A 122,489-nucleotide genomic window follows, 5' to 3' on the forward strand; every position below is an offset into this window, starting at 1 on the left:
GGAGGACACAGGCGGAAAGCTAATGTATCGCGTTGTTAGACTTTCCATGGGCTTTGATATGTTGCTCGTGTCTGTTCTGGATCTCTATGTGATAAAGGGGGCCGCTGACCCACATTACAAAAAGCATATTTCCTCACCTACCTCTAGTGGTATTTAGCCAGTTGGTTTGGGGGTTTCTCACTCATGTTTTAAGATATCCATCTCGACTTGTGCTGAATACAAATAGAGATCTTCTGCTCTCTCCTTATTCCTTCATGAATCACAGATTGCCCTGTATACAGTACTTCAGCTTAGATCTGAGGAACATTTCAACTTGGATTTAATGTGCTTATGATCTGTCCGATGATCCGACAACATGACGTGATTACCCGTGACACATTAATGCACATGCAAAGATGCACTATGACTTTTCGCTTTGAGCAATGCCAGGCTTAATTCCCCCCTCCAAATAAAAAAAAGAAGCTGAAAATCGTTCATAACAAACACTCGACATCCAGATATTTAGCCGAACGAATGCTCAACAGGTTTTGAACCCAAGTTAAATGCTGCAAATCTAAGTTCTTTCGACTTTGTGAAAAATTAATTTGCCGTTATTTCCAGCGCAGTGACATGAGGTGAACCGTAGCAGCGAGCTGTAAACAAACACCCGGGAGAAAGGTTTGTCGAGTACCACACCGAGATCCAGAAGCCGAAGCGAGCCCTACTGAGGAAACAAGGCAGTAGCTGTTGCAGCGTGTGAATTACACCGGCAGCACATGAATATTTAAAGTGTGATCAGGAGAGACCTCCATTATGTCAGCTACCGAGCTGTAATGTCACGGCAGATTATGAGAGCGACGGTTCATGTGTTGAGCTGTTGAGCTGGCAAAATCAATCGCCTTGTGCTTGCGAACGCAAACAGGAAGCTGTCAATTCATACTCAACTACATGCCTGCTCATGTACAGCTCTGTCTCCACACACACACACACAAACACGCTCGTACACAGAGAAGAGAAGAAGAAAAAACAATCAGATGAAGGGGCTTGAAAAACATATTGGGAAAATCATTCGTGAAAACCTCAGAGGTGATTTCTTGTTTTCTCTTTTCACCAAAGATCCAATCATAACACCATTCTCATCCGCAGTGGAGCCCCTCGTGGCAGCAAAGGGTGCAGTGCAGTCAGAAGCCGTGCCACTTCCTTTACATCACCGCTGATCTCAGGGGCACTGCCGCAAATGAGAATTTAAACTTGATGAATTATGGCGTCAGTCCACACCGTGTGCTCCTCTGCGCCTAAATCAATTTAAGTAACTTCACACACACACACACACACAGTGAGAATGGACTTTTTTGTTAAATGACTTCATGCGAAAAAATTATAGCCATAAATTTGAAGCCAACATCAGCTGTTATGAAGATTTATTGGCATACTTAATGATAATATACCGCCGCGCCTCGCCATATCAAATGCAGAGGCCACCGTCAGTCAGCCAATGAGACTTTGGGGTGTATTGTTGTTATTTCCTCGGCCCAGTGTGAAATTAGTTTGACAGCAAAATCAACAGCTTCCGTGAACATTTCCAGGTGTCAGCATTAAGGTGGATACGTCCTTGGGGAACCATAGTTGTTAAAAAATGATTTCCACCGCTGACATAATCCGTTTGTCCGTTTCAGAGCAGTGAAACATGACAATTCTCACTGAGAATCTTTCAGACAACACAATTTGGAAATATGCAAAACTTGCTATTTAATAGAATTTCCCTAGTAGTTCATTCAAAACTATTGCTACATTATATTATGTTAAGTCAACAGCTCATTTTCATAATCACACAGTCAGCTGTGTTCAGTTATTATCTCAGTCAGGAATAGTATCCGCACGCCAACAAGCATTCACACAAGGGCAGGAACCCATCTGGAGTCCAGCAGCTCGAGGCAGTGTCTTTTGTTTTCTTTGGCATACATGGGGAGCAGGTTGGCTTGAGAAGGAAGGTTCAACTGAGAGCCAATTTCAAATCTGAATTAAAACTCTGCCTTTATTTCCTTTGTTGCATCTGCGCCAACTTACAACTATAGGGCCGGGCGACATGGAGATGACCAAACACCTTGATATCGCTATTGGGACAGTATTGTAGTGTTAACTATTGGTGCTTTTAAAAAAAGCAGTATTATAAGTAAGGTCTCCAAATAATACAACAGCTAGAACAGTCTGGTAAGTTCAGAACATTAACTCTCTTTACTGTAATGCAGCCTTTAAAACCAGGAAAAGACAACACTTGTGCCATATAACCATAATTCAATATCCAATATCTAAGACGATATTCAGCCTTATCGATGTATTGCCGAGCCTTATTACTGCACTGTATTATGCACTGTAATTGTATTTTTGGTGCGTTCCATTTGTATTTTATTTAATGTATTTTATTTCATCTCATTTTTAAAATCTCATCTTAATTGGGTTTTCTTCGTCTTTTAGTGCGTATTGTTTTTGAAATGTCATTTAAATGCTTTTATTTGCTCGTGTAAAGCACTTTCATCATAATGAAAGCTAACCAAACTTTGTCACACAGTATTAAAGTGAGTGAGTAACAGCGTTTATGGTTGTTATACTTCCATTGCAATAGTTTGGTAACATAAAGGTCGAGTTGGCATGAAAAGGTTTAGAGTTTTTGTCAATGTTGGACTCAAAAGGTGAGGCTATGGCTATTTCGTGGACGCAATATGTACCTGTACTAGTGCAGACCTACTACATGTCTAGAAACATCCTCACGTCGGAACACATGGGACCAATGTCTCTTTCACAAAAATGGATTTGCGAGCGCCGCTTGCACGAATATGTCGACATCTTTCACAAATGATTGTCGCTCCCAAATTGCAGGAACATTTGCAAGCCCTGCAGGGCTCTTGCACACTCATGCATAAGCAAGAGGAAATTATCTCGTGTTTCAAATCATAGCTCGTTAGTGTCGCAAATCTGGTGAAATGGGCCCTTGATTCTCAGGTTGCAGGTGCGATTGAAAATCTCCTGTTGTCGGGAAACATTAGTGACAAAATGCAAAAAAATGTATTTTCTTATGAATATGTGCATTAGACATTCTTTGGTTTTTACGTTGGGGAAAAAAAAAGTATGCTTCTGCACGGAGGATGATATTATGAGCTTTGCATACAGTAAGAAAGATTTTGAAATGTACAGAAGCAGAATGAGTCTGACCCTCTGGCGGTGAGGTCATTTCTAATTGTTCAGCTTGAGATAGAGATTGAGAGATCGAGCCGGTCGTCCACTAATTGGAAGATCGGCCGTTCAATCCGCGGCTCCTCCAGTCCGCACGTCAAACTGTCTTTGGACAAGATACTGAAGCCCAAATTGCTCTCGAAGGCTGTTCCAGAGTGTGGGTGAATGAGCATTTCATTTAGGTTAGGTTCCGATGGGCAGGTGGCCCCTTGCATTGCAGCCTCAGCTATTCATTTATGACTGTGTGTGTGTGTGTGTGTGTGTGAGAATGTTGACATGTAGCCGAGCACCTTTGAGCGGTCAGAAGACTAGAAAAGCACGATGTAAAAGCAAGTCCATTTACCAAATGAGCCTACCTCCAGAGGGTCGGACTCATTCTTCACTCTGTAGCCAACAGCCTCATGCATTTTTAAATCCTTCTTACTAAACGCATTGCCAATTTATCACATTATTATCCACCATGCTTAATTACTGCAGAATGTCACCATGTCAGAACCAAAGCTGCTTCACTACGTTCCTGGTCATGGAGGGAAAAAAAACCCACTGCTCCTTGTTTTTCAAAAAATGTTCTGTTCTGGTTTTAAAACAGAAAAAGTAAATAATAAGAAAAGCGGTGCAAATTGCCCTGCTTTTTTAAACTTTGTTTTGATTTGTACAGTTTTAAAGAGCACATATTCTGCAGCCTCACTCACACTTGTGGAGTACATCAAAATCTCCAGATGTTTATTTTTATGCTTATGATATAAATGTCATCACCGTGGAAACTCAAGGTTTTAGGTTAAAAAACTAATTAGATTAACAAATGTTTGTTTCACAATGAGAGAACGTGGGTTAGAAGCCTAGAACATGTAGCTATAAGCCAAGATGTTAATATATTTATATATCTATATAAATATACAGGAAAAACTAGAAACAAAGCGAAGAAGCAGGGAGAACGTTTTCCTCCTGTTTCATTCACAGCGTGACGGCCAGCGGACCACGAGCGTGTTTTGGGTGTTTGCTCCAGAGCGTGGGTCAATAAGGATTGTCCCACACAAATGAAATGTCTTTCATTCCTTGCGTTGCCACTTCAGTGCCCTGAGTTTAGCACACCGGAGTGATGATGTCTGTCAGTGCTGCCTCTCATACAGATGATGGAGTTTAAATTGTAACGTATGTGCAGCAGATGGTGATGCGACTTTGAATCACATTTATCTCCCAATCTATATTTACTGAACAGCAGCGGAGGGAGAGAGAGAGAGAGAGAGAGAGAGAGAGAGAGAGAGAGAGAGAGAGAGAGAGAGAGAGAGAGAGGTGGTAAATCCCTCCGCCTCCAACGATGAATGTTCTCCAATGACCGTTTTCGTCTAGGATACAAAGACGGGTATTACTGCAAATCTTGGGGCTAAACCGGCATATATGTTGTTATTTTCCAGTTGTTTACTTGTGTAGCCCTTGGAAGTGGAAACTTTTCAGATTTTCAAGCGGCTTTGTATCATTGCAATGCCGGCGGGTGAGCGAGGAGCTCCGGGCGCTGGTGAAACGGTGGGAAGCCAAACATTATTTATTTGCACATACCACCCACATTACAAACAATACAAAGCCGGTTAAAACAATCTGCAAAGTTCTCCTTTAATCACAGGACTCCCATACACAAAAAAAAATTAAAAACAATAAATTAAAACGACACCCTCAAACTTCAGGAGTTGAAATCAGCAAAAACAAAGTGAAAACAATTAGCAGGCTACTCCATGGTGGGCTTTAATATCAGCACTTAAGCAGCACGCTCCTCTTATTGCTTACAAGGCGATGCTGTTGAGATTCGGTCTACAGGGCGCTCCAAGTGGGCTCTTGTTGTTAAAAGAACTCCAGATTTTTCATCCTGGCACACGCAGCAGTCAAACTGAGCCACAAGCAACAGCAAGGAAGCCTAATTGAACTCTCTGTGATTCCCTCTCAAGGGCTATTCTCAGTGCTCATTATCTTACCCTTGTCCCCGTAAAGATCAGATGACTTCGCTACGACTTTGAACCTCCCTCTCCAAACGGGTCACTCGAGCTCCCTTTGTCCTTTCATCTCTCCCTTTGGCTTTTATAAATAAGCCGGTCTGCGTTTCTCTCTGGAGGCGCAGTTGCATCACCTCAGACAGCTGCCAGCAGTGGCTCTCCTTAGAACAAAGTGGATCCAGGCAACTCGGCTCTAATCACTTTTGTCGTGCCGTGTGTGCTGACTATGCCCACAGACAGAATATACAGGTATATATATATATCTATATAGATATATAGATATATATAAAATGGGAAAGAATTTCAGGGACACTATTATTTTTCTCGTCTCTACACTTGTCATTTTGACTGACTTTGCTCAACATCCTGTCACCGAAAAAGCTTTTGTGTGCCTCCACTCCTGTCCATCCCACGCCGACGGAGGCAAAGGAAGCCGAGTCTAAAAGTTAAAGCCACAGAAATGCATTGTCTCGGCACAAACACACCCCCGATAGCCGTGATCACACAATCATTGCACTGTTGGAATCAACATTTCCTGCGCTCTCATCCTTGCTCACACACACGTCTGTTTGCTTGACATCAGCAAGGGGATCTCAGCGGTGGAGGCTGCCTTGCAGATGGCTTTTTTTCTAGTGTGGCAAGTGCACAGAGTCTGAGCTATTGAGCTAAATATCACATTTATAACTACATGCATTTCCTGGTATATGTAGCCTCTAAAGTGGTGCACACAGCAAAAACAAGTGCTCAAAACGGTTCGAAATAAGAGCTCTTCATCAGGGCTCTGGGTGGTTCCATATCCAGATGGCATTTGAACTGACATGCTGTGCTTACAAAGCAGAAAGGAAGAAAAAAAAAGTGGCATTTAAAGAGAGGAAAAGGGCAATAACTACCTCTGTGACTCCGCATCTAGCTCCCGGTGTCTCGTCCCGGACGATCATCTCCAAAAACGTTTCCCTGACAAGCGACATCTTGTAGTCTTCAACCAAACGCATCAAAAGCAGAACTTAGGGAGAACGTCAAGGTGGGTGTTTGTGCGTGTGAAGCATGCGACACCATTCACGCCCCGACTCCTGCTAACAGTCAGTACTGGTTTCCTTTAACCGTAGAGGCAATCTTTCCTGTTTATAGGGTGTATACGAAGCGACTGCTAGCTGCGGATTAGCTTAGCTTAGCACAAAGATAGGAAACGGCTAGCCTGGCTCTGTCCAAAGGCACCAAATAGCATCTTTAAAACTCACTAAACTTTCAGAACAAAAGCAAATACGCGTATTTCCCACAATGTGGGAACAATTTAACCAAAAGGAGTCATTTCTGCAGGCTTTTGTTTCACACATGAAAATGAATCCGAGACATCCAAGACAGAACACCAAGTACAAGTTTTACAACTACGATAGAATAGTGTATGCTTTTCTGTCATCTGTTACTTTCTTCCCAATTCCATGCAAAAACATTGAAAACCAGTCATGGGTGTGTGAAAAACCCTCGACCACTGTTACTGTGGTGGTTTGCTCTATAAAAACATTTCCCATCAGACTAACCTTGAAAGAATTTAGCTGCTTCATGTGGACCGAATGCAAACACTGTGTATGAATCATTTTTGTCATGTTTTAATGGAAGGCAGAAGCAAACTTGCCCCTGCTAAGTGTGTAGTGTGTTTAGCCGGGTAGACTCACAATGTCCATGCGACCTTGATCACAAATGAGGCCAAACGCCGCCCGAGTTTATTTTCTCACTTGTTTCTCATTTGTCGAAAGCGTAGCCTCCTTTTAACTCTGTGACTGCGGCTGCCCTGCAGTCGCTTCTTCAGCCGCACAGTGAAAGGCTTCACATCTTCTGCTGTACCACCCCCTCAGTAAAGACATCAGTACAAACCACCACCGGTCCCTGGGCTTTGAAGTTTGTTTCAAAAGGTACATCAAAAGGCTGCTGGAGTACGGATACGTGGATGACACACCTCATTTAGTCATGTAGCATTTCTGAAATTTGGCCCATCAATTTAATTGCTGCGATGGATTTATAGAAATGTAAAGATCAATGTACTATTAACATCATCTGTGCCTGTACACTGTTTAAAACCTGTACACTGAATAGATGTCAAATAGATGTCAGAAAGCTAATTTGACAGTCTGAGAGCGTACTACTACATTTAACGCTCTCATTTTCATTAAATACTCCCACTCATGATACGCAACGCCTCGCGCCATCTGCAGCAACCTGTCACTCACCTGTCAGCTATATCAACACTTACCTCTCTCACACACACACACACACACACACACACACACAAAAGGTAATTAACTCCTCAGCTTCAGAATCCACTGACAAGACAATTAGTTTAAACATACATGAGCACGCACTCCAAAGCAGATCATGTTCTTAGATAAGCAAATATTTAATAGGCCGCGGGGAAGTCGGACGCTGCGTTTGTTTTCTGGGAAGGAAAAGATTTCACCGGTGTTAACACACAAGTACACATGGCTGCGTTCAAGGCACCCGTGTTCATAAACGCCAGCCGGCAATATACAACTACATGAAGACGTCTGAATAGGAGACCAATAACGACGTCATCGGCTTTCCGTGTTCCATATGGATGATCGCAGAACGTTCATTCTGTGATTCGCTTTGTTGTGCCATGTTGGCAAAGACGTTAACGGAAACCCTGTGGCACGTATGCGGTTAGAAAGTGCAATGGCCGACTTCATCATTAACCCAGACAGGTCTCAGTTACAGATTTTAGGGTTTATAGCGCTGGCTGACGCTTTGCTGCGGTCCAGCTTATGATACAGCGCCATGACATCGGCGTGAGGCCGCTGCAGAAATACACCAAGTGCAACGCCTGTTAGAAAATAGTGTTTTTCACGAGGATACCCGTCAGAGTTTGTGCTGGAAAATCCCTGCTTTAATATCGATAGTGTTAATTAACATCCAACTCGTAATCCATTCATATACACTTGATCTCATCTGATACGGCTGTGGGGTCAAACACAAAAGGCTGGGATTCACTGGATTTGAGGACTTGACCACGTAGCACATACAGTTATCCCTCAGATACTACAAGTTAATACTTGCGTGGCAAAGATAAGATTATATCAGAAGTTACGTTTATCCGAGAAATGAAATTGTTTTTCTCTATTCAGTCCGATCTGTGACATTGTTCAAGGGATGAAAAATAGTTACAATCATCAAGTGGCAGATGTGAACACCGTGACTGAACCTTTGAAATGGGATACAGATTGAAAGGGACCTTATGGTTCTTTTTCATGTTAATGCCTGGTTCTTCAAACCCATTAGATACTAAGATCGTCCTCTACTAGCTGGCAGCTAGCAAGCACAGTGATTCACTTTCTTTTGTTAAATGACTCGGTGTGGTTCCCAAAACCTCTATGTCGACTTGTGAAATGAACTGAATAAAACAAAAGAAAATACATGTCCCTGCACTGTACTTTGATCCGATTTAAATAAAGGCCACCCTCAACAAAAACGGCCTGTAATCATTTTGTCTTTGAATCTTAACTGGGAATACCCACGGGACTCTGGTGGAGGTCTGACAGAGCTGCAGCCAAAAGTCATTTTCTTGTTCTCTGTAAGCCATTGAGCCCCCCCCCCCCCCCCCCCCCCCCGAACATAGCAATGAGAATCAAGGGAACTAAATGCTCGATTTAATCATTTAACACAGAAAGACTTTGAGTCAAAGTGGTATTTCAAAGTACCCTAAGAGTTTATCAGCAGTTTTTTAAAAGAAATGGCTGCCACCAGCTTTTGAAACGCTTAATCTGCCTTCTTCATAAACACTTTTACTAATGAAAATTTAAAAAAAATAAATAAATAAAAATGGGCACAGTCGTTCATCAACACTTCCCTCTCAGAGAAAACACCATGGCAGCCTGCCCATGCCTCTGCTGAATCAGTATATCGATACAACCGGAGTGGAAGTGCATTCGGGGGACTGGGGGGGGGGGGGCAGCAGTAAGAAACATCACGCCCTCCTCTCTCCAGAGGCCAACGCAAGCCCTGCTATTCTCCCGCCTCTCACCTTGACATTTCCAGCTAATAACACAGGCCGAGGGGCTGTGGATTTCTCATGGCTTTGTACGTGTGCGTGCCATTTCTGTGATTGAACTAATAACTCAATCTTGGATGTAATTGTGCAGGTCGGCTCATGATTGCTGCCCAATAACTCTCAGCAGAATGACTTTGTGTCTCCAGTGTCTTCCGCAAAGATTTTTTTTTTCTTGGGATAGTCTGCTGGATGTTTACATTCAGTAATTCCGATTCTGTATACGTGTGGTTTTAATTGCCCGCGATGGAGTACGCCACTCCTAATTACATTTCGATGTGCGAAACGACGCGTGCGCGTACTTCAACGTTGCTGTGCGTAAGTCATCGATAGAAGCCTCCCTGTTTATAGATCACTCTAAAGACAGAATTGAGTTTCGGCTGACGGAAACCGCTGCGTCTTCACATTAAAACAGTTTAACTGGTGGTTGTTATTGAGATGCATCCACAGGAAACACTGTATTTGTTACACGTTACTCCCTGCTATTGATCATTAAAATATGATATTTTTATTTTCGGCACTTTTGGAAAGCAGATCCATTTGCAATTATTGCGAGGAAGGAGTCGTAGTGATAGATGAAGAGCTGCAGTTGACAGACACCTTCAAAACATCATCAGTGTAAACAACTCATTTCACTATGCCATGCTGTTTTGTTGATAAAACCGTAAATGATGTTTGACATTTTGTCTCATACTTATTTGCTTTTCCTGCCAAGATTTATATCAGAACATCAATTCCCCTCGAACATCTCTACAGTAAATGTGTAGCTACAGCTAGCAGCGCGTTAGCTTAGCTTAGCTGGCTCTGTCCCAAGGTAAAAATATCCACCTAGTGGCACCTCTAAAAGGTACTCCGACACACAAAACGAGTTCATTAGTGAGTTTAAGTAGATGCTGGTTAGCAAATTATGTAATCTTATGACAGAGCCAGACTAGTTGTTTCACTCTTTTTTCGGTCTTAATGCTAAGCTATGCTAAGCTAACTGTAACTGTAAAAAAATATCCAACCTAAAAACCCAGCTCAGTGTTGCCAACTCTTTTCCAATGAAAGTAGCTAGCAGCACTAGCTGCAAAAGTTGCTAAAACTAGTGAGAAAGTCGCAAAGTCGGCAACACTGACAGCCAGTCCCTTCAGGCCTCCCTACAAAGCCACTCCCCCATAATTATCATTATGAACATATGCAACGAACATGGCATTTGTTAGTACTCAATTTCAACAAGTGGACATTACCAACCTTAGCTTCACGGTCTACTTTTCTAATAGAAATGAAGTGTCAACTTTGACGAGCATTAAGTGCTTTTTTATGTCCTCTATACATTTGTACTGTAAAACTCAGCAGCTATTTCAGGGAGTGCGGGGAAGTGTTTTCTCATTTGCACTCTCTCCTGGGGTGATTCTCCACGGAGCGCATGCCGCCTGTAAATGTGTCATCTGAACAGCAGGAGATAACTGCTGTGCTTTCTTGGTTTTCAAGCCTCTGAAGCTTACCTTTGATTTTCCTCTGCTCTCAGCTTTGCATTGATACCATCTGGCAGCAATAGAGAGCCAGTGAGCTGGGGGAGAGAGGAGGGGCGGAGAATCATTGAGTACCTCCGCTGTCTGATTAATCATGTTAATCAGCGATGAGGGGATAGAAGTCCATTAACCTGTTCGGAAACAGCCACATTTCCGGGGGGGGGGGGGGGCGCAGACCAAGCAGAGCACAAGCCACAGATGGGGGGGGGCCTAAAGAAATGGAGGCAAAGTCAGGAGCGGAACATCTGTGCTGATGATGGGATGAGGAGAGCAGAGAAAAAATGGATTCCTCTCTCCTCCTTTGCAGCACACACTCGGCCCTCCCACCATCCCAAGACTGTTAAGGAAGCTGCCTCTGAGGGGTCATCGTTGTCTACAAAACAGGGAAACGAGTATAATTCCATGCTTGGCTGACATGTGGACTAACATCACCGAAATAGCAGCCGAGGTGGCCGGTGTTTCTATTTAAATCAATAATGAGCTGTGAGATTACAGAGGCAGCACACAATTGTGTTTCTAGTATTTCTCTTGTCAGACGCTTGATTTCTCTGCTATAGCCTGAGGCATCGAGCACAATAGCACCAATATTTCCATTATACAGACATTGTAATTACTTCCAGTATGTATCTGCAAATGAAAATATTGAATTTTGTCCTTTCCTGCATTTGTTTCTTTGTTGGGTCGTTTTTTCTTGTTGTTGTTGTTGTCGTCTTTATATTACATCCCTCAGGGGTTGCAATTGAGGTTAAGATAAGTTTGACTATAAGGCCGCGTAATTAACAATAATGTAAGAAAGTGTTTTAAAAAAACAAAAAGTTGTGTGCCTCACTGTGTGGGAGTGACTGGGATCATTCTCTTATCATCAGGCTTGACATAAACATCGCATTTCTAACTTTGTAAAACAAAATATAACTTGTGAATACATTTACTGAATTGTTATTTATGAATAAAATGATAAGGCGTACACCAGCAATTTGGTAAAAGATACAAATTCATGTGAAAACCTTTTCAAAAGGCAGAAACAAATTGGCCAAACTTACACAGGAATTAAAATTCCGGTACATAAAAATAGGATTGAATGGATTGTCCCAATTGTCACTGTTTTCCGATAAAGCTGTTTGAGTCAATATCTTCCCCGATGTCTGATATCGGTGATTCCCAATAAAAATGGTTTTCTTTTTGTGAAAACTTAGTGTGAAGGGAAATGTCACGGCTATCAAACTGCTGTTGTTATTGATTATCTGGAATACATAAAAATACTTTATGTGACCATTACTATTCATCAAAGCTACATGGAAGCAGCACTGCTGAGTTTACAGTGTAGAGGGGAGTTTGCCTTCAGACTGATATGGATCTCTTTCATGGGGGATATCTGCTGGAGATTCAATAATAAAATACTGGCAGAAGGTAGCTAATCCAACTTTAAAACAGATCTCTCTTGAGTCACTAAATGTGGATTTAACCACAAAAAATAGATAGTCTCTTAAAGCAAAAACCCAGCTTCAAACACAAAGCCAGTGGTACCCTTGAAATATTAGAGCTCCATTTTTGTGAACAATTTGTCTCACAGCCAGAAACCCACCGTGTCTTAAAGCCTTAAAGCAATAAAACTCATCCAGTGGAAATAACCTGGGGATTTCCTCCAGTTCTTTTAGTTGGTATCAAGGTTCATCTAGCCACTCTGCCCTTAGCTCTGTTGTTTTCACCTTTGGGAGAAGTGATTTTTTTTTTGTGTTCATAGATCCAAATTGGGGAGAGGAAGGTTACATACTGTAAATGCACCAGCCTCCTCCTGACCAATAGTCTGTGGGGACACAAACTCTAATATTGAAGGCCTCTCCCTCTGTCTGGCTCTTTGCTCCGATAGTGTCCGTGTGTGGGTGCAGCAACATGCACAGGCTGAAAACCTCCACAGATGACGGATCTCTCAGGAGGGATGAGCAATTTTGAAAATAAACCACAACAGCTCAGTTACTGAGCGTGGAACGGCCTTTGCCCCACTGTAGTTACAGTCGCCTCGTTTGCATTTATGAATAAGTTTGGTTCCTTTCCCTGATTTGGATGTTTTAACTGTGTATACAGACTAAAGGCAAAGGGATGTGAACACATACAAAATCCACACCTGACACTTCAATGCGACCTACCTGATCAGATAGTGATATAGAAGATATATTTGGAGGTCAAAGAAGTGGCTGTGAAACAGTTGATAAACACATTATATTTCCAATAAATTGAAATAAATGAAACAAAAGTCTCGTTATTAAAGAATAGCTTCTACCAAAGCACCGCAGAATTCTGTGATAAACACATTTCTGTATACTCTTTTTCAGAATAAAAGTCCCCCCTTATGTTGTTTAAAACCTCTTATTTTGAAAAAGCAACAACAGGAATTGTTTTTTTATCAGCAGTAACTTAACACAACTCAGACAGTGGGTCTCAGCTGGGCTCCAAAACAAAAATGTACCCCATGCTCAGTCTGAATACACTAGAAAACCAAAGAGATGTCTATAATTGTTTAAAAAAAAAAAAAAAACTGCCAAAGAAATTCTTAGTCAACTAACAATCGTACAACTTCCTCGACTAAACTTAGTTTCTCCAAAAAGAATCACACAAAAGCACCACTCCATATCTTGTGTTTACCAGATAAGTATTCATAAGTTTCTTGGAAACAAGTCATGCAGCATGAAAAAAGCATAAAAAACAACTAATCGACGAAAGACATCTGAATCGACTAAGGCCAAAACCACCAATTAGTCGAATGTAGACTAAGAGGGGGGGCAGCCCTAGATGCGTCTAGCACCATTTGTGTTCATTTTGCCAAGTCAGCTTCAATGGAAACAGCTGTCACATGTGAAGATATCTGAGTCATACTGTCAGAGAACCATAGAAAGAACATGTGAAATGTAAGTAGCCTGTATGCCGAGGTATTTTGTATCTGTATCAAGTTGTCTAGGTTATTTTTAGGTTACAGACTAAATATATGCAAACTCATTTAGGGAATGTATAATTTTACCAAACTATATCATCTGGGGTTACAGACACAGTTAGGGTTAATGGCCGAGTTATTGTTTATTCATCCCTGTGGGGAAAATTTGTCCTCATTGCATTTCACCCGTCCTTACTATTTAGGAGCAATGTGCAGCCACAGTGCAGCACCAAGGGAGCAACTCTGCCTCTGAGGAAAGTGTTGTGGTCAAGGGCAACTTAGGTAGTATTTGTAATACCTTAAGTGGTATGCAGGTCTTTTGAAACAGAAAACAGAGGCATGCAAAAAGTACAGGGCTACGATTTGAAAGCGGGGTCTTTTAGATCTCATTTAGATATACATTTTCCATTTTCTTCAGTTCACTCAAGTACAGCGGCACCTTATTTAATTGAATGCCCAGATATGAGTGGGCCTGAGTTTGTATTTGTCTTGAGTTTGCTGTGGTTGGTATTTGTATCTAGCCATTTGGTTTTGCATTCAGAGTTTTCCCATAGCTGTGCAAGTGAGACGCTATCAACTCTGTAAGCAAACTTTCCACTTCTGTTGTTTTGATCAGAAACAAAACATCTCACAACACAAACAAGTCTTTATATTGTTGCAGATGAATAGAGGCTTTCCAGTGACTCATTTGTACATACTGCTATGAATAGAACACCCTGCCTGTGAACCTACCGCAGCACTGATCTGTGTACTCGATGTAACAAAAAGCCTTACAGTGCAAAAATACATATTAATTAGAGGGCTCCTGGTCAATGCTGCCATGTAGACTAATCACTTTGACCAGCAAAAGCTATTTAGAAATGCCAAGGCTCTATTAAACAGAGGTCTTATCTTTCCTCTGCAGATCTGAGGAGACCCAGATTACTGGATCGGCTCTGTCCAAACAGTGACCTCCCTTGAGGCTGTGCAGGATACTTTGATCTGAAATGAAACTTCAATTTTAGGCAACATTTATCCCACTTTTCTAGGACTTTCAATGGATTGAAGATATTTAAATACATTTTAAAATGAAAAAGAAAATCTAAAGCCACATTTTGAACAGTTCATATCATGTTGTCCCTTGTATTAACTCCTTAATCATGGTCCACAAAGCACAAAGCAAACATAACATACCACACAGAGGGAGCACTTAAAGGCAGCCCAACAGCACTAGCATAACAAAAACCTGTCACTAACCCAACACGGTCAATATATCACTCAATGCTCTGGTTCAACCCCGATATGATGCAGGCCAGGGATTCTGGGCTTGGACGAAAAAGGGGGCTGGACACTGGATCCGTTATTTATCACCATAACCGTAAAACATGGAGGCAGGCCAGGGAGAAAAGGGAGGAGGGAGGGTGGGAGCAGTCATGTTAGGAAGAAGCCCATATCTCCATTGGAGTGATTGATGGGGATGAGGAATTGGTCCTGTCATGGTGCAATTACACCAGTCGGACAGGATGTGTTTGAAGGACATAGCAGGAGCGTGCAGACTGGGAGGATGAAGTGATTCATGCTGAAGGAAAGAACAGCAAAACAAATGATGTTCCGGTCTTGACCTTGTTACGGTGACACGATATCATCTCTCTTGTTAATTTTAAATGATTCCCTGCCCGGGAGCTTTTTTCTTTTCTTTTCTTTTGTTTTTAATACTGCAGTTTTGTTCATTAAATCTCTTCAAAATGGTCATGACCTCATGTCTCACCGCTGGAAGGTTAAAGTCTTATCAGCTTAGCCCTTTTTGCTCCTATTTGCTTCTCCTTGACAAGTCATCAGCTGGTGTGTCTGTAGCTCTAATTTACAGGAGGGGCAGATTAAATATCTATTTTCAAGCTTTGGTTGAATGTATGAGGATGATTGTGCATGCATGCTAACACACGTGCATTGATTTCAATATTCTCAGCAATCAATAATTGGTGGCAGTGACTAGGGATGTTCCCAACGACTAATTTCCACAATGTTTTAGCAGAAGTTTAAACCGAGACTAGTCGACTTAAGAACAGAAAACATTGAGCACAATTAAATTACATTTTTATATATATGGTTAACGATTGTCCGAATACATTTTGCATATATAAGAGCCATTTGAAATAGTTAATCACATTTTTCAATAACCAACGCTTATCTTAAATGCCGCTGAAATCAATTCCTCATTGTCCCCTCGGGTGGGAATCAGCCTCAGCCCCACAGTGCACCTTTAATATCACCAACATGTCACTTTACGTCATAAAAACGTTGTGCTAATGGCTCCATGCTAACATGCTCCCAATGACAATGTTAACATGCTGATATTTAGAAAGTATGTTTACCAGGTTAACCATCTTAGTTTAGCGCGTTTGCATGCCAACATGGAAACAAGGAAACTTAACATAAAGCACGAAGGACAAAATCCAACAAAAGGAAAATGGCTTCAACCACATCTGTCCTCAATCGCCTCTTGTCTTGGAAAGCTTTTAATCCGAGGCGATGCTAATGTTTATGCTAGTTTGAGCTCAGAGATGGAGAACAGCCATGAAATCTAATGTAAAAGCTTTCAAAATGTGATTAGGTCGTGTCGAGTCAGACTTTTTTTAAATGAGTTGGCAACAAAAAAAAAAAGAGTTGCATTAAATATAATCTCATACTTTCATTACTTAGCCAGAAGTTTCTAACTTTCCTAAAACTGCATTGTCTCACTGTTGATCTCATCAGCAGTGGCCAAAAGGTACAGCTGACCCTGCTGACGGGAAGAGCCCACTCAGCAGTTCTGTATGGATAACAGAGTTGCGAGTGACCTCGAGAGTGATTTGGGGAATTGGTGGTGGATTTATAATATCCTGTCTAGCCTTCAAATCCGCTCAATAACCGCCGTTTCTTTCTCGCCTTTTCTTTGCTGCCCTCATTTTCTCTTCTCTTCCATGTGACACACATCTATCAATTCCCTCTCCTCCAGCATTTCTTCTTCTCTGCGGGAATTATTCGTCTACATAAACAGCTCTGGTGCGACTCAGTTGGACTCAATCTAGTCACACTCATCTATGTCAACGGAAACATGTCAAATGGTAAATAAATGAATATTGATCTTAATAAAGATTCACACCCCTGCTTCAATTAGCTTTGAAAGCGTTGTGATTTTTCACAGCATATTAACATCTGTCACTGGTGTCACATCAGTGACATTGTAGAGGATTATCTAAATTGGCCGACGGGGAGGCATTAATTTGATCAAGCACTGAGTTTATGATATGAGAGATCTATTGCCTTCTTTAGAGACAACATCATCAACATCATCAGACACAAAGAGATGTTATGTGCTGCCTGATGGGCAAAGCTGTAATCAAATTTTGAAAATCTGGATAAGAGATGCTTATGCCTTATCTTGAGTGGCACAACCTTCAGTGACCTCGTGTCTGGAAAAGGTCTTTAAATGTGCATTAGCCAGAATATTAAGCCGGATAATGATCTTTCAGATAGCAGCAGGGACCACAATCTTAAGCACAAATGTAACACTGAAATCAACCGCTGGATAAAAGGTGGAGCTGGGCCTGGATAAAGGTGGAGGTCTAAACAGACATGAGTACAGCTTCCTGCTGTCACAGTGTTTTAAATACATTGATAAGGCAGGGTATGCTAAATGCAGCCTCTGCTCCAAGGAGATAAAGTACAGCAACAAGGGCTCACGTGTCCTCTCATCACACGTAGACACTGTTCACTGTGATGACCACAGCCAGAGTACGTCCAGTCCCAACAGTCCCACGTGCAGTTAAACCACAGCTGTTATTTTACTCTTGATAAGCTACTTTAGCCAGAGTAGATTATCATTTTCATTTAAATAATTGAACTGGATTGAATGCATATTAATTGCAAATAGAAGATAGTCTACAATCCTAACAGCTGTACAGTAACAGTAGAAGTTAATATTAAGCCATACAGTAATGAAAACTAATCACTTTATTGGTACAGGCGATGGTTCTCGCTATCTTTGTTTTTATATGACTAAAAATGTTAAAGATTAATAATAATAGAGCTGAAATACTGATTAATAACTGAATAATAAATTAGATTTTTGCTTAAAGTAAATGTCTTATCACTTCATTTTCTTCTCAGAGTTCACCAGAATGCTACATTTTAAAGCTCATATTTAAAATAAAATGCTCCTGGTATGTGTAAGCATATGGCTCACACATATCTGCACTCGTGTTGTTTTGTTTTGCACAGGTTGCATGTTATTGTTGTTTTGAAAAGATATGCAGAGTAAAACTCTTTATTGCCAAATATTAGAACTTGTTTTGTTTAGTTTTTCACAGGTTGCACTTTATTGTTATTATCTTGAAAAGATATTCAATGCAAAACAGGTTAATTGCAGCCACAGTAAGTTATTTTATGCCAAATATTAGTTATTTTGCACAGATAGAACTTTATTTGCATTGTTCTAACAAAGGGATTGCAAAACGTATTTGTTTTTGTCTGATGGAGCAATCTGGTTTACTTGAAAGTGATTGCAATGTTCTTTATTCTATTATTTGAAAAAGCACAGATGGAGGAGTCACAAAATGTTGTTATTTCAATAATAGTTCAACATGTACCATTTTGTTACAATTGTGTTGGGGCATGAACATTTTTCTTGCTCCAAAGTGGGGCGTGACAGAAAAAGTTTGAGAACCACTGGGCTACATAGTGTGACAGGCCTACAGGCAATACTGGTGAAAAGCAATTCATTGCTGGTTTGTGTCTTTTCATATGATTTGTTGAGAAAAAACAACACCATATATAAACACAGTAATGTACACTATCAGTGTTATTATTCGAAAAACCCAATGGAACCATGGCATTCTAGAGCTCATACGTTCCATGGAAGCTGTGATGTCACAGAGCACATAGAACAACACATTTCTGTTAGGAGAGCTATTATTTGTGGCATAATTTTTTTTCAATGAAGTACTAGGGGATGAGCGCTTCCAAGGCATTCTAGAAATGTGGATGAACCGTCATAACCAACGTGCAATTTACGGTGAAATTTGTGAATTTTGGAAATTATTTCATCTATCTTTTTAACTGGAAGAATTTCAGACTCCACCTTTAAGGAAGTGTTATGTAAATACACTTAATCAGAGCGTTATGTGCTAATTAGCGGAGTTGTGAGTTACAGGTTATGAAGGTTTAAAACTCCAAGCGGGGCGTTCTAGCACTCGCCTGAACAAAGAAATGGGAAAACGGTAACTCTGAAGGACACGCTTGGGCAACTACACACTGATATCAAATCTTGGAGTAAACTGCCAGCTGAGAACAGTACCTACCACAGCTTGAGATAGCAAAACGTAGACTACACACTTTGGAGCCTGTTAGGCTTTCACAACATACACACACACTGAAGACGCATCGAAGGAGGCTCCCGGACGAGAGCCAGTGTGAGCGGATAAGCTCAGTGCTCCAACCAGGCCGTCGCTCTGCTAAAATCGATCCCGCCTGCACCTTGACTTTGACCAATAGGCTCCTCTAAGGAGAACCTACAAAACTTACCGCGCTGCCGTGTCCAAGCGCCTTTTCACGTTGCTCTCAATCGGAGAGGAACTGTTAGGACCGTGCACGTTTAACTGCTCGGCTAATATCTCTGTGATAAATAAAACTATTGCTTGAATCTAAGTAAACGCCTCGAACTCAATTCGTTAACTTGTCTACACGACAGAAGACTGATTTCTTAGTTTAATGCAATAAATTGTAAATTGATAATGATAATGATAAAATGTTTCTTTACCTTGCCCTTACCTTTAATATGCCGGGGATCAACCTCGTGTTGGACTCTTCGCCGTGTTGCAACAAGTATTAGGAGAGGAGGCCTTCGCTGAGATTCTAGATATGTTCTTGAACAAGAATTTGTAAATGACGGTGACATTGATGAAGACTCAAACGACGATGAAAACGAGGACAACAATGAAGACCAGGAAGATGACAACCAAGGAACCAAAGAGGACAACCACGGAAACAATGAAGACCAGGAGGATGACAACCAAGAAGAGGACAACCATGACCTCGATGAAGACCTAAGTACTTGGTTTATCAATTTAAAGACCTCTCTGTCATGTACAATCTTTCCAAAAAGCTGTTTATAGATAGCTGTCTGTGATTCTAATCAAAAAACGCTTTTTGTTAAATTAAGTGATTATCTCCTCATGCTCTGCTAGCTGTCTGTTCCGTTTGCACTGAAAATATTGTTCATTAACAGCCCTGGCTCTTTAAAAAGGAAACTAAGAAAATGAATCAGACTAAGCGACTAGTGCTGTACCACATATATATTTATTTATTTTTTACATTCAAAGCTTCTATTGAGGTTTTCCAATAAAGCTTTGAATGCCTGTTAATACAGGTGAGCCTCCCTTGGTGTGTGGCAAGCAGGAGAACAAACCGACCACATTGAAAATGTTGTTTTTGAAAGGCAAATGCCCACAAATATTGATTAAAGTAGAGCATTTTATAAGTATCAACAGGATGTACTAGCAGAAGTCTTTAGAAATAGTGTTTAGCCTGCAGCTTGCCTCAGAGAGAGGAACAAGTATAGGTTTAGTGTTAGTTTTGTTTGTGTGTGGGATAGGGTTATGGGATGGTACACCTCTAGATTTTTGCAGCTTGAATCTGCTTTTGCTCTGGTTAGAGGTCACCCATGGAGCTGTGCACTGTGTTGCAACGATTTTTTATTTCAAAATATTCCTCTACTTTTGTTTTTTGATTTAACATGGAAAAAAGAACTAATGTGAGTAAGGCTGATGTGCGTTTCATTAGCTGGAATGTAAAAGGCCTAAATGGGCCTGTAAAAAGAGCTAGAATATTCAATCATCTGAAATACTTAAAATGTGAAATTGTATTTCTTCAAGAAACTCATTTATTGTTAAAAGATCAAGTCGGACTTAAAAAAGCTTGGGTGGGGCATATGATTCACTCAAATTTTAATTTAAAACCATGTGGGACAGCTATACTGATACAGAAAATAATTCAGTTCAGTTAAGTGGTTCTTAACCCCAGGTTAAGAACCACTGCTCTAGAGAGCATTCTGAAGGAGTGCACCTACCTACTCCAACACGATGCTCCAAGAAACATCCTAAAACATGTAGTCTGCCAGATCAGCAAGGTAAGGTAAATTGCAGGAGATCGACGCAGAGCCTGGCTCCCCTCTACAGGACCACATCAACACTATCATTAGCTGTTTTCCTGAAGTGATAGTCAGGTGTGTTTGTCTCGCCAATACAAACTGTGGCAAACCAGGGGGAAAAGCTGAGCAGACACAGCCCAGGGGGCGGATCCCCAATCAGCAAGGTGAGTGTATATCTACAACTAATATCACAACATGAATCAGCAATCTGCATTTTGAAAATGTAAAAAAAGAAAATGTTTTAAAATTGTCTTATATTTATTGATTTATGAGTGTCAAATGTTCTATCTATCTAGAGCTAGCAGCTCTAAGTAAGGCGGAAGGGGGGGGGGGGGGGGGGGGGTACCAAGTTTATTGCCTTTGTTTACATGTATTACAATATCAGAACCAGATCACAGAATGCATTTATTTATTTGTCTTCTACAGTGACGAAGAATATGAGCCTCCTCTTCCAAGTGTCCCAGGTCCTTCAACACGTCGAAAGGCAGTTCCTAAGCCAAGCCCAGCAGCACCTCACCCGACTACTCAGCGAAAGAGAAGGCGCTCCTCTCTGGGAACTTCTGCTCCAGCTACCAAGCGTGGGAAGAGTCGGTTGGCGTCTCCAGAGAGTGAGGAGGACGACAGAGAGGATGAGTGTATCAAACCTGACTCTCTCAAGTTCACACCGGCCAGGACCCCAGGCCCCACATTCGACACCACCATACCATGGTCTCCCATCAGCCTCTTCCAGCTTTTTTTTTCTGCAACTGTTGTCCGAAAAATCATCGACAGCACAAATGCCAACGCTGCAAAACGAAAGCTAGCTGGGATGAAATTCACCTGGGAAGTGCTAACGATGAAGGACTTCTTCATATTCCTCTCCATCATCCTCTTCACTGGCCTTGTGTCGGTCCACAACAGGTCAGACTACTGCTTTGATTCCATCGTGTGGTCACTTCACCTCAGCGACCCAGAAGAGGACGAGGAGAACAACAAAAAAAGGAACACTGCTGAGTACGACCGGCTTTTCAAGAACAAGCCGCTCTACACAGAGATGGTGACCGCCTGCAAAGCATATTTCCAGCCGCGTCAGAATCTGTCCATTGATGAGCGGATGGTCGCAAGCAAAGCCCGCATCAGCATGAAGCAGTACAAGCCCACAAAGTGGGGTTACAAACTGTTCGTGCTGGCTGATTCATCAATAGGCTACACCTGGAATTTTAGCAAATTTAGAAATCAGAATTTTGCTCTATGATAACGGTAACAAGTATATCAGTGTATATCGTACAAAATATCCTTCAGTACAAAACACAGTGCAGGATATTTACAGGTTGTGTGTTTTTTTTTTTTTTGATGCTCTGCTCCCCCGGCTACTTAGAGGCCTTGCTTGAGCAGTTCGAGCAATACCAGCCGGCTTAACATCATTTCAAACAACACATCTTGACGTTGTGTAAGACCCTGAAAATGGAAAACGGAGGTTCAAACTCTATTCAGTAATAATGAGTAACAGTATGCAAACGGTGTTCGTATCGTGATCGTGATGTGAGAGCAGGTCCTTGGTGGTGTGTTCAAGTGCTCGGGGAGACTAGAGCTGCAGCGACTCGTGAACAGATTGAATTGTCAATCGACAGAAAAATATCTCAAATTAATCTAAAGTTAAAGTAATTTTTCATTCAGAAATTGCAGACAAATGCTGTTTCAGTCTCTCAAATATGTACATTTCCAGCTTTTCTCTGTTTTGCATCATATTAAACTGAATATCTTTGGGTTTTGGACATAAGATATTTAAAGACATCACCTTTTTCACTGTGTTCTGACTTTTTTATTATGCTTTGAGTTTTAAAAAACTATCACTGAAATATCCTCCATCCTGAATAATTAAAATGTGAGCGTTTGTTTATTTAGAAGAAAGAATATGTAAATATATATAACTAAAGTCGTTGAATACCCTGTTGATTTTTGTACAAAAACCTTATTAAAAGTCAGATGTAATATGTTACATTCAATCATTAATGTGATTATGTTTAACTTTCAATGATTACATTTGTTTGACAAAGATTCAGAAATTAGATTTCAAGTTTCCAAACTGAATTTCGGTCACGTTAGGATTAAAAGATTCATCCAGGCTACAGAAAGCAAATACCAGTAATGAAATATATAGTTAATACGTAAACCAAACAATTCAAAACATTGTTTTCATACTCCAGTATATCTTTTGTTGTTGGTCCTCTTCTAATCTGTTTTCATTTGTAGAAAGAAGTGGACGAGACTCTGCTGACGAACGTATGGATAGACCACGTACGTAAACGTTACTCTCCGCTTCACGTTGAAGTTCACTTTTTCTGACTGAATACTTGACGTAACTCTCGGTGTGTTTGTGCGTGCTCACAGATGTGGACTGACTACCGCCTGTCGTGGAATGTGACAAGAGTTTCGATGGCATCGGCATAATTCGTCTGCCGACCAGCATGGTGTGGCTACCGGAGATTGTGCTGGAAAACAAGGGAGAGTTATGAGAGTTATGATATACTATACCATGACTTTGTTATGACTTACTGATTTTTGACTTTTTTTGACATACCATACTGTGATACTTTTCGACATGCTATACGGTGACATTTTTTATGAATTTTTCAACATGCTATTCTATGACGTTTTTCAACATGTGTGAATTTTTTATAACTTTTTTCAACATACTATATAGTCAAATCACTTTTTCAGACATACTAAACTATAACTAATAAACCAGTAACTACATTTGTTAAGAGTGAACTTATTTTGAGTATTAAGAAGCTGCATCCCATTAAATAGAAACTCAGAAAGACGACATCGTCTGCATGCGGAGTACCTACTGCTATCACTACTACGCTGTCTGGGTAAGTTTGCACACGGCCCACGTCGTCGGCTCCCCGTTGGTTAAGTTGCATTAGTTAACTCAGGCTGGAGAAAAGCTAGTTAACGTTAGCCGTTAGCAGCCGACGAGCAGCACAGTCCTGCTTGGCTAAATAACCGACGATAACAGCTAATGCTAACGGAGGTCGCATTGAGTTCAAACTCTATTCAGTAATAATGAGTAACAGTATGCAAACGGTGTTCGTATTAGTGATGGGAATTCCGGCTCTTTTTAGAGAACCGGCTCTTTTGGCTCGGCTCACTAAAAAGAGCCGGCTCTTTCGGCTCCCAAATGGCTCTTCAGATTTTTTGGTGCTTAAATTAATTTATTACCAATAATAATGTAAAATTATGCGCAATATGAATTACTAATGTAAAAAAAACATGCACTATATCAAATGTGTATTATATAAATACACTTTTATTTATACATTCTACAGAGTGATAAAAAAAAAAAATTAGAAAGTGCAAAAACAAACGTTTAACTATTTACAAATGAACTTAACTAACTTTTAACTAACTAGCTTTTTAATACTTAACCAATTTAAAGTGAAACAGCTCTCTTTCTCTCTCGTGACTTGTCTCCCTCCCACCTGTTCGTGTGCTTGCAGTGTGCTGTGCTGTGTGTGTAACTCCCGCCCCTCCCCCCTCTGCTCAGCGCAGGCACAGAGACGACGCCACACATATTTACCAATCAAATGCGGCTAGAGAGAGAGAGAGAGAGAGAGAAAAACAAAGCGGCTCCCAATCAGGAGCCGGCTCCCGTCGTTCACGTCAAAGAGCCGGCTCTCAGAGCCGTTTCGTTCGCGACCGACACATCACTAGTTCGTATCGTGATCGTGGTGTGTTCAAGTGCTCGGGGAGACTAGAGCTGCAGCGACTGGTGAACAGATTGAATTGTCAATCGACAGAAAAATATCTCAAATTAATCTGAAGTTAAAGTAATTTTTCATTCAGAAATTGCAGACAAATGCTGTTTCAGTCTCTCAAATATGTACATTTCCAGCTTTTCTCTGTTTTGCATCATATTAAACTGAATATCTTTGGGTTTTGGACACAACAAGATATTTAATGTTCTTCTGTTGGCAAAAGGGTATTTCGAAAGAGCAAGATACAAGCAAACTAATTATATTGTGCATGGATGTCCCATAGTTGTGCAGTATGGTTGTACACACTAACGGTAGGAAGTATTGCTGGTATTTAAAGTGTGGAGAATTGCAGTATTAAAAGCATTATTTAGTCAAATTAATAACACCCCTAGTGGTGAATAAAATTGTCACAATGATAAGAATGTAAATTATGTTAAGAGTCACAATATATTTACTTATGGAATGTATGATAGGTTTACAGGATGTTTACTTAGAGAAGATATTATATGTTTGCAATAAGTTTACTTGTAGGAGTTTTAAACATAATCATTGGAAGTATTGAACCAAAGTATAGTCAAATAGTTAGGGGGTTCTGAGCCATGAGGCAGTGAGTGCAGGGAAGATAAGGATGAGTGAGGAATGCAGGGGACAGGCTCTTCACGACCATATAAGGGAATAGGTCGAGGGCCAGAGACATCAAAGTGGTCGCAGAAGAACTGGTCAAGGTGACCACGAGGGCTTATCAGGAGTCCTGCCAGAAAGCGGATCGATGAAGGAGGGGTCAGAGCGATTGGAAGCCAATCACTGACCCCAGAAGACGGCCTTTGTGTTTTGCGACAGATTTCGGACGCTTTCCGACCATCAAAGAACATAAAAGGAATGTTTGAGAGAGCGTGCGGTAGGCCATGGCACTTCGTTTTTCAGTACCTAGGTCGGACCTGTGAGTGGAGTTGCACGTGGTCTCTGCTCTCGAGAAGCATACTATCGATAGTGTATTTTAGATTGTAATTGTCATCATCAGTTTACAGTTGTTGTCGTTTAATTAAATACTGTTTTGAATTTGGACCGGATCGAGTTACTTTTTGATGCGCCTGCGCAGTAAGAAGTAACCACAGCAGCGGCCTTACGATTCCTCCAGAAACTTCAGCCTTAACAAAAGCCCATTTTCTTACCAATGTGAGTAATGATACAATGGGCCTAATTTGAACAGACACACATTTTAGCACCAACATTTCTATTAAGTTGCATTTTATTCAATTTTAATGTAGTTTTGGTTGACAGAACTAAATCAAATTGAGCCCCACAAGCACAAAGATAGCCTCCTGAAAGTAATTCATGTTAGCTCACCTCTTTTTATAGAAATATATTGGCTGGGTTGCCAGTTGTATTGTTGCTTCTTGTCCAATTTTCAGTGGGACTGAAGATAAATTCAGTCCTTGAATGTATTTTTCCTTCCCGGAACCAAGAATGTCAGCTAACACATAATGCTGCTGAAATTCAAGAGGCTGATTATGAGTGAAAAAAGGTTATGAATCAACTTGTGAAGAAGAGTCTGAAGAATCTTGATGGTAGGATACAGTTTTAGTAATTGGGAAGATAAAATGCATGATAATAAATAATCATATTTATTTTTGTCAATTCTTTTGTTTGTTTCATTTTTCGCCTCAAGGTCACCAACACGTATTTTTTATAGTTGACAAAATGAACCTTGTCATCGTATCTCATCCATAAGGTAGGTATTATATAGTACGCAGGATTCATACTGAACCTTCCTCAACATCAGAAGTCCCAGTGCAGCAGGATGCAGCAGGAACAGTGATTTGCTTGAGTAAGAATGCTTTTGACAGCTCCTGGAATAAGACACAGAATATTGTGTAATTGAACATCTGTACATATCACGCAGTGTATTAACGTAAATGAAGATTTACAGCGAGTCGTCGTGGGTAAATGAGGATTAATTGGTCAAATCTAAAAGTTAGAATGGATTTTATTATGTTTTTAACACGCAGAGCTAAAACTGTCCTTTTGGAAACAATGTCTTTTTTCATACGTTATAGCCTTATAAATCCAAGCGAGAACTTCCTTGAATTGTGATCTCAGCCGAGCATGGAATGGGCCAGCACGTCGCGTGTATTAATTATTTTATGACAGCCGTCTGCCGTTGAAAGCCAGTTATTTCTCTGCCGCGTGGCTCAATAGATTCGGGCATTAATATGCGACGCTCTTTTAACTTTCATTATTAACCTCTGGGCTGGAGTGTGCGGATGGCCCACAACAAAGAAAAGAAACCCCATCATCCATGTTGAGCCTCAGTGAGAAAATTGAACAGTGAGCTTAGGAAATGAAAAGAGCAGCTTGATAAGAGAAATCATTGAGAATGATTATTTTTTTTTCATATCCCTTATTGTGATCCATCTCTGTGAAGGGCCGCGCGGGAGTCTGTCGCGAGTGATTCTGTTTTCATAGAGTGGTCTAATCCGGGCTCTCCATGCTGTCAGGCCCACCGCCTCTCATTGTGTCCCTCGCCTGCGTTATTATCTACAGCATTACGAGTGACCAGAACCACATCACCTCATACTGTTCCTCATGCTGTTCAGGAGCGTGACTATGAGCTACTGTGAATGAGTTTGCCCCCAAAAGTCTGCAGAGGGCTGAAATGACATGTATAACCTTTCCTGTGTCTCCTCCAGCAGCCACTGATGATGTATTCCCCTCCGGGTTCCCAAAATAAGTTTCCCGGCTAACTTAGAAACCGTCGGTGTGTACGCTTTGAGTTACACGTCTTCCCCCCTGACATTCTGCTGAACGCTGGTGATTGAATAGACGCCACATTTGTTCTATGGTTTTATGACTATAGTATTGATTTTGATTCAATTAGCTGTAATAGCTAGCATGCTATCAGTCTCCCCTCAAAGTTAAAGTTGAACTGGAATTTGGATTCTCGCTTTGTGTGTAAGATGCTAAAGCTGTCAACAGAGGAGATATTTGGACACATTAGTGGAAACAGCATCAAGCACCAAGCCTGTGTGACTTGAGTTGCTAGGAAACACAATTCCACGTTGTCCTCGTTTGTGTATAATTAGTATTTTAAGCTGATAACAAACTAATTATCGTGCCCGCGTCACATTAAAGTACCGACATCGTCAGTTGGAACCAAAAATAAACTCTCCCTGCAGAAAATGTAATACAACTTAAAATACAAATTATATTTTAACGAAAGTGTCTTGTTTTTGTTCATTACAATTTGACCAAATAAGGACAAGCAACAAGGATTTATATACTGATTTCTTAGCAAAAGAAATTGAATTTCAGTTCAACTCTAAATGGACAGTGAGAGGCCGCGATTAATGACGCTCCTGACAGGTGTGAAACTCCACAAGTGAAGCGTGCTTAATGTTGTGAATGTAAACGAGAAAGACAAAACCATCGCCGTCAATCATTATTTAGAGAAATCCAAAACGCTATCTTTTCCACGTCTTACTGCTCACACACACACACACACACACACACACACACGGGAGTTCGGAGACGGTCTCGTCACCATAACAGCCTTGTTATGCAGCCCGAGCTCACAATGGGCTCGGCATCGATGGCAGCCAAAACATCACTCTGCAATCAGCTCGATCGCAGCGCAAGCCCCCTTTTATCAGGCAGCGTGCGCTGACGGGGCCTGAAGCGCAATCAGATCCACCTTATTAATGAACAAACCCAGACGCTGACTGTCACTTTTAATGTGATCGGGCAAACGGTGAAGAAATGGGGGCTCGCTGGGAGTGAAGACTGTTTTGGAATAGAGGAGCGTGAGAAAAACCCTCATGCAAAGTGTAACATGAATTATGCCTCCGCCCCTTAAAGGCAGTCATTAGAGCACTTAATCATAAAATATTGCTCCGTGGATACCTAGTATAAGTCCTGCTGAATTAGAGCAAAATGTGCTCCTTTGCACGCTTCGTGGCAGAGCTCGCATTTTTCACAGTATCAGACCTACTTAAAGGACAACGTCCCCATTTTTTACCCTCATCAGCTCATTTGTCATCCGTGAATAAGTCCTAGAATCTCTCCTCTGCACGCTTTTGAATTATTCAAATTTAAAGTGTGAACTTTGGCGCAGATTACATAATGGAGTTGGGCTGGTCAGTGTCTGAAAAACCATCACATCTCATTCCATCTCCAACATTGTGCCACGCCACGCTCTATTGTGTGTAGTGCAGAGGGGAGCATGCTGGTACGATGCAGCATCCTTTCAAGGAAGTCAAAGGGACTTCAAATGGCCTGTTCATCAAAAAGGCACCAAAACGCTCTGTCGTCCCTTTAACCTTCCACAGCACAAGAGCTCAGATGTTGTCAAGAGCTGCAGCACCTTTTGATTTCAAAGTGATGTTACGTAACCTACTTTTCTCCTGACGGTGGAAAACATCATCTCTTCTCCCTCGATATGTATAGTATCTCTGAGACACAATAAGCTTACGTGAAGAGAGGCGATGCTCTGGCAATGTATTTCATCATAGTTTCAGAAACTTTTGAAACATCAATTGTTCCAACCAATTAACGGCCATCACAGAAGTTGCACTTTACACCTAGTTGTCAGGATGTGATGTGTATACGGCTGTGAACGCATTTGTGAAATCCTTTAAACTGTCAGATGCGTCTGCAATAGGAATTCAGTTCAAATCATATTTCCGACTACAATTTCTGTTTTGGAGGTAATATTTTTTTCCACAACATGGTGTATTTTCACACCTCTGTTAATTTACATGCACACACATAGACACCTCCATCTATCTCGGTAATCGTTGAGACTTCCTGCTTCCTGTTATGGTTGCCGCTGTGCCTCTATGGTTGAATTCAGATTCTGTGATTGTTAATTAAAACGCATTCTCTCTTGTGAGAGGAGCGCCATGTTTAGCTGCACATTCATCATGCAGTGCTGTGGTGGATTGATCATATCAAAGCAACTTCCTGTGCACTCCTCTCCAGAAACGTCCTGATTGCTAATACAGTTTGGAGAGCCGCGCAAATGCTGGAGCACAGATGAGTCTTTGCCTTTGTTGCCTTGCAGCTGCTTCTTTTGCTCTCAGAGGAAGATTTTTGGAGGAGATACTGAACATTTTTCTGGCACACATATTCCTGTTCACACTTCAGCCTGAGAAAATATTACCGTATGATTGAAATGTCTATTATGGAAATTATTTAGCTGCTCCAGGCCGCATTTTAGAATAACAATATACGTATCTTATCGGTGTAAATCATTCAGTGGGGAGTTTTTCTTTTCATCCAAATGAAATTCACAAGTCAAGTACAAAACATTCCTCCACAAATTGTCGGTAGTAGTCAAACCCTCCCATCGAGAGACTACGGTCTCTTTATCTTTGCTTTTTGTAGCCTTTGATCACAGCTCAGTCAGTCTGGTAAACAGCAGTTCGTTGTCAGTTCATTATAATCGTGAAACATGACTGTAACATGCTTAAGATCTAAAAATAAAATGCTCCACACCCATTCCTATATCTGCATGTGGGCGTGAACATTGTGAGTGACATCTCCAATTAGCTCTTAGATGCTGTGTTGGTCTCATTTGCATGAAGGTGTCATATAGGATGCCTTTTGTATGCAGACAGTTTCAACACGAGGCTAATAATCTTGACATTTCTGGCAATTTTTTGTCATTATTACAATAATTGTCTTTTTTTTGTTCTTTTGTCAAATAGTCCGTTGGCACAACTGAGTATTTTTGGTGATACAGTGTCCATAAAATGGAACCATGAGTCTACAACATAGTCTATATCTTCACCAGTCGTTAAAACAAAAGTCGAGTTTCGCCACATACACACACATAGACAACTAGAACTCATGTTTCTCGCAGAATCTTGTATTTATACATAAAATAAAAGGCTTTGCGAGCTGATATATATATCAGGGCGAGCTGCAGTGATGCTATTTCGGTTGAAAACGGGGTGAATGAATCAGCAGGCTTCAGCCTGGCGGGACTCCAAAAATGTTGGGATTAATTGCCGCAGTGTGGGTGATTCAGCACCTGCAGACGACTCATCTACAGTTTTAGCACGCACCTGTCTTATGCAAGGATTTGCTATCAGGCACAAAATACCGCGTTAACCTGGTTTCATATGAGCCACATTCATGAGAAATTTCCTGACTCGGTTTCCGGCGTTTCTGCCAGAATCAACTATTTCCTGAGTAGGATTGTGAAGTAGTGGTGCAACAGAGCAGAGAGCTGGTGATGACATCCTGCCAGCTTAGATCTTACTGTATTGACTTTACTTACACAAAGCAGCAAAAATGTCCTAATTTAGCCTGTTTTTCTTCATTAGTGGATCATGGTGAAAATCTGAAATCTAGGCCACATGGTGACTGAAGTTTCATAATTTGATGAACAGATGCACGCCAATGATTTTCCCACTGAAAAGCAGGCATCCTCCAGCCAAGCTCTAATGCAGCATAAGGCCACCTCCACAACCCCATCATGACACATTCTGACGGATTTATTGAAGATAGAAATGAATAAAAACCAGACACACACATACAAATACTTTGAAAAATAACCGTATCTTAAAAAAAGTCCTCTAAAAGTCATACTGGGCAACATATCATCCAACGTTTTTGAGTAGGATGTGTTCAGATGCCGGGATGCAACAACTCCCTGGCTTCATGCACTTTTGATGGTCGAAGCGAGAGGGCAGGGCAACAAAATCTCCACAGTAAAGTAACAACAACCCACTTGCGTGCGTCCTTCCGCAGAGTGTGCAGGGCGACACCAAAACACCCCACGGGTAAGAAAATAACCTGGGAGCCGTGGATGAAAATGCCACTTATGTAGCGCAAGAGCCCCATGCAATGTCATAAAATTAGATGTTTTTCAAACATGCTCCCAGGATGAATACAAGTCAGAGCTGGGTATGGTGAGTTGGAGAAAATAAGTAATAGTGGGAGCACGTGTTTTTGCTGAACAAGATGCATTTCTGTGGAACAGGCAGAAACAGAGAGAGGTTTCCTGCTCCCTTAACTTTCAATTCAGCCTCGTCTTTGTTTTCACTATTTCCATCCTGTGTAATGCTCGCGCTGGGTCACTCACTGCAGGCCACTCAATCACTCTTTTACTCGCCGTGATCTCCATGACAAATAGATGTGTTCCTGCCCGGCTCCTTCTTAAACAAATGAATGTGTTCTCTGCATTATACCACCAGACCGGACTTGTTGGTTGTTTTTTTTGCTGAAGCGAGTAAACCGCCTCACGGTTTGTCACTTCAGAGGACTACTGTACATCTCACTGCTCTGGCGATAGGGATTTTTCAGGAAGACAGATTGATACATCAGTTGCCCATTCTCTGCTCGCTCCACTACAAATAAGCTGCTTCTATCGGTGCCTAGTCGGCCTGGGGCACTTGTTTTTAGGAGATGAACCACACCTAAGCGCCGGTCCTGTTAAATTTGTTATCTTGCCATTTTATTTCCCTAAAGTTCCACGGACAGAAAAAACACCCGAGTTTCTTTTCATGACAAAAACACACTTGTGCTATTGATAGTCACATATAAACAGAAGGGGCTGCAGTGCTGTAAATAACACAGTTCTAAAACTACTTCCTGCTTTGCTTAATTCTAAACATAGGTCATCTTAACATATGTGAATAAACAACCAGTGCTGTAGTTTCTCTGGTGAGGACAATCTTAATCTTTTCGTTCTATAACAAATAGGGTTTTTGATACAATAAGAAACCATATAAAGATAAGAGTTTCATTTGATTCAAGGCTAACTATAGCTTTATATATTAAGTAGAACAAAATAATGACTGTTTATATGAGAATAAACCATGAAGGTACAGTGAGAAGGACACCATCTCCTAATTAACTCTAAATGAAGTACGAAACTATTAGTCAAAAGGTGTTTACCGGCACTACGTATGTTCTATTCTACGTTTTCTCGATGCACCTGCAATATCAAAGATTTCTCCTCCAAAGCTATGAGAAACTGCCATAGTGGAACTTATAAACTAGAACGCATCATTGCCTTTTTCATGTATCAAATAGACCTTGAAATTGTATTTCCAGTGGGATACGTTATTGATAATATAGAGCCTTTGATTGCGTTGAGGTGGGAAAGGAGGAGACCGGCTTAATGTAGTAAAAACAATCTCCATTATTGTGTCCTCTCGAGCTGTTCCTAAAAGGCCCATCTGTGTTGCAGCAGTACAAACACTGGGCGAATTGCAGGGGGGAGTCGAGGGAGTGTGCCGGCCCACTTTTTAGCAGAATGACCAAAATGCATTCGCCTTGTTAACCTGCCGTCCCTCTCCGTCCCCTCGAAGCAGAGAGAGCGTAGGGGCAGAGGGGTTGTTCAGTTGAATGTCTAGTCCGCCTGATGCATTGAGCCTTTATCTGACTACGGCTTGTGCTAAGTTAGATTCTATGGCCTCGACCACGAATCTGAAATATCAGTATAGCCTAAGGGCGTGTGTCCATACAGTGCTTTTCCTCTGGCAGAAAAGCGCTGGCAGGGCTTTATGAAAGAGCACTCCCGCTGCGCATGGTTTTTTTTTCTAAGACAACACTATCTTCACAACATATCACAAGGGGCGATGCTTGTCTATTGTATAATAGACAAGCATCGCCCCTTTGCTTTTTTATTATCTATTTGGGCTACGGGGGATGGGACAATATAGGATGATATCACAGACTGAAAAAACACTCACAATTCCTTTTGTCGGGATAATCGTGAAAATCCTCTAATGAGTGAGTTGTAAAAGCTGTCTGCCTAGTCATCGCTGTAGAAATGTGAAAAATAGAGCCTGATTTAAAAATATAATGATGAACATTATCATGTAAGAAAGAACGGACTCACAACATATTGCTATTTTTTAATAAGTGAATAAGTCATCTATTATTTATGCAGGGGAACCTTGTGATTTATGATTACCTTATTTCAATCAGCAGAGACTTGTTTTATAGTTTAACAATGATTTATTACACATGCATCAAATATGAAAAGTGCAAAGTCTTTGGCGATTGGACTCCATCCTGAAGTACTATCACCGAGGGTAGGGATACTGAGGTCCAATAGGCCTAATCCCCCCTGGAGTCCAGACACTGGTGGTGGTGGTGAAGGGAGTTGCTGCAATCTGATGATGAATCAGGAGCATGGCTGTGAAGCTGACTGGAGGTGACTGGGGTGGAGGAGGGTCGCGTCTGCTTAACGCTGGCTGAAATGCCAACTGACAGCAGCAGAGAGAACACTTTTTAAAGTTTGACAGCACCGATATGATATGACTGTGTGCAGAATCTGGTTGGTTACTTAAAAGTGCACGCCCCCAATCAGCTGATAGAGTAATTACAAGGAGAGGAGAGACAGAGATGATAAGCGAGTGTCTTCCTGGCTGAACTTGCGCTTGAGCTTCATTTGAGATATCTTCTTTTTTTTTCATCCAAAAAGTTGTGTGTCCTATTTGTGATGCAATAAAACCTCTATTATACCGTTTTAGGTATATTCCAATGACTATCGGGATAATATCATGAATCGCAAGTATTTTGGCGAGGATAATCGCGGCAATAAAATGTACATATTGTCCCACACCTACTACTATCCATTTGTTTGACGTTGTTTTTGCATCATGAGCACCGACCGCCTGATAAGGAGCGACGGTGACGATGCCAACGCCCTTCAGAAAAGTTCAAAGATTTTCAACTAGAAGCTCTCAGAGGTGGTGCAAACTGATAAATTGAATTTTCATCCCTATTGCATTATGAACATTCCCGATAAACACATTGCAAAAGACTGCCTGGAACGCTATAAACGCAACAAAAAAAATAATTTTATATAGGGATGGCCGTGGGGCTGAAGACCGTAGTATTAATCATCACGCAGCAGCCTCTCCCCTGCTGTGTCGAAGCTGTGGAGGAGCTCTATACATACATAGATGCAATGAAGTATAAACAGCAGATCAGAGAGGTTGCCTTAGAGACAGTGAAGTGAATCAGTCCGACTCTACTGTGTATTGATGAATCCATGGCGGCGTCCTTGGTGCTGAATTAGCAGACGGATTTGTGATTGGGACTTGTTAAAAATCCCCCTGTTCAAAATTAACAAATCAACTAAGTGACCACAAAGGTGTCACAAGTTTATTCTCGAAGAGACGGCGATGTTCTCATCTGGGATGTTTGTACAGAGGGGCAGTTACCAAGACAAAAACTTGACTAGATACAGTTGGACGACTTCACCAATCTAAGAAGGTGTTTGCTCCTGCTAGGGCTTAATGCAGGTGTTGTGTTGAGGTTAAAAATAAAAATGGTGATGCCGGACAGGCGGTCCAACACTTTCATATTTCTGGACTGAAATCTATCAACACCATTGAATGGGTTTCTATCCAATTATGATAGACTTTGGTGACCACCTTATTTTTTTCTCTAGTGCTACCACTTAACATTTTTGGTCTTGCCAGATGATGAGGAGATCCTCTCAATGTGGCAAATTAAAGCATGTAGAGTTCAGCTTTTGTGAACTTTGACCCGCAAATTGACCAACAGCAAGCCATCTTGACAGTCCAAAAAAGGAGGACGCTAACATAGCTAATTGCTGTGTTGAACAATTCAGTTGTATTTAACCTCCTTTATCGGAGATAAAAAAAAACAAAAGAGCAATGCTTTGCAGACAGTTACGAGACAGAAGTTAATGTGGATACATCTTCTGAATAAACCGTGTGGACTTATTGTTCGGTTAGCAACCAAGCTAAGATAACAAGCGAATAAATTTGCTAACTGAGAAAGGTTTGTTTTCCCTCTTCAATAATCTTTAATTGAACAAAATGGTGTGTAATAGTGGACAAAATGTCAGGAGGACGTAAACAGAAAGAAGCCCCGGGAGCTATTGTGACTGAGTGCTAGTTAGTTAGCTCGCTAGCTAAAACAGTCAACTAGCCCTGCCAGGAGCCACTGCAGTACCAAGCTTGCAGACAAGTCACTTCGTCTTTTTCACATACATATTCCATCTTGAATCTACACATAAAACTCGTCTGTGGTGAAAAAATGGCATATTGATTCAAAGGAAATGGGATTGTGGTGTCACAGGTTTTTCTAAATATTGCTAAAATGTTGGAGACTACTCTATTTCTTTTTTTTATTCCTTGCAGTCAACACACAGCCTCTGCATACAGCAGCCGTCCTGCCACTGCTCTACAGAAAGACAAATAGATACGGCATCAAAAGCACCATTGTGTGAATGCCTGGATGTACCAGTGATTGCAAAGGAGTTACAGGCACTCTTGTATTGGAAGAGAAAGTCTGTAGTTGAAGGGAAAACATGCTAATCTCCCAACTGTTGCCAGATGTATCCGTGTTTGCCAATTATCTTATTAAGTCAAAATCAAATCATCCAAATAATGTTATATGAGCAGAACCGTGCCAACAACTACGATGACAAATGATCAAAATAAAATGAAACTAAGCACTGGAGGCATACATTTTACTGTATTAAAAGGGTAACTAAAGTGTATCTGTGAAACATTATCGTCAAGCTAATCTTTACTCCGTGTGTTATTAAGCTCCATGTCCACTCCAGTTTTAATAGAAACCTCTTGGCATCAAAAGCACCAGAGCAGGTGATAAATTGAGATGTCAAAGAGCCCAGCATTAGGTGAGTGTTTTGTTGATGCCTGGCAGCTTCAAGTAAAATAGCCATCGTTTAATAAATGACTTGATCTTTTTTCTTTTTTTGCACTGGCAATAATCTGTCTGGCTCTTGGCGTCTACCTCTCCATCCGATAATGAGGTGCCTCCAATCTCACCCAAGGGTTTCTTTTTTTTTTTTTTTTTTTTTCAGCTGCTCTGCCAAATTTGCACTTCTGAGCAACTTTTAATTATACTCCCTGGTATGAAAGAATTGGCAGGGCGTTTGACAGTTAACAATAACAGCCATGTGCTTTGGCCCACATTTCTGCGATTATGTCCTTCATCTATATTCATTTAATGTATGTTGAGGAATGCCATTGTTTAAAGATGCATGTTTTACATTGTTAAACAGGTGGATGCCGCTAATCTAGCTCTCATTTCCAAAGTATTGGCTGGTTATTAACTGAACATCAGTGGAGTCAATGATGAATAGCATATCAATAGAAAAAGAATGACTGATGACAGTCATTAAAGTTTCATGACAAGGCTTTGTCATTAGGAGATTTCTCCTATTGATTTTAGAGAGGTCGCTGAATATTAATTATGCCAAAGAAAACCTGATGATTAAATCATACGGCCAAGCATAATAAAATTTGAATTATAAGTATGTCGGGGAGATTAAATGCAGCACAGCAACTGGTGCAGAGCACCCAGTGTCAAGACTCAGAATATATAGATATTAATGATATGGATAACCTTTCATGTTGAAGATATTGTGTGGGTGAAATAGCTTTCATATGCCCTCAATTATGTTCTCCCCTCAGCCCACACAACCTAGCCGTCACGAACAACTCGGCTGCCTTTCGGTCACATGTGTTTTGCTGTGGAGAGCGCGCTCACTGCCCATATGGCGCGTTATAGACGTTTGAGCGTGAACACCGCCTTCGGATCATAAAACTTAAGATTCCCCCTAAAACGTGGCTGTGATTTAATTAAGACGAAAATCCGCAGTCCGCCTCGGTACAAAAGGACATTGCTGCTGACTCCAGCGATTCCAGACAGTTTTACCGCACTAGCACAACATCGTTGTTTGTTGTTAAAGTCTGTAATTGTTTTTAACATTCGGGGGAATGGTGGGCAGAGTGGGTGTTGTTGATGCCGATGGTAAAACTGCGTCCTCTGAAATAACTTAGCAGCCTGGGTGCCATTATGCTCCGAATAATGAAAACAAAAGGCAATATAGCGATTTAAATTTGATCGTTAATCAATGATGGAGTGTTTACAGGAGCAAGTGTATACAGCACCACAAAGGGGAATAGTGATTATGGGCATTCAAAAAAAATTGTGTTGTGTAAGAGGGAGTACAATGTGTTGTTGTTTTTTCATTTCTACAATGATATAATTAATTGTAAGACATTATTTTACAGCCACCGTGGGTGATTGAGACAGCTCGTAAAACCTGAACCGACATGTTTTATTCTTCTCATTCATTCACTTAAGTCCTTTGTTACACATAAGAGAATTAAAGCTTTATTTTAAGCCACCATGTATTCAGAGTGTCCTCTACAACTGAATGGCTGGGAGGGGTCAGTCTGCCCAGAAGAGCTACTAGCCCATCCGGGACACTATCATTATCCAACAGAATTAATGGAGCGTTTTAAACGTTTGGCTAAATGTTGTTTCAGAGAGTGAAACCTAGTTGTAGCCTGGCAGAAATAAAATGATCAAATAAGGCTATTGAATATTCAATCATATACACGTTTCAGTCGGACCATCTTCTTCCACCTGTGCGGACACGCCCACGCTGTCCTCTTATCCGACTCGGTATGCAGAACTATATCCAACAGCGGGAGGCGTCCTCCCTCCTCAGAGATCAAACGGGACGCTTCCATTCCTCTATTCTGCCTGCCTCGTCGCCTCTTTATCTTTCCCCGCAGCCACCCAGACAAGGCGATGGGCTGCGTCTGCTGACAAACGCTTCACTTGTTGCCGATAACAGAAACATGTAAACAGGAAAACGGCCAGTGGGCCAGCCTTGTGAATGTTTGAAAAACTTAACATTCATTCGCCGTGTGATCCAGTCAACAACAGCAGCCAAAGATTTCACATAACGGGGCCGGATCGCAATAGTTGTCCCGACACCATCACAGACCTAACGATGAGAAATAGCGAATGTGACAATTTAGATTGTCAATTACTCGTTTGCTGAATGACTGCAGCTGAAGATACAACAGGGATTTCAACACATTCATCACACAGAAGGCAGATTTTGATGTTTATCTTTTTTTTTGGTTTGCTAAACTGTAGGATTCTTCTTCCTTATTACCACCAACGGACTGCGGTGATCTGGCAAACGTAAAAACATGGCCATCTAACATCTCTATTACGTCTCGAACCAGCTTGGAAGTGGGCTTAATTGATTTGAACTTGTCCCCGTGCGTCCAGGACGTCAGTCATAGCAGTGGAAATGTTAATAAGCTCTTTGCTATTCCAAGAGAAGATCCCCTCGGTAGCCTTTACATTCCATACAGATATGTTGCTTTGTGTCTTGGTCACCAGGCAACACCGTGGCATGTCATTAAAGGAAAGAGGTAGCTGCGGTAGAAATCGTCTGCCATTCACTGTCTCGTGAGATGAGCGACAGTGGCACCGCTACAGTTAAAAGCTTGTGAGCACATTGTATTGTTGATGTGAGACCGTGATTGTTGGTTTATTACAGGAAGAAGAATGACAGCCGAGCACATTAACCTTCATTAGTGGATTTACCGGGGCTAGTCGATATAAATGGCGTCATTACTGGTGACACAATGATGATTAACGGTAATGAATGTTACTAATGTGTGGCATCTGTCAAATGCATTTTAGGATCCGAGCAACCTTTCCTCTCCTGACTCCGTGTTGACATTTGACCGCCTTAACGACGAGTACACCTGTTGGAATTTGCTACCTTGTCGCCAAGAAATTACATTTATGTGTCTCTGCAGCGGATATGTTTTGAGAGAAACATAATGCCAACTGAATTAGTACTTATTAGCCCAAGCAGGCGGCTTTTTCTGCAAAACAAATCTCTAAAAAACAACTCTACCCTACCTGCTCACCACCTAAAAGATTCAGTTATTGCAGGTTTAAGTATTGAACCGAAACCAGAAATTGTCTCCAACTTAACTTGTGTACACAAAACAAAAATAATAAAAAAAAGACTATGAGGGTAGAGAACTCGATGTTCATTGGGGCAGTTCTATGGGGAATTTGGTGGCATGTGTCCTGCAACAAGCTCCAGCACAGCGACACGGTCCCGCCGTCTTTTCTGGTCTATAGCTGCTGTGAAATGAATGAAGCCGCCTTCAAGTGCGCTGGAAATGTCAATATCATAAAAATGCTTTGACGTAAAAACAATAAATGTGAAATACAGTCTACTTGTGCTACGTTGTGCGGTTGAACTTCACAGCATGACGTCACACAAATGGGTCATTTAAGTGCAAATGGCTGCATGGGTTACCATGAAGGTAATTTCTGGGAAAGAGTTGGAATCTCATCATGCAGCGTAAGCACATTATTATGTTTTTCAGTTGGCTTTTTTTCAATCCTGCTGTCTCTGGAGATTTGTTTTTTTTATCTTCGCTTCATTCTCAACACAGGAAAAGGGAAAGAGCTCGAACTCTGCACCCACTGCAGAGAGAAGGAAGTTAATGTCACGTCGTATTCAGATATGCGAGCAAAACGCTCGTGAATGTATTTTCCCAGTGATGCAATAGCGATGAAACATCGCCAGCCGCGGCGGTGGTGGGTGGTTGACAGTTATGTCCATATTGACGTATGGTGCCATTAAGAACAAAAGCTCCACTCTGCCCGAAGAGGCATGACAACAGTATCGCCACAGATCTGACGGGAGCACACATCTCTCCGGTGTCATCTCTGACCTCTATATCTCTTAGCTCAAGATAGATGCATTTTTATGCCTGGCTTCAGGCTCTAATAGTCCATTGATTCATTCGCAATATGGCCCACAGTCAGCGAGGTCTCTGATTATTTATTTTTTCTTCTCGAAAAAACACTCTCTCCCCCGCTCTCCCCCGCCCTCTCTCTCATCTGTCTTATTAAAATGTAATGGCAAACAAAACCCTGGTCTCCCTCTGATCTGATGGCGAAGACAAAAACAATTTTCAGGGATTCGCGGCGGCTTATAACTCGCGGCTTCACACGGAGAAAACACTCGGAGGTCTAAGATGAGATAGACCTCCAAATCAATCACTACCGCCGGAGGATTCCTCGCATTAATGCCGGTGCTGATTGACTGACATCAGAGACTGTCAAACAGAGCCATCTTTGACCACCTGCTTAGGCAGTCCAGCCTTATGCCCGACTGATGTGAAGTTAGTGTGAAATGTAAGGTTGTCTACAGTAAAAAGAAGGTTCTTTGGGGTTATAATAACACACAAGATATAATTTACCGAGCATTAATTGTGGTGTGGACACACTTCTGTGGAATATGTGACCGTTTAAATGCCTATTTTAGATCCCTGTTATATATATAATATACCAGCAGCCTCTGAACCTGTCATTTGGAATCATTTTCTACAAAAAGGTTATTTTGGCATTTTTGTGGAATGTTACTTAAATACCCGACTGGCATGTGATCTGAAACAAATAGATGGTTTTTCAAGACTTTACTTGTGCAGCTGGCAGTGAAGTTTGGCCTCTCTGCATTCTGGGAGGGAGATAGCTGACCACTTTGTTTGGGGCGTGGCCCGGCAGTCCTGAAATGACAGATGAGGGAAATTTTGTCCTTAAGGCCCATCTATCGCTGCGGCAGCTCACAGGAGGGTGGAAAATAAAGTGAACTTAATTGAATGCTTTAATTCTGCAGACGGGAAAGGTTAGAATGGATGTTTCAGCGTCGGCTTCAACGTCTGCCCTTTATATGAGTCAGGAGAGATGCAATGAGGAGAGGAATCTGATCATGTAGCTTCACGGGGCACTGGCTGCTGTGGAGGGAAAGTAAATATTTGGAAAAATGGAAAATGGGGTCATTGATGATTATTGCATTTCGTTAATTAAAGTTGTTTTCCCTTTTATAAAAGTCTTAAATGCATGGCTGCTTTGCAAAACGTTCCTCCCTCTCTGTACAGATCAGTTACTTATTACTCCCAAAAACATAATTCTTCCACAAAAATAGAAAATTGTTAACGAGAGATAAGAGTCCATGCCAGTCTTCTAGCGTGCTGCTGTTTAGGAGGTATAATGTTGATCAGGTTTACCATTTGAGGTTTGCGTGTCAGAATGCTAACATTAGCGCTAAACACAAAGTACAGCAGAGGCTGAATGGACGAAGTGTAATTCTTACCTGATAATGTGACTCGAGCGTAAGCCCTGAGATCAAAGTTAATCAAAGTCATCGTCTGGAGCTGGTTTTTCAAAATGATCTGACAGGATTGGACTAAATCTTGATCTGATTATTGAGCATTTCAAAGCAGATCCAAATATTTCTGATCCAGAACATTTGGATTCAGATTTGGTAATAAAATCCAACCTTTAATCCGGATTAAAGATTTAATGCAGAAGTCTGATTCATTTTGATGAAAATCCCACCTTAGAGGTGGATTTGACTTAGATAGCCTAGACTTCACTTCTTCCACATATCGATATACACGATGTTCATTACATTCAAACTCCTCGTTGAAAGTGCTATTATAATATGAAATTAATTGAAGTAATTATGGAAATGTATGCACTGCAAACTACGGTTAGGTCAAACCTCTTCCTGTAAACAGCTGGAAATACAAGTGTAGCAAATAAAGACACAAAGTGATAAAGGCATTGCACTAAAGATTAGCAGAAATAAACCATTAATTGCTTACAGAATGGAAATACCAAGGATGGACAGCAAAATGGTGCTGGAGCTATTTGATAAACAGTGTAAGATACAGTCACAGTGGGCATGACAGTCTGAAGAGATCAATAGAATTGGTTTAGGAGGTGGGAGCCGGCTTCTGTCGACTTGCTGCAAACTGTGAGATCATTTTGATCTGAGAAAAGTCTGATTTCATTATCCAGATCATTCTGATTCAGAGAGGTTTACTGCTCCCGAGCACCAAGAACATATGTACCAGATTTCACAATGGAAACAACAACTAAAATCATGCCAGAGGAAACTGGAACTAGAGGAAAAATCAAGGGAATCACCAAAGTCGGTAGGACACATCCTCTGGGAAGCATGAATGTCTGTATACGAGTCCGTGCTAATCCATTGTGTAGATGTTTATATATATATATATATTTCACTGGTTAACAGAAAAACGTTAAACTGTAGGTGACACTAAACACTGTCGGACTGCTGTGTTGTTGACGTTGCTGCTGGGTGAATAACGGGTTCTCTAGTATAAGACAAACATGGGGGGGGGGGAGAGTTTGATGCCACCCATGACAGCCACACGGTATTAACTCCAGCCCGCACACGAGGCAGATAATAAACAAAAATAGATCACAATTTCTACAAAGTCACATCGGATGTTTTTGAAATGCAGATGGTTGCTAATGGCAACGTAGCGACGGGAGCTGTTCCAAGAGCTGTTATTGCTGATTATTTTAGAATTGTGAAGCAGTCAATTCTTTCAGCTGGCAGGAAATTGTGTTTTTTTTTTTCTTCCTTTTGTCTTTAAATTTAATATTGACACCTTTAAATAAAATGTTTACAATCCGCCCTCTGACACCCTTCACTGCCCACTTCTAAAGATCTGTTCAGCATAATCTGCTTCACAGTCACTGCCTAGTAATAACCCTGTCCAATGGACCTGACATAATGCTTTACTGGATGATACTTAGCAGTGTCCACACAAAGGACAGGGGCAAAGTAATGGATGTATTCCAGTCGGCCATGCATCCAGGGTTTTGTGTGAGTGTTCTGCTGTGTAGGACCCCTGTGAGCAGAAAGGTTAATTGCTCTCCCTGTGAACCAGTCAGAGATGGTTAAGTTGGCCTAACACGCCCACGGCAGACTCTTCCCCCGAGGCCAGGTCTGAATTAGAAGAGAGAAAAAAACAACAATAAAAGAGCTGTGGCTGAGATGTTGCACATGTTTACCCTTCATTCCAAGGCTGCCCACTTTTCTCCTCCTATATACATGAAGTAAGACAAGGTTAACACGTTTAAAATCTCAGAGGTACACAGCCCTGAAGACATGTGACCATTTAATACAACATTCTGCATGAGAGGAGATTTCCATTCATGAGACGATAGCTGACCACTAGGAAGATTTTATAATAGTACAGTTACTGTGTTTTACTATGTTGTCACTACTCATCAGTTGACACACCAGCCTAACACTAGACCGGTATACAGAATTTTCACCACTGAGTTTAACACTTGACTTAGCTGCCTGTCTCGTCTCGTTACGCCCAACACCACATGAACTTAAACACAACGTACGCTGTACGCCCCCACCACCTCTACAGAAATGTGATCCCCTTAATGTTGCCTGCCTCGTGCATAAATTGCACATGGCCTGTTGTGACTCTAGCAGGAGTTCTAGTTGTCAAAATGACTATTAGGAAACAAGGTTGTCTGTTGGTTGGAAAGTGGAAACGAATGGCAGACTCCTGTGTTTAAGTGCCATGTTTTGTTGGTCCATTCATCCACCCCAACTTAATCTGTAAATTAATTGTGTCACTCTAACGTCACATGACTTGCTCTTTTGTCACTTGAACGTCAAGGTAAATGTAAATGACGTTTTGGAACACTTTGCTCTGCTTGAGAGGACCCTCAATGTCCTGCAAGCAAGTACAGAAAAAAAGATCCAGATAAGCAGCAGTGCCCTAGTTAACAAAGTTAGTTAAGTACAGGTTTTATGTGCAGAAATTATACAGTATGTACATCATTCTTGGCATACCACAGTCTCCACTTAGAGGCCCTACTGTCTGGCATCCATTTCAAGATTTAGTCGGCTTATATATCTGAATGTCAGGTAAACATGGGAACAAAATCTATGGACACAAGAACAAAATTAAATATAATATATATATATATATATATATATATATATATATATATATATATATATATATATATAAATCACCTGCGGTCTAAAGCTGAAAGTAGCTTTAGTTATTTTGTTATCAGTCTGGCTGCCAGCGGCAGGAATTACTGCTCTCCCTCTGAGGCATGCTGCCCAAGGCAAATTAGGTCCCCGGGACAGTGTTATGAAACATAATGGACTCAGTACATCCATCCCTGTAGACATCTACTCCATACCCAAATTGCAATGGTGCAGCCACAGCAAGAGATGTACCTGTTGCTAAAGCCAGTGCAGAGAGCTTACATGACACCTCAGTGTTTTATAAACAAAAGTAAAAAGTACGAACAGGAAGAAGAACATTCACCTGGGGCTTACTGGGACACCACGTTCCCAGCAGATGCTGCACTGCCAGTGGCATTTTCCCTTCCTAATCAATTCTTCTTCCTCTCATGTGGCCAGAAGCAGGGGTCCTCTGGGTTTCCTGAGTGTGTGTTTTTCAAATGTAGAAAGGAGGCTTTAACACTGTGGATAATTTATCGTGTACAGTAAAAAAAAGAAAATAGGGCAGTAAATTTAAAGGACAATGTAGTCGGCCATTTATCAAAAGGTACAGCCGACTTCTCTGCCAGACTTTCCATTAATGTTAGCCTGAAGCTCAGTCCTGTCGAGGATCTCGTCGGATATTAAGCCTTAAAATTGTTTAGGTTTTGGAGCCGTGCTGAGGGTTATAATTACTAAGGCATCATCTCCACAGGAGGCAGATGGGAAATAAGTGAAGGTTAAACGGGTTTCCACATGTCTGTGCTTCAGCTAAAGAGTATGGCTCGAGACTAAAATAACCCAAATACGAAGATGGTTTTAGATAAAGTTATTCAACATGCTCAAATACTAATCCCTTGCCAACATTGCCAAGTGAATGCCAATCACCATATGTAACAAAGACACTCTGGTCCTTTTATTATGTAAATATCAGTGCCTTTTCTTTTGGGATGGTTTCTCTCTGCACCTCTGTTTTACATAATCCACAAGCTCATTCCTGGTATCAGGGTTCAGGCGGTCCCTTCCACTGAAAGGAGACCACTTACTGTAATGACATCATGTGCAAACATAATCTAAAACACCAAGCGCAGCACATCCCCAATATAAACAATCTGGATGGAAACAAACCTCAAATAGTTATCAGCTGCAATAAAAGCCGTGTTGTACCCAGTGTTTGCATTCGTTATAACGTTCCATATCAAAGAACTTGCTGTCACATTGTATCAAAGTTATCCGCTGAAAAATGAAAGCTTTTGCTTCCAGAATTAATTTGTTTGCAGTCGTGGATTATAACTTTGGATGACTAGACTTTTCAGCGGTGAATGCTAATGACATAAACACAGTAAAGCCTCTGGAACCTTGGCTTGAAATAGTCAAAATAAATATACAATAGCAAAGTCAAGCATACAGAAAAATCGGACTGAAATATAGACTATTAGCAAACCTTGTTCAAACACTTTAAACCACGTACACTTTAACTGATATTGATTTCTTTTTTAGGTGAGATGTTGATTAGAATGATATAATCGACTAACTAACAAACTATAACTATACCACCCGCAGTATGCCGCTCATCGTTTCAGCATTTTAGAGACGCTTTGCACATTTACGCACAAGGAACAGCAGCGTAACTTTATTGATTTTTTGAAAAGCAAAAAAGTTGACAAGTTTATAACTAGTTTTTTATACTTGTGCTGGTTAAATGTCCCATGACATTTGCTGCAGTGACATTACTGCCTGCAGGAAATGTTGACAGTTACTGAAAGCAGCCGCTCTAATCATTGAAGTCAATAGTTGGAGAAAACACATCGATGCGATACATATTTTTGAACAGCACCATAGCCTACAGGGACTAGTAGAGGGGGAGTGAAACGTCCATGCGAGTGCGGTTCTCTAAATCGGAGAAAATAATGAATTTGGGTGGCGAGTGGAAGATTTATTTGTGCACGCAGATTCGCATGCCGTTAGAAACAAACCTTAAATCTCTAATATGCGTATTAGATCCCAAATTACATAATTAAGAGGCAATCCTGGATTTGCCCTCCCAGGGGCTTTAAACAATGTTGAAAATCTCCAAATATTTTTGCTTCATTTGAATTATCTAGATGTCCGGCTACAGTCATTTACGATGTCACCGCTGTTGTGGAGACCCACATGGCAGTTGGTAGATATGAAGTCACAGGAAACGCTGACACTCACACAATTCTTAACACAAATCTGTGGTGTGTGGAGTGAATTGTAGTTTCTTTTATTTTGAACAAACGGGACCCCTAGTTCAGCCGTGACATTATTTTGTTGCTACAAACATATACAGTTGTACTTGGCTGTGTTAATCTGTTCCCAGTATGGTCAAGAAACCCGTGTGTGCAAACATGACAGACCTTATTATAATGAGTATAGCTAACACAGGCCTAATGTTTGTTATATTGCATGAATGTATACCGAAATAGTATGAGTTCATGAATACTAATGCATGCTGGAGAAATGTACAGCTTAGAAGCAGTGGTGGCTATTCTACAAGTACACTTTATGGACTACATATAGCATCCAGACTGCCAGGACTACTGCATAGATTTATTTAGAAGAAGCAATATGGTAAATTCTCAAAACTCACCAGAATCATATTCAGTAGGCGACATGTGGGAAACTCCCTCTGTGCACTCAAGAAAAAATGTCACTTTCTTGACAATAGCCCAGACATGCACCACTGTTAAAATGGGGTCCCTTTAGGGCCAACCATTGTCTTGCAAATACACTTTCATGAAGGAGTATGTGTTTAAGTCGATGCACTTTGTCACTGATGTGAAATGAAAAGACACTTTCCTTCCCTTCACTTTGGTCTCACATGACCGTGGAGATTTACAGGCGGAGCAGCAAAAGGATAGAATGAAAGGAGCAGTTTACTGTCCACATTATTGTCCAGCCGGAGTGCTGCGCTGTCACATGACATTTTACAGTATGTAGTCAGTGTTTTCTGTGAGTCATTGCGATGTCATGTCCGGATTAGTAAGATACTTTTTACACAGTTTATCTAGCAGCGTGGATCTAATGATCAGGTCTTCAGCCCATTGCTCCTATAGGAAGAACCTCATTGCTCCTATAGGAAGAACCTTGGTTACAAGTAAAAATCCTGCATGCAAGTAAAGTTTTAGTATTAGCATCAAAATATACTTAAAGTACCAAGATGTATGCATTATGCAGAATTGCCTATTTCAGAATAACATATATTATATCACTGGATTATAATTAATGATGCATTAATGTTCTCTGTGCATCCCCAATGTCCATTTATTTAATTACATTTTTAAATCATAGTAAAAGAGAATCGTACAAGATGTTTTTCTTCAATAAAATGCCTTAAATAATCAAATTTAGCTTTTTTATTTTTATCCAATTGATAAATAAAAGAAATAGAGAGATAAATAAACTATCAAAATTGACTTTAGTTGCAGCCCTCGAGCTAATTAGTAAATGTTAGCATGCTGGCATGATATCACGCTAAACTAAGATGAACATGGTCCATGTTAAACCTCCTAAACATCAGCATGTTAGCAGTTGTTAGCATGTTAGCATGTTGATGTCTAACAGGGCTTCTGTGGCTGTGACTTGTTTGTACATATTAAACCCGTATTAGGTTTTCAAAACTGTTTTGGGACCCCGTGATTCAGTAAACAATCATTTACATAACCTTTTAAAAACGCCAACGCTCTGTTTGTGTGTGTAGTTTTACTCTAAAAGGGAATTCTTAATCATCTTAGTTGCTCTTCTCTCCACTCTCCTTGGCATAAAGCCGCAATTCATATGAGCGTTTGGCATGAATGTGAAGTATTCCAATTTTCCCTGTGGTATCCTGACACTGAGCATTGTGAATATTACACAAACTAACAGTGGGAGAGAAACCAAAGTGATACCTCAAGAACATGAGGCTTTGCTTCACTACAACTTTGAATTATAGCCTCTCGCTACTTCTGTCAGCTCCACTTTGACAACCACTTTGAAGTAGAACAGCCTCTGGTTTGCAGCACATACCAGTTCAGACTTAATTGTAAGGACCCGAACAAAAACCACAACGCATTTCTGAGACATTTGTATGGGCGAGCTGGCATTTCCGGTAAACCGAATAGGATGAAAAAGAATGTGTCTGGTACAATGGTTGACTAATTAATCTTTAATGGGAATAGTATTTGCTGCAAATAGCAGGGCTGGTGTGAAAAAGAAAGGCCGTTACAGACACATCACTCATCTAGTGCACAGTGATTCATCTCACTGAGTAATAGGATACTCACTCATTTGCATATGTGATGCTAATGTTGTGTTTGTTTACGGTAATGAGCACTTGTAATTGGATTTTAATTCATGACACAAGATATGGGCGATTGGTGGAAAAGATTTTTGCTGTATTTATGTCAGTGGAGGCATCAATCTTCATGTCAGGGGGTTTCTCGTGCTGAAAGGTGTCTTGTTTCCAGCGTGGGTCCCGAACTAATGTGATTTCGGCAAACGCAACACCTCCTTAAAGAGCTGTTTAGGGTTGTCTGTGGCTCGGTTCAATCAAATTAAATTGTTCGGCTCTCACTTTAAGTATCTCCCACTTTGCGCTGCAATTCATGCATCATTTGTATGTACAATGGATCCTCTCTGCCGCCAAATCGATGTAGCCACACAGCTTCCAGCGGCTGTTAGATGAATATCTCTCACTCCTCCCCTCCGCCGCACCGCTGGAGAGTTTCAGCAACATCAGTGGAAGACAACCAGGACAGCCGCATTGTGCCGTGTAAATTAAAACCATTGTCCTGCGCGGCTCCTCTCGTCACAAAAGAAAATTGTATTTGGACGTTCTGGCACAATCTAGACTGAGATAACCAAAATGAGTTACCAGTTATGTTAAGAACACTTGGTACGGTCTGATATTTGAGAGAATGGAGTGGATTCTCATTTGAATATGAATTATGTGATCGACATTTTAAAAGAAATTAACACAGAATTTAAATCACTAGTCTGACAGTGCTGCCACAGTTTGTTCTACCTTTTATTCATTCAGATTGGACCAATGAAAGTTTTAAAAAGTAATAGTTTGATCATTTTGAAAGGGCATTCATTCAATTTCTAGTGAGAGAGTTAGATGAGAAGATACCACTCTCATCACAACATGAAGCTGGAGCCAGTAGTTGGTTAGTTTAGCTTAGCATAAAGGATGATATTAAATAGCGTGACCCCACAATAAAGATAACATCCACCTACCAGCACCTCAAGATGTAGTTTTACACAGGTTATGTTTTATATTACTTAGCCAGGAGCAGTTACCGGTCTTTGTTCTTGGCTAACCGGCTGCAGGCTTCATATTTAACACATGTATGAGAGAGGGAGCAATCTACTCATCGGACGTATTTCCCAAAACATCAAACTATTGCTGTAAGAAAAATGTCTTGCTGCACAGATTAAAAAATCTTGCACTACTCACTAGTAACCCATTTCTTTAGTCATAGCTATTTTTAATAGCATCATTTTGTCCCCCACTCGGTTTTTCCTTAATAACGGATAAATGGATGATGGATTGATAAAAGCTTTTCTTCGAGTGTATTTTGAGTCAGAATTGATAGTAAACGAGTTCCTTTAGTATCCTTTGTCATAATCTTGAAATGTATAAACACCAGTTGCCTGCAGCGACGGCAAATGTGTGCCTGAAACATTCGGAGTGCTGCGTGACAAGACGTCAATATCAAATAACTATACGTTGCTGCAATCATCGACTGGACTGCTACAGCTGACACAATGATTTGATTGAAAGTACATGGTTATTGAATGCTTACTGATTGCACAGTCCTTGTGCGAGCTTTGTTGGGACAATTTCTCTTTATTAAACATGTGCACTTATAGGGTCATGACTTAAACGCATAATACTCCAATCAGACAGCAACATGACCCAAAAAAAGACAATCTACTTCAATCCTTTAATGTTTAAGTTTCAAATAAAAAAAATCTTTGTTCTGGCTTTAAAAGAAAGGCGATATTCCAGTGCAGGTTGAATTTTCCTCAAAGCGCACGTGTGTCGGGGCTAAAATCCAGCAGTATACCTCCTCTAACACACCTCTGAAATCTTGTTTCCATGTGGGAATCATCTTATTTAGAAAACCTTTCCACCTCGCGTAGATCAGATTAGATCGCCTGAAGGCTTTCAACACAAGAGATAGGCAATGCTTTTGCCGCCTTTTTTTTTTTTTTTTCCCAGAGAACACAATGGTCTGAACCCCCATCCTCTTAACAAGAGTGAGCCGAGGCTCCGAGTGCAATGTCGGAAAAAACCGGCAGCTCGCACTCCCAGCTCAGGTTGCCATGGCGATAATGGTGGAATCTATAGCCGTGCCGTTAATTCGCTTATTTTAGCGCGAGAGAGATGGACCTCGCCGGCGATACCGCCGAGCTGCAGAGACCACAGTGAGACGGAATTAAATTCTAATGACGAATGTGTTCACTCACGACATTCAGCGTGATTGAAAGATACAGAGAGAGTGTGTGTGTGTGTGTGGGGGGGGGGGGGGGGGGGGGGGGGGTGTAAATGGAGGGGTTTAGAAGTAACACATTTCAAACTCCATCACAAACTCCATCAATCACCTTCATATCTTCTCATTATCTACGCCCATGCCACAGTCATTGCAAGCACAAAACCCCGCACCTTATTACCTCAAACATTTGCAGTTGCTACTGGAAATATTGAGAAAATGTTGAAATAACTTTATGTATATTGTGAACAAAATCATTGACCCCATTAGAAGTCCCGTACTGTACCATCGTCATACTCTCCTTGAGCACCGACCGTGAAAATAGCATCAGCAGGACTGAGAGAACCGTATATGTTTATGATCTCGAGAGTCCCTTTTCTAAAACAAATGCAAATACCCTGTTCCATGCTGTCGTGAGGATATACAGTGTTTTTCATACATTGATTTATTTGTGGCGCCACAATATCAACATTGACCACCACATATTGATTTTCTCTTTCTTTTTTTTTTTTGGCAGATGCTATTAGAGCCCAGGTGTCAGAAGACAACAATATTATTTGGACCCGGGTGGAATAACCGATGTGGCCATTTACACCCAGGTGTGTATAGCGTGGCAGAGACCCAGGTATCTGTAGCCAGCAACGCTATGATCAACCACATTAGATACCGTATATGTAGCCTGCTGTAGGATACGAATGTTTTTCCTCAACCTAACCAAGTAGTTTTGTTGCCTATATAACCAAACTGTTATTGAAAACGGAAAACAAACGGTCATCTTAGTGTAAATATATGTTCCTCACAGGATTCCTGGGTCCCTGAGTGTGACCCATTCATTCACCACAACCTATTCCCTACACATACTTTGTCGCTCTATACAGAACTACGATAACTATTACTACTTCTGAATCAAAGCCTCACGGCTAGCTAACTATTGCTAAATGAAGTAGCATAAACTCAACCTGGCCGGGTGTAAATAGTCTGATAACTGCCAGATGACTATTCTCACCCGGGTGTAAATTGGCACTTAGTTTCTTCCTTTTTAAACTTTATTTTATTGTAGCGCTGCGCACAGCGCATCGATTCGTTCAGCCAAGTTCATGTGTTTTGCGAGCCACCCGCTGAATAAAGTGAGGGTGGGTGAGCCCCTAAGTTTGCGTCAACTTCAGCCCAGGCTCAATTAAAGTGCGCTGACCTTTAAGGTTTCTCGGTCAATTAAACACGTACTGAAGATTTGATTGCTTCATTTGACTACATTCACCATCAACACTGATTGGATACGCAAATAAAAAGGTGGTGAATTTTCCCTTAGACATTTAAACAGCACGTTCTTCTCAGCACTTTCCGTTTGGATGGATGGATGGATGGATGGATGGATGGATGGATGGGGCTCTTCCTATGTATGGGAGGAAGAGCCCCAGTGGACACCAGACAGTATACTCGGAGAACAAGGAATGCTCATAAATGTTCAATCAGCAAAAACAAATGTTAAATCTAAAAATAAATCCAGCTGCATGGGGGGCTCCACAGCTGTGTCTTTCTTACGGGACATGTGTAGATACTCTGAGGGAGATGTACAGTTGGTCTGAACATTGGCAAGAAAGCTCAGCACATTGTTCTACTTAGCTTTCTCAGCCTCAAGTCTTTGCCCCGAGCAGCAGTGGAGGAAGTATTCATATTCTGTACTTGAGTTAAAGTAGTAAAAATACTGCATTTTATACTGAAAGTAGTCGACAAATACCTGTCTGAGAACATTGTCTCCACTTTCCTGATAATTTGTATATTTATTTATTTAGAAGTATAAAAAGGCATGTTCAAGTAAAATCCAAATAACTGAAATGTGTACTTGTGTATGGTACTTCAGTAAATGTACTTCGTTACTTTCCACCACTGAGATGCTTGGAAAATAAATAAGTGCATGACTTCAACAAGCCAAGTATGGTGCACAATTCAAACAAAACACATTTCACAGTGACATGCTCTAATAGGGATCACAGTCACAGTGCACATTTGAACATATGTATGGTTTATGTAAAGCAAAAGGAAAATACTGTAACCAATCCAAAATGTGCTACCAATGAATTCTTCACATTTCATAGTCTTTATTAATAAAATCCCCTTTTCTCACCTTTTCTCAGCCAAGAACCATTTCTGTTAAGCTCTTGCCAACGAAGAGTACTCCTCTCTCTCGCTCTCCTTTCAAAAAACCTTACGGATGATTCAAATACAAACTGACTGCAAATCTCACAGTCGATACTCAGACATTCAGCTGTTGGTACAGCAGTGTGGTTAGCAGCCAGGTGGGCCTCTCCAATCCTTCAATTGAGTCATAGTAAATCAAGAAATTACAGAAGTGGACTGTTGTCAGTACGGAAAGCCGCAACAAATTCTGAGAGGTAATTCCACTAAAGAGATAGTACTCCATTACTGATATTATGGATCAAAAGCTATGAATAAATTATGTATTTATGACCCGTATCTTCGAAGACTGCACTCTCACAATGGTCTGCGAGGAGGCTTGAAGATCAAGCACACTTGAACCCCCCCCCCCTCCCCCGCATGCCATACCGGCTCCCTGGGCGCACTTTGAGCCTCATTGGAATTTTAAAACCGCCAACCATAAACAAGCACTGTGCTGCTTTCAGAAGGTGGCAGTGGAGACATAGCATGAGCCATTACTCCAGGGTCCACCACTAACTGGCCACCAGTCCCGTTTCTCCTCAATTATGTGCGTCCCGCGCTCCCAGTTGGGAGGCAGCGAAAGAGCATTTCCCTCCATGAAGCATCACAATACTCCACTACTTGCATACATCATCACAGCATTCTTACTTCAAAAGTTGGCTGCTAGCATGTCGTATATAGATGCTTGACAGAAAAGAAAGAAGAAAAAAAAAAAAAAGCCGCTGCACTTTTGATACAAGGTGTAACATTGTGATAGCAAAGAGAGGCGAACAAAGATACGGCAAACGTGACAATCTCCATACGCAGCTGCCACCTTGACTGTGTGGGATTAATGAGAAATAAATAAATAAAGTCGGATGTTTCGCTTGCAGCCTCACCCCAAGGGACGTTATCAGTGTGACAGGCCTGGCTTCATGTCGCTCTGAAATGTCAGACATGCAGACACCGGTGCCGTGGTCCATTCTTAATGATTCGAGACACCAATCAGGTTTGCACAGTACCTGCCAACTTCATACTCTTCCTCCGAAGAGAAAAAAAAACACATAATGGGCGGAGAGCGGATAAGGAGAGCGGATCGCTGCTTGCGGAGGATAAAAAGGAGATGGAGTGCTAGTTTCGGAGCCGACATGAAATATCGAGGAAATTGCCACCATCTCGGAGATACTCTCAGAGCAAAGAGGGGGCAGATGCAAAGACTAGCGCTGTCGCATGCTTCTGGTCTGCCTCCTCTCTCTGACATGATCTACTTTTACAGCCAGTTCTTTGTGGTTTGAGTGTATAAACAGATACAATGATGTAGGACTGCTAATTTGGGGAGTGTGTGGCACGCATCCGACGGCGTGCCATCGTCGGAAACGAGGGCTGTCATAAATTGACTGAAACTAGTGGATGAAACATGGGTTTTCCGAGAGCTTTAATCATTCTATTTTGCCAAGATTGAGGTGCATCCTGTCTCTCTTCCTCCTGCCGGCTCCATGGCTCGCCTCTAATTCAGGCCCATTGAAGGAAGTGCTCTCGGTTGCTATTTCCGACACGCTAAGCAGAGAGACCGTGGCAAGCCTCTCTGGTTGAGAACCAGCTGGAGGGAATTTTCTCAGAGTATCGTCAAAGAGGAGGAATGACCAAATTGGAGCCTTAAATCTTAAGTTGTTCTTCGCTCACACCCACATGATAACGTATGCTCCCGGAGGATGTGTAGAGCGGTGAGAGTGTCAAACCGGGTGGGCAGGGTGACCTAGTGATCAAATGTATAAATCAGGAAACCTAAAAAGAAGGAGCCCTGCTAGCAAAGTTAAAGGTTTGGCACCTTCCTTGACTCCCAACTTGTTCTTTTAATAAAAGGGGGTAACACTAGTTATTAAAGTTGTTTAAGAGGTTCTCACGATTTAGTTTCACCCTTCCATAAATATGGGGGGACTGACAAGAGCCGGATTAAAAGAAGAATGTTTAAAATTGATGCAGAGGCAGAGATATCATGACTTTGAGTCCATAGGTTGGGCTTCGTAAAATGCTGGATAGCCTACTTTACTAATGTAATTCGAACTGGTGACTAGTGCGGAATAGTTGGACATTTTGGGAAATACGCCGATTTGCGTTCTTGCCGGGAGTTAAGAGGATCGATACCACTCTTACATTTGCAGGGCGAACATGAAGCTACCGCCAGCAGTCAGTTAGCTTAGCTTAGCACAAAGACTAGAAGCAGGGGGAAACAGCTAGCCTGGCTCTTTCTGCCCACCAGCAGCTCTAACGCGCACGTGTTACATCGTCTTTGTTTTCAATCCATTCGTGGTGTTTACTGGTGGTTGTGTGCCGCACTTGAATCGAGGCACATGCAGTTGCCTCCTTGGGTCTCCATTGCTTTGGTAGATTGACTACACCCAGCCATTAAATCCACTTCTTCTTGAATCCCCTCATCTTTCAAAACTACACAGCCGCCGGTTTATCATTTGAGAAACAAACAAAACACTTTCGTCATTCAGCTTAAAGAAGTGAGATCCACCCTGCTGAAGTGCTCTTCAGCAAGGCATTCAATTCCCTGGTACATCCAGGGCTGCTGTTATGTAGTTGACCATCATCTCTGCTCTCCCTGGAGGACAAAGTGTCTGACTGTCTCTGCAACAAGGAGTTTATCTGATAAGGCATATTCAGCTCAACCGACTCAGCTGTTTCAAATGCAGCTTTACCCATCAGGACGTTTATCCTTACTGATGTCATGATGCTACATGTGCAAGATTGACGTTCAGGTATTCTTACAATTCCCTGTTATTATGCGAGACAACGCCACATCTCGTTCCAAGCTAACCGCTCAGGAGAAATATATATATATTTAGATAAAGCAAGCGATGTCTGAAGCTTTGAACATACGATATAAATAAACAGGATATTTTTGGAGGCCCTTATCCTCACATCATCCTTTCAGGTGCCCTCAAACAAGAAATACTTGTGAAAGTCAAAAGGTACGCGATGACAGAAGTACAAGGTGCAATGTTCAATGTGAAAGCCGGCAAATGTCAGACGTTTGTTTGGGAGGAAAGTAGCGGAACATCAGTGCTCTTTCGCTGCAGTATTTCTGTGCCGGTACTGAGGGAGCACCGCGGTACCACTGGGATCAAATGAAACCCCCTTTTTTTGGCGCGCATCGAGAACGGCGTATTAGTGACACTTTGTGATCACACACACCTGAGATGCAAAAGACATGAGAGTCCTCGACGCTTCCTCCAACTTTATTTTTTTCCTCCCTCAAGTGTATTTCCTACATGAGGAGCCATTTCATGTGTTTATCCCCGAACAAAAGACAAAGTTTGAATCGCGTTGGTTGTCTGGAATAAATGCATAATGCATAAGTCTGCCACAACAGCGCTGCTACTTTATCTTTAGAAGTTACATTCTCAGCTGCGGTGCATCTTATCTGGTCATTGAAGCTGTAATCTTGATCAAGTATCACATTTCAAACCATCGTTACGGTCTTTTAATTGGCTTCAAAGGTGCTCAGTGGTCTTTGTAACGTTATTTAAAGGTTTAACACCGACCTGCTTGTTTACACACCGTCAATTAGAGGCCAAGAATAAGAAATGCATGACTTCTCACTGAATCACTGATCATCCCAAGAGACAATTGTTCAAATTACCAGCGACTCTGAAGAGCGGGGACAGCGAGAGAAACGTGGGAGTCTTCTCTCTAGCGCATGACCTTATGCATCTGCAAACAGTGCTTTGCTGCAGATAACGACGCTTCCCTTCTGGAAAATATGTAAATGTGTGCATTTAACACCAACAAAAGAAAACACAACATGAGATCTCGCATGTCATCCGCCTACGGTGTGTGTATCAAGTTCTGCCTCCGTGCACAAGGTCCATCAGCAGATATCCTCCTGCAGTATAGGCAAGTCTGGAAATAGCCGACATTTCCAACGCCGTGTTTGTTGTGAATGTGACACGCCGCAATAAAAATGTAAAAGTAAATACTCTGCGAGCGCAAAAAAAGAAATATCTGTAAAAAGCTATTGTTTTTCTTTCACTCTGAACTCGCTCGTTATTATTTCCACCGCTGCCTGAACGCGGCCGTCATCATGCCCTCAGGCACAGAAACCGCATCTCAGCCTCTAATAGACCCTACAGTTGACCAGCTGGCCGCACGATTGTTAAACTCACTTTTTTGGCCAAATAAGCCTGTGCTTCACTCTACTCCGCCTGGCCCTTGTGTGTGTGTGTGTGTGTGTGTGTGTGTGTGTGTGTGTGTGTGTGTGTGTGCTCCTTAGCCTGAAAACCCGGCATGTTATCATTTCTCCTCAGACCGCTGACTAGCTCTGCCGTCCAACTGGAGCGGGATCCCTGGGCCCTACCGTGCTCCGAGTAATGCCACTAATGAGCACGAGGAGGCCTGGTAGCAGGGATCAATGTTCTCAGCTGTGACTCGGAGAACCGGCTGCCCCGGCCTGACCGGCTGCCCGCCTCCCTGCATGCACCACAGCCCTGCTGACACCAGCACGGCTGAGGCCGTCTGGGTGACTCTGGGTGTAGATGTTCCTATAATCACCTGTTATCTCTTTCAAACCCTGCACCTGAGCCGCTGATACCGTGAACCACTGTACAAGTGCTGCAGCGGCTTTCATACGGTGCCTTCTTCACTCTGCTGCCGTTATACCCAGAACATATTCTGGCACATTTAGTACTTAGTACTCTACGATACGACGACCATCTTGTACTCCGTAATGGATTTTATTGGTGATGTCGATTTTATCGTCTGCTCACTGCGAGCCCTCTTTTGTGTTATGGCAGTGTACTTAAGCCATCAGTGCTCTGCTCATTCTCTTGCTGCCACACTGCTCAGCCGGAAGCTACACTGTCACTTGCTGCTACTGCTGCTATTGTTCATAAAGCATTTAAAAAGGCTCGCCGTCACCCCCGGCATCCACCTATAGGCTCTGGGTCTACCTTACCCTAGAGGGAGTGTTATTAATGTCACTCCCCACTCCCTGCTGTCTTGAGCTGCGGTGTCTTCTTCGTGGGGAGTGAGCCTAGACTTTAAATATCCACTGTACATATCCTACTGTGTGTTCAGAGACGACGCGACGCGTTTGCGTCAGCTTTATAATAGCACCGATACGGAGAGTGATCAAGTGACACTTACATCAGGGCATTGGCCAATTAGGGTGACACAGTTGGATGTGGCAGAAAAAGCTCTGCTGTTCGAGGGAATTCTCAAGAAATACTAGGATTGTGCCGACATTCAACTCTAGTTAAATCAACAAAACAAAGTAGCACATACTGTGAGAGGAGGTTGGAGTGTTGGAGGAAGCTGAAGAAGTGTAATCAGTCTGTAGTATATAATGTCCGCACCCGTCGAACATAGTTGTAAAACAAACAAAAAAAACGCTTTCAAGCCGCTCAGTTTGAGTAGAAAGAGTGAGTCGTTAAAACCAAAGATAAAAAAACAATAGTGAAAAGCTAAAGGGAATATTCCAAAAGATAATTAACATAATTTTCTACCCGCTGAAATGTCTTTCTGATGTCCTTATTTCATTATTGTTTCTTCTCTGACAAGCTGCATAAAAAAAACATGCTCGGCAACATTCATTTAATATTCCGGCATCCAAATTCTCCTCATGGTTGCTTGCGAGTGATGTCTTCAAAAATCAATAATGCATTAAACATGAAAACCTCAGTTTTATCAGTTCATTCCTACTGACACAGAGTCCGATCGCCTCCATATGAAAGAAAGAAACGTGGAAATAATGACCTCGGAATACACAAGGTTGATACAGCTTTCCTCGTAGTTGCATCATTTGCTGTCCAAAGTATTTTCCACAAAACAAACATCTGACTGTGAACACAGTTTGAAAACCATAAAACAAACTCAAATTCTGTCGCAGCACAATGTAAAAACAGCCACTTGCATCAGGGCCAATTTCAGAATGGATTAAGGATCTTTAAGTGCCTCTCTCAAAAACAGATTGTGATTCCGCTGAGTCATCGAGCAGTTCAAGCGGCTCACATAAGTGGGTGGATGTGCGCTCCATGAGTGGACTCTCGCATTGGAAAGAACAAGGGAGTGAAAGCTTGAAACAGTTCACAGCATCCATGTAATTGCGCAACATGTTGTGCTTTAACTTTTCAATGACTGCGTCGGCCAGATGTGTTGCTCAGAGGACAGAGAGAGAGAGAGAGATCATTAGAGGAATTACAAGAGCAGATTTCAGATCTGAATTAGGGCCGGGACAATTCATCGACGTACTGTATATAAAAACAACCAACAAGAAACAATAGAGTTATGGACACTGCGATGCAAACACGAATGAATTCAACAGCAGGAGACACATCACTGAGGGAGACAACACGGAGATGTAAAATATATTTATATGAATCCAGCAGAAGCTAAACATTAAAGCAAGAGAGCCTGCACAGTGTTTACACACCAGGTTCCACTATGAGCACATTAGCATTCCGTATTTGAGCTTGACCCAGCATGCACCTGTTGTTCATGAAACACCGTGGGCGTGTTTGATGTGGGTCACTTAGAGAACTCGCGGGGGCAACGCATTAAATCAGTAATTAATGCTGCAATCACATGGAACCAGGCAGACGGTGAGCGGTAGACTGTAGACGGCACCTTCTGGACGGCACAGGGAAAAATGAATGGCAGCAGGCGGGGCCGGGTGGTATGGAGGAAATCAAATAGCCAACTATATTTCACCTCAATACTGCAACTGCGACGAAAGTCCAGGGTTGACTCTTGGTGCGTTCATGAAATAGTTACACGATGAGATTTTTGATAAATAATCATCCGTAACGTTGATATAATGACTAAGTGGCAAAAGAAAAATAATAGAACAGCTGGAACAGTCTGGTAAGATCAGAAAATGACATCGTTTTAGTGAAATGCAGTCTTTAAAAGCAGGAAAAGACAACACTTATGCCGTAGTATACTACGGTGAGGGAAGGAAATTAAGGTAATAGGTAATTAAGGGAAATAGAATTAGCACATTGTCACAAAAACTAATACAAAATCAGGGTGAAGCATCCACATGTTAAAAGTCAAACTCTTTTAGCCAGCTTCCCCAGATTTATATCTAGCAGCAGTTTAAAGGATTGAAAGATACAAAATGGGATTTAGACATCAGTTGACATGAGACAATATGTATCTAGAAAGCGACCTCCACTGTGGTAAACAGCCATGTTAGTTGACATTTCCCATCCATTGATCCCATCATTGGTTCAACCTTTCGGGGTGCTTTGGTCTGACCTACACGGGGCTCCACAGGGAGGCACAACACCACCGAGCCTCGCACAAAGCGGCCTCCTATCGATCAGCCCTCGCCTAAAAATAAAGCCGGGGCCAAGAAATGACAGAGAGGCAGGCAGAAAGCCCTCGTCTGCTAATCAATGGCGACCTAGAATTTTTTTACGTCCCGAATCGATATATAATGCTTTCCCCCCCCGATGATCTAATGATCTTTTGGTCGTGTCTGCCTCACTCTTGAGGAGTGTGGGGACAAAATATCAGGTGGAAAATAAGTGTCATTTTTGCTTGTGCTTTTTGGAGGCATATTTCTTTTTGCCATTGAATCCAAATGGGTTCAAGGATTCACACTCGACAGACCCGCGAGGGTTCCTGACGTCACACTGTCAGACACTTCCCTTCTGCTGTTTGTCGACTTGCCCGTTCACATCCATCATTCTCTGACGGCGCGGATGAGTTCGTGTCCTTGCGACCGTCCGAACCACAGCTTGAGACTCCCCTTTCTGAGCTCCATAACACATTTTCAACCTTAATAGGCACCGAGTCCGATTATCAGTCTTGAGGTGTGTGCTAACTGGTCGTTTTTTCTTTATCTGCTCTTCAATAACTCTCTTTTTACATTCCCTCTCACTTTCCATTATTCCCCAATTCTCCCCCATCTTCCTCCGGTCTCTTTCTCTCTCCCTGCATCTCGCAGCAGGAGCCCAGCTTGCTCAAGGCTATTCGCTATCTCCCCCATATTTCTCTCCGGTGAATATTATATCTTGCCTTTCAAGTATCCTTTTCATACTGAAAGAGGGCCCGTGTCCCGCAGTGGTTTTGCCCGCACTCTTTGCAGAGAAACATCTCGGTTTGAGACGGAGTGGCAATCTGTTTGCACATTTCAGGAGGGCTTTTGATCAGAGAATGCAGATCAGGATTATGAATTTCCATCAACAGGGGGCTCATGAAAAAGGCATGAAGTCAAACTGTGGTCATCTGGCATGGAGCCACAGATGACAAGCTTAAATTGAAATGCTGTGAATATTTACTGTGGCCTTTGTGGCTTTATAGACAGACTACCCATTATGTCCTCCTCTGTTTCCTTCCCTCTCTTTCCATCTCCCTCCCGTTCTGTCTCTCTCTCTGCGTCATTGCCCAGAGTGACAGTGATTTAAGCTGTCAGACATTTCAAGGCCCAAAATTCTCGACTTCAGTGGCTCACATTTAGGATCGGCGGCTCCCACTTGTTTGCATTCGACCAATTTATAGCCTCTGGTTGCGTTTCCTCAATGCATGATGGTAATAGTCCAATCCATTTTTTTTATTTTTTATTTTGCAGACAGCAAAAGGGTGAAATGGAAAAAGAGAGATTGAGGAATATGCTAACGTCAGTGATTATGGAATAATGGATAAAAGGGAAAGGAAGGGGACAGAATCTGAAGAGCAATCTATAGCGTATTCATAGAGTTATATGTAAATCAATATACGTGTTTATTCGTAAATGTTTTATTCAACAGGCACATTCTCTGCGGAAGAGAGAATAAGCAATAACTTGCATTTGTGATGCTCCGGCTGGTGCATTAATTCGGTTTGACACCATCCTGTGCATGTGTGCGTTTGTGTGCATCCCACCATGAATACATGCTGGGATTGACGTGCGTCGGTATTGTGAGGGAGTAAATGTCACATACCTCGGGCTTCTGATCAATCATAAGTGCTCATTAAGATCATATGAGGCTTCCCAGGACTTCAGCATACATTAGGAATGCCCATCAAGCTTTGAATTACACCTCGCCAGCATGACCTCTGAAGGAGAAGAGACAGAAAGCAAAAGAGACATGAAGAGAGGGAGGAAGAGTCAGAAACCGAGGCGGCAGCAGTGACTGTGACATAAATAAGATTTGGGTTATAAAAAAAAAAAAGAAAAAAAAGAGCTGAGCCATAAATCATTTAGTTTCCTACCACTCCAATAACTGATAAATCACCCATTCAGCGTTCTGTGCCGTGGCGAGCCAAGGCACCAGATCTGGGTTGGGATTCAGCTGAGACCAAATCTGGGTTAGCGAGTGATTTAAAAATGCTGAAACTACTGGAAATGGGCCTTTGATAGAATCCCGTGTTCAGCACATACTGCAGGGAAACTGGGATACACACCGTCTTGCTATAAACCGAGAAAGTCTGACTGAAATTGGTCCTAAAATGTGTCTTTTAGGTTTATTTAGTCCGTGCAGCAGCTTGATGCTCTGCAGCTGAAGACTTACTTTATCAGTTACCCTTGTGTTTTGTTTGCCTTATACATCTCCCACACCCTTCAATGCTATGTGTAAAAGTAAACCAAATACATACCAAAGTTGACAATTAACCCTTCCTATTGCCACAAACCATACAGCATCGTTAATAACCACATGTGGAAATCATTTCATAATTGTTGTATGTCAAGACTACAAATATAGGGAAATAAATATTACACTATTCTAAAACTCCAATTACTCAACTCTAAATAGACCTATTTGGGATTTAGGATGATTAAAAAGTAATTTACTGACCACAGATACAGTGTATGGAGATCCATTGTATCCAATGACCAATTGACATACAATTTAGAAGTAATAAAACAATGTTACAGAAATATATTGTATGTTTTTAGAGCTGTTGTAGTCTCCAGAACACAAATATGACATTGCATTGTACATCCGTTGTACATCCGGGTAACGTTAGCTCTGCTCAAGCCCAATTCCACGGCGTTGTTGCGCTGCGTTCGTGTTCCGTGATCCTCTCAGGGAGGCGCTTGATATCCTGAAAGCCTGTTCTTGAACCAGGTTCCATTTCCTCCGAATAACAGGCACGGAGATCTATAGAAGCTCTTTTCACTGACAGGCTAGCCGTCTGCAGTAACATTCTAAAATACTCGTTTTCGCTTCCAACGACTGTGCACCGCGCTGCCGTGGCACTTGACGTTGCATTGCGGAAGCTGCAATTATAAACCCTATTTTATAACTATCATATCCAGCCACTGATTTTTTTATGTTGTATGCATTAGTCCAGAAATATATTCATTTCTAAAACCACACTTTATTTTCTGGCAGCACAACAAGCAAATGACCCATTGCCTCTAAAAAAGTATTTACTTGTCAGTAAAATGTACTTGAGTATCCGACGTAGGAGAAGTTGCTGAATGGCCCCTTTCCAGTGTCATTAGATATGATTAAATGATTGTAATTATGGATGCATTTACTTGTCGGCGTAAACAGCATTTTATGTTATAGGCTGGCTGGTAGCATATAGCTGATTTAAATTTTTAATGTACTTACCCAATAATAATGTGTTTTATACGCTGATTATGTGTTGTTTTATTCAGCAACTAGTAGCTATATGCTGCTAAAATGAATAAATAATATATAGTGTAAAGGAGACGAAAGTGGAAAATTAGGTAATGTACAAGTAGCCCTCAAAGTTGTGTTTAAGCTACCTTTAACCACCATATCAAATATATATGAAGGACAACACTGCAGCTCCTTTTTTCAGAATAAATGTATATGTTCTGATGTATTAAAACATGTATATGACTCTGATTAGAATATATATATAATCCAGTATGTCATGAGAATGGAGGTGTCCAGTCACATCCTCTCCTGCAGCACACCATAATTGCTGAGGCTGTGAAAATCAGCAGCGGCTCCACGGACACCCTAAGATTACAGTTGATATCTGCTAAAAACCTGCTGCTTGACTTGACACAAATCCAATCTCTGGGCAGTTCTGTGACTGCAATGGACACTGAAGTCATCGCGGCACCCCGCGGGGAGGCCAACCCACTCCGGATGCTCCCCGGGCACAGTGTGTGGGACCAGGCTCGGCCGGCGATGACAGATGGGCGCTGAGATAGCAGAGGCCTGCTCACCCCTCAGACGGTGTGTGGTGACAGCAAAGAGCCACCTATAAAGCACAGGGGGGGAGAAGAGGGAGGGACGGGTGGACAGAATGATATGTAGGCGATACAGTGCTTGGCAACAGGCTTATGAATCACCCAGGGGTAACAGTCACAATAAGTCACAAACAGAAGCTCTGTCTGAGAGACACTGTCAGAGGAGAGGCCTGTCATGACATCCAAATTGGTGCCGTTTGACCCCCGTTTCACCACCTTTTCAATTTGATCAAGTCCGACTCATTGTTAACAAATGTTTCACCGTGAAGCGACTTGCAAAAATCAAATGTGGAAAGAGCGTCTTTAAATCGTTCAAGTCAAAGCCATAAGTGCCCGAGCTTCAAAGCACCCGCAGGGAAATCATACCGTGAGGTGGTTTTATCGGGAAAAATGCTCGTGTTGTTCAATGAAGATAAATATTGGGATGGACACAATATCAGAGCAGGCAGTTAGCTATTAGTATATCTAATGGATGTTATTGATATTTATACTTGCACCTTTATTGATATTTTACTTACAAAGGCAATAACACTGCCTGTGCCAAAGCACAGTGACTGTAATGCTGCGGGCTTATTGTTGGAATGCTGTTCTCCAGGTAGTTTTGTGGAAAATCACTGTTCACTCTAATCGCTCTTGATTAGCCTCTAACACACAGGTGCTCCAATCACCAACCAGCGACACACATGCACCCAAGCACACACATGACTTAGAGATATACGTGATGCAGCTCAGCCAATCAAATATGGGTAGTCTGACAAGTTTCCTGATTTGAGTGAGATGTGCGCACACCGAGAGACGAGGAAAGAGATGGCAGAGCAGGACAATAGTTACTTTACTTTGATACTTTACTTTTGTTACTTTAGTTGAAAATGTTAGAACACAGAACGACCTACGGATGAGAAAGATTGCCAGAGAGATCAGTGTCTCTCTCTCTCTCTCTCTCTGTCTCTCTCTCTCTCTCTCTCTCTCTCTCTCTCTCTGTCTGTCTGTCTGTCTGTCTGTCTGTCTCACAGTCATTCTCTCTCTGTCTTTCTGTCTATGCCTCTCTCATACAGTCATTCAGGTCTTAGATATTTTAAGAGACCCCCCCCCCCCCTCCCATTTCAAAATAAAAGTCCCACAGAGTGAATTCTAACTGGAATGCTTGTGATGAAGCCTGTCATTTAATAACCTCTGTGTTTGTGTGTCAAACATTATCCTCTCCCCCTCTCTCACCCACCCAGTCCCACCCTTTCAAAATAAAAGCCCCATAGATTAACTGTATCTTAACATGAAGCTCAGAATGAGGATCGTACAGAAATGATGGGAGCGTTACAGAAATGACGGGAGCCATTTGTGGACTGTCCATCACGAATACAAGATTCAATCCCAGAGTATGGATCTAAAATGCAGAAAAGAGAGAAGCGATATCTCAATCGAACCTCAACGATACTACCGGTAACATCGGCGTGTGTAGCTATTGCGACGTCTTCGGGCAGTAGAAGCCACACTGTCAACATTTCTTGCGAAATGTTCTAGTCTTATCTTATCCTATCTTAATTTATCTTATCTTAATTGATCTTATCTTGACTTATCTTATCTTAATTTATCCTATCTTAATTTATCTTATCTTGACTTATCTTATCTTGTACATGACTGCTATTTACATCTGTGGACCATCGGTGGATCTTTGTGAAACAAAACAGAGAATGTTTACCATAGACACAGTATACATACTCCCAAAAAGCATGCATTTTACACCACTTTTGTAATTTTACAAAGAAATGAACTGCCTAAATTATGTTTCTTTGCTATATAGCACATATTGCAAGTTTTGTAACATATGATTTAAGTAAAAAGCAATAATTGGGTAAATTCTTAATTTTGGGATGACTCCTTGATGTCATTGTTTATGAAGTATTTTTTTTTGTCAATTCTTTTTACTTCTATCGTTGTAGTCCACACATGCCAAAGAACTACAATACCCTTGAGTGTGATCATGTGTTCTGAAAACTAGAATTTAAATATGCCAAAGTGTTCTCGCATTATGTCTGTGGCAACATTTATAAAGAAATAAAAAGAAAATACTGAAGTTTAGTTCCAGTTCCTCAGTACCTTTATGAGTTTATTTAGTTACATTTCAACCACCTTTGCAATCTTACAAAAGCTTCCAAAGCTGCTTATTTGCCACTGAGTTGCTGCTACTTCCTGTTTATAATCCAAAAATGATTTAAAGGACATAATTGCTTTGTGAACACTCTCCGTGTAGCTGCCCCTGTTGTGTCAAATAAATATAGAAAGTTGTCGGCATGAATATAAAATTAAATATGCGATCCGTTATTCATTGCAGACTGAGCGTGGACATCCTTTGGGTGCTTTTTTGGGGGGTTTAATAAAAGTGTCCACTGGCTCTGATGAAACATAAGATGAATAAGTGCAAAAAGAGGAAGTGCGGTGCATCCTAACTCTGCTATTTCAGCTTTTCGCGTTCCAAAGTGTCAGCATATTCACAGTGCTAACTCTATCAGAGTGTTTTATTGCTACACAAGCTAGAACAGACCGGTGATAGCTTATCATTACACCCCCTCTGAATGATTTCACAGCTCATAGATTCATTTGGTCCAGTGAATAATGGCGCGCTATGTGCAGTGGTGCCAATAAAATTCCTGCTGAGGCGCACAATCCAATATTAGTGAAGTGGATACAGAAGTCACACACTATACAGCAATCTCCCCGTACACGAGTGTGTTTGTGTGAGATGTGAACTGAGAGGGAGGGAGAGAGTGTAGCATCCTGCTATGATCACACAAGTGTCACGTAATGACTCATTATTCACATAACAAGCTAACATGGAGGCCCTCTGATCATCTGCTGTTAAGGATTTCAGTGGGAGGCCGGGGCGTACGTCGGCAGTCAGGGAGCGCTTGTTAGCCGAGACAACAACACTTCATTATCACTGAGACCCACAGCCAGGAACACTCGCGTGTTTGACACTGGGGGGAAGCAGTCATCGTGTTCATCCAATCGCAGGCGTACTGATGTCAGAATTCTCTAGATTTCAGAGCAGCAGACAGACTGAAGGGGACATCGTGTATTTGGCGAAATGGCGGGCAGTGTCTCAAGCCAGACGAAAGCTTGACTGGCTGTTCGTCCTTTGTCGTCTGAGTCACGAGGAGCGGTTTCTCAGCTCAAACATCTCCATCGCTCAGCAGCTTCGCTAAGCTTCTCTTCCAAATATGTACGAGCCAACAATTCTCATGAGGAAGGAGTCCACTCGTAGTGATATTCATCCCTGACTCGGCAGTTTATCTCAGCTCTTAGCATATTAGCATCGTTCAGCTGTTTGACTTGGTTGTTTCAGCTCACAAGCTTCACTGTTTTGGTCAAGTCTCGACGCCAGCTCGACACTCCTCTCCCCAGCACCAAACAGCAACCAGACAAAGTGTAGGGACGAGCATGGCGGAGCATTTAGCAGCTAAAGCGACAGGTTGATTTAGAGCAAAACAGAGCTGAAAGGAGAGTGACTATGTGGGTTACATTCGTGGTGTGGCCAGAAACACGACTCCAAATTGACGCGAATCGGGGGTTAGATATATCAACTTAAAAAGGTGATCTTATGTCGCCGTTGTATCTGACAGCTAAATTGAAACTGCACTCTTTTGCTCTTTACTCTTTAATAACTGCCAGTTAAAAGGAAATGTCTGGTGGTTGACAGACCCCAGAGTTTTGGATACTATTCACTACACTTACAATTCAGTGGACACTTCTTCTCCTTTCACTGTTTCCACATCAACTTATTTTTGCACTTATTTTTCCTCTCCTTTTTCTTTATTCTTCCGTTTCTTATATTTGAATTAACACCATTCCTACAGCTCCTTCTGCATCGGTTGCTCCTTTGTTCGCAGCTTTTCAAGCAAAAAACATGCAGCATTGCCTTCAGTTTGTATTCATTTATTGACAATGGTTGATTCATTATTTATAAAGGCTTTACAATTCAGTGAATGCATTTATAAAACATGCCACGATTAAGTGAAGGATATCGGGTTGGTGTGTGCACACTGGTAATTTCACTGAGTTCGCCTTTGAATCTGCCTGAGTTTGTCGACAGGGCATCAGGTTCCCGCTGTATTTATTAACAAGCGTCAGAAATAGCAACGTAGACGTCGCAAGTTCAGTTAAAAGGCGCAAAAGATTATTTCTTCATGAAGCAGAATCAAATCTCAATTAATTTTCTTGTAAAAATATAACTATATACAGTATATTCATCATACAATCATAACCAATTTAGCTCCTTATTCTCTTCATACTAAGTCATATAATGTTGAAGGAAACTGTGAATAATGCACAACCATGCTGAAGCTGGTGTTTTGCTCAAACATGCAGTGCTTCAGCTAGAGGAGTGATACTTGTGAACACGAGTAGTTGATCTCGGGTCGTCCAGTTGAAGGTTATCGCCGTTCAGTCGGCCACCCGGCTGCCTAAAGTAACCGCTGCCACGGGAATAAAATAAACACCGGGTTCTTCAAATGTCTGCTCTTTAAAATGCAATCAGAAAGTGTCAAATCAGAGAAGCGCTTTGATCCTCTCCAGATTCCGACGGCCATTTTAATAACTATTTATTCACATGCAAAAAGGCGGCGCTCTCTCTCCTGCATGCTAATAGGCAAAGAATGGCAACTTTTCAGATTCGTTCTGATATCAGACGTTGTTGATAGACGTGAAAAGTCAGACGTGGGGGGATTTATAGAGCGGAAGAGCCGGTTTGTATTTGTGCACATGAAGCTCTGTTGAAGTGAAGTCAGACTATTCTTTTGCATGCTTAGGCCTGTAGTTTTGTTTTTCACACGTGCGCACTCATAATTGAATTGCCATCATTGTTTGGCGCTGTCAATCACACTATCAGCCTCATCAGCTGGTCGTGTCTGTCCAACAGTCACACTGTTAGCTTATCAGTTTGCTGCTGCCTCCTTTTAAATAAGATTCTCTCTGTCTTCAGTACGTTCATGCTGCTGTTAAGATTGATAGGTTGTTTCCGCATGAGTAACAGGAAGCTCTGTGTGTGTGTAGGTGTGTGTGTGTGTGTGTTTCAGTCACAAGGGATAGTACGTTTTAAAACATCTGGGTTTTTCCAGTATAAAGTGGACGTGTCATTGACCATAAACCAAAGAGAGCTCAGGTTGGTTGCACCCATGTGAATAAGGACGTTAAGGTGCTTTCTGATAACTACACAGACCATGAAAATGGACAATTTAGTTTTTGACGCATTTATATTAGGAAAACGTATAAAAACCATAAAACCATAAAACATGGCAGATGTGTTTCTACAAAAATAGATATTTTCAAGATAAGCAAAACCAGGATACAAAGTAAATTTAAGAAATTGACTATTCTCTAAGAAGTTCTCTGCCTCAACTTCTGAACCAATAATCAGCATGCTGTCATATTAATGTGTGATGCATTGTATTGAATGTAGTCGTCTGATTTTCATGAGCAGCATCCAACACCAATGTGATGCAGGGGAAAAAGTGAACAGCACAAATAGCCTCGTATCCTTTAGCCGCATGTGACGGAGAATATCTGAGCAAAAACAATGTGCAATTTACAGAGAAAGATAAATGGATAAAGCAACGGAGCAGGAGCATCAGCATTCATCACTTTGGTAGCTCGTCATCTTAATTGTATTGTGCTTCATTCCACAGAACACAGAGATGTGCAGCTACGCAGCGCCAGGCTCTGCATTTAGTTGTTGTGTCTTTTGTCTGAGGGACGAATATAATCACATAAGTTGTTACGGATGTAAAAGTGACGCTTTGAGTTATAATAACCACCGTTTGAAAAGACACTCTTAATAGTGCGCCGGCTGCTATTAAAAGGAGTTACGAGTCAATGTAAGGCATTTAGTTTAAATAAGAAAACCTTTACTCATATTTAAGGTCGGCCGATAAAATAATTCCCACATAGTTTTGAGATTTTGTAAAGAAACAAAGTAGAACGCAACCTGTCTGTATCTTTGATGACTGCTGATATAACACGTGCACTTCCTTTGTTTGTCTGTGTGCGGGCGTCTGTTTCTCTCCCCGTCTCATGCTGCTGTCAGGACGAGCTGATTGATACAAAGTAGCGCAGCAGAGGACTCTCTGGCTGCCTGTTCTCTGCTCCTGACTAATGTAGCCTCTAAGTGGCTGTGGCAGGCTGTGATCCTGCAGGACCCTTCATGTTTCGTGTGAGCGTTAAAAAATTTTCATTAACTCCAGGTACACCGTCCCATCCTAACCCCCCCCCCCCCCCCCCTCTCCGTCTGTCATCGTTGGCCAGAGTTGCACAGCTTCTCTCTCTCTCTCTCTCTGAGCAACGCTCTCGCTTTCCGCTCTGTTTAAACCAAGTCCAGATAGGCGGAAACGCATGACAGACAATCTCTGCCCTACTTGCAGCAGCTACACCACACGGGCACGCACATCAGAGAGAGAGAGAGAGAGAGAGAGAGGGGGGGGGGGGGGGGGGGGGGGCACAGAGATGTGAAGCCACAGAAGACAATCCACTTTGGGGAAAAGCAGGGCTGAGGGCCAGTTCTGAATCCGCCTCTGGCTGTCCTTGACGAACCTCCGGGCCAGACCCTCCTGGGTGGTCTGAGCAGCGCGGCGCTCGGGAGAAGATTTATCTTGGATGCTTGACAACTTCTGCACCACTCCATCCGGGCTGCTCGCGTCCCCACAGAGAGCACATGTCACACCGCCTTAAAAGCACCGCCGCTGTGACAATGACATTGTGGGGTTGTTTTTATCCGCTGTTCACGTTGTTTTGGAGCAGTTCTGAGGGGTGGTTTTGAGGAAGTTCAGTTTGAGTTTTTCCACATTTGTTTGCAGCTATGATGGAAGTTAGAGATATTCTTATTGACACTTTGCAGGCTACTGTTAGTTGGTTTGGATCATTGGCTGTTTTATCACATTCAAAATGTCAATACAAACACAACTCACAGTTACATTATGAAGATATAAAAGCCGATATAGTTACACTTAAATAAATACTTCACCCCAAAATGACAGGACATCCATATGACTTGCGTACAATATAATAACCTAGAAAAGATCATGCAGGAATTTAGGGGAATGACAAAAATGGATAACACAGTATTTGTTTAACTTTATCACTGTAAAGTATCCTATTACCACAAAAACAGTTGCGTATCAATACCAGAAGTACATTATTTTTTTTGCACAAAATATATGGGGCTTTGAGAGTATGATATTTCTGATTAAACAAGTACAATAAATGTACTTTTTAACTTTATCTGGGCCTTCTTGCTCTACTAAAAATCAATCACAGTAATCACTGTAACAGATCACTAATGCTGCTACTATGGGTAAGAAAGGTTGCACAGCAGGATAAAGAGCTACGTGGGTTGAAAGGTTTGGAGACGTACAGGTACGTGAAGTAGCATTGAGCGGTGCATTGTTGACTTTCCTGAAAACTAAATATGGTCAATTTATCAGGACAACCTGTCAAGAAGGAGCACGTTGTGGATAAGCTAGTCTCTGTTAACCTTTGGCTGAACTTGTGCCTTTTGTTTGAAGTTGCAGCAGATGAAAACAGGATCATTACATTTAGAGATGTCTTTGTGAATGTTTTCATTGTTTTCATTCAAACATCAAAAAATCCTCTTTAGATTCTTTTATTCTCGAGTGGAGCCGTGTCGTCAACAGAAGGGAGTCAGTTGCGTTTTAAATGTGTTTTCCACTTGTTTGCACTTTTCAGTGTAGCCCAATGCGATGGTAATAATTCAGTGCAATAACCAGGAAGAATATGACCCAGAAGATTTCTATCTTATATATTAACAGAAAGCCCAGAGGAGTGTGTTTGGTCCCTACAAACAATAATAGGCCTCCAGCCTCAATTATTGCTTGTTTTTAAATGTGGCGCTGCGCTATCTATCAACAAGAATGCATTTTAAATGATTATTTTTGCACCTCTGGGTCATTTTAAGCCAAATAACTGCTCACAATTATGTTTTCCTAATTATGATTATTCCATGATTACATTACAGAGCTCCCTTGCCACAGCCAACCCAACACGCTCTCCGGGCTATTGAGGGAGTGAGGTGACAGTGTCACTGAAAGCAATTAAAAAGCCATCAGAGGGAGCTGAAAAGAAAACACTTCCTATGAGATTGCAAAGTTAACCACTGGCCTGAGCCCAACGTGGCCACGGGAGCACCGAGATGTTATTACTCTCGGCAGGCGCTGTGCTGTTGTTCCTCCGTGGCGATGTTGGATACTAAAGTGGGCTCAGTAATGACCACCGCCGGTCCAAAGAACAGCACATCAGGAGCGGGTCGTCTCCAATCAACTTGTCATTGTTCACATGAACTCTCAAAGGCGTCCGGTACATTTTGATTGTATTATTTTTCTCCGGCGTGGCGATAAGCAAGGGGCGGATGCAGAAGGGGACACAAGGTGGGATTGTCCCTTGAAAGATAAAATACAATTACACTGTAAAACATCAAGCATATAAGTCACATGACGCTCCCGTGTATGTTCTCTGTGGTCACGTACAGAACGTCAAATACCCTGACATAGAGTTTTAAAATGGCCGCCACAAACACAAACATTTTTGATCAGTCCAGCGGTAGTCAATGCGACCCCGTGAGCCAGGTCATAACAGGACCAACTACATACACAACGTCCTTGCCAAGAGCTGAGAAGATTAACGCCGTTCATATCTCATGTCTGTTTAATTAATATGACACAACAGCTAGGAGACAGTTAGCCTAGCTTAGCTTTGTGTAAAGACAGAGGGACGCAGACAAGCCTGGCCACCGACCAGCACTTCTGAAGATCACTGATTAACACGTTCTTTTTCAATTTCACTAAAACTCAAGTGTAAAGAGATTGAGTTGTGGTTTAATGTGAGGTTATTTGAGGAAGTGTCTGCTCCAGGATAAGGAAGAGTCAGCCACATCAGCCCATGTAAAACCACAACCTATGGAGAGACCATGCTAACTGTTCCTCCTGTTTTCCGGTCTTAATGCTAAGCTAAGCTACCCGTCTCCTAGTTGTAGCTTTATATTTCGCGTACAGATATGAGACTGGTACGGATCTTCACATCCAACTGTCTGCAAGAAAACAAATGTGCCAAAATGCCAAACCATGTCTTTAATTCTCTATATAATAGAATGTATAATAGAGGTATGTCAGGTTCTGAATATAAATATGTCAGCATCCCACATTGGATTGAATCCGTGTTTTGTTTTGTTCTTGTCTTTTTTTGTGAATATTTGTTCAAGTGTGTTACTTATATGTTGAGCAGAGAATTAAACTAGAACAAATCATGTACAAACAAAAGACAAGAGGACTGAGGGCCAAACACCGCAGTTGATGTGAAAGATAAAATCATAATATCAGGCACCAAGTGGGCAATGAATTATTTAATACACCAGAGTGGGTCCAAACTCTAATTAAACCTAAAACATCATATATACCCTTTTAGCGACATGTATATTAATTAGAGAAGCCCATTAATATTTTAAGGCCACCACTCCCCACAACAAGCCAATCTTGAATCTTGTTTGTGATCCTGTCCTGTGATGTAAGCAATTGCTTTTACGGACACAGGTACAGTACAGCGCATAATATTCAGTATAATCTCCATAAACAGACAGCCCTGCCCTCTGCTTGTGATCCCACCCATTCAAAATGACATGCCCCTGAAAGGATTATTGTGCAAAAGCTCTTAATTTAAATAAATCCCACTTTTCTTCACAGGATGTAGCGCTCAGCTCCGCATATTTCCAGAGCTATCGGGTTTTTTAACGGACTTTCTCCCGAGCTCTGCCGATCCTGCAGCGTGTCGCCTGGGCGGCAAAAAGGTCCTCACGTCTACAGTGTTGGTGTGCATTAGAAGAAGTGTGCATCAGTGTACATAAGTGTTGTTACTGTGCCATCATTAGAAGCCAGCTGGCTACAGTCACTATGACGGGGTTTGGGAGTAAGCTCTGGACCCAGCAGGGCCTGTCACGTAAAGTCCCTGAACATCTGGGTGAAGGGACTAAGGCTCAGATTAAACACACACACACAAGTTGACGGACCTGTTGTCTTCCTTGACTGTGAAAGCTGATTTTTTATTTTTTTAGCTCTTTGGGTAATCAGGTTGGAGCATGGAAACAGGCCCCTGGCAAAAAGGTGTGAGTGACGGCGTCAGCACATGTCTCCTCCTCCAGGAGCAGTAACGTCTCAGGTACTGTAAGTCACCCTGACCCCCCCGGGGGGGACAGGTCCCTTTAGTGAATGATGACAACCCAGGCAACATCATTAGGCAGCTGCTGTGTGGCAGCGGCTCCTCGGCAGAGTGATAAGCAGAAAGACTCCGGTGGGAAATGCTTACGGTGCACTTAAAGGTGACAGAGATAATGCGGGCCGTGCACTTGTTATTCTCTGCAGAGCTGCGCATCATTTGTACGCTTCAGCTATAAATAAAGATTTGTCACAAACCGAGATGTGGAGTCCGGATGAGGCGCTGAGCCGCAGTCGACTTACATTTTAGGATTTCTAATTGACCGTTTACTAAACCTCTCACAGGACCGGTGGCTGTCCAATTATAGCTGAGCAACCGTGAACAGGCCTGACTGGTAGGGGTGGGTGATACCACACATTTAGGTTTAAGGTCAATACTATTTATTGTAAAAAAAAAAAAGACAGCTAATCTACTATATATGGGAGAGAAATATGTCACAGTTTATGATGTGAATGCATTACGAATAAGCTACTTGAATATATTTGAATTACCACTAAAATCGTTTAAAACGCAAGGCAGCTAACGAGGCGAACACGTGTTTTAAAACGACTACAATGCACTGGTCAATGCTACTTTGGTAGCTTTTTATCCTGCATAATAAAATAGAAATTATAATTAAAACTGTGATAAAACATTGTATCCATTTCTGTTATTTTAATATAAATATTCAATTGCGTTCCAGAAACAGGTTGTATGTTTGACTCCCGACGTGCTGTCGTTTATCTTCTTCTCAGCTGACAGATAACATCCCCCTGTGTGCGTTTCTTTGATGATTTTTGATGCAGACGGTGTAACGGCTTTGACGGGCATCTTCGTGCAGCACACAGTCATTTTCACACAACCCCCGAAGAAACATTTTCCAAAATGTCAGGTCCAAACGACGGCAAACACGCACCATCAATCGGCTGACAGGCTGACAAGCGGCTATTAAACCCGGTTTGAACTGTTGGTGTGAAGCCACATGCACCAAAAATAGCCTGACGGGAAATTATCTCTGTGTCGATGCTGATGGTGGAAACGCACACGAAAGAGAAGTTTTAGCGACATCTCAAAAGGGCACATTTGTAGACATTGTTTGTGTAATTAGGCGTTGAGGTATTTGTGGCGGCAAACAGATGGACTTTGGCAGCTGCGGCCATCTATCAACCGTATTGCAAAAAACCATTGCTTTTCTAACAGGCGAACAAGTGTGGGTTGGTTTCTATGGTGAGGAGAGCTCATCAGCCATTGTTGAGTGACACAAACGGAGCTCAGAAATAGCCCTGAAATACGGGCTAAAACGCATTAACTGCAATAACCATCAATCTCTTCTACCATGACCCCGCGCGGCCCCGATGCCATTAAACACCTCCCGTGAGTCACGATCACTAGCTCGCCTTAATATGCCATTTCAACACGAGAGACGTCAGAGTGTAATTGCCCTCGTCTAGTGCGCAAGATTGTTGGTTCTCCAGAAGAAAAAGAGACAGGAGGCCTCCTTCATTTGCCGCGAGATGAGGCTCGTTCTCAGAATATACGGCGAGGTAATTGAGCGATGAATTACTTTTTGCATCAGCACCACTCGCTGACACCGATTCTGATGTAGCCTAGTAATATATTATCTCCCCCCTTTGCGGTAATTCATCCCCAAAATGACAGCCAATGGAAAATGAACATCCCCCTCCTTTATCAGACCAGAAAAACAACCCTATCAAATTTCCCAGAAGCAACGTATTCGTTCTCTCAAACTGTGTGAGGGTCAGTTCTTCAGAAAGTACGGCGTGACATTGTGCTTTTTCCCATTACGTAAAGTCACGTCTCCGAGTTTTGACTTGTAAGCGCCGCCGTTCCCTAAAGAGAAGAAATAAATGAGTTTCACATCACGCAACGCAATCAGTCGCAGTTAAACCTAGATCTCCCAAAATTTGATTACATCTGCTATAATTGAGTTGGCACCTCTACCTTGAATTATATCGTCGAGAGATTTAAAAAAAAAAAAACACATTCATATGTGCGATAATTGGAGATAGATGGAGAAATGGATGTCTAAATGGAGAACAGACAGGAGGAGATACGTCAAGATGGACAAAAGATGCGAGTCAACAAGAAGAAAAAGAGGACAATCTTTATTTCAATCTTTCAAACCTGTAATAAAGTGTGACAATCTCAATTCAAACCCGAAGGAGGAAGTTTGGCAGAGAATATAGGCAACTACAAGGACCGGAAGGCAAGGCGAGGGCATGGTTTCCTTTAGTGCAGATTCACAGTAATGATACAGATGACCTCTGTATATTAAAAACAGCAGGTGTGCTTAGGTTGAGCAGCCTAAAATCGATCACGTTACAAGATTTACTGAGCTGCAAAAGCACGACGAAATGAAGAATAACGAATCTTATCATATCACTATTACACTTTCTAAGACTGTGGGGGAGGATCACCTTTACACAATAATAACAAACTGCTCAAAACATTCATTACTATTTCAAAGTATCCTCTGAATTCAAAGTCCACCGAGTAGATTAGCAGTTAGTTCAGTTGTCACGACGTGAGACGCGATCGAGTCAAAGCAGGACTGAGATTTCTTCCCAAGGTCAGGGATGAACTGAACGCTCATTCATCACCATGTGGTGAAGTTCCCTCGAGAGAAAGCCTGTTACAGAAGCTGTCATTGCTCATTCCAAACTTTTAATTACTCGCCAGCTCTGTACGTTAAATATTATGCAGGAATGCTTCGGATGAATATTGTTAGAAGCGAATAATAATAATCCAGTGCACCACTCTAAAAAGGAATAGTTTGCCATTTAAGGAAGTATGCTTGCTAGCTTTGTCGCCGGGACTTGGAGAGGATTGCATGGTAAGCATGAAACTAGGGTCAGCTGCCGATTAGCATAGCTTAGCATGAAGACTGGATGCGAGGGGAAATGGCTAGCCTGGCTCTGTCAAAGGCGGGAAAAAAACTGCATACCAGCCCCTCTAAAGCGCTCTAATGAACAAGGTTACATCTTGTTTGTTTAATCCATACAAGAATGAGTAAAAAAACAACACGTTGTGGTTTTAATGGGGGTTTTGGGTGCAGGGACTTCCTGGAGTCTTCACCGTGAGGTTTCCAGGAAACCAGAGAAGACTTCCTGGAAGTTACTTCAGCTTGTGTACAGATAAAACAAGAGAGATTTTAGAGCTTTAGAAGTGCTGGCAGGTGGTTGTTACTATCAGAACCAGGCTGGCGGTTTCCATTCTTTGTGCTAAGCTAAGCTAACAAGCTGCTGGCACTGGCTTCATATTTTCCCTTCAGACATCAGGAACAACTTTCTTATGCAACGCTTGGCAAGAAAGTGAATAAGCGCATTTCCTAGATTCTCAAAGTTTTGAGTTTCCAACATGATTTATACTTTTATCTACCATTCTGGTTGTTTAACACAATTTTGTCACATAATTCATTATTTGTTTGTTTGTTCCCACTGGTGACACGGCTGAATTGGAGAAAAAGAAATGTGTGATTTCATCTCCATGCACCAATTAGCACGAAACATACGACAGCTGTGGAAAAATGTGCTTTTGTTTCCATGGAAATGTCACTGTATATTACAGGTTCTCTTTGTCTTTTCCTTCTTTAGTCACAAACGTGTAACAAAGATAATGAAACCGGTGCTTTAACTCGCTGCCAGAAAGGCCCCAAATCCAACCAGGAGCACTCCACCGAGCATCTCTCATAACAAGTGTATTGCACTGGGAGGAGCAGATCTTAGGAACACTGGTTTATTATATGTAACAGACTGGCCACTTAAACCCAAGAGGAAGCCACAACCCATACCAGATTTCAGCTATTGCAAACAGGAACGCAATGGCATTGAGAAAACTAACAATAGTGAGTTATGGCAGAAAAAGAAGGGGTGAAACTAAGTAGCAGGAAGACGGGCTTTATATTTTGTGCGCTCAGTGTATCGGGATTTAAACTTTAACCTGCCTACTGAACTCAATATGGCAACGAGTGATGAAGACAGATTGAAATATGGGAAGAGACGGAGCCAGTCGATCTGAAGAATATGACTTGTTAAAGCTGCAGGGACTACTGATGCGTGTTATGGATGTCTGCTATACAGGTACAACCCATCTATATGAAGAATTTTGAGCAGGTTGGCCATGTTGGAAAACAAAAAAGTGGATTTGCCACATCCCAGAATCAGACACTGTATACCAAATACCATTCCAGCTTTTTTTCATTAACTCATAAATGGACACTAACAGGTGGCTGGCTTGGGAAATAAGTAAGAAATGCGCGACTGTCTCGGCACTTTGCACCCCTAGAACAAGAAGAAGAAGAAGAAGAAATATTTTCAGGCAATAACATACAATAGATAAAGCACGATTGATTTATGGCAGATTTACCTTCTTGGGCACTTTGCTTTCTACAGACGCCAATTAAGCTTTAACTTTGGGTTGGGGGTAGAGGTGCAAAATGTCTGTGTATTCATGTCAGTTTGAAGGCAGGTTTCTACTCTTCTAAGATATAATAAACTGGAAACAAAAAGAAAAACATTGATTGGGATATGACAAAAATAAAAAAGATACAACGGGAGCATTTTAGTAGTTACAAAACAAGGAGAGAAAGCGTCACACAAACCACTGGTTGGTCGAATCTTAATAAATAAGAGGTTTGTTTGGTTCACAGCCACGCCTCTATCGCTGGAGCATTACGTGTTTACACACCGTCACCAAAAGGCTGTTAGCTTGAAACAAGATTCGATGGCTTCGCTGAGCGGCCGACCTTTAACACAGAACTCAAAGATGGGAGAGCGGTCTGTGCTAGAGGGGCTTTGAGGGGGAGTGATATGAAAGACAAAGAAGCAGAATAGTAACACATTGATAAGTCTTTGAGTTTCATGTCACCGCATTTGACTAGGCCCATCATCCTCTATCCGGCGGGAGCACCTGCGTTAATCGGTTTTCTTCTCTTCGGGATCCTTCTCTCCGGCGGCGTCGGTGTCGTCCTCCTCCTCTTCCTCTTCCTCCTCCACTTCCTCTTCCTCCTCCTCGTTCTCGCCCTCTTCGGGGCCCTCCAGCTCAGTGCCGCGCTGCCTCTCCTCCTCCTCCTCCTCGTCTTCCTCCTCGTCGGTCAGGCCCTCCCTCTTGAGCGCGTCCAAGTCCTCCGAACCGTCGTCCGACTCAGCTGTGCAGATGCCGTAGCACATCAGGCTAATTACGCCCAGCGGGAGGCCGAAAAGGAAGCAGCCCAGCAGCGGAGAGCTGCGAAACACCGACTGACGTGGGAGAGGAGACGACGAGAGAAAGTGTGAGGGGAGGACATGGAGACAAAAGAAAAGAGGTGTGAATTGATTGTACACGTACAAGTAAAAAGCCTTTCCATCTACAAACAATACCATCACTCAGACTCTCTTCCTCGTTGTTGTCTCATTCAAGTCTGGATCACAAACCGGGCAAAGCGCGTCACATCAGGGTGCTAATTAGTTTGGGATCATTTGCTAAATTGCTTGGTGGTAATCAAGTGAATGAGGAGTGATAAGGGGCCGGAAGGCAGATCGTGGATTTCCATGTGAAGAGTTGCACTTACAACCAAACCCAACACTGATGTCACAGTGTGACAACAAAACAAACCCCCATCCCAACCCCTCGAATAGAAATCGGCTAACATGGAAACCAGCTGCCATGTGTGGTCTGCTGTGTGCAACGCTCGATGGGTACTTGAAACGGCAAAAAGGACGACTGTACCAGTGTCGAGAAAGCTGGAACCATCAAAGTTCAACAGGGGCCCCAAGCTCGCTTTTTTTTGCCCCCGGGCCCCCAAATAGGTTAATCCGGCCCCGACCTTAATTCTTAACTTCACACATTAAACCATAAACATTTTTATCAGTTTCTTTAATTCTCTCAATGCTTCCCCAATATGTCACAGCCCAGCTGTGGAGAGGGCGTCCGTCTGTGTAGTAGAAGTGTTGCATCTCTCTCAGCAGCCAGTGTTTACTACAGTAAACTGCCATTACAGCGGCTATTAGGGAGAGCCCATTCAAAATCCTATTTAGAGATCCAGGAATATTGGTGTGAAGAATTGCCGACATGCTTTTATGTTTTCAGCGGTACTGCATTTTTATTCATTCATGTATTCATTCATTAGCATTACACCATTAAACTGCGTGTGCGTGTGTGTGTTTAGAAGGCAGGTCACAAATCATTTGCAGAAACCCGGGCAGGATTTAATATTTTAGTATTAATTACATTTCTGTCATGTACTTTCAGGATGTCTGCGTCATGTTATACTGTTTGTGTTTCTGTCTCGTAATGCGCTGTCTTGTTTGCTTTGGTTTTGTTTTACACTGATGACCATATCGCAGAGTTTTACCCTTTTATCTGCAACACTTTGGGTTTCTTGTACTTCCACATTGTGCAGATTGAACCGATATAAATAAATAAATCTCAAACATGAAACACGGGGAAAAGGTCCACCTTTATAAACACAGGACTGACAATATTTTCTGTCTTCCTCGCCTATAATAGGCTCACCTCCCATGACCACACACACACACACACACACACACACACACACACACACACACACACACACACACACACACACACACACACACACACACACACACACACACACACACACACACACACACACACACACACACACACACACACACACACACACACACACACACACACACACACACACACACACACACACACACCCCCGCATCCTGGAATGTATTTTTGTGAGTGAATTACAGCTACATTTTGTTGCAATGCTTCGGGAAGAGAAACTATTCATTTAATTTACTACCTGTAGATTCTAGAGTAATTATAACTCGGTGACAGTCTGCACACTTTGGTGTATGGAATTGTCCGGGCATGAATCCCTAAAGATCAGTAAAAAGAACAGTAACTGCTCATTCACATCCGTGCCCTGAACCTGCACATAACAATTTAACATTTTTTTGTGACACGTACCACTCCACTCCTGCAAAGCACCGTCCCTGCGGCAACAACGCTGCCCGGGTCACTGAAGGACAACCTCTTCTTTAAATGATCCCAGTGACAAATGAGTCATTTGGCCTGAATATAGCGGGCTACAGCAGAGACAATGTACCTGGGAGGGAGTATTCGGTCACAACTTCTGTCAGCCGCTGAGCTGGGAAGGAGAGAAACATTCATGCGCCCTCCAGCCATTGCCACAGGAAGAGGGACGGTAATTGCCGGTGCTGTGTGACGCTCGATGAGGTGGAGATGGGTATGCTATGCTAACACAGCAGGCTGTGAGTCATTGGGCCCAATGTGGCTGCTCCCTCATTCTCCTGTCAGCCGTGCATTTAGATTTCGGCTCTCCGGGGGCGAGGTGATGGCTGCTGCCTGTCCGCTCTGTATCATATCGTGTCACTGTAAGCAGGACGGTTCATGGGGATGCATGCAGCTCGCCAAATTCAGGGAAGCGAGGAGAGAATAGCTTTCCTCTTACAGGTGTGAGACAAGCCTTTCACATGTGGATTCTTACTTTTGTGCAGAGAAACAATTACAATCCTTCACTTTTTGCTCTTCCTTTTCAGCACAAAGAAAGATTTTTGTATTATTAACCTTTTCAACCAGGTTTTATTCTTCCTCTGGTTTGTCAAACCGGAGCTAGACAGCGTAAATGTTGAAAACCTTCAATAAAAACAGGTTTACAAGCCTTTCTTTGTACGTCGAGGTTAGCTTCCAGAAGTCACTATACCTTCCATTTTCACATTTTCCTGATCAAATCTATAATTTCCCCTTTAAGGACAGTGTTAAGGGCAGTGTCGAGCTTTACCCGTGTTACAGTACAACTGGAGAATTACTGCACAGCTGTATTTACATTCCTAGCACACCCGTGGTACAATAAACACCAGCTCCCCCTGAAAGAACCAACTACTTCAGGTCAGGACGCCGAACTTGCTTCTCCTCCCACTTTCACTCGGTCTGCTCTCGCATCACTCCACCGCCTGCTGCTCTCTCCCCATACTGTGTTTACTGCCTGCATTGCACATTCTCAGTCGTACTCCGCGTCTTGTTTCTCTGAATGTTGTTTTTCCTCCCACAGGGAGAGAGCAGGGCACTCGGGCATTTGTTTTACAGTGTTGCTGAACTTGCCGCATATGCAGATACAGTACTTGCTATGGATTGGAGAACACAGTGAAGGTGAGGCGCGGCGTGAAGCATATCAACGAGCACGAGGGGTTCAGCAGTATCATAATAAAGAACGAGGTGGGAAGAGGTATACAAGAAGGGTAATAATAGTAGCCTGAAACTTATACAAAATGGACCCGAAAGTTGGACTAATCCACATTTCTATATGGACACTGGACAAAGGATTATGGGTCATCATCCACACAAACCCACGGAGAATAATCACCCGAGACTGCTGTTTCTCTGAGGTGTACGGAGCGTTTAAGAGTCTTTCAGGTCATTGTTTTGGTCAATTTTACTGCTTCGGTTCACCATCACCTCTCTATCACATCAGACACACAACTCCATATCTTTGCCGATGTTGCGATGTGTCTGCTGGTTGTGTAAATAAGAAACTGTTTGCTCATTTTTATTACTATTATTACTGTATTTTACAGTTTGTTGTGCTGCTCCCAAGTGGACATACATATCTTTTAATGGAGGTTTAACTAAAGCTACAGTACCATACTTCAGACATGTCTGGGCTTTCCGAGCAACGGAATTTTGGTGAAGTACATAATTGTTTGGGGCATTTTTTGAGTGAAAGTCATGATGGTGATATCCTGCAAAGTAACATGTATTTAACTATTTTTGCAATTTCTTCATTGCTGAATGGTTTGAACATTTTAAACTTCAATAACGTGCTTGAGAAATCTTCTCCGACCGTCTACATGCAGCAGCCTAGAACCAACTCTCACCCACTTACCATGATGGTGGATCTGGCATCAAAGGCCACGCGTTTGATCCTCTGAATGAAGCCATCACCTCCGTGCGCCTGCGGGGAGACAGATCATTTGATAGAGACAGATGAGCGACTGTGTCTCGTCGACACCAAAACTTTCTCAAAGTACGCACACAGAATTATCTACATCTCAGGCATCCTCACATGGTCGGTGCATCCCAGACATTTAAACGTCTGTTTAATTAAACGCTTCCTTGCACAAAATCAGCAGCTGTGCCCGACTCTAGTTTGTTCTCTGTCCGGCCGTTCTACTCCGTCTGAGCTCATTTGTTAGCGACAGCACCTGGTCAGCCAATGGGCGATCTGTCTCAATGCTAATTCATCAGGATGGCCAATTGGTGATTGTTGTGGAAGCACAGACGTATGCCGATGCCGTGTGAGGTCCGTACTTTAGTTTTAACATTATGTGTATTTTTTGACAGCATGTTGTTGGGGTTGTTCTTTCTTAAATGCAAACGATAGAGGGCTGAGACAGTGAAGCCAGCCTATGTACCACAAGAGCAGTGAGTGGGGAGATACTTAAAACATTTTTTTTTTTTTAGCAATTTCCTTAAAAACCTGCTCGAGAGATGCCTGCCAGCTCCGTCCTCCTCTGGTTCAGGCGTCGTGCGAGGCTCAACACGCCGTCTGTGAACCTTAATGTTCATGCTTCTCATGGAGAACACTCACACATTTCAGAATTTTGGTCCCTTTTTGCGCCATCTTCATTATCCTAAATTTAGTTCAAAGCATCTCACACACATTTTTCTGTGTATTTTCTACATGAAGCATAAACCAGCCTCATGGCGGACATTACTAGCATGAAGTGAAGATGTTGAAACTGTCCAAGCTTGGGCTGCAACCGGGTTTGATTTTGGTGGTTTGTTCTGCCAAGAACGAAAAAAAAAAATAAATAAATAGCTCAGACCTCTCGGAAAATAAAGGACAGGACCTCTGGCTGTTTGGCTTATGGTTTCATACATCTGGTGACTTACAGTGCAGCACAGAGGAAAGCGATGACGTTTCTTTTCCAGATTAGTGTGCACACCACAATACAGAATCCTGTTGTAATCTCCGTGTTTGACTGAGGAAAGAATTATTGTAGATAATCCATTCAGGGAGGAGAGCAATATGAAATCTAAACATGCAAAAGGAGATTGCAAAAATACCTCATCTGCTGAAGCTATTTTCCTGGGGAGGACTTAAAATGCGAGGCAACGTGGTTGATTAATGAGGACTACTGGTGTGATTACAACGGTACAACACCAGGGGAAGGGACACACCGAGCTGAATGCATGAAAAGAAAAGAAGAGAGAGGAGGAGGAGGAGAGTTGGACCTGTGCAGAACCGTTCAAAACGCCGTTGATGAACTGGACCAGCTGCTCCATGGTCTCAGTCGGCTCACTGGGCAGGAAGTACTGCTCGTTGGATGTGTTGAGGATGATAACGGAGGGCACCGTCACCTCACTGAGAGAAACAGGAAAACACAGCTTTTAATCTCCTTAACCCCGGCACCTTGGACTGCCATTACCAGGGTGCATCATTAGACGGGAACACGTTGCGCTTTCTTTAAAAACAAACTGTAACACGGAGAACACAACAGCGAGATAAACAAACCCGTTGTACTTAGAGCAATGGAACTTTCCCCATGGCAATCATTTTTTAAGGATTTCCTTCTCGTCTTTTACTCAGAGGAAAAAGCCGATGCAGCCCGGCTCATTTCAGAGTGCCATTTCTTCTATCGTTTATGCATACAGTGTGCAACTCTGGGGCTTTATGGGTCTGTGCCGGTCACAGTTAAAGAGACCTTCACAAATTACAGCTGACAAGTGAATCGCAGGGAGGCCAGAGGAGAGCAACTCTGCATCCACTGCCGAGACACGCACACAAAAAGTATCCAAAGAAGCCTCATTTCACAGAGAAAGAAACGCAGCGCGCTCTCCGGCCCGCGTGCTTCGACAAACCAGCGGAGGAATTACAAAACTGCGTGAGATAACGAACAAGGTCATACAAACAGGCCATCCCTCTTTCACATGTCTTGCACAACGCCGAGCCCTGGCTTAGCTAAGGTACCCTGGTGCTTAGAGACACACACACACACACACACACACGAACAGTCCATCACAGCTCTGCCGCCTCACATCCTGCAGTGTTTCTCAACCCGGCAACAAATTGCACACACACATATCCATCACTGTCCCAATCCACCACCCAGCCGAGATCAGGAGGGCAAACACACACACGGCCGTGCACTCGAGTCATCAACGCCTCACTACTCTGTCCAGCTGAGATCTGCAATCACATGAGTGCACACACGCACACAGACACACACTATGAGTGTGTAGTCCATCCAACAACCAGCCTACTCCGACAGATGGCACCCATTTAAAATAAATATGGATTAGCCTATTCACCTCTGTGAGTGGAGACTACTGGGGGTTTGCCGCCCATAATGAAGGGTCACACTGTACTCTATAGAATTAGAGCTGGCACAAAACACACATTTAAGACATTTCCCCTTCCGCTGCCAAAAACGGCTGCCATACTGTATAATTAGGGCTAATTATTCGTGATTACAGAGGAAGTTCATCCAGGTCCGTCTGGATTCTTAAAAAGGGACAATCCGACATTTTAGGAAATACAATTACTTCTTGAATACCGTTCGATGAGAAAAATGTACCCCACCACAGTCATACATGTGCTTCAAGTGTATCTGAAGTTTTCTGCTGAGTGCAATGACGACTCCCGAGGTGTCTTACGACAACAGTTCATTGGTTATGAAAGGGGCGGGGCTCACATGTAGGGGCGGGGCTAGGAATCTATATTAGCATGTAAATGTCCTCTGGCCTGGAGGCCAGATTTGACAACAACAACTTCATGTTTTCACCTCCACACTAATGCATGAAACGCACACGTTTGACAGCTTTTGATCGCAACGCTCTTTAGATTGGATGCACCTTGAATTTGTGGTTTCAGGGGAAGTTAAATTGGGGAGCAATGTTCAGGAGGACACACCGTGTTACACTGCTGTAAGCTAACTGTGTGGCTTTAGCTCCATTTGTGTGGGACCGATCTTCTTATCCAACTTTGCAAAAAACTAATGTTGGAACTAGTCTTTAAAAGGAATAAATAAATAAGTAAAAGGAGAAAACTGGATTTTAAAAACACCATTTGCATGTCTGTTTTTTTACTCACTAAGTGGGACTCATTATCAGCAGTTCATTAATTTCTCTTCTGCAAGTTCTCTTTTCACTTTCTGTGACCAAATGCATTTCTTGGGTTTTAATTATAGCAAGAGGACGGTGATAATGATTAACAGAGTGTCTAGGAAACACGCACGGGGACATACAAACTAGATGACAAACAATCTACCCCTTAAAAAGAAAAAGTTACATTTCCAGGCTACAATTATTCCACACAAGCATTCTTTAGTAAACAAATCTAATGGCTGGTTTGTGTGGTAACAATCTTCCGAATCATTCACCTTCTATGATTACAAATCTTCCCTTCACACAGACTCTCCAGTCACCTCACAACTCTTACGTTTTACACAGCCCACCATGCATTCCATATAAGGGGTGAGTGATAATCCCACGTTTAAACAGAAGAGACATCCTCGGGTTTAGAGTGGTGCTCGTGTGTGTGTGTGAGTTTGGTGGATGCAGGGGAAGCCTTACGCCAGACAGACCGCTGCCAGAACACAGTAATCGCTGTGATGACAGAAAGAGGGATAAAAAGCCATCAGATTTATTTCCATGGGTTTCCTAGGGGAGAGAATTAGTGGACAGTGACAGGCCAGGATTTCATTCCTCAAAGGAGGGCAATTAATCCCGCGCTGTGGCAGCCAAATTCAGTCCGGCAAATACATATTGTATCTACACATAAAATTAGGAGGGCTAATCACCGCTTTCATCCTTAAATATAAACACTGCCTGTCTAATTTTAGCCGTGCACCGGGAGTCTGCCGTTTGAACGCCGTCACATGTTCCAATCCGACTTCTACTGTACTCACTGACGCACTCTTAATTACGCAAGACTTAGGAGACCATGTCTGCTGTAATCTCCCTCACACAAACAATAATGTGCTCAAATTAAAACAACATCCCGCAGCGGTCTCTTACGCTCAGAGATTCTCACACAAAACACGCACAACATTATACAAAGACAGACGTAATTAGACACTGTACGTTGTTAAGATATAAAAAAAAACAGACGCGCCAACCGCTACAGCCCTGCTGGCCTGTAACACTATAGCGCAGCTCTGTCTAATTAAAAGTGTGTGGGATGTCAAGTTGCGGGGCCTCTCCGAGCCCGACGCACTAACATTCGGCCTCGGCGCGGAGCTCCTGCAGCAGGGCTCGCTGTATCATTAGCGCTGCTCTTTGACACGCTATTAAAAACACATGACCATTACAGACCTAATCCAGGCATAGCCTTATCCGTACATTCCCACACTGTCCCCGCCCCTTGTGCAAGCAGATTTGCAGGGGTCTTTGTGTGCTTTTTCGATCGCATGTGTGCTTAATAGTGTGGGAGGGGGAGGGTTACAATTACAATAGAACAGGCGCACAAGATATGACCGTCTGTGTAATTGAATTCTCCACAAGAGCGTCTTTAATGGCAGAGGCTGACAATTACATGTCAGTCCAGACCTGGATAAGTAGCTGACAGAAGGTAATTATGATGGGGGAGAAGAGAGGAGGACATGACAAGAGAAGAGAGGAGATTTGAGGCACTCACCCCATAATGAGGCTGTTAATGTAGTCGTTCCCATCCATGTGTCCAAACTGGAAGTCTCTGGAGAGGCAAGACAAATCAGTGTCATAACGTGCATCAAGAAGAACATACAAAAGCAAAACAAGCACTTTCCCTCCCGTCTCAGTGGACTGCGCGAAACTGGGACACCAACTTTCCCGCACAATTATGAGAACACGTTGAATGGAATTGTACGCTCTGTTATGGAAAAGTGGTATTTTTGTCACTGCAGGAAAAATAAAAATTCCCCAAAGCTCCGTCCTGCATGTCTCCCGTTTCTCCACCACAGAAAAAGACTCAGGTGATTTATCTAAACGATAAGGCAGGAGAAGGAATTCAATTTGTATCTCATTGTGCTGCACTATGTCTGAGCAGAGTGTATTGTGGGTAGAATTGTGTGTGTGTGGGGGGGGGGGGGGGGGGGGCGAGAGAGCCAGTGACTTCCACTGAATGATTACGGGGGCCTCTACATATATATTATATTCATTCCGAGTCAAAGCTACATCCTGCGCGGTTGTCCCCTGGGTGCCACACAATACTGCTCCTGCTTATATCAATGACACGATTATGAAGAGACTGAACTACATGATAAATCCTGTGGATGCAATATAAAAAAATCAGTCTGCGTTAGTGACAATAACGCTGACAATACTGGGACAAACTGGGAATAAAGCTCGTCAAAAAGTCAGTTTGTAACTTTCGCTCTGAAGGCTGCAGCAGGGAGTTTGGGATCAGACTTCACTGGAAAAAGCATCTACATGTGCAAGACTTTTTGCTTTGTTATTAATTCTTTGTCTATAATTTAAACATTTACAAATCTGTTTCCCCATGTATGTCCATCTTCCCACTCCCACTGACACATCTTGGCCAGACTGCTGAGCAGACCGGCCCAGAGGGGTGAGTAAACTAACTGAGAAACTTGCATGCGTTGGAGGAGGCGTGGAGAAAGAATGCACAACAGCTACTTTCTCGGAAACACTTTCAGATTTGTACACAAGAGAATTTTTAGCTGTTTACTTTAAATGTTCCCTCTGGAATCGTTCAAGTGTCTGCTTTTCATTTGACGTGAGAAATTGTAACAAATGAAGGCGATATTTATTGGCGTTATCTGCCACGTCATGTGGTTCTCATGGGGAGAAGAGTGTTTGCTGAAGCCAGACTCCCACTGAATTAATACACCAGGGAAAGAGTGTGTGTGTGTGTGTGTGTGTGTGTGTGTGTGTGTGTGTGTGTGTGTGTGTGTGTGTGCGTGTGTGCGGTGTTAAAGCCATCGCCAAATTACAGAAGGTGGTTCATAACACGGAAAATCATGTCACCCGTATCACCAGGAGGCTTTGGGCTCCCGCAGATAGATTTCAAATGTCTTTGTGGACAGGAATTAATTACTGAACAACCAATGATCATAACAAGGAGCATGTTGTTGGAAATATATGAAATACTATGCAAAGAAAAATCCACCACATATGCATTCTAGACACTGGGGACATTTAGATCGTCCGTAAGCTTTATTTCTTGTTTAACGAGATTGCATTACTGTGTGTCTCTTGTAAAAGATGTTCCTATACTCGTCTTAATTTATTTATTTTGGCCACTTGGTGCAGCACAGCAAGCTGTGATTGCAACATCAACCTCGTGTAGTTTGGCTCCGTTTTTGGCTCTTTAGCTGCTCAATCCTCCACTACAGGATGTTCAGCTAGTTCACCAGCTAACTAGCGTACAGTGGCTTTATGGGAGCTTTTCTGCTGAAAACAGCTGCTTGCTGCGTCTGGAAGCAGCAGGTGGTGGGAGTGTGCACAAAACATTAAAATTGCAGACCACAAAACAACAATTGCAATATTGCATATTGTCTGTTGGTGGAGAGAGAGGGATCCTTCCTCAACCCTTCTTCCATTTATTCCACTAAAAAGGTCTTTTTTGAGGGGGGAGTTTAATTTTGGTTAATGCAGCTTTAAGATGTCCTGAAAAGTTAAGTATGTTGCTCAACATCTAATTGGCTCTAAGCAGGGCAACGCCTGTGAAACCTAAAGAGTCCAGGTCCATTTATGGGAAGAAAGTCAAAGGTTTCAGTTTGTGAACAGGGCTTCTTGTCTGGTCTTGTTGCACCAACCGTCTGTGCAGCAACCGGCACATAAAAGCCAAGATAATAATAATGACAGGTGTAGAATTTCAACCCAACACACACGCACACTAACTGACGAAATCAGACTCCCACACAGACTAGTTCCCTCTCGGATGTGCATTCACTGTTCTGTCAAAACGCTACAGATGGCGGGTGAGCTGAGCACCACGACATCTACTACTGCATCAAATGTCGTCAGCTCCTCCATCAGTCACCTCTGATCTGCTGACTATGCGCTGCCGCCGCCCACCACCGGGGGCATCACTCGAGCTCCTGGCTTGTAACTACAAGTACCGTTTATATGTCAGAACACTGCAGGAGGCTCTGATCTCAGCGGGGTTTCTCAAACGCACATCTTAAAAAAAAGAAAAAGAAAAAGTCAGCACAGTGGAGCGTGGCGGATAGTAGTCCACTTGATGATAGGGATCTGTGTAATTCAATCAGTCCTAATGGGAATGCCTGGAGAGGGAAAACACTTTGATCACGACGGTTTGAGATGCACCTCTTCAATCAAAAGCAGAGATCTGTCTGATGAAGCAACGTGGTCAATGATGGGGCGCAGTGAGGAACTTAAGCACAACATAATGATGAAAATGTGATTTTTTTCTTTTTCTTTAATCCTTTTGAGGAAATCCTGTCGCCTGGCGCTCTGCTGGGAGTGATCAGAGATAAGGGTCAGCTACAGAACAGCAACATTAGAGGCGATTTGAATTGGAGCCACTTCAGTTGAGCGCGTGTGCTTTAACCTGGGTCCTTCAGCTGAAGGGTGACCTACCGACTGCACTCACTGAAGCATGCACACATGCAGCTGCTGTTACAGGAGCCCGATGATGAACCTCAGAGTGTCCGTGTTCTTGCACCGTCTTACTTTCCGACCCTTACAGTCCGCCAACAGCGAAAACGCGCTTGTGAAATTATACATTTGAGGTGCATTTCCTCTTTGTATTGGATGCCTCGTTTAATTAGTTCCCCTCCAGGAGGAGAACAGGTCGAACGAGGCGCCACGCAACACAAAGATCCCATCTCACAAGAGAAAACAGAAAGATTCTGCATTTATACCAACCGAGCTGAGTTTCTGACTGACAGCTGAGTAGAACACCTATATTTGGAAGCTGACATTTTGCATAATTACCTTTCTACTGAACCTCAATGAAAACATGCGTGCCCCCGACAAAAGGCATGAGCTTGCTTGTGAATAGACAGGCAGCGCTCCCCAGCGAGTGTGCCATCCTCGAATAAATGTATAAATTGGATATTCATCTTTGACCTCACCGCGCATTCGTGCCTTACCTGTTAAAATGTTCTCTGTATTCCTTCGCCACCCTCTGAATCAAGGTCTTTAATCTAAAAGCAAATGAGAAGAGAGTGAAACACCACACGAGTCGAAGTCTAACCTTCTTTTTCTTCTTTTTCAGAGCAATGCCTGTAATTTGTGGAGCGATCCAAACACTAACAGCAAGCCTTATCTTTATTTGAAAGCCGTGCACTTGAACACAACCACGGTGGAATCCGTGGGACTGTGTGGGAGTGATTTATACAGAGCCATGCTTTTTAATTTCAGAGTTCTTTGTACCTGCCACTCTCCTCTGTGGGGTCCTTCTCATCGATGACTGCAATCGCTACCAATTTGCCTGAGGTGGCAGACAGGGATTACAAATCACAATCACACACACACACAAAAAAAAGAGAGGGTGAGAAGACAATGGCAGGCAGATAAGAGGCGGTGGAGGAGACAAATCACCTCTCAGCCGCGGAAAAGAAAGAGAGAGAGGCACCGAGAGCGCTTTATTCATTCATCACTCAAACATTAAGCCAGCTTAGGCTTCCTACTTGGTTGAACAGGAAACAAGTGGTCACTTTTCTGGTAAACGAGATATTTCGGTGCCATTCAAAACTCAAACCCACGACAAATAGGTCTACTTGGAAAAATACATTTTTGTTACACAACTCAAAGGGTCTGTCATTCAGAGGTGTCTTAGTTTGAGGCCTTGTTGCTTGGATGAGAGTACCAGCCTGCCCCCTGGTGGTCACTGGCGGTGCGTTTTGTGTCAAGGTTTCGTGTGAAGGCAGTGGACAGTCATGAAAATGAATATTTCACATGCAGAGAGTGTGGAAATGGAAGTTAAGCTACAGAAACTATTTTTGTGTTAAAGGGCCAGTCCTACTGTATATGAGAATATTTGCACTCCGTCCATGTGCACTATTAATCTCCAACATACTTATGCTTTATAGATCAGGGAAGGCTGCTTAAGTTTTAATCGTTTTGTCCGTCTGCTCTCTGTTGTATTAAAAAAAGCACAACATGGAGGTTAGAGCTCAAAGAAATATTCTGTCTTTAAAATCAATGAATAATCTCAATAATGATCTAAATAATCCCTTCTAACCTTTCTTTGTGGTAATAATGTAGTTCAAATGCTGATAAACATTAATAAATACTCATAGGTTGTCACATGAGACGTCTATGAGGAAACCTTTTCATTAAGTTAATAATAAAAGGGTCACAGGCTTAAGTTTCTAATTGTTCTGGTAAAAGCTTAATAGAAAGCGCTATCAGCACTCACAAACTTCACTGTGGAGTGATGTAATCGAATTTCCAAGATTTCCCATCCGTCAAGTTGCACGCATCATATTTCTTCAAATGTGTTGAAGCCTATTTATAGACTGGACTACATCCTCTAACCAGCGGACTTTGTTGAATGGACTATTTGTGAGTCTAAAGACATGCAGAAAGTTTCATGTTCATGTGCAAAATCTTGAGAAAATTCACACCAAAAGCTGCAGTTTTCATTAGTTGTTGGTGCGATTGTGACATTATTTCACGGTGCAATTGCACAGCAGTGAAAGTTTGCCGTGTGGTCTCTTTTTTAAAAGGGGTTGTTTGCATTGAGCTCATCAGACAGACGATCCTCTCTGCCTCTGAGCACCGGTCCCTGTGAACCCATCAAATAGATTTTCTTTTCAATACGTAATTTATCCTCGCCTCTGCCTGTCCCTTAAGTTTCGCCCCGTAAATAGAACTAAATTACAGCTCGAGACTATTCATTGATTTTGGTCACACTGGTATTTAAACATAGACACATAGGCTTGCGTGGGATGAGGCTTTTAGAGCGTTGAAATGTCGCCCCACCACCACACAATGAGCCCGAGGGCATGAAACTCGACACTTGATTGAAAAGCCTTTAGAGACGAAGCTGGAAAATTCTATACCGTTTACACAAATATACTTCGATCTAAACTATTTATGTTTGTTGTTTGAAGCTGCAGACTGTGCCGTCTTAAATCAGTCACTTAGGGTTCATCCAGCTACGGTGCTTTAGAGACTTTTTTTTGTGTTCAGAACTAAAAACTACAAATTTGGTATAAATGGGTTAAGAAGGTGCAATGTGTGAGATCTGGCCACATGCTCCCAACAAATAAGAGGCATCTTTTCACCTCTATTACTGGGTCCAGCCGCTCAAAATAACACTGCTATCTAGTCTGTGTGGTGTCTGCTTATAGTTCATGTTCCTGTGCAGTCGGTGTATCGCTGGGACAGGTGGTTTATTGGATTAAATCCCGAGGGGCAGAAACAGGGAACCTTCTTCGCCGGGAGGAGAGCATGCGGCGGCTCGGGGAGACGGACAGCCAGTCAGCAGCAACTCTAATTCAGTCAGCACAAACCCCAGCGCCGGGAGTCACAGCGGGCTGGTGGAGCGCAGAGAGTTAGCCGGTCTGGCCCCGGTGTTGGGATTTGCACTAGCTGAATTCGAGCTAACTGCTACTGAAGGTCCGTCTCCCGGATCATGCGTCCATCTCCTCCCGGCAAAGCATCCTACCGGCGGCGGGGAGGACGAAACAAAAAACACTTTTCTCGTTTCTTTGGATTTAATCCCAAAAAACAAACAAACAAACCTACACAGACCCGGTACCTTCAACGTGATTGACAAGCCCTTAGGCTTGAGCAAAATATGTCAGAATGGACGCTGCAGTTACTCACTATCGCCTTCCGACGTACAAGTTGTAAAACAAGACATGACGGGCCGGGGCTAGCACGCTCATTTCTGGTATCTCAATACATAGACGTCTTTGACACAGCAACACTGTAACCTCTTCAAATTCTGTTGATAAACTAAATTTCACGCCAAATCTTACACATCGCACCTTTAAAAACGGACCACAAAAAAACAGTCCAAGCACAGCTTTCTCTGCACAGAGCATCAATTTACTGCCGTTTAACAGAGAGTTTGACTTCCACTCTGGAGCTTAAATGTCCTCAGAGAGAGAAAGTGGGTGTAGCAGAGCAACGTGGGCTGAATCTAGATGGAAGTGTCAGACTTTCTCATCACACACACAATTAACACTAATATTTATACAAGGAACTTTTGACAAGAGCAACTCTAACATGTTTGCTTCTTAATTATAAAGTCATCATGTGGTTGATTTGATACTTGGGCAGTGGGAGGCTCAATATTAGGGGATTTAGTGTGAAACAGCATTAAAGAGGAAGGCTGAGCAAAGCAGAGTGCTGATGCACTTCAAATTAAGCTAGATCTGCATAATATGAGATATATATATATATATATATATATATATATATATATATATATATATGCATGTATGCTGATGGGAGTACAAATAATGTTATGCATACGCCACCTGTTTCTCCGAGCTCATACAGTGTAAAGCCATCAATCTGGAGGTATCCTTGGAAGCGCTCCTTGTTCACCCATGATGACAAACTAGCATCTGCGTACTCTGCAACACAAAGAGACAGAATCTCCTTTCAGGGGCAGAGGGACAAAAATCGACATTCAGCACACAGCCAGTCTATATTAAAAGCAAAGCACAACAGGGTATTGATGCCTGGATTGTAAGAAGATCACCGTGTTTACCACTCGTGCGCTCTCGAGGGAATAGAGAGCGGGACACAAGCCGAGCGTTCAAAGACAGAGGTTAGCGAGACAATGATCAGAAACCGTTATGACAGCCGGCTGCCTCTGGGTTAAGTAGTCAGGGAGGCTATTGTGGGTCTGAGAGTCAGAGCTAGTGGATCAATCAACCTGAGAATCAATCCAGTAGTCAACAATCACATGCATCAGTGTGGTTGTTAAGACACGAATGAAAGGACATTATGTTCAGCCTGCATTTTACACGATCAGCATTCATTTCGTATTCTTCAAATAGTCAGCTGTAAAGATATTTTAAAAAACTGCAATATTCATTCTAAATAGATGCTGGGGGTTTTATTTCTGGGATGCTGGCTCAACTAACCTCATTTTCACAGCTATTTTGCCTTTCTGTCTTTAAAAAAACATTTGGTTTGTAAATGAATCTCCACGCGTACATACATTTATCCTCAGGACAGTTTGGGCAGATTTTTACACATTTGGAGCGAATGAATAATTCAACAGATGCATTAGGGGGGAGAAAAAAAAAGAAGAAAGAAATGAAGTGCAACAAATGAAAAATAAATAAATAAAGTGAAGTCAAATAAAGGATTGCTTGCTGAATGTGAACCACATGTTTGTTTCTACCCTAACATCTGGAAGGCAACATGCAAACGGGAACCGGAGTCTGTCCCCCGAGGGTTTGAATAGGGTGGTGTAGCAAGGCTGCTTCAACGGCACCGCTTTCTCCGGCTGGGAGAGGCTACAGGATGCTCATAATTGATGTCAAATGTAGCCGGGACCTCATTACGACATGTTCATAAGTTATTACGACCCTTCTGCTACCGGTACAGTAATTACAGCAACGCTGATGACTTTTACGCGGTTCTTAAGCTGCTCCCCAAACGAGCTGGGAGCTCAGTACCGAACATGACGACCTAAAACCTGAACACCCACCCCCCCCCCCCCCGAGGTCATAGCTTGTACTAGATTCAAAATGACCTTATTGCAATGTAATCTATTCCCTCACTGCTGCTGTGCAAAGGCAGAGTTGTTGTTGTTAAAGGCTGCTGAGTCAGTCAATTTGGTAGACATTCCAGAGAGTTCTTTCCACAGATGTTCTGGCTTTATAGACAGCATGCAGCTGCCCGACTCTCTTCTCCCAGATGTAAGAAAGAGCGCGCGAGAGAGAGCTAGCTGAAGGCCCCATGCTGGGACCGTACAGCCCGACGAACCTCCGCGCCGACTGAACCTGCTTCACCTTGAAACGAATTAGCGCTGCTCTCTTCACGGGCGGCCACCTCGCAATCACCATACAGCCCTACAGGAGCCTGTCAGCCCAGAGTTCACACAGCTGGAGACGAGAGAGAAAGATGAGGGGGGGGGGAGACAACAGACAAGAGGGTGGAGTGAGGATGATCCAGTGTCAGAGCTTCGAGCGCGGGGAGGAGGCAGCTCTGACACGTTTCAAAAGATGGAGGTTAATGGCACGGAGGACCTCCAAGACAATGCAAATAGTGCAGAAACAGAACCAGTGGGAGAAACGGGGGGGGGGGGGGGGGGGGGGGATATCAAAGATAACTGAGACACAGAGGGAGGCAGAGGATGAAAAGATTGATGAAAGAAAGCTCAGTGAAATGACAGGACACAGTCGCTACAAGTCGTACAAAAAGGAAAACCGAGAAGATAGACGATGAAAATACTAAAGCTAAAAAAAAAAAAACAGTGACGGATGGGAAGCATGTGTTATGGAATCAGCATCACCTGATGTGTAAGAAAGCAGGCTGGTTTTTTGAACACGTTCTCCAGCTCATTTTAGCACGTTAGCATGCCAACATTCACGTATTAACACAAAGTACAGATGAGGCTGATGGAAATGTCAAAGAAACCAAAGTTTTGGACCAATTGACTCATAACTGGATGACGGCACAAAAAGGTAAATTAAAATTAAAACTAACAAAGGACACACCTGGTTTGTGATACAGTACAGATGTTACATGTGTGGAAAATATGACTAACGCTTCCTCCACACTGACCTTCCCATCTCTGCCATCTCAAATAACCAATGAAGTCAATTCTCTCCATGTGTGCCGTGACCAAACGTCACATAACATCAGTGTGTTATTACCTTTTTAGGTAATCACAGTCATGGACTGTTAAGCCGCCTGTCAGTTTAGTGCTACTGATAAACGCATGCAAAATAGTGCTACCTCACAGCTGTCTGTGTCATGTACATGTCCATACAAGGAGAGGCCAAAGCACTGAAACAGATTACCAGAGAGCCTGATGCCGAGCATTACATAATGTGTATTAAAGGGAAAATTCACCACGTTTTATGTGGGTGTCCAGTCAGTGCTGATGGTAAATATAGTCCACTGAAGAAATAGTGTGGCTTTATTGACCAAGAAAGCTGATTTCTCCCGTTGTGGACCAAGATGCATTGCATGAGAGCGGCAAGTTCACTACGTCTGATAAATAAACTCACAGAAATGTCAATGAAGAAAATATTCTTTCACCTAAACAGAAAAATACAACCTTCTGAATTCAAGTGTCATAACAAGCACGTCTTGTTTAGTCTTTCCACAGTTCCAACTCTCAGCGAATCGGTCGACATTCGACTTTGGTCGAAATATGTCCTCAATTCACAAACGACACATTCAATCCAGCAGAAGGATTTTGTTTGTGTTGGCTCCACCAGGTTCCCCGTCGGCCATATTCTCCCAGCAGCAGCATCCTCGAGCGGCCTCTCCTCGGTTGACTATCCGAGTCAGCCAAAATACTGTAAAATCGACTCCGTAGAAATCCTCGTCTATAACATCCTCTGCACCCATATTTTGCCATTTTCACTGACACGACACAAGCGAAGAGAACGGGGATGTTTTTGAGCGGCTTTGCGGCCCACAGCTACCAAAACTGAAGTAGCACTCTGTAGACAGATTACGTCACTGGAAGGAGAAAGAACTACAGATTTTGCAGCTGCTCCCCAAAGACAACGGGAACATGGGCAAGACCCACAGGCGTTTTTCTCCATCCCTAACTCAGACAGATAGAGATATGGTTGAAAATCGGCGAGTTTTCCCTTTAACACTCAAAAACATCTTTGAAAAAACATCTCTGGCGAGTGCAAACAGCATGCTGTGCAGACTAATATACATCCTAATTATAGCTTTCTGTTGTCTTCTTACAACGCCAGCATGTAGCCCAGTAGATTTCCCTACACACACACACACACACACACACACACACACACACACACACACACACACACACACACACACACACACACACACACACACACACACACACACACACACACACACACACACACACACACACACACAGATTAAAACCATATGGCCCTTGAAGCAAAACAACAGCGCAGACCTGTACAGCAGCATGAAACTAAGGATTTGAGATATTAAATATGTATGAGCTGGAGCCTCCGTGCTGTACTATATTCTAACAACGCTCTTCAAAAAGGATGCTGCCGCTTGTGATGCGCACTGAACCAATCAAAGCTCAACTAAATGTCAAATATCATTTCGCACAAAGCGAGAGGCCGTGTTTGGACAGCGTGACGCCGCTCTATGACATCTATTGTTTAGAATCACAACAAGTCAGACCTGCACAATAAGAACAGCAAACGTGCTCCGAATTTCTCATCAGCAGATTGAATCTGAATCGCAGAATAAATACAAAAACAAGGGGGAGATGAGGAAAGTTGCTTTTAAGCCTCCGTAGCTGGTGGACTTACAACAAAGCCAATAAATAACGTGTGTTATTCATCCAAACACTTTCATTGATATCCTGGTCTGCCATAAAACAGTGTCACTGGGTGGCTATGCAAAAGTTTAGCCAAATACCATTTGATTAAAAAAAACTTCCTGCATAAGATGCCTCATCCAACATCCAGTCAGTGGGACCGGTCCTCTGAGAAACGCAGCACAGCTGGAGAGAAAAGCAGATGCCGAGGACTACAGATGGTGAAAATGGGATCAGGAAAACTATTTCTGTAATGCAGAGTGGGGCCGTCACTGTAGGTAAGCGCTTAATGAGCTGTACTCTCATTACCTTTCATCCATTTTCATCTACAATAACCAGCGTCTCTCTTAAACAATTCCTAGACCCTTGAAAGGAGGAATCCGCCATGTGAGGAAGGGCACATGACGCTCCCCTTCTCAGTCCTTGACAAGCTTAATGTGCCGTCGCCATGGCAATGCCAGACATCGGCCACATCCTCCGCATCAAGGTCCTGGAGGACTCCGCCGAGTGTGGAGTTTTCGTCATCAACGTCTGCTGCGGCGAGCCTCTCCTGCTGCAGTTCTGGCACAGGAAGCCCCCGTTCCGTAACGGCCAGGTGGAGCAGACGGATGTGAGGTGGCGGGCGGCAGTGGAGGTGGATTTCGTCCTCCGGGCGTTGCACCGCGCACCCGATCTGCCCAACGGCCACTACTGGGGCCCGTTTGTGCTGACGTTGTGCCTCAACGCCCTTCCCTTCCGGTTCCGCCTCCCGGCTCGGGCCCACAACGCCAGCAGATTACAAGACATCATGGGGGAATGTGGTGAACTCAGGCTGTTGCGTTGAGAAGCTTCAAATTGGGCAACAGAACAAAAAGGGCAGCTCCTCTAAACCTCTTATGTCACAGAGACTTGACGGCTGCTCCAGTGAGTGAACTCTTGGCTTTAAATGACTGTATACACTGTGCCAGCTCTGCACTCATTTCAGTCGGCCTGAACTGTGGTCTCTCACGCCCATCCATCCCGACCCGCTATGTACGTCCGCCCAAAAGACAAACCACCACGACATCGCTGGCCTCACCGCGCACACAATAGTGGGCAGAGCCCCGGGTGCTTTATGATGGGCCAAGGCACACCATAACTCAATGTGGTGAGGAAGATGAAAGGACAGCAGCAGAGACCGGAAAACTAGAGTAACACAGCGAGAGAAAACAAGGATGGCAGGGAAGGAAAAAGGAGACGAGGAGCAGTGCACAGAGAGCGCCCTACTGGCCCTTTAAACGGCAACGTAGATGAAGACGCGGTAACACAATACTCACCATCATAAGTAAAGTAGGCCCCATCCTTAAAGACTACAACCGCAGGAACCTCTGGCAAAGTTACCGACTGTTGAGAACACAAAAAGATATTTAAGTCAAAACCAAGTTCCATGAATCATTCTTACTCTATGGTTGTTAGTGCACCTGCAAAATGTGGGACAAGACTGTTGGCAGCAGAGCTTTGCGGCAAACTGTGAAACTTGTACTGTTTTGCATAATGTGAACACAGCATGCAGGCCCGGTATCTGTATATGCAGTTGAGAGAGGCTACGCCAAAAGAATTCATTATTTACAATTTAGAGAAACAGCAAGGATAGATGTCTACTGGTTACACAATACTCAAGAGTATCATGATGACAAAAATATGGGACTCTCCACAAATGATAACAATGTGTTTCTGAAATTCAAAGGGAGGCAAATTCAAAGCGTTACCTCTGGAAAGACTTCCTCTGATGCCGAGAAGAAATAAGTGTAGACGATGAGCTCAGAGGCTACGTCGTTGTACTTCTCCTGCAACGGCAAACAAGACTTTCAGCGCGCACACAATCGCTTTCAATAAATTGGTGTTTAAACAGTTGCAATTAAACTACTTAGTTCAAATGTGTTACAACCGCAGCAGTGTGCTTATCCTGCAGTCAATACGCAGTTTTACCATCGCGGCTCTGAAGAAGCTTGAATAAAAATAAACCTGGATTCGTGTCTTTGTGTCACAAATGGTGCTTACTTTGAGGGGAGACTCCCCGCCGACATACACAAAAAGCACATTGTGTCGTTTCATCATGTGCTCGAACATCTGCTTGCTGGGAAGCGCCCTGACGGCCGGTCTGGAGGGGGAAATAAAACCCGCGCAGATTAGTTCATTTTAATGAGTGAAATCCATTCAGCACAAAAATGGCACACTAATGCAATAACTGATGTAGAAGCGCCAACAGTTCTGGTCTTGATTCGCGTGCCGGTGGCGCCACCCGGTGGAGAATCAGAAACTCGCAGCCCTGAAGTGAGAGCCAAGCTTTTGATCTACCCCCTCTGTCACGGATCAAGCTTGATTTCCCTCAAGGAGGAGGAAATCTGTCAGGCACAGTTGATACAGTGGCTTAAACTGGAGCATCGGAGGGGGAAAACCCATTGAGCTATGAAACAAATACGGGCTGCATTGATAAGCTTGCTCGGATGGTTCTTATTTGCGCAGCTGTGAAGTGAAGGAAGTTCTACTTCATTTATATTTGGTGTCTTTTGTTTTTGAAGCGGTGGTCGGAGGCTTACCCTGCCACCCTGTTGGCAAACTCTACGATGTCATCTTTTGTCCTCGGTCCTTTGTAGTTATAGGCAAGATCCCCCTTTAACCTGAGGAGGCGGGACAGACACCAAACAGAGAGTGAGAGGCTGATAATTCAAATGTACCATTCGTTATGTCTGCGTTATTCATCCGCTGCCGGGTGAAGACATTCATGTGAAAATAAAATGGAAATGGAAAAACAATTACGTGACATTGAACTTTGCATTCAGGATATCGAGTTCGTCTGAAAAACCTCATTCGGTGAGAAAAAGAGAATATGAAATAATATAAAAAGAGATATTACAGTAAAGACAAAGCTCGGTCAGTGGACGGAAAATGTATCAGCAACTATGTTGACGTCCAATGAATCGCTTTTGTTGTCTGATAAAGCAAAGATGGGAAACATAAGCTGGTTCAAGCTTATCGAATGTCAACATTTGCTGCTTTTCTACATTCTAGTGGTGGCTTTCTTCAGTACACCTTTTTAATACTGGGTAGGCATTAGACTGCTCCCAGGTATGAGACTGCGCCCAGGTATGAGACTGCGCCCAGAACAGGCTGAATTCTTTGTGGCATTGATTCAACAGGAAGCTGGAATCCATGGATTTGTCGGATGCACAGAATCTCCCTTCCCACCACATCCCAAAAGATGCTGTGTTGAGTTAAATGCTCACACTGGAGACAATGTTTAACTTCATTGTAAACAGAATATCTTCAGGAATTAGAGACCTGGGCCTCTCAAAACCTGTCAGACGCATTGTCAACATTCTTCTGTGGCCCCCCCACCATCATCTCTTCTCTGGCTTTCTGTGTGTTTTAGGTTTGTCGTCTGTGTTTAGTCGTCGTATCATTTGACAATTTCTGCACTTTGTTTTACTGTGTAAAGCACTTTGGTCAACTGCAGGGTTGTTTTATAACTGTGCTAAATAAATAAACTACTCAGCAGTTACATTAATTAATAAAGAGTAAAAAATAAAATCGATAATGAAAAGAGTCCATTAGTAGCAGCCCTACTTGAGCCCATTAAAGACAGCAGCTGCCTTTGGAAGTATCGGAGCGCAGTAACGACAAGCTGTCTAGTTCAAGGTGAGCTGATGAAACAAATCTACCAGGAAACGCTTATTCATCACAAAAAGGTCAACTTAATCTAAATCCTCTCACCTCCAATGAAAAACAAAAACAAACGACTGGCCCTAATTGAGTTCCAGCCAGAGAAAGCGGCTGGAGCTCCTCCAACCAGCAGAATGCATTAAGGATTGCTACGGTTGCATCAGCCCACAGGGCTTAATGCACTCGAGGGGGAGCTGAACTCTAAATCTAGTCTCCTCCTCACCGAGGGAGACTTCTCGTGTTCTTCGATGGAGGTTTCATCACTCGCCTGGTTTGATGTTATGAACCCTGCCGTGTTCCTGTGACGGTTCTTCCCAAATGAGCTTGATGAAACTAAATGGGGAGGCCATTACGGCGGCGAGCAGTTAAATGATTCTGTATCGAATGCACGGAGGAATATTTGTCTCAAGTCAACAGGAGTTGTGCTGTTGAGCAGCTGGCGTCTACCCAAATTCATCCATTTTATATACAAAATAAAAATAAAAATGTCACTTGCACTTCACGAGAAATGAAAATGAGGAATCAGTTGATGTAGATCACAAGTGGCTGTAGCACCAAACATTGATTTATCAATCAATAAATCAAAAGATAAAGTGGGATAAACCTGAGCAAAGTCAAATATAAGAGTCACATTTAAAGTTAAAAGGCTGGAGCTGATTTTAAACAGTTGATCGCCCACGAAATGTATAATTAACTCAAGTGCCGACGCTAAAACTATTTTAGCTCAAGAAGGTGTGAAGGTGTGTTTGTCACGTAGTTGTGCCTTAAGGAAGCAGCAACAACACCTTGTTCCCTCGTGAATAAGTCGTCTAACGGCATCTCAACAGGCCAAACCTCAAGAGGAAGAAGACAACATTGTCTGATAATAACAATACAATCTAAAGTAAAGACGCTTCATACAATAAAGTAGAAGACCAAATTACAGCCTCAAAACTGACGGTAAAGTTGAATCAATGCCTCTCCGACACAAGCTTAATAAATACTTAAGACTAGTGTTATCTGCAGATATATTCTATTGAGCTTATTATCAGTCTGTGTCAGGACCCCGTAGGTCCACACAAAATTCAATAAGCCTTTTAATCTTATATGGATTTCTTTAGGCCTTTTCAAAGCTGCACGGAGTGGCTAAGAAAATTACAGCAATTTGCAAAAAAGAAAGAAAAGTGTGCACAACGTTTTGAAGACTTGGTACTGCGGTGTATAAAGCTCGTTTTTCTGTCACTTACAGTTTTATTGTGGGGTAACCACGAACACCGAACTCTGACGACATTCCTGCAACATACAAAACAAATGCAGCATCTCAGACAAAAGAAAGATATTAGAGAACCGTCATTGTCTTCAGAGGTTTGACGTATCCTGGGATTCAAATACTGAGGATTAAAGGAGTAGTTTGACATTTTGGGATATTTCCTTCTTGCCGATAATTAGATGAGAAAACAGTCGGCACTCTCACGTCGCTACAGAAAATATGAAGCCAGGCTAAGCTAAGCTGTTATCTGTAGCATTATATTTAACAGACCTAAAGCTCATCTAACTCTCCGCCACAATCTAAAAAACAGTTTCCCCTAAACTGTTGAACTATTCCTTTAAAAGCTCTGTGGATTAAAACAAAGGTATCAGTCCGTCAACCAATGAATTAAATGTGTCCGTGGATTACTCCTAAAACTAATTTAATGGAGGATTACTGTCATTTTACTCACAATATTAATCTTTCACTGTATGATTATTGTGGCAAAAAAAAATTATATGAACAACAATAGTATTGAGATGTCATAATAATGTCACAATAATAAAACAAAACCCATCTTTAATATTGTCTATGGTGCTTTTAATGAGACCTGAAAGCCTTTCACATACAGGGCTTCTCACCGTGTTGTTGAACAACAGTCAATTAGTTTGATCCATCTCCGTCTCCAGCACATGAAGTAACCACCTGGGGACGAAGGGCAGCAAGGGAAGCCCCTGAAGCGCTCCGTCGTTTACTCACCAGAGTACGCGGTGGCGTCCATCTTTCCCACGCGGACCGGCGACCCGGAGCTCTTCAGCTCCACTCCCACGTCGTGCCATACCGGCTCCAGTTTCTTACAGTAGCCGCACCACGGCGCATAGAACTGAAGAAGAAGAAAAACAGGAGAAGGAAGCTTCAGATCACGTGCAACATATTGTAAAAACATTATGGTTATTCTTGCAAAATATAACATCTGTAAAGTTAATAACCAATTCTTTTGGAATCACACACACAGTTTTGTAGATTACTGTCCTGAATTTTGAATGCACAGCTGCTTATTAGGACCCAGATAAAGGGCTATTGTTTGGCCACTTGAAGGCAGCGGATGTGAGCGCAGGTTGATCCATCCTGCTGGGCCCCGACGCTACTCCACCAGTGCAAGGTCGTCAGCCGGGAGCCATTCTTCACTGATGTTTCGCCCCTTTAATACCGGAACATCTAGTGGTGGTGGAGCAGCGGCGCCCCTGCAGCCAGATCTTTGCTTCCCCACGTCTTGTCCTTTCTTGGGAGTCAGAGCTCCCTCGTCCTGCCCCCCCCCCCCACCCCCTGACAAACTGGATCAGCCGCTGTGCTGTTTCCAGCCTGCATGCCTCCAGGATTCCAGCTAGCTTACGCAGGGACTCGACGTGACGCCATCCGTACGGGCCCTTCCTAAATGCTGCCCTGCAGACAGAGAGGCTGTGCTGCAAGCTCGGGTTCTGGGAATTGCAGAGTTGACAGGTCTCCTCTGAACCGTACCAGAGGTGCAGGTTAAGGGGACCGGGAAGTTAATCGCTCCCAAACGGTGCCATGTTGGAAAGACATCGAAGAAGGACCAGCTATTTACAGTTACTGTTAGTTGTTCAATTTTGAGTAAAAACAAGTTATTAACGCAACACTAACATATCCCCTTTTAATTTGATATGATGAACTTGTTATGAAACAGTTACTTTTTTGCAGTGGTGTTTCTGGCCACCTGACAAATGTACGTCCATTATTCATTCCAAGTTGAGCTCTGTTTTTGGTCTCTACCAACTGCTGAGGGAAGTATCCGACTCTTTAAGTTCACCAGCTAGTCGCTAACTGTGTCCGTGTGCCGTTTGGTGCTGAGCAGGTACTGTAAAGTGGGTTTATTGTTTACCATTTTTTGCTGCCAACAGCCGGACGACTTCTGCTGGTAACAAGACTGACAACAGCTGTGAGACTAAACCATATCGTTAATGTGCTATAAAGCAAAACAATAGAGCTGCACAATTGGTGAATAATTCTCTGAGAGTTGATCACTGGAAATGAGACTGTTTACATTTGATTCTCTGCGATTAGAAAAACACTGATTAGTGGAGCTTACAGTATGTAACTGGCAGTAATTCAGGTCAAATACTCCCCAAACAACCCTTTTCTGGTGGATTTGGACAATTTAGTATTTTAGACAAGGACTCACTGCTGCAGCCCGGACGTGGAGTGAAAGCAGCTTTGGGTGCTCAAGCTTGGTTTGCTTGTATGGACCGTCCCAGACACAAACTCTTGATATAAACCCATCCGAGCCCCCCTGGCTTTGCCCCGCATGCATGACTTGTCATTCTCTAATCACAAACACAGAGGACAGTCTGCACACCCCCTCCGGCCCCCCCCCCCCCCTCGCCGCCCTTCTACAGCCCACCCCGACCGCTGCCACTTCCGCAAGGGATGATCCAGACAGTGGCGTTGCTGGATGTGAATTAAAGCATAGCTGAATGGACCCAGACTGGGGGGTGTGGGTGTGGGTGTGGGTGTGTGTGTGTGTGTGTGTGTGTGTGTGTGTTTGTGTGCGTGTGTGTGTGTGTCAGACTCACATCAACCAGCCAGACATCGTTCACTCTGGTGTCTTTAAATCTGTCAAAAACGAAGAATGAATGACAGTTAGATAAAGTTATTCATATGCAAAATGCTGAAGAACTGACACCACACGATGCGCGTTATATGTTAAGACATTAAGAATAGTTACTCTTCATGTTGTGTCGGTATGAGTTATTATTTATAAAAAGAAAAAGCTGCAGAATAAAATCCCCCAATTACAAAAACAGACAAATAAGAGGATCTCACAAACACAAAGGAAAATGCACAAGCCAAACTTGACAGAGAGGAAGTAAGCACTGAACTGAACTCAGATTTTTGGGTATACTCGGAAGTTGCATTAACACGAGCACGTTATAATGCCACAGCAGCAGGAAATTGACATATTGAAGCAGGGGTGCATCACTTACGTGTCATCTAAATCTTCAACAAATGCAAGCACAGCCGACGCCAGGAAAGCCGCTACAACTGTAACATTGAAAACACAGAAGTACATGTTATCTTAATGCGAACAAGAGCTTTCTGCAGTCTGTATATGTTCCCTGAAACCTCATGACTGGAGAGCATCAACAGCTAATGCTCGTCCCAGAGCTAACTGAGCATCAATATTTCCCTTCACAGTTTCGACAACAAGGCGCTCTGCGGGTCGTTTTAACGGCTGCTGTGATAGCGTGTTTAGTGTAGCACTAAACGTACGTGAATTTAAAAAAAGTGAACGTACCGCCACAAATCAGGGAAGCTTTTACTTCTGCCATCGCTTCGAGTGGAAACAGCAATCAGGAAATACAGCTGCTAAAGCCAACCAGTCTGCGCATGCGCGTGGGTTGCTCCGACTCCCAACGGCTCGCGGCTTCTTCTTCTTCTTCTTCTTCTGGTTTTACGGCTCACGACTGCATTTAGAAATGTTTAAAATAATAAATAAATAAAAAACTGTAACTGGTGCCTGATTTCCCATACATATGTAAATATGTTTTAAATACTATCGGTGCATTTGATTTTACTTTGGAAGTAAAAAAAAAAAATATGCCGCCATAACATTTTCTGCATTTATTCGTAAATGTCGATACTCACCACACGGTGGCGCTCTAAGATAATTAACAAGGGTAACAGGCCAAACTTCCACTGCTTGTATTCTTTACTATAAAATATATGTTACATATCTATGCTACAGTCCTGCGTTCAAAATGATAGTGTAGTATAACATGTGCTATATATGAAAAGTAGTCTGCTCAACATTATTATAGAGAGATTTTGTTTGTCCTGTTGGTAAACTAATTATTTGATTTCCGATGCACGTTAGTAGCAATTTCATTTAGTTGTCAACAAGGATGTACTTTCACTTTTATCTTACATGTCAGATAAATGTGGTGGAATAAGACGTACAATACCTCCCTCTGAAATGTAGAGAAGAAGAAGTAATGTATGGCCATAAAATGAAAAATACTCACATAAAGAGCAGGAACCTTGAAATTGTACTCAAATGCAGTATTGAGCAAATGTACCAGCTGCTAGTAAATGTATTTCCATCACAACTTCCACACAAAACACCAGATAAACATTTATTTTATTGGAAACATATTTGTTTTGCTTTGAGAATAATAATTTGTATCTAATACTGTCTGAATAGCTTTAAAATTATCAAACATTTTAACACATGAACTACATTTTCAAAAGGTTATAACTCATATTATCATTATGTACACATGTACACACACAAATGTACACACAAAAAACTAAATCTCACATCACACATAAAAAAGTTACAAGTCATAAAATGGTTAGCTTCACAGAGTGTGGCAGAAGTTTACAAAATAAATAAAATCTTTTGTGTAATATTATTTCCATATTATCTGTCACACTGTCCTCTAATCGCTGGCATGATGGTCTTATTGAGTGTCCTTTTAGTCATAACATCGCAGAGACTGCAGAATATTTATTATGTGTTACTTCCAGCCTGCAAAGAGTCCTAAGATAGACAGAGGTCTTAGTAGACATTTGAAATATGAACTAATCCAGCATTTAATAAAACATTAATTCTCTGAAAAATAGAACATTTGACCTTGGTATGCAAATTTAAATACAACCATATTGATCATTACCACTAAGTATGCTGGGACTTTTTCCAACTGTAACTTTTATGTCCAAAAAAATATCCTTCAATAGCCGTCATTCTTGGAGGAAAGAGGAAAAACAAAGAAGAAGCGTGAAATAGTTTTGCACCGTGAGAAAGAGCTGTTCTTTCTCATGGGGTGAATGCTGATCATGACTGTGTTACTAAACAGACTCATGCGGAGGATGGTCCTGTCGAAGCCCCGTGTGCCAAGTTTGTTAGGGTCCAATGCCTTTTGTATTTGGGGGGCAGGAAAGTGGACGCACGCTGTGAGCCCACATTGTAAGGCCACAATGACTTCTGCTTTGACAAAACTGTTAAAAACAATGACTGCAGATGGACTTCCTTTCAGTTAAACCTACACAAATATACATTTTGTTTTGCTTTTCACCTGCACTCAAAACACATGTTACGCTTTGATGAGTTCCACAGTTTAAACAAGGCACTGAGAGAAGTGAGAGTAACCCAGAAAACCTTCAAAAGGCAGGACTTTTAATCAAGTGTTTGATTATTTCCCACACTTGTTTTTCCTATTGAAAGTTTTAGTACAGCAAGATCGTTTGTCTTGTTATGAGATAAAGAGTGGACTTGTTCCCCCGTCGCAGGCCGAGCTGCAGACTCCCACATTCAGTAAGGCTACAGTCAGCCGTCAGACTGAACCCACACACGTCATCTTACCGAACGGGTCAGATGTGACCTCAGTTGACCCATAAAACAAAGCTTTCTTTCCCCTAGTTCATCACTCTTCACATGGCAACAACAGCAGTGAGAAGATCCAGTTGTCCACATAACGGCAACAATGTTCGCCCGCTCTATTATATCAAATTATTTTTCTTTATAAACGTAAAATAAGCAACGTTACACAAGCTACATTACAAACACATATTATAATTTATAATTCAGACAAAACGTAATAAAAATATCACAGACATCCAAAAAGGCAGCATCAAGTTCTCACTTTGGAAAGTTGTAGCAAAATGATGTCTGAATGTGTATTTTCTGTAATTTGACAGTAATCCAAGAACCAAGTAAAACACACGCATATACATATATACTGTATGTTTAGTCTATTAGCATAAAAAGCTTACTTATTTTCGCATTTTTTTATGTCAAAGTTTTAAGCTGGTATTGTACAAATAAAAAAGTTCTGGTGAAAATCGCACCGTAAACAAACGTCCTACGCAAAGCTTTGTGACAGCTTCCTGTATTGCCGCAGGAATAAAACACCAGAGTGGCGACACCGTGGACAAAGAAAAGGTTTAAATGAGAAGACGACAGGCGGACGTTCCTCCTGGCAAACCGGGGCCGAAAGCCTCCATGGAGGTCCACCGGAGAATGAACGCCAAAGACAAGACAACTGAGATAGAAAAAAGACAGAGTGCTGGTTGATTCTGCTATGTTTATCAGTAACAGTGAAAGGTCCGATACTGTAAATGTGACTCCAAGTTCAGGTTGATGTGTGGCCCTATCCCCTCTTTGATGAATTCTTCAGAAAGCTCTCCAGCTGTTTGCTGCCACAGGTTGCGTGAGATACATTAAAGCCCTCTGCAGCCGACATACAGACAGTCCCGTCATGTTTCTTCTTGACACAGTCTTGTAAGGCTCTGAATGAGGCACACTGGTGACGTCGCTTAAAGTGGCAAAAAAGTGGTGCTGCAGTTTTCCGATATTTACCAGGACGAGCAGCATTTACTTGGAGCAGCTATGTGCAGCGTTGCATAGCCAGGTTCCCTTTAAGAGTACATATTCCTCTGTGGCAGCATCAGATGTCCATCAACGGGCATCACTTCAGTTCATTCCAGGATGTCAGTTTCAAATGGGACCAGATGGTAGTAGGAAAGGTTGGTGACATACGCTTCCGTTTCCTCCTCACACAGGTCTGCTTCCATTGGCAAAAACTCGGTTCCATCCTCATACCTGGCAACAAAATCAAAGACACATTACTCCAAGGACAGGACGGAACTGTTGGTCCAAAAACAGGAATCAAAAGCGTTGATTAAAACCCCCGTGTAATGGTCTACATCAATCCATAGAGACTCTATTTAAGAGTTATGTAAAGTGTTGTTTTATGTGAAAGAATGTGTTCCTCTTTTGTTTCCTTCCCACACCCAGGGAAGGAAGAGGTGCACAGACACACTTCCTGTTGGGGGGGTGGAAGGTCCTGTGGTTGGGTCACATGCAAGGACTTCCCCACTCACCAAAACACTCAAGAGCAAACATGGAAATCCTAACATTTGTGGGCAAATAAGCAGTTTATTTGTTCATCTTGCGGCTGGAATGACTAAAAAGAAAGACATATTGAGGAGTGGTCTTAACACTCACGTATGTTCCACAGAGTCAGTGGAGGAGGGTCTCTCTTTTTCTTCAGGGAGACTGTGATCAAATACGATGGTCTCAGTGTTGGCCAGACAGAATCCATTTGACCGCATGATTTCTGAAAAGGTCCAGAGTGACGGTTCAGTCATCACGACACGCAACGGTGGCTCCATTTATTTCGATTTTTTTCTATACTAGATATACATACCGGATATTTTGTATGGACTCTGGAAGCACGGCTGGATTCTGTGGACTTTGTCGTTCCTCAGCACCTGGTCCAGCGGCGATCGCTCAAAGAAAGTCAACATCACCTCCGACCTGGAATACTGCGGAGTCGGGATTGTTAGCGATCTAGTTTCCAAACATCTACCTTCATGAAAACCTTCTACTGCAAAATGGACATGCTGATGAAGTACAGACATAAGATATAATTTGATGGGCAACAGTTCGAGACAGACCTTGCACGGCATGTTGATGGCGTTCTTCAGTAGCCGTTCCACCTCGTTCAATTTCTCCTCAATATCGCTGGCCTCTTTGATTTTTACCAGCCCTGAAACATACATGTGAACATCTGAAATCCGATATTGTGTGAAGATTTCAAAAACAGTTCAAATCAAATGTAATTCAACACAACTCTGCAATTAATCCCGTCTTTGTGAAGCCTATAACCTTTAGAATTTGGTGATGTGTCAACTGTAAGGTCGTTGTTTTTTATCTGATGTTTTTTTACAACCCCTGAACCTATCACCATACAATACAACAGCATCAATAACTACAGCCTAAAGAATAACATAAATATATCAACGAATCTCAAGTAAAGAGTCTGAATCAAAACTATTTCTGTGCCTGTGCGATACAAAAAAAAAGGGCAGCTGCTTTGACCTTTATTGCCACCAGACTGTTGACTGTCCAAACAAAAAGCCAGACGGGTCTGATTTTATCCATAGTCTTGAAAAAGGTTGCTACGAAAGCAAGTGAAACAGTATTGGTCCTTAATACAGTAACCTTTTGATGAACAATGATCCCTGATATTAACCCAAAGTAGGAGGAGGGGGAAAAAACAGACTTCTTATCATCATCTTTGGAACAAGACCACAGTGAGACGCTGTAAAACTGCCAGAGTAATTGCGAACATTTGTAAGACAGTCGTAATAACAGAGGGAAGAAATAGAGAGGAAAGCTACACAATGACACGTTAATCCTGCGTAACACTAGGAATGCAATTTAAGAAGCAGTGGGAGTGTAAAATCAGCACTTTTAGCAGCACAGGGCTGCCGCCCATGTGAGCGAGCAGTCAGCGCGGCATCATTTACTGCCGTGCTGACGAAGGGAAGTGGTGGGGAGAATAATGATGAAGACGGCAGCCACACTGATGAGTCTCTGTCTGATGCAAGTGGTGCAGACAAAACCTAGTCACACAGCGGTTACTGTTACATGGAAGTACCGAGTAAGAGAGCCTAAAGCAACACAGTCACAGTCACAGTCTCATCCATTTATAATGGCCAGCGGTGATGACATCATACCCAGGGGGACGCGAGGAGTGATTGGGCAGTTTAATCATCACCAGGAACCGACTGAGACTCCCACCCAGTCTGAACCTCATACCACCTCTGGATCATGTTTGATTAAAGTCCCTTTTTACAGTTTTTTCCTGTAAATGTGACAGATATTACAAGTTTAAAAGGCTTATACTGATATATTGTGTTGTTTTGGCAAGCGTTTCGTACTGATGCTTGAGAGTTTATTGCCAAATACAAATATATGGAAGACTCTTTCTTCAGGAAATTCAGTCAAGTTTGCTCACACAATCTGTATTTGCATATAAATATAAATGATATTACTGAATAACAAAGACATGTAAATAAATAAAGAGTGCCAATGAAATAAAAAACATTACATATTTAATATTGTAAGCATATTTAAAGCAGGCCTACTGTGTGTCACAGTGTGGTTCCTCCTTTTCAACGGTGGGAGAAACTTACCAGAAGTTTAAAACTAAACAATTCTCAACAAAGAATTTTGTAAACCATAACATTGGTGTAATTTATGTTGATACGATGCATGCCATTCTGCGAAACGGTTGATTCTCATGGTCAATTCGGAGCATTAACAGCAGTGAACGTCTTAAGTGGAAACAAAGCCAGGATGATGAACTTCACCACAGAAACTACACCCAGTCGTGTTAGCTGTTATCCTTGTCCACACATTAGTTACGTTTATGTCCTGCCATGTAGGACTCTAACGTTATGAATCCACTGCTCATTATTTATTATTAGGTGCAGGCACACAGCGCACCCAGGGTGCTCATGGAAACAGGGTGGGGTCAGGACTAATGCATTATGTTATTATCAAAAAGCTGTTTCTCCTCCATGACATACTAACAGTTTGCTCATGGAGTGGAGGGCTCAAACATGCTGCATAAGACTGAGGATGTCTCTTTTTCATTTCAGAGTTCAGAGGGTTTTTTTTAAGGATGCATGACTCAAAATACAACCATCTTTGAATTCATAAAAACTGCTGTAATGCATTACAACAAAACAAAAGCATAAACTAGCAGACTGTGTGGAATACTGAGCTATAACAGGCCTGCTTTGATGTGCAAAAGAGAAGTATGCATGGTAATTTTTTGCAACAGCTCTCGGTGATGGTTGCGCAAGATTTAATCGCGGTAACCACATTGGATCTGATGTGTGTTGCTGTAATTTGAAGATGCACGCCCTCCCCTAAATGGAGACATCAGATTCAACGCATATACCTGCTGCCATCAGAAGCATAAGAGGGGACGTTAATGTGCTGTTGTGGCTGACAGATATTTACTCCGCATGCCTGGCATCACTGCAATAATCATAATCACATTCTGTGCGGTTAGACGTGTCGACTGGTTGAAGATGAAGGAAAAACACAGAATAAAGGGGGTGTCTGGAGAGGTCTATCTGGGTCGCATCCATCAAATGAAGTGTATGAAAAGGCAGAAAACTTGGGTGAGCAGTGCTGACTTGGTGCGAGCAGGAGGGCGGCACATAATGCCATCAATCTTGACACCAAAATTGCTGTGTGCCACTTAAGTGACACCACTCCCGCTGCACCTCTCCTCCCACTGTAAATCAACCGAAAGTACCAAACAGGCACAAAAAAAAAACTGCGAATTTTCTCTCCAAACACTGAAATATAATATGTTGTGTGTATATTATTTCTCAGATTTGCTGTCTGTGACAATTACAGGGTTGTCCACTGGATAATGTCTTCACAGACTTTGTTTTTTCTCCTAACAGGGTCCCTCGTGTATTTCCTCCAATTTCCTCTGAAAGGGTCTATTTCCTGTCTGGGCTTCTAGTGTGGTCTTCTTCAAAATGCGGTTGTTCCTTTATGCCCTTCACTCTGAATTACCTCCAAGGAGCTAAGAGGCAGTGTTTATCATGTTCAGTAACAGTACATGGATGCCATATGGAAGTTTGTTGTATGCTCATGTCTCATATTTTTTGGTAATTGAACACTTAAGTTACCCGTCTGTTAGTTGTGTGACAACACGCCGTGTTGACAAGCCACTTCTTCACGTATTAGCTGAAATAACACAGTAGAAGTAGATGCACAACAGGAACTGGACTGTGTCCAAGTCATCCTCAAAGACAATATCTGAAGAGTCATCGCATGTGGTCAGCATCAGCTGTTTCACAGCTATCTCCTGCATGGATCTGATAAGCACATGTCGGCAGGCTGCTTCATCACCTAACCGCTAACTCTGCTCAGTTTTGGTATCGGTCATCGAGGTATTTTTGGACGCCTCAGTCAACAAGCAGAGGACGTCCAAACTCAGTGAACTTCCATGTCCATGAGAATGTCCGGCTACACGCATTTATTTAACCCGGTGTATACAAGTAACAGTATTCAGGGGCAGTAACTTCCTGCAGTGTTATATTTTGTCACTTTTGAACAGAGGCAAGCTAACTGTTTCCCCTTGTTTCCAGTCTTTATGCTAAGCTAAGCTAAGCTAACCAGCTGCTGGTTGTTGCTCCTATCTAACAGACATACATGTGAGTGATATCGATTTTCTCAGCTAACCTTAAACAAGTGAGCGTATGAGTTTATTTCCCAAGATGTCAAACTATTCCTTTAATACTGGCACTACTTCACAAAAGCACACCGACACCTGTCAGCCAATCAGAGACGAGAGTTTTCCGTGGCCATAATATAACAGCTGTGACAACACCCTTCAGGTTGTGAATTCTATAAATGTAATGTTATCTATTCTATCAATCTGTCATGAGGGAAGGAGTAATGTAATGTCCAGTGACCCTCCTTTGTTAACGTGTGAATTAGCGCTGTAATAACCGACTGAGATGATGATCCATCAGTGTCCAAGAATACACTGTTAAGTATTTCTTAAGTAGGTAGTAGTGAATGAGTGGAAGAGGGAGTGAATTCGGACACAGCTTGTGTCCGAATTCCTCGGTGGAATCCGTCTCACATGGAATGTGAGCAATCGCTTCCTGCCTGTGTTCACCCGGGGGTCACATGTAAGGTAAGTGTAAAGGGGCCTTCGCAGACCAGAGGGACTAAATATGGGAAGTCCACTCCTCCCTCTCTCTCTCCCGCTCTCTCTCTCTCTCTCTCTCTCATCATCATGACATCAGTCTGAAAGCTCTGCACGCCTTCCTTGTTGCTTAGACGCAGCACAGAAACAGAAAAACACCAGCGGAGCCAGAAACTGGAGCAAAGCGGAATGAGAAAGGCCAGAGCCACACTTTTTCAAAGAGACTTTCAATCTAAGTGGCGATTAGAGGGGATGCAAATGAAATATTGAACAGAGGTAGGAATGAAAGAAAGGCCATTAGGAGAATGTTATTAACCCTGTGGCTTGCTATCCATCGCATAAATTGTCAAAGCAGCTCGAGTCACTAAAGTAACACTGGGGTCTCCTTCAGTGCCGGATATGATCCATTCATCATATGAAGGGTGACACAGACAGTAAAAAAAAATAAGTGAAAAGTGAGTCATGAGATCCAAAATGTCTCTTCCCAAAATGCACTGCAGACTGTGCCGGCAGCAGCGGAGCAGCGAGCTGTCAACAAGCTCGTCGGCTATTTCAGTGCACGGCCAGGAAGCGAAGCTTTTCAGTCACCACTGAAGGGATGTTTCCAAAACATTCGTATAGGCTGAGTGGGTAGAGACAAAGGGGAAGTGGCAAGGAACAGGAACAAGTCGGGAGCTTTGCCAAACTTGTTGGCAGTGTCAAAGGTCCAAACCCTGAGGGCCATGGCTTTGGGCTAAATATGGCAAAAGACTGCCCTCTACAAAGCCCTGCAGCGTTGCTATAGAAGATGTCACAGCACCTTCATTTACAAATAACAACCATTCAACCTGTAAATACATTTTTTAATTAACCAAATATTCCAAAATATTTGAAGGAAACCAAACTAAATTGGTTATATGTATCTCAGCTCTGGTCTTTTCTCTGCAGAGTGTAGAGTTCCCCCTGTGTTGTTTGGGCTCACTCCCACACCGCTAGATATTAGGGACACATCTGTCATCGCCTTTGATTAAAGCAGAACTGGGGTCAGTTCCTGAGCACCAGATAATAGCTGCTCAGACCGCCCAGTAACCCCCCTCTAAAGAGTTATGGTGCGTCAGATGCAGAGAGCAAATTCCACATGGAAGTCAGAGTTGGTAGTTCTCTCCAGTGGGGAATCCAACCTTTAGGCCACAATGAGGAGAGAGCAGACCGCACAGATCTGACAGCCTTTTAGCTCCTAAATATTGACCAGCATTAGTCTGCATGTTGGTCTTGTTGTCTACAGTTTGTGTGACACAAGAAAGAAACTGTAAAATATTAACCTGTCCAAACAAAAGCATGCAAATCTAGGCTATGAAGTGGTTTAGTTCAGATCAACTCTAAACCGCTTTTGCTTATGTTGGCTGTGTTTTCCTGCTTTTATTTTGCTGCCCAAATCAGATTTTTTTTTTTTACCGAGCCATATATTGAAGTGATGGACCATATGGTTCTCAATCGCACATTTAGGAAAATATGCTTTGTAGGTTTATGCTACAGTATGTGCGGCAAAATATAAACAGAAAATATTATTTCCCGTGCAAGCAGATGAAAAGTGTTCCTCCCCAGTTGTAATCCACTACATGGGGACATTTTACTGGTCTGATGGGGCAAAACCTAAACTGTCCAACAAGTCCTAAAAATGATCCGTAATGATACAGCCACTGTATTAAGGTGCATTAGTGTTGCAGCAAAGAAGAGACGGATGTCAGTGATGATCAACAGAAACTTAATCAACAAGTGAATAAGGCAAACAAATGTAACTAATAGATATCATCATGAACAGATGTTTTAAAAAAATGACTTTTGCTTAACGTATGAGAAATCTGCAGATGGAAATAGACAAAAAGTATAAAATAAACACCTAAATGTGTTTGGATGTTTTCTTCCCACTAGTCGGAAAGAAGAAATGTTATGGAAGGAAAATAGACCCAAATCTCAAAATTGATCAGTGCATTTTTTTTTTTTTGCCCGGGGTGTCTTGCCTTAAGTCCTTTATCAAGCAAATATTTGGCATTTAGTTCCTCCTTCTCAATGGTTTGTTGCAGCCCAATTAAATATAGTAGTGCAGAAGAAGAGAGAGTTGAGGGGCCCCCAGCCACCTCCTGCCCATATGGCCCCATAATCTGCAGCTACGCCCTTGATCCAAATTTAACCTTAAAAATGCATATTAATAATAACATTATGTGTGACACTGTCACTGTATTAAATGCTCCACCATCACCTTCCTGCCATATGACTGTCACATTCCCATCAGACCCACCTTCTATCAGCGGAGACTTGGACAGCTCTCTTCTGTCCTCAGGAAAGGACTCCACCAGTCTCTTAAACAGCCTCCCCAGATCGGCGTAACTCCGATGCAAGTATAAAATGTTCCTGTCGGACCACTCCGTCCGGATCTCGAAGAACTCCTCTTCCTCTCCCCGCTGGCTGATGATGAGTCTCCGGATCCCGTTGACCCAGCAGTCCCGGACAAACATGTTGACCAGCGACGTGCCTTCAAACACGGCCGATGCCATTCCTCAGACGTCAGTCCAGCATGCTGGGGCGGGCCGGCGGACAGCAGGGCGAGTGGGCTGAGCGAGTCGGAGGATTTGGAAAATAATAATAATAATAATAATAAAAAAGACAAAATCTGGAAGGAAAGATAACTTCAGTAACTTTTTCGGTCTGGACGCAGCTGTGAGTACGCGCGAGCAGGACGAGGAGTTGCTCAGCCCATCACACGGCGTGATCTCAAACGTGGCATGATCTGAAAAAAAAGAAAAAAAGAGTCATAGATACCGCCCCTGCAACAATTGATTTGCCTATCGATCCGACAAGTGTTTACCTTTCTGTCATCTGTGGCAAGACATCGACGAGATTCAAAATAACAAGTCCAAAGAGCTCTCAAAGTATAAAGTGCTGCTCCCTCCTCCAGTGCGCCATTAGTTTCCTAAAATCCAGAGCATGTCACTTCACACTGTCTGGATAAGCTTTTCTTTCAGCACAGTTTCCTCCCCTCTCCTTCCTCCCTCCTTCCTTCCTCCCTCCTTGACAACAGGGTATTATTATGCAAAGAATGCAAAGGGCTGCAAAGACCAAACTGTCCATCTCCTTGTTTGAAGGAGAAATAGCTTATGTTTGCTCTTTTTCTTTATTCAAACAGCTCCGATTACCTCTGGATGTGATGCCATTTGCCACGTCGCTCCTTTAATCTGTATGTACTTAATCTGAAAATGAGTTGTTTGGAAAAAATAACCACACAAAAAAAAAATCTTGTGCCAGCAAAGGAGCATTAGCATTTGCCTGTGCAAGCGTCTCCATTTCTGACCTCACATAACTCACGTCTCCACTAAATACCAGTATTTTAGCCGATATTTAGCCACAGCAACAAAAAAAAAGATGCACTTCAGCATATGTCTTCTGTCAGTAAGACTAAAAAAAGGAGCAGATCGTTTCTGCATCGCATGACTGAGCGGCACACTAATGTTTCACCAGCAAAAGAGCTTCACAGGAGGTCATGGCTGAGTCAAGTAATGGTGATTCAGCTGTAATGAACTACTGCAAATGGTTCTGGTAAAAGCAATTCATAGCAGGACAGGAAGTAGCATGCTCACTGCAAGCAAAAGCAAGCTGCAAAACACTGGACAGAGACACAAATGCACACAGATCCATGCAGAAAACTGAGTATTGTGCTGTTGAGATTAGAAAAAGCAATCCTGCTTTAATGTGCACATTACATTTTACGAGACAGAGCAGGTGGCTGCTGCAAAGCTCTGCATTCGTGCCCGTTTTCAGCTCGCAATTGCACCTTTGTGAGTGTTTCAGTCTCGCTATTGTAAATGTTACGACTCCAAACGAAGCGATGCAGCCAGTGAGTTGGGGAAATATAAAGTGTGAATTTGCCAGACTTAAAACTGTGCAAAGAGTCCTCCTTTCACGTGTGGCAGTTTCATATTCGGGCCGTTCAGTTCCTGGTTGCGTCGTAGAGGGGGTGGCATATTGGATGGTGATGCTGTCAAAGTGTCTGCATTCAGAAGATGTTGCTACAAGATAGAAAATAGGGAAAGATAGATGAAAAATACAGGAACTACTGCTTCTCCGGAAGTTCCACGTTGTCATTTTCCATTATGCACTTGACCTTTCATGTTATTTCCCTGTACTATTCTGTGTTATTGTCTTGAAAAGTAAACCCCCTTCTGACAGTGTTTTACGTAGGCTATAGTGGAACCAGATTTGTACTCGTGATCATAATTTCCTAATAAGCAGCTTCTTTAAATGCATCTGTTTGGATACTGGTGACTTTAAAATGGAGATGAGACAGATTGAATGAACTAATTCTTGCTTTGTGAGAACAATGTCTGAAGTAACACGCTTGACTAATACTAAACATACAATACTTTGGTAGTTTTGTGAGAGTATTGAATAATTAATATAATATTGAAAGGGAAACATAAAGAATGCCGTGGGGCAAAACGTGATGAGCCATCTCAGTGTTTGTTTGCAGAACAGAACATTACATAGAGCTCCAGTCCGCTGTGTGCACACTGCACAGTAACCTGTATCATTACGGCAGAAATTATAGAGTGGGAAGAAAATGACTGTGATGCACTGTGATCATAAAATATCTGTTGTTGAATTGTCGTACAGTGAGATGAGGTGTGAGATGCAGCTTTGTGTAAACATACAGAGACAGAGGTGAATCATACTGCACAGCAACCAAACCCCAAACGTTATCGTTCCTCTGCTATATGGCTGGCCTTTACTGGAACAGAAACAGAGACATTAAGAGATAGAGAGTGAGGTCGAGGTTTGGGGTTTTTGATTACGCTTCTGTGAGTGAGTTCAACCTCAGTGGACCGCGTCGAAGAACCACGATTTCCTGACTAACATCGGACTGACTTCCAGAGAGAGAATCAAACTGTTCTATATCTATACAGCCAGTCAGCCTAGTTGATGCTCCAAATTGATAAATCTGTTGGCCTTTGTCTGCCAACTTTAAATTAGGTCCGAATGAACTTCTTTGCCATTCAGCGCTCCCAAACGGCAGTTTTGCAGCACTACCCATTGAGGTTTTATTGAACAAAAGAGATGTGTTTTTTCAAAGTCGCTTTGCATCTGAAAGGTTTTATGTTACGTTGCAAAAGTCTAACTAAAGTAAATGAAGCCGAGCTAACTGCTCCGTGGGGCAGCGTTTTGAGCAAAATGCTAACATCATCAGCATGCTAATATGCTTATAATGGCAATGTTAACATGCTGATGTTTAGCAAGTATAATGTTTAGTGTCTTAGTTTGGTGTGCTAACATTTATGTTTCGGACGAAACACAAATTAGTATTAGTTTCTTTACAATTATTAGTTTGTTATTTGGTTGTAGTCAAAATGCTGGACAAATACAAATGTTGACGTGATGATGAAGCTGGATTAAAAGTCAGAGGAACACCAAACATACTCAGATTCACCCTCTGTGCACCATGAATGTCTGTACCAAATGTCATGGCAATCCATCTGATAGTTATTGAGATATTTCACTGAAAAATAAATAACCTTGTGGTGGTGCTGGATGAAAAGTCAAGGGATAAACACAGTCATTCGGGTTCATCCTCTGGGGACCATGAATGTCTGTATTCATAGCAATCCATACAATGGCTGTCAAGATACTAAACAGACGAACAGCCCATCCCTAACTTTAAAGTGTTAGGAAACATGGAAGCACGTCCTTCTGTGAAATAATCTCTTTCTTACTGACACTATAGTTTGACTTTTTTCAAGTATGGAGATGCTTTTGCTGCACTTAAAGCTCGAATGATTACAGAATGATTGTACTACACAGAAAAACCGCCTCAGTAGTATCAGAAAACCCCTGCTCTCCCTGCGTAATAATACGACCTGTCTGTTTTCAACCGGGCTTCAATCTGTGGTTTGCCCACATTTACAGAGTCAGCACATTCTGTCTCAATACCTCATTCCAGTATAATTCCTCAGAAAGAGTAAGCTTTAAATGGAAAAATAGACTTTTGCCCACTCAACCCTAAAGGCCTTTTCGTGCAGAATTTTAAACACATTTGTCTCTCGTTGCAACAGAGCCGAGGCCAAAACCCTGTGGGGGAGAAGAGTAAGAGAGAGGAATCGTTGAGGGTTGGTTTGTTTGACGAGAGGCTGATGTGTCACCAGATAGAGGACAGTTTGTGTGATAGAGGGATGTGAAAAAACGCTCCAAATTGAGGAGCCAGTCTGTACTTTTAATGGACTAATTTAGGATTAGCAACTGGGTTTAGGTTTGAAGTAATGATTTTGCTTAGGGTAGGAAAAGGATTAAGAACTTTTTTTTAGTTTTCAACATTTAAAACCTCTAACACTAAAGACCTTTAAAAAAAGTTTCACATTTTGGAAAATATTCACATTTGATTTTTTGACGAGAAGACTGATACCACTCTCACATCTGTCCATCAAATATGAATCGGGAGTCAGGAGACAGTTAGCTTAGCTTAGCATAAAGAATGGAAACATGGGGGGGGGGGGGGGGGGGGGGGGGGGGGGGGGGGCTAGCTTGGCTCTACGCAAAGGTTAAAAAAAAAAAAAAAAATCTGCCAGAAGATGCAGCCGCTTATAAGCGTGTTAATTCATTTCTAAAAAGAAAGTAACGAGAAGAAACCTTGAAGGAAAATCGAACTTTCAGTGGCGCAGTCAGTGGGGTCGATAGTTAAAGTGGATGTTTAGCTAGTAAGTTGGGTGGTGGACCAACAACACACAAAGGCTGATATTTTGGGCCTTGATTATCGCCCTAGTAAAATGTTACACCCATGTTAAATTATGCAGTTGACAGGAGGGAAATTAGAGCTACTACAGCTCCTGTTTACTAATATGCCACTCCGTCAAAGCCTTCTGCCACGCCCTAGACCTACAGTCATGGTGTTAACACAGATGTGTCCAATTAAGCGCCACATGATGCCCCAAATTAAAAGAACTTCTGTAGATTTCTACATGAAAATCACCTGTGAACAACAGAGAAATGACCGCCAGTTTCAAAGTCGTTCCACCCCAGTTGCTCCTGTAAGCCTGCTTCCTCGTCCCTTCCCTCGAAGCAAACATAAATTTCAAACTCTGACAAGGCCGTATGCTTCGGCCGTGCTCCCAAGCCTGCTTCTCTGCCCTTGTAAATCCTATGCTAGCGCCCCGTTCTTTTAGAAAATCAAACACCAGAGGCTCGTAAAGCAAGACTGTTCAGAAGAGAAGAGAAAGGGGAGAGAAACATAAAGATGGACACATCTGTCAGTGAACAAAGAACATCTGC

General features: G+C 42.4%; 3 protein-coding genes across 3 annotated transcripts; 1 reads left to right on the plus strand and 2 right to left on the minus strand.

Moving 5' to 3' along the window:
- Positions 1 to 76,436: 76,436 nt before the first annotated feature.
- On the minus strand, positions 76,437 to 107,029 carry tmx3b (thioredoxin related transmembrane protein 3b). The gene is made up of 16 exons (XM_079181434.1): positions 106,964 to 107,029; positions 106,653 to 106,710; positions 106,242 to 106,281; positions 104,410 to 104,533; positions 103,649 to 103,694; positions 101,300 to 101,380; positions 100,761 to 100,860; positions 100,469 to 100,546; positions 100,037 to 100,103; positions 94,750 to 94,848; positions 91,688 to 91,745; positions 91,405 to 91,458; positions 87,981 to 88,037; positions 84,578 to 84,707; positions 83,226 to 83,294; positions 76,437 to 79,584 (listed from the first exon to the last, which is right to left on the minus strand). The coding sequence occupies exons 1-16, from the start codon at positions 106,995 to 106,997 to the stop codon at positions 79,261 to 79,263; spliced, it is 1,419 nt and encodes a 472-aa protein (XP_079037560.1). The 5' UTR covers positions 106,998 to 107,029; the 3' UTR covers positions 76,437 to 79,260.
- LOC306712250 (uncharacterized protein) lies at positions 98,912 to 99,856 on the plus strand. The gene is made up of 2 exons (XM_079181435.1): positions 98,912 to 99,019; positions 99,104 to 99,856. The coding sequence occupies exon 2, from the start codon at positions 99,190 to 99,192 to the stop codon at positions 99,562 to 99,564; it is 375 nt and encodes a 124-aa protein (XP_079037561.1). The 5' UTR covers positions 98,912 to 99,019; positions 99,104 to 99,189; the 3' UTR covers positions 99,565 to 99,856.
- Positions 107,030 to 107,793: 764 nt separating the features above from the next.
- Positions 107,794 to 118,138, minus strand: pxdc1b (PX domain containing 1b). The gene is made up of 6 exons (XM_079181066.1): positions 118,045 to 118,138; positions 117,478 to 117,966; positions 111,127 to 111,218; positions 110,877 to 110,994; positions 110,675 to 110,786; positions 107,794 to 110,269 (listed from the first exon to the last, which is right to left on the minus strand). Exons 2-6 carry the CDS (start codon positions 117,731 to 117,733, stop codon positions 110,146 to 110,148), a joined length of 702 nt encoding a protein of 233 aa, XP_079037192.1. The 5' UTR covers positions 117,734 to 117,966; positions 118,045 to 118,138; the 3' UTR covers positions 107,794 to 110,145.
- Positions 118,139 to 122,489: the final 4,351 nt, after the last annotated feature.

Source organism: Pholis gunnellus (assembly GCF_910591455.1).
Source record: "Pholis gunnellus genome assembly, chromosome: 20".
Lineage (NCBI taxonomy): Eukaryota > Metazoa > Chordata > Actinopteri > Perciformes > Pholidae > Pholis > Pholis gunnellus.

Excerpts from the sequence above, each read along its gene's own strand:
- pxdc1b (XM_079181066.1), bottom strand. The coding sequence starts at position 117,733 with ATGGCATCGGCCGTGTTTGAAGGCACGTCGCTGGTCAACATGTTTGTC. Across the intron at positions 110,995-111,126 it reads CCATCAACATGCCGTGCAAG|TATTCCAGGTCGGAGGTGAT; the intron begins GTCTGTCTCGAA and ends CCGACTCCGCAG. Across the intron at positions 110,787-110,876 it reads GAGTCCATACAAAATATCCG|AAATCATGCGGTCAAATGGA; the intron begins GTATGTATATCT and ends GGACCTTTTCAG.
- tmx3b (XM_079181434.1), bottom strand. The coding sequence starts at position 106,997 with ATGGCAGAAGTAAAAGCTTCCCTGATTTGTGGCG. Across the intron at positions 100,547-100,760 it reads GCGGGGAGTCTCCCCTCAAA|GAGAAGTACAACGACGTAGC; the intron begins GTAAGCACCATT and ends TTGCCGTTGCAG. Across the intron at positions 91,746-94,749 it reads GTATGAGCTCGGAGAAACAG|GCAAATTGGTAGCGATTGCA; the intron begins GTGGCGTATGCA and ends CTGCCACCTCAG.
- LOC306712250 (XM_079181435.1), top strand. The coding sequence starts at position 99,190 with ATGGCAATGCCAGACATCGGCCACATCCTCCGCATCAAGGTCCTGGAG.